We start from the raw sequence: 117,209 nt of genomic DNA, 5'->3' as shown, positions 1-117,209 counted from the left end.
CAACTTCGGGGTTTACTCTTTCCAATATATTTTTTTATCAATTTCGGAATACTCTGTAAAAAGTTCATTCATTCATTACAGCCGATACAGTCCACTGTTGGACATAGGTTCAAGTTCACGCCAAAAACAACGTGAACCCATGTGTTTTGCCCATAGTCACCACGCTGGGCAGGCGGGTTGGTGACCGCAGGACTGGCTTTGTCGCACCGAAGACGCTGCTGCCCGTCTTCGGCCTGTGTATTTCAAAGCCAGCAGTTGGATGGTTATCCCGCCACCGGTCGGCTTTTTAAGTTCCAAGGTGGTAGTGGAACTGTGTTATCCCTTAGTCGCCTCTTACGACACCCACGGGAAGAGAGGGGGTGGCTGAATTCTTTAGTACCGTAGCCACACAGTACACTGTAAAAAGTTATGCATGGTCAAACATAAATAAATATAGGTACGTAGCGACTTTAGAACCTTCTCTGTTTTTTTCATCGGTAAAAAAATGCTTAGTTGTTTTCTTGACATTACTGAGGAGCAGATTATTAAATTGGGTCGAATCTATGTACCTATGCGATTCGTATTTGGACTTCGCAAATAGAATCATATTTCTGAATTGCGTAAAAAACTCAAGTGGCACCACTGGCGTAGCATTCCTTGGAACCCCGGGAACCTTGGGGCCCTGTATCAAAATTAGTGGGGGGGGGGGCAGGCAAATGATGGGTAAAGATTTCTCACAAAAAATGCTTGCATTGAATTAAAATAAATATTTATTGATTATAAGTTATTACTTCCTCCTAGAATAGACAATAGTGAGTGTAGTCTGCTGTAGCTGTTCCTGTTCCATCGAAATCCTTAGGTAATTTTTTATCAGTTTTAGTTTTGAAAAACATCAAGTTAATACCTCCGGAAAACTGGATGCAAGGTTATTGAATTTTATCAGTAATAATTCCATGAGTTCTTTAATGGAATGAATGTTTTGAATTTCGGATTTTAAGCTAATTTAAAGAGCTTGTAGTTCCAAGCTGGAGAGTTATTAGCCTTGACCTGCAGCAATAGATGCGGGGGATCGTTCGCTTCAGCCTGTGAGGCCAATACTATTAGTGAATTCCTATGAATCTTCCGCATCTATTAGGGGGATTCACAGGCGCATAACCTGAAGAAGAGATTCAACGCTGCCTCCAGGTCTTACAGTTAGTAAATCGCTAGGGCAAAGTTCAAACACAGCAGAATTGGCGAGAGACTTTGGGCTTTCCAAATGGAACCCGTGCCTTTTGTTTCTTACAAAAGCTGTCGAAGGTAACGTTTTTTAGTCTACACTTCCATCATTGCGCGAACCTGAAGGCTCTCTGGCACATTATGCGAAAAAGTAAGCGAAAATTCTTTGCACTCTTTTTGCGTCGAATTCAACTCTTGACGATGAGGGAAAAGCACCATCGAGCATTCCACGGTGCGAGCACGCGATGCGTAATGTGCACTATGAGCAGTGTCGTTTGTCGTGTTCTGCATTCTTTCGATGCCAAGAAGTCTAGTGGTGCTAATAGTATCCACCAGTGGTTTGCAACCAATGTGTGAGCTTCGTGCGCATTCTTTCCGCGTACATTCAAAGTGTGGAATGACCTTACTAAAATTTGGGGGTTTTCAAGCGTCTAGTGTCTACATCTTTTCTCTAAAGGCCATGGGCGACGGTAGCCGTTATAAATCAGATGGCTTCGTCTGCTTGTGTGCCCCATTCTTATATAAAAAAAAGATTAATTCATTGTTCATAATGATTAACTGAATCCCGAAATAAACGATACAGAATTTTATCCACAATTGAGCGCACGCTTGACTTGGATATGCCATTTTTTTATTCTTTTTTCCAGGAAGCACAAGATTAAGTGACGTTGTGGATAATATTTTACTAATTTTTGCTTACACACCTTACCTGTAATACCCTGTAAATAGGGGGCCCCGTATCATTGATACGGCTGATACGGCAGTAGTTACGCCCTGAGTGGCACCCAATTCCCTACTGCGGGAATACGTATATTCTCAACTTACTTTACTCTATTCTTTTTAACCCTGTTGTACCTGCTTATCTAAAACGACGATTTAAATTTCTTAGTGATTCCAATGAACACAGTCTTCGTTCTGAGGAAAGCTTACTTCTTGAATTTCCCTCTCACTCCTCTTTCTTTTATACTAAATCTTTCACTGTTCAAGCTTGTCGACTTAGGAATTCTATAGACGTGTAAATTCGGTTTCTATTTTTAACCGACTTCCAAAAAAGGAGAAAGCTCTCAATTTAACTGTATTTTTTATGTATGTTACTTCAGAACTTTTGACTGAGTGGACCGATTTCAACAATTTTTTTTTAATCGAAAGGTAGTGTGTGTCATTTGGTCTCACTTAAGTTTATTTGAGATCTAACAACAACTTTTCGAGTTATATAAATAATACGTTTTTACTTGACTATTTTCGTCGACCTACGTTGTATTATACCGCGTAACTTTTTACTGGGTGTAACGATTTTGATGATTTTTAATTTAATCGAAAGCTGATGTTTATCGTGTAGTCATATTTAAATTTACCGAGATCTGATAACAACTTTTTGAGTAATCTTTAATAACGCGTATTTACTTGACTATATTTTCGTCTACCTTTGTTGTATTACATGTCGATGTAATTGAAGTCGGCTTTTTTTCCTTTGCGTACAAGTCGAACTCGGTCCACTCAGTCAAAAGTTCTGAAGTAAAATATATACAAAAAAAAAAGAAAAATACAGTCGAATTAAGAACCTCCTCCTTTTTTGGAAGTCGGTTAAAAATCAATTTGTTACGTATTATTATTTTTTGTTGGTGTACAATAAAGTGTATTGTTATGTTATGTCATGTTAATCAACCACTCTTTAAAAAAATTGAATAGATTACGTAATTTGCCTAACTAAAAAAACATAAATAAAATAATAATTGAAAAAGCCGCCTTCATGATTTTTGTGAGTGTACAGTACATAATGTGTGAAATTGTTGTGATTTATTTAGCTATCTTTGTGTAATTATTGAATTTTTATCTTGTTCAGGCCTTTTTAGTTGACTTTCTAATAGTTGTTCTTCACGCAGGCGGCTATTCTTGTTTGTTTTTTTTCTTAAATTATAATATTATTTTTAACCATTGTTATATCGCCGCAATTATATGTTAATTAATACATATACCCTATACCTATGTACTAATAACTGCGACAAACATGAGACATTACAAATTATATAGGTACTAATTGTAAGACAAACGTTTTATACTATGTATGTACTACATTACATAATATATATATTATTCTTACACTTATACTATATACTACATGTATACACTATAATTATGTATGTATCTCAATACCCATTCTTACACACACCTCAACCATGTAATTACATACCTAATTCATAAATAAAGTACCTAAGTATTTCGATAATTACCCACAAAAATATAGTAATGTATCAAGTCACAAAGAGTATCCAAGTCAAAATAATAAAACATAATAATAAGTAGTTTACGAAATCCAATAATAGTAAAGCCGAATCACAGCAATACGATGCAGAACAAATTCAATAAAACAAGCCAAATTCAGAAAAATAGCACTATGTGCTATATGTACTCGTAGTCAATAAGAAACGAAAGATGCGAATACTCAAATATCGTCAACAATTAATAGCTGAATAGCCGGCGCACGCACACTAAGAACGCGACAGTCACACGTAGAAAAAACGGAGCGGAGATGGTGCGGGGCGCGGTAGCGGCATGCAGCGCGACAGAAACATTTTATTCAAATACCTATTTTTGAAAAGTCTCTTCGGTACCCTTTCCTCTTAATCGACAAAACATATGATAAAAGTACTACTCGCTCACCACTATGAAACCCTAAAACTCGCTTATAATCGAGCTTGCTAGCTTGTTTCCACATTCTAGCCCTACTTATCACACGTCCATCGTTGTCGGTTGAACAACTGCCTAATTATAGTGTAACATTACAAAACAAACATTTTAATCAACGATTGTAGACAATTGACGTGCCCCACGGTTTTATTTTAGTCTAGTCTATGCATATGTTTATAATTCCCACGACTGTATCTATTTTATTATTTTTTGGTTTTTAGTACATTTACCTTAAACATTGCAATGTATGTTTAACATAAAACCGTTTAACTTAAAAAGTTTTTTTACCTATTTTTATACATATTTATATCAATTCCCTATTTTTTCAAAAATATACATTCGTGTTTTTTAAAAGGACCGAACCGAACCCGCTGATCAGGATGAGATGAGATTTCCTGATCAGGTCCAGATCAGGAAATCTCATCTCATCCTGATCAGGTCCAGACCAATCATCTGCGTTACATGCCTTATCTAGTCCTGATCAGGCATGCCTGGTCCGGTCCTTCTAAGGAAGACGAAAAAATTTCTACTCGGGGCGTTGATTTGAGGAAAAAAATAGCCTTCCTTCTTCTTAAAGCATACCTAACCTCTCTTTTTAAATAGTTTAATTTTTTTAGTTATGAATACCGGTAGAGCAATCTGTTATCTATAAAATGATATATAATTTATGATATTGATAGTAATTGTAAAGTTTTTTCTAAAAAGGGAGGCAACATCTTAATCGTAGCGTATTAATATATATGATGTAAGTGTTAAACCGTTTTTTTTCTGTGTATGTGCAGTTTAATCGTTATTACTTCAATAATAGTTCTAGCGGGAATGATAAATATAAACGTAAAACCACCTAACCACTTCTGTAACGTAGTACACAAAGAGCAAATAACTGGCTGTTATTAATGCTACTTTAATTAATTTGAGATTTTATTTTTAATTCCTTTTTTTAAGGAAGCAAACGAGCGGACGGAGCCATCTGATGTTAAATGGCTAACGTCGCCCATGGACCATGAGAGGAGTTACGGGGTACGTTGCCGGCCTTTAGGGAGAAGATACGTCTGTAACTCTGTAGACTCAAAGCTTAATAGCCCCGAACAACGTTTATGGCATAATATAATAATGCAATGCTGCAGATATTTAAGCAACATCCATAATAAAAAGAAGAGTTTCTTTTGCTATGACAACCATGGTTCAAATTATATGGTATTTTAATAATAGTTTTTATTTATTTATTCAGTATTTACTTATTATTTCAATATTATCAATATTAATAATATAGTATCGCTGAGTTGCAAGCATTGTGTAAAAACAACAAATTCATTTATTTTTGGTTTTCTACAAGGATTTCAAATTTAACAATTCTAAAATATCATACAAAATAGATTTTTAAAGAGTAATCTACTATTGAGTATCTAGTCGAATTGTCAGTAGAAATAAGAGCGATGATTAAAAACTTAATTGCTTCAGCCTGTATTATCCCACTACTGGGCATATGCCCCTTTCCCATGTAGGAGAAGGACCATGCTGCCCCAATGCGAGTTAGCAGATATATTCCCTAATATTTATTACTATGAGTAACGATCGCTATCAGGTGTACGTGATAACCGGTACCGACGGCTTAACGTGCTTGCCGAGGCACGGTGGGGAGACCCACAAGAACTGCACAAACACCCAGACCACGGAAAACATCTGTATAGCTAATACAAATGTTAGTCATGTTCGAGGATTGAACCCGCAACCGCCAGCGCAGCAGCCACAAACCAGTGCGGTAACCATTGCGCCAACGCGGCGTAAAAACTTAATTGCTCAAGTAAAAAATATCTTGAATAATATGTATATTTTTATTTGATAATAATAAACATACATATTTATTCAACTCAAAAAAGCAAGTTTAAATATAATAAATACCTTAGACTTATCGGATTCTGAGACTTAAACCAGCCAGTGATAATGTACACATTACATCAATATTTACGAACACCAGTCACTTTTTGACAACAACGACCCACTTATTTGCTTCGCAAGAAATTTGTATTATTCATTTTTCACTTCACTATCAAATTAATTAGTCATATTATATTGAAGAGCTACTCGTCACATTAAATATAAATTTTTCCTTCAGCAAAGAAAAATCTCAAAGAATCCATTTGTATCTAAAGTTGTTGTCACGACCAACTTTAGATATTTACGACTATAAAATTAACACAACTTATTCGTGTTGTTTAAAATGATAATGAAGACGTGTGTAAGGCGAATTATTTCCTCGTTTTGGATTTTAATTCGACGATATCGAATTCGTTAAATGTGAGCGCCTCGCGTGCTGCGCGACCAGCCCGTGCCGGATACACGCGTGACTAATGGTACAGAAAATAACTTCGTCAGCAAGTGATACAGCGGCGCCGTCACCGCTCCTTCTTGGAACCAATACGTGCCAAATCGCACTCAATGCAATTAGCGGGTGTAGACTGAATGACAATATACATTTAATTGAAGGCTTATTGTATAAGCAGAATTGAAAACGAAATAGATTTGTATAGAAGTGAATGAATTAGTATAATTAAAATTGATTGTACCAAATCATTAAATTCACACAGTAAACGAAAATTTATTTTATTACAGCGCATTATTGTTTTATGAATTTAAACCATGATCTCCAAAAACTAAACAAAAACTGGCATCTTTGTAGGTCAATGATTATTACGTCATGTTCAGCCGACGGATGATATGAGCGTGCTATCGCTATGTTCTTCTATTTTAACTCTCGTTTCTCGCTTCTCGTATTTATCTTGTCAGATTTTATATCCTTAGCGAGGCATATGGTATCCTGACATTAGTGTTAATGGAACATAATTTGCAAGCGTGTATACTTTTCAGAGATACGCATCATAAGCAGTGTTCACATGTTACAAAAATGTTTTTGCGATATTGCACTATTTTTACATTTTTTATAAATATGCATTTAATATGCATATAATACCTACTAAAGGTATAAATAAAATTATTTCAGTATTTAAATTGATCAGCGAGGTTACATTAATTTGACCTCAATCGCATTGTGATTATGTTATCAAAAAATTTTTCGAGGTTTTATACAACAAATAAAATAAATGGTATGAACCGTAAACTTCACGATATAAGAATCGAAGTAGTTTTTATACTACCTGGAACTATGTATAAATCGATATAACTGAACCTTCTCCTTATTTCGTATAACCTAAGTCCAGTTACCATAAACCGTCGATAACGGTTGAGGGTGCACGTCGGGTCGACGACCGCACCCGTCTGCTTTACAGGCGCGGCGCCACCGCGCGTATACATCCCTATACCTACGATAAAAAGTTCGTTTCGTTTCTTGTTTTAGTACTAATTTTATTGTAATTCACAAAATAAAACCTATAACAATATGTTTAACTTCCAAAGAGATAATTCCACAATTCATATAATAAAATAGAAAATCGTTTCAGAAACCTTGGGAGCTCCAAATAAGCTATATCCAATCTTCATAATAAGCTATTTTCAATCCAGTAAGCTATAGCTATATAATAATATTAATATTCTTTATTGTACACCAAAGAAAAATACAATATATTAGGATTAGCTTTGTACAATAGACGGCCTTTTCGCTAATAAGCGATCTCTACCAGTTACGGAGGATATTATGACCAGTGAACACAGACAGACATAGGTGTACTTATAACATATAAAATAATATTGTTGTATATTTATATAAATATATAAAAAAATAATAAAAAAATAGACATAACGTACATATTTCTTATAATACATATGAGATATCTTAAGTTTGTTATGATCAATCAAAAGATATCAAAAAGACATTTCTTGTATGGAGTTTTTGTATAAATTTATATTGAAATATTCAATCATAGGAAGTTTTGAGTTTTGTACTAATAGTTTTATTTAACAGTCTTCCAAAAAAAGGATGTCCTATGTACGTGTTAGAATTTTTTTACATACTTTTATCACTGTCACTGTCAATTACAAACCGATTTTATAAATTCCTTTTTGTTTTAAAATGCTTATTCTAGCAGTGATCCTACAGACACTAAACCGCACTATGAAAAAAGAACCTCACAAAATCAAAAAACTCCCAATAATATAACATATAAATTGTGTTATTATATGAAACACTGTACATCTATTCCTTAAATATTTCTAGGTTAATTAGCATTATAATTTTTAGTTTGAAAGTTTATACCTAAACTATTTATTTTTTTATTTCCTTTTTTTCTTAAATATAATAATTACATATACCAAAATAAAATATAGCCTATCCTTCAAATTGGATCAAACTGCACACGTGCAAATTTGATTAAAATCGGTTACGTACCTAGTTTAGGAGTCCATCGCAGACAAACGTGACACTTAATTTATAGATATATTAAGATAATATACACTCGCGTGCAACTGAATCGACTCAAACTGTATATTGTTATATAAGTTTGATTTTTCGGAAAATGGCTTATCCGATTTTTGTAAAAGATTTTTTATTCGCGGTCGGTCGCTTCAGCCTGTAATATCCCACTACTGGGCATAGGCCTCTTTCCCCATATAGGAGAAGGATCAGACCTTAATCCACCACGCTGCTCTAATGCTGGTTGGCGAATATATTCCCTACTATGAGTAACGATCGCTATCAGGTGTACATGATAACAACCGGGACCGACGGCTTAACGTGCTCTCCGAGGCACGGTGGGGAGACCCACCAGGTCTGCACAAACACCCAGACCTAGGCAAACATCTGTATGGCCAATACAAATGTTTGTCATGTGCGGGGATCGAACCTGCAACCGCCAACGCAACAGGTACAATCCATTCCTGTGACCGTTGCGCCAACGCGGCGTCATTTTTATTCGAAAGACATTTTTTTTTCATAACTATAGTAATTTTCAAATAAACAATGACAAAAGTTTTTAAATAAATACGGTCAAACATGAGCGTTACAAAAATTACTCGTTACGGTGCCCATGTATAAAAGCTCACGTGACCCATATTTCTTATCGAGGAATGGCTGTCAGTCAGTGGACAATTAGAAGACGCCCAAAGAAAGCCAATTTAACTCCTAAATGGCTAGCCAGAGGCCCGAAACTGACCGCAGCTCACCGTCAAGCCGGACTTCAATTTGCTCGTGAACACCTCAATTGGACTATTGAGCAATGGAGCTCCATCTTGTTAACTGACGAGAGCAGACTGTGTCTCCATGGCAACGACAGAAGAGGCCGAGTATACAGGCATCCAGGGGAACGGTTCTCACAATGCTGTTTCGCTGAAACAGTATCATATGGCGGTGGTTCAGTCATGATGTGGGCTAGAATATCATATGAAGGGAAGACCGAGCTTATTTTCGTGCCTGGTGGTGGTCGGAGTGGTGGTCTAACAGCTCAAAAGTACGTGAAAAACATTCTCCTCGATCATGTTGTACCTTATGCAGGGTACATAGGAGAAGATTTTCTATTGATGCATGATAATACTCGGTGCCATACATCAAGTGTTACTCGCCAGTTTCTTCAAGAGGTGCAAAATGAGACGATAATGTGGCCAGCCCTCAGTCCTGATCTGAATTGCGTTGAGCATTTATGGGACGAGCTCAAAGTGAGAGTGCGAGCTAGAGATACGGCTCCATCAAGCATCGTCGAACTCAAAACTGCGCTGGAGGAAGAATGGAATATTTCTCAAGATTTTATCAAAAAATTGATAAAAACAATAAAAATCGCATGCAAGCCGTTATAAAAGCTAGCGCAGGCAATACAAAGTATTGAAAATTTTAATTTTCTTTACTTTTCTCAAAAATATTTTTTTTATTCATTATGTTGTTGTTTTCATTGTTCTTCATTTTTTATGCATTTCTATCAAATTAAATTTTATCAATAAATACTCAACCAATTTTTCTCATTAGGAAAGCATACTAGCTGACTCCGCAAACGTTCTTTTGACATATATGTTGTTACCCCCCCCTACCCCCCCCCCCCCCCCTGTAACTCAGCTGTATGAAAAATAGATATTGTTTAATACTCAAACCTATCCGATATGCACACAAAATTTCATAAAAATCATTCAGGTCGTTTCGGAGGAGTATTGTAACTAACATTGTGACACGAGAATTTTATATAAGATTTTTCACTGAATTTTTGTTCAATCACAATAACATATATCCTATGTCACTCCTGAATAGTGTAGCTTCCTGTTAATGAAAGAATATTCGTGACCGGATCAGTATTTGCGAAGATTACCCCATACAAACAAAGTTAGAAACTTTACCTCTTTATAATAATTATTAGTATAGATAGAGGAACTCGCGGAGTGAACGACGCTATGTCAAACAAGACCGCGTTTGCACCTTATTCGTTGTAAATATAATACTTGTTCTCATATACGATTTGTAAATGACGTTAAATAAATAATATATCAAAAAAAAAAAAAAACTCTACAAGTGTGTGCATATGGAGCATCTAAAGCCAATTGTGGATTTAAAAAAATGCCAATTTGACATGTCTACGTACTTAGGGACCGTCGATATATAGACTACTATGTACTACACAAACTAGTACCATAAGATGACTAAAAAATTGTAAAAAATGTTATTTTGGTATATGTGCCGTGTATACAGTCATATGCATTTAGTAAAAAGCGGTAATTTTAATTAACCGACTTCAAAAAACTAGGAGGTTACTCAATTCGACCGTATATGTATATGTATATCTTAATATATATAAATCTCGTGTCACAATGTTTGTCCTCAATGGACTCCTAAACTACTTAACCGATTTTAGTCAAATTTGCACACCGTGTGCAGTTTGATCCAACTTAAAAGATAGGCTATATTTTATTTTGATATATTATGTTATTATTATATTTCAGAAAAAACTAAGGTGATACGAAGTTCGCCAGGTCAGCTAGTATATATATATATATAAATAAACTTAATTTGGGTTTTTTTTAATCACACAATCTACCTGTAAATTGTATTTCTCCACAGTTCCAAGTTACTGAATACAAGAATTTAGGAATTATTTACAAATTCTTGTAAGAACTTCGAAGGTCTTTAAAGACAAGGACACGGCCTTCTAGTCATTCAAAATAAAAATCAAAAACAGCTTTATTCAAATAGGCCCCAAGAGCACTTGCGAATTGTCATTTAACAAATTAAAACTTAAAAAATAAATTATTATTTTTGTAAAAGTAAAGCTACCAACAATTCAGAATGTAGATTCTGCAGAGAAGAATCGGCAAGAAACTCCGCAGTTACTCTTGAAAAATAATATACAGGCAGTCCCAGTGGCAGATTTCAAATTTTGAACACTTGTAAAAAAAACTACACCTTTAATACAAAGTACATTTATTATAAGACACCATATGCGGATTTTATTATTTGAAAACCACGTTTACCAAATGACGACCATCGACCCTGACACACTCCTCGAGTCTATCACGCATGTTTTCAAAAACGTGTTTTCAAACCGACTTGGGAATCCTGCTAATTTCTGCTCGAATATTTTCTTTAAGTTGTGTCACAGTGTTCGGATTTGTTTTGTAAACGACAGATTTTAAGTATATATATTAAGTAAAAAAAAAAATACACTGAGTTAAATCTGGTGATCTAGGTGGCCACGGTACGGTGCCGTTTCGGGAAATGTTTTTTCCAAGAAATAACTGCCGCACTGCATTCATCGACACACCAGCGGTATGAGCTGTGGCCCCGTCCTGCTGGAACCACGTGTTTTGGTTGAAATATGGAGAATTAGGCAATTGTAGTTTAAAAAAAAAATACTTATATTATCTCAGTATATCTCTCCGAATTCATTGATACAGTTTGCCCACGTTGATCTTCAAAGAAATACGGCCCTATTATGACAGACGCAGACATTGCACACGAGAATGTAACTTTAGGTTTATGTAAAGGCTCTTGATGCATTTGTCTTCGGTTGGAAACATCCCAATAACGAAAATTTTGCCTTTTTATATATCCTCCAATGTGGAAATGGGCTCCGTCACTTAAGAATATGTTACCCATCCGAGCAGCAGTACGAAATCTCAACAACATCATTTCCGCGTAACTTTTTCTTAATGCAAAGTCAGAATCGTGTATATCTTGAATAATTTGAATTTTGTACAGATGAAACTTAAGTTTTTTTCGCATTATAACCTGTAAAGTTGATTTCGTAATTCCCAATATCGATGAACGTGCACGAAGTGATAAACAAGGATTTTCAATTACAGAAGCCATAACACGTTCGAGATTTTCCTCCGCAGCTACCGTTGGAGTTGGGCACGGTCTGGGTCTATTTAATGCTAATCCTGTAGGTCAGAACCTTGCTACCCAAGACTGAATGAGGTTGAACGATGGCCCATCACGTAATCGACGAATACCGTAACGAGTATTAAGCCGACGGCGTGCTTCAGACAGCGAATAACCACTCCAAATGTACACCTCGACAGCAAAAGCACAGTGCTCTCCACTACACTGCTCCATGACTACTAAAAAATCTGCAGTGCTTCCACATCGAACAACCCCCTAGACGCCCCTCTCGCATGTTGCGTTAACAAACTAGGTTCATTGAAACTTTGAAATCTGCCACTGGACATCCTGTATAATCTGTGTTTTAGTACAAAATTAGTAACATGTTGCATAAAATACAGCGTCACTAAGTCCACACATCTTTATCAACTTTGTAATCCTGCACCGAATAATAAGCTTTATCTATTAATTTTTTTTTTTTTATAAAAAATTTAAATTGATGTTGAGACGATTTCAAAATTGTTTTTGGGATTTTATTATACATGCGAACACCATAACCCAGAAAGGAGACGTTTACTTTGCGCAGTCGGAAACTTGGAGTTACAATTTTGTCATTCCTTCTCATGTTTCACTTCAGCCTAATACAGTTCACTGCTGAACATAGGCCTCCACAAGTTTGAGCCAAAAATGGCGTGAACTCGTGTGTTTTGCCCATAGTCACTACGCTGGGCGGGCTGGTGACCGCAGGGCTGGCTTTGTCGCACCGAAGACGCTGCTTCGCGTCTTCGGCCTGTGTATTTCAAAGCCAGCAGTTGGATGGATCCTTCTCGTGTTTATTACTTACTATTATTTCACAACAATGAATATTATGGTGAATCTACATAATATTGTTATAAGTATAAATCAACGCAATTGTTAATATATCTACCTTTTTAAAACTATCCCGTAGAAGACTAAAGCTCTTAAAAAAAAAGATCGTAAATGCCTCGAATGTTCCTTTTTTGCAAGATATATACAGTCTCAATATCTGTAGCATTACCTCACAGTAACAGGTCGTAAGACATAACACTATGGAAATAGCTAAAATATATTAAATTTGCAGTAGCAACATCGGTCAATTGTCGTACTTTTCTGACTACGAATGCTGTGGAGCTGAATCTACCATTCAAGGATGACAAATGGGATTTTCCACTGAAGTTTTGAGTCCAAATGTATCCCTAAGAAAACTGTAGTATCATTGACAATAAGCCTCTCGTTATTTATTATAAAATTATAATTTGGATGTTTAGCATTAGGTAACGAAAACACAACGCACTTAGTTTTTTTGGCGTTCAAAACCAAGTTGTTTGTTTTAAACCAACCTTGAATTCGCGACAAAGAACTGTTCACGTCATCATAATTTAATTTTTCTCTATCAACTTTAATTATAAGAGATATGCCATCTGCAAATAGCACTATATCACAAATATACTTAACATAAAATGGCAGATCATTTATATATATTAAAAAAAGAAACAGAGCACAGGTCTAGAATACTTTGTTCCGTTTATTGATACATGTTGAACTCTATTAGATACATATGAAGCATTCTACACATACATTCAATGTGATTAAATTTTTAAACAAGGAAAAATTTAATAACTAACAATTTTTAATTATTTGTTTTTTTGTACAAACTAAAAAATTGGTGACTATCTCCCATAGCAATGAATATTAAAATTATCTATATTATTAAGATAATAATTATTTATGTATTTGTATTTGTATTTGTGTTGGGCTCGATTTTCCGCATTTAGACGCAAAGGTGGTCCATTATGCGTGAAAAGTGGGCTGACTAGTTCAGCCAGCCCAGCTCCTTCCAGAAGCTCAGAAGCCTCCTGGGGCGTTCACAGGCTTCTCGGAGCGTCCTTATATCCTTAAGGATGGTAGCCCGGTGTGCGGCCACTCCCTCGCATTCCAGGATTACGTGGGCGGCTGTTTCTTCAGCAACCAGACAGCCCCTGCAAAGAGGGCTGTCTGTTGCATTCATGATGAATAGTTGGTGGTTGAGTGCCATATGGCCGGTAATCGTGCCAACAACTATTCTGATGTCCAGGCGGTTGAGACTGAGCAGTCGGCACGCTAGGTGCGGTGATACTTCCGTGAGTATCAATTTGGACTGTCTACAGCCGGTTTGGTTTGCCCAAAGGGCATTGTGATTTGCACGTGTACGTTGCCTTACCCACGAGCGCAGTTGTCCAAATGGTAGCGGCAATAGGATGGTTGGGCCGGCAACCTTTGTACTGGACCCTTGTCTTGCAAGCTCGTCGGCAGCATCGTTTCCGTGCGATCCACTATGTCCTTTTATCCACTGGAGGATTACCTCATTGTGTGAGGCTAAAACTTCCAGGGTTTGATGACATTCGTATATAAGACTAGAGTTAGTCGAACTGCTCTCTAGCGCTTTAAGTACGGCCATGCTGTCCGACAGAATACGGATATTGTAATCCCTAATGCCTTTTGACAGGACGGCGGTGGCTGCATGGGTTATCGCAACACACTCACATTGAAAGATGGAGCTGTGTTGGCCCAGCGTTAGTGATAAGTTGATATTGAGGTCTTGTGAGTACACTCCGGCACCGGTGCCAGACCCCATTTTGGAGCCATCCGTGTAGATGCGGACCTCGCGTATGCCGGATTGGTCTCTTTCAGCCTCAAACGGTTGTATATGGTACTTTCTTTCGAAAATATGTTGTTTGGGAATCCTATCACAAGGAGCAGCAAGTAGTGGCTCATAGCTCACAAGGTTGCTCCAAAGTCTATTGTGTGGACCCTCCTGATTGCACCACAAGCCCAAGTGTTTCAGCCTGATAGCCGACATAGCCGCCTCCTGTTGTATGAACAAGTCAAGCGGTGCCAGGTCAAGCATAACCTCAAGAGCTGCTGTTGGGGCGGTACGCATACAGCCAGTGATTGCATAATTATTTATGTATATAATAATGTTTGTTTGTGTTGTTTTTTAATACATAATTATACTAACAAACATGGGAGTAAGGCTCTGTGAAAATAAAAAATTATTAAGATTGGTTTATTAACAAGAATTTCAAAAATGGTATACTATATTTAGCAGTAATTATTTTTATTTATCACCAAATGAGGCAAACAATGTGTTTCAGTTGAATATATGTATGATTTTTGTCTCAATGTGAGGTGTTCACATTGTTTGTTTGCGATGGACTCCTAAACTACTAAACTGATTTTAGTCAAATTTGCGCACCATGTGCAGTTTGATTCGACTTGAAAGATAGGCTATATTTTATTTTGATATATATAATATATATAATAATTATATTCTTTCAATTTATTATAATTATTATATTTAAGAAGAAAAAAAGTGGTACGAAGTTAGCCAGGTCAGGTATTCTTATAGTGTATTTATATAATATAAAATTTATATAATATAAAATAAAATACCTATATATCTATACAAATAAATAAAATTGGCGTGTCTATTTCTAATATTAAAATAACTACTTTTTACTAAAAGAATGTGGATGTATACACGGTACATATACCAAAATAACATTTTTTACAATTTTCGTCAGTCTGTTTGTTTTAGCTAATCTCTGAAATGGCTGGACCAATTTTGACGGGACTTTCACTGGCAGATAGCTGATGTAATAAGGAGTAACTTAGGCTACTTTTTTGTAGAAATTTGTTTATTTTATAACTCTGTGAACTGAACAATAACTTTTTTGTTAATTTAAAATAACATAACTCCAGCATAGTTGCATATTAATAATTATTTAGGAATACAAAAATAAGCAGAAAATATTTTGTAACAGATTCAATAAGAAATTAAGTTTTTGGTGTTTTTTGTTTATATATTATCATTAGATGGTGCCATGATTTTAAATAGAAAACAACTAAAAAATTATGCTTCTAATAATTTTAACTCATAGTTTAATTTAAATCAAAGAATCAAAACAAGATATATTTTATAAATATTTATACTATTTAATTTAAAACAAAAAAATAGTATTGACTTGAAAATAATAGCAGTTAGTACTTCACAATTCATACAAGGGTAAATGTTACTCACCAGCCTTAAAATATAATTGAGTTCACCGTGATTAAAAAACCATGCATGTCTAAAAGAATTACCAACATCAGTTATTTTATATTTATGTTACTTTTATAAGTTAAAAGACACAAATCCAACAGCACGAATTAAAAAATAACTAAGTCAAAATGTTGAAATAAAAATCCTACCAGTCGCAACACCATAAACACCATAGACATTTTTTATTTTTTTCTCCATCTACGACCTAGAGGCTCGTTTACACTCTGATTAGTGCGAGTGCAGGTACTTAAAAATTGTGACTTGCGAGTTGCGAGTGCGAATGCGATTCCTTAGTGCTAGTTGTGTCCATACTGTTTAGCTCCTGGGTAGTGGTGTAGCGAGGTAGGGGGAAATGGGGGGCATCATGCCCCAGGCGCTACCACAAAGGGGCGCCAAATGGTCCGCCAAACACAAAATTGCTAGACATATTATATGGTTTTCGAATGGGGAGGGGGGGGGCGCACTGCTCCTGCGCTTAGTAAAATTGAATTTTTAGGCGTCGAACAACAAGTATGGAGGAACAAAAACAAGCGTGCTTGCTACTGCAAGAAATACTTTAAAAAATATTAGACGCAGTAGTGTGTGAAACTGAATATAATAATTGATTTTTAAACTTTTAATTTGTAAAATGACCATTCGAAAGTGCTCTTGGAGCCTATTTGAATAAAGCTGTTTTTGATTTTGATTTTGACTTTGAAGACTTCTCGGCCTCTTTTAATTTTATATTTAGGGTCTTTACAATTATAAAGACATTGATGTTTTAGATACTCCTGTACAAATTTATAAATTGTACCTTCGGTCCACTTCGACATTTTTCCTTTTTAATAATATTTTTTAATAATTTAATAATATTTATTGCAAATAGCGTTATAATAATGCTAAACAAGGAATATAGTACTCTACCGAGTGATGCTAAAAAAAAAACACGGCGAGTGTCGTCAACGCCACAATGTTAAACCCTAATCACTAAAAAAGCATGTCCAAACATGTTTACAAGCCAGACAAGCTACGAGTCAAGGGGAAGAAAGATCGCGCGGGACGGGGCTACTCGCAAAAAAATAGAATACGCTTCTATTCACTTGACTACATTGATTACTAATCACTTGCACTAACCAGTTACAGTCCACACGTGTTCTGTACTAATCACAAAGTACCTGCACTAAATACTTGCACTCGCACTAATCAAAGTGTAAACTAGCCTTAAGATTGTAGATAATCGACGATAAGCCCTAATCATAATCATTACATAGTATAAAACAAAGTCGCTTCCCGCTGTCTGTATGCTTAGATCTTTAAAACTACGCAACGGATTTTGATGCGGTTTAATTTAGTAATGAAGTGATTTTAGAGGAAAGTTTATGTGTATAATACATGCATAATATAGTAAAGACTGACAGTTTTTTCGATTACTAATATTGTTGACTAATACTGTTTAACAGTGTAAAATAATTATTTTTGTACTTCTTTTCAACTTTAAATTAGAGACTACCTCAATAGTATAACACGCAAAAGTTGAACCTGATTAAATTAATACACGCTATTTAACCTGGCAATATTAAAATCAAAGAATACACGAAGGTAAAGAATATTTTATAATATCCGTGAGAACCTGAAATAGATCACTAGTTTTGTTCAAATATAAACCCTTAACAAAATAAATGTGTTTAACCGCACAATAATTATATTATATTGCTATATTATCATTTTTATTCATTACATTGGTAAAATTACTTCCTGTAACTATACCGTCTAAAGCTCTCATAACAATGTAAGCTAACTCTTATAACTATGTATTTTTTATTTATTTATTTAAGTTTAATGAATAGTAGGAAACTAGGAATGTCTCATTCCTCCCATTAAAATTCTTTTGGGGACAATTATCTAAAACTCTTAAACTTTATTTTTATAATACTGATTAGAAGCACTAAAAATAAAATGTAATTACAAAAATATACATTGCCCGGTGTATTCATTTACATAAAAATTGCTATATTTGGCAAAATTTGAAAATTTTTATGAATTTATTACTTAAAAATATAGGTGATATTATAATAATTTTGGAATAAACTTAGCACCAAGTGATAAAAGAATATTTATTCCTTGCTATTACGTTTTACTTTTATGAACCCGCTTTAATCTCAAATCCAATCTACTGCAAAACATCAAATAAGATTTGCTTCTCCAGTTGGAAAATAAACTTCCTATACGAATACATCTAACAAAAAATAATTACTATTAATGATTATAAATTATTTATGGATAGGCGGACTGGTGGAACCATTTTTTTAGCTAATACGTTAGAAAGTATTTTTGTTTTTACTTGAACGCACAAAATTGGCACAAAAAGGCTTCTTGTTATAGTTGGTAGCGAATCGATTTTTTTTACTGTGGTTGGCAGTGCGTTGGATTTTCAACCAATAGGATTCCAATTTCAGGCCTTTCTTCTTTACAGAATATGGCCGACATTTTGATACCGCTGTCATGAAGATTTCCCAGTGACAAATTCTAACTTTGTAGTTCTTCATGCACGGTTTTATGTTCCAATAACGTTTTATTTTTTTAATTCTATAGACGGTGTTTAGTGTAAGGTTTTATTTTTTACAAACATGGCAGCTGATCGTGAAATAGCTGCTGAAGACAGCATTAGAGTCGTATGCCGATTTCGGCCACTCAATGACTCTGAAGAAAAAGCTGGTTCCAAATTCATCGTGAAATTCCCTTCAGGACCTGACGATAATTGCATTTCCATAGGGGTGAGTTCGAACATTGTCAATATACCCACATTGAAGTTGTCTATCATCGCCCTAATTTAGACCATGATGACTAATACATTACGATTGCAGTTCACCTGCTACGAAATGGCCTTTCTTTTCTATTCCGCTTGGTTGATTATGATTGCAATCGTTAAAATTTCAAGAATTTCTGTGTATTTTAACTGTCTCGAACATCTAATTTTTGCTTTGTGGAAAATCAATACAAATACTTGACCTTGACCTGGGAATTCCTAGGATAATTTGTATATTTTTATTGTTATTGTTGTTTACAATAGGCCTTGATGATTAGTGATTATTTACCATAATAACTACTATAACAATATATATTTCCATTCTTATATTACAAAAATAGTGAAGAAATTTTAAATATATAATGATAATAATAATAATAAGATTGCGATACTGTAGTTTAAATAAAATAATCTGCATAATACTTCATTAGGTTATTAATAGTAAGGAATAATTTATATTCTAAGAATACCATGTAAAATTTAAAATAAAATAGTGATTCCTACCTGTCCTCCTAGACTGGTTGCTGTAAAGTATCCAAAATGTCAGGCATTTAAAAAACTTAATAAACCGTGATAAAATCTGAAAAAGGCATTTGGCTTTCTTATTTTTTTTTTTTGATATGTTTACAGTCTAGTGTTACAAGTGACCCAATTGTCTTTTAAAATATCTAAATTGCTATTTTAAAAATATCTAGTTGATTCATTTAACGTTTTTTCATGTCTTGCATATTTTAAAATTCACTATAAATAATGTTTTAGGGTAAAGTATACCTGTTTGATAAAGTATTTAAGCCCAATGCAACACAAGAGAAGGTATACAATGAAGCAGCAAAGAGTATTGTATCTGATGTACTTGCGGGCTACAATGGTACAATATTTGCATATGGTCAGACAAGTTCTGGTAAAACACATACCATGGAAGGTGTCATAGGTGTGTATAAACAATTAAATTTCATCATATCATTTGGAAATCAATACAATGATTTTAGACACACATTGTGTGTATGATAAATTTTTTGACATGGTTTATTTTAAAGATGTGTCATATTACAGGGGATCCAGGTAAACAGGGTATTATTCCACGGATAGTCAACGATATTTTCAACCACATCTATGCAATGGAAGAAAATCTTGAATTCCACATTAAGGTTTCATATTTTGAAATTTATATGGACAAAATTCGAGATCTGCTGGATGGTAATTTTTGTTATAAATTTCTAAAATTTGAAATTTTTATTTCTAACAGTTTGCCGCAATATATTATTTTTTTTATACAGTGTCAAAGGTGAACCTTAGTGTACATGAAGACAAAAATAGAGTCCCATTTGTAAAAGGTGCTACAGAAAGGTTTGTGTCGAGTCCAGAAGAAGTATTTGAAGTTATAGAAGAGGGAAAATCAAATAGGCATATTGCTGTAACAAGTATGTGTTTGCCATATAATACATTTATTATTATAATCACAAATGGCAATTATTATGATTGACAAATTTCCTTTCAGACATGAATGAACATTCATCTAGATCTCATTCAGTCTTCCTCATAAATGTTAAGCAAGAAAATTTAGAAAATCAAAAGAAGTTATCTGGAAAGTTATATCTTGTGGACTTGGCTGGTTCTGAAAAGGTAAAAACAAAAACATGTTTTACTGAATTATAAAATCAGTTATGACATTATTATTTTAACTTATTATTATCTTTTAGGTATCTAAAACTGGTGCTGAAGGTACTGTACTTGATGAAGCAAAAAATATCAACAAGTCATTATCAGCTCTGGGTAATGTAATCTCTGCTTTGGCGGACGGCAATAAATCTCACATCCCATACAGAGACTCCAAATTGACTCGTATTCTTCAAGAATCACTCGGTGGTAATGCCAGAACGACAATTGTTATTTGTTGTTCTCCAGCATCATTTAACGAGAGTGAGACAAAAAGTACACTTGATTTTGGTAAAAGGTAATAATTGGCCTTATTTGTTCCATTACAATTGTTTGAAATTTGTTGATCTTGTTATTAATTGGTAACTGTTTTAACAGGGCTAAAACTGTTAAGAATGTTGTATGTGTTAATGAGGAGCTCACAGCTGAGGAATGGAAGCGTCGCTACGAAAGAGAGAAAGAGAAAGTGGCTAGGTTGAAAGGAAAGGTAATGTACTAATACTATTTTATTAAAATGTTATTTCACATATAAGTATTACATTACTCTAGCTTAACATATGTTATAAAGGTTGAGAAGCTGGAGGCTGAGGTCAACCGTTGGCGTTCTGGAGAGACTGTCCGCCCTGAGGAACAGGTCAACTTGGTGGAAATAGAAGCTGTTACTCCTATTACATCATTCATTGAAGAGAAGCCACCTGTAGCGGTATGTGATACTAAATATTTTGTATCTTCCTGAATTTCTGTTATTGACAAAATATCTGTGTGATTTTTGCTTTAAAATAATATGTATTTGCATTTCATTTTTATCAATACAAAAGATTGGATGCATTCATGAAATAATATAAAGCATTTATTCTTTCCATACTAATAATTGGATACATGCAATTATCAGTTATTTCAATTGCCTGCTTAAATAAATACATAAATAGTAATCATTTTAAAATTGTTAATAAATTTAGTAACAATTATTATTTATTACTGCAATTGCACCGAAACTTATTTTCGTTTTCGTAAGGGACAAATAACTATCTTAACTTAATGTTACTAATTTTAATATGTATCTTGTTCGTTTTAAGTTGGGAAGTGAATGTAAGCCCTGTTTACAATGGTATCCCTGTTTATAACATAGAGCGATGACACATGCGCCGAACTAAGATGTAGGTGGAAATGCTTATTAATCCACTAAGCTGTAACTCGTTAAAATCGTACGCAGCGTCATTTTATTACTCATCGCGTATCATAAAACTGCTTTAAATTAGCAAATTGCGTTAATAATTATAGTAAAATAAAAGATGCCATTCTGCCATATGTGTTTAAAATTCTATCTAATCTATTGCTCATATATGTCCATGAAATATTATTTATGTACATAATTATATCTGAAAAAAAACGTATGTTTAATAATTTTTTTAAATATTTATATATAGTTAAGATAGTTTTTTAATTATTTTCACATTAATGTGTATATAATATGATGCTTAACAAACCATATCAATTTCTAATGATGCTATATAGCCTAACCTTGATTAATGAATAGGATTTTTAAAACAAAATTTCTAAATCCTAGCATAGATCTTGAAGTATGTTCAAACAAAAAATCCAGCCACTTTCAAAACATTATCAATTGCTATATTTATTATTAAACATGTGGCATGTGATTTATCAGCCTGTGCCGGTGGCGGTGTCGAGTGCGGTGGAAGACGCGGCGATGCAGGGCAAGCTGGAGGCGCTGTACCAGCAACTGGACGACAAGGACGAGGAGATCAACCAGCACTCGCAGCTCGTCGAGAAACTTAAGGAGCAGATGATGGAGCAGGAGGAGCTGATCGCGTGCACAAGGTAAGCCTATCGCAATCGACGCCGCTCGAGCGTATTAATCCAATTCACTATTGATGATATTACATCTGTAATCTAGTAAAGTAGTAACGATAAATATTGTTGTGTAACAGAAAAAAAACTACATCAAAATAATTGAATGTTTGTAATTTCATATCAATTTGTTTCAGTGTCCATGATGTATGTGTTAAAAATTCGTTGTTAATCCATTGTCGATTACATAAGGAAGTATGACTTATGTTTAAATAGCCTTTTTGGCTTCACGCTCTGATAATTTAACATTTCGAGACATTCTATGTAACGTATACAACATAATCAGTATTATAATTAAAAGGGTTCCCCAGAAATACTTGATCAAAAAGCAGAAAATAAAATATGGATTATTGTTAATAAAATATAAATCACCTGAATTGAAAGTAATAATAATAATACACTACTACATACAAAATTGCGTAACAACACTGCATGGTACCACAAAAATATTAATATACACACATAATTTTTTTATATTACCATTTTATTTTATTTTTATATTTTGTATTCCGACTTTCATAATTATGTAACAATGACCGAAACGTAAGTTTATGTCATGTATTTTTTGTATCGTATCTTCTTTAATAGATAACGAATTTTTATTAAGCTTTAAAAAAATAGGTATATGTTGATATACATATATATTGTTTTTTTTTTTTTTTGATATATAGTGCGACCATGCAAATAATGTAATTTAACTAACTGAATGTATGAGATTTCTATTTGAATTCTTTATATTTTATTTATCTTTCAATTTATCTCTACAATATCTCATACGCTATAATTATTGTCCACAAAAGTGCAATATAAACAAATAAATGTAAATGCATTTGTCATTAGAGACTAACCGTTAGAAGAGAGCTATTGCAGTCAAAATGTAAGAAACTATAAAAATCGCAGCTTGACACAAAGTATCAACTGTACGGTATTTAGGAGGTTAACACCATAAGTGTATAAGGATTATGATTCTAGTAGGATTCTTAATAGATTAGATAGAATAGATTAAAATCTTTATAGAATCCTATATGCATTAACATGTTCAACGCCATGGGGGACACCAGTTGGGCCTCACTTGTTTAGTCCATGGGGCCAGTTTAAGTTTATATTTACAACAATTTTATGTTAAGTTTTTATTGCACTACCATAACCATTCTTAAAGATCTTAGGTAATTATTTTTCCTTACACTATATGACATTGTTCTAAGTCATATTTTTTAAGTTGACTGGGTCGCGTTCATGTGGTGTCCCCCGCGGCCGCAACGGAATAATTGTGTGTCGACGACATGGTGTCCCCCATGGCCCAAATAGAAAAACTAATAAATCAAGCCGGTGTTTAACGTGCTAAGAGGCGTGTAAGCAGTTTGTTAAATTGTAGACTTCAACTATATGGCTACATTAAATGTGGCTGCTAGAAGATTGGTTAACATTTAGTAGTAGTAACATACTCCAATAATCTTACTCGTAAAATAGTTTTTAAAATAAACCATCTGTCTAATTAAACATTTTAACTTACTATTTTAATAATATAGTGGGTATAACATAAGAAATAATCACGCTACAAACTTATTTGAGACAACAATATTTTTGACAATTATTTCGAGTTTATGTACCTAATAAATAAATAAAAATCTTCATAGACGAGATTATGAAGCCCTCCAAGGCGACATGAACCGCATCCAGCAAGAGAACGAGGCCGCTAAGGAAGAGGTCAAAGAGGTGTTACAGGCGCTGGAAGAGCTCGCCGTCAACTACGACCAGAAGTCCCAAGAGGTCGACAGCAAGAGCCGGGAGTGCGACCAACTGTCTGAGGAGCTACAGACTAAGCAGGTAAGATGCTACTAGTGTAAAATGCCTAGGAAATAGGGTTAAAGCTTAATCTGATGTAGCACTTACTACAATTAAGTGCTGTATATACAGTTGTACGATTTTTTTTTCTTTTACTGTCAAACTGATGAATTGTAAACATAAATTTGGTACATGTAAAAACTGTCCAAAACACTGACCCCGATATGAAAGACGTAAAGTTCTTGTAAGCGTCTTCATGCGACATCTCGACTCAACAGTTTAGTCTTTACTGACAATGTTTTCTAATTTGTTTTAATTTACTTTCACGTATATACTTGATTTACTTGTTTAAGAATGGCACATATCCTGCAGTATACTAAAAAACTTAATTTGGAGCCATTCCTGTTGTTGTATTTTTTCTATCTCATATGCTACAATATTCACCACAATAAAAACTACAACATATAGTTCTTATTCGATGTCAAATTTCATATTCTGTTATGTATATATTTTTATTTGCATTTTGTGAATCCAAATCTTGTTGTTTATTACTAGAGGTTAAATAGGAACCTAAACTCTTATCTGCATATTGTAAATTTGAAAAAGAAGAAACATAAAATAATAGTAAGGTTTACGGCAAAGGTGGACTTATCTCTGAAAGAGATTTCTTCCAGTCAACCCATGGTCATGAGTTAGTGTTTCATATAGCGAGGCAAACAGTGCAAGAAGTATTCATTAAAAGAAAAATAAAAAAAATAAACCATTTGAATCATATTATGTAAGTAAGAAGTTTACATTGTTCGATTTAAATGCTCCTTTTGCATATCTATAAAGAAATTTTATGATTCTTTGTTCTTTTGGTTTGTTTAATTTGTTTTTATATTTTTTACTTAAAACTCACAATTGTAATACACAAATGATAATGTATTTGCCCCAATTCAAGGACAGGATAGGTCAATGATCTTGGAAAAAAAATGCTTTAACATCCTATTGTTGAAGTGCACTCTGAAATATCTACTTAAACAATGTGAAACTCAATGCTGCTTGTGCAAATTATATTAATAATTGTTATCATATTATTACCCGACTGCCAAGGAAGGGTTATGTTTTTCGCGCGTATCTTGTATGTTTGTATGTAATATTCTTTACTACCTCATATTTCCAGAACCACTGAACGGATTTACATAATTGAGGTATCGTTAGGTTCGTCTTAGCTGCCCAAGTGTTCTTAGATAGGTGACATTAAAAAAAATCAAACATGGCGGCTGCGCGAAGCCATTGTAGTTAATGAAAAAAAAATTTTTTCTCGAATACTACAATATGGGTATCAAATTGAAGGGCACAATACAAGGATTTTAAAAAGATATATCATGATTATCTCAAAATTAGTTTTTGCTGTCTTGTTTACACTATATAACTAATTTCACTATTTAACAAGAAACTTTATCTTACTTTTGTTCCTTTTTACTGACATAAATTTATTTTCTTCTAAGAGATAAATAAAAAAAGTGATATTCTGTTAAGCACAAATAAGAAAACGCAATTTAATAGCACCTTTAATTTCCTAAGGTCCTATATTGTTATACGACTTTTTATTAAGTATGGAATTTTTCTTAAACAGAGCGCATTAGCGACTGCGACTGCCGAACTGCAACAACTCCGTGACATGTCCGCACACCAACGCAAACGCATCGCGGAGCTACTCACCAACTTACTACGAGACCTGGCGGAGATCGGAGCCGCGGTGGGCGGTTCTGAGCTAGACTTCAAGCTCAATGTGGACACAGTAGGGAAACTCGAGGAGGAGTTCACCGTGGCTCGGCTGCATATCAGCAAGATGAAGAGCGAGGTCAAGAACATCGTGCAGCGCTGCCACTCGCTCGAGTCCGCTAACATCGATGCTAATCAGAAGGTCGGTCAATTAGTGTACTTAATTTTTATAGCAGCATACATTTTGAAACATCCTAATTCTTTAAATCACTTCTGAATGGTTGTTTCACACTTGTTAATATTTCTTTTGTGCTATGTAATGTTAAGAAATCGTATTGAATGATTGATTATGACGAATACTTGTTTACCCTATTATTTTGTAAAAAAAACGACAGATATATATATGTGTGATATGTGACAGAGCGATGTTAGTTTGAAAGAAATATGTAGGATAATGAATTAATGCTATAGGTAAATAGTTAGGTGTGAAACTAAAAATGATATTTTTTTATATCTCACGTGTCAATAAATTTCGCAATACACAGAAACTTGATGATATTTTAAGAGTAACAAACAAGTTTTCATTACAAAAATATAGGGAAAATTAACACAATGACATGGTTGTATTTAGATTATTATTATTATTTTTTTTTCAATGATTTAGCAATCACACATACAATACAGCACGTAAAGTCTAGCTACAGCTAAACCTACGTCGGCAACAATGGTATACGTGTGTTTCACGCCTGCAGATCTCGGAGTACGAGCGGTCGCTGGGCGAGTGCCGGCTGCTGATCTCGCAGCACGAGGCGCGCTGCGCGTCGCTGGCGGAGTCCATGCGCGAGGCCGAGAACAAGAAGCGCCAGCTCGAGGAGGCGGCCGACGCGCTGCGCGAGGAGTGCGCGCGCCTGCAGGTCCGTGTGTGCCACTTCGATCTGTCACCTATTTCAATTATTTATTCATTATCAGTTAAGATTTCCAGGCCAAGGGGCCATCATGACGCGATCTAATCTGTTCTTGTGCTTTTTATTAAAGCACTATCTTAGAGAATGATTTTTACTGAAGGTTTTTATGTTCAATTCACTAACAAAAAATTATAAATTAATGTTTCTAGAAAAAGTATGGCTTTAGAGCTTTAGAGCTGGCTTTGTTACTATACCATTACGCGTAACCTAGGTATCTATTCCCTAAGTGTAGAGGTTCCTTTCATTAAATTTCCTAGTTATTTTGAACGTATATTAGAAAAATCGTTCTTTGTGTTTCCAAATTTTTAAAATAACACGAAAATGAGTTAACACATAAATAAATAAATTTCAGTTTACATTAAGTCTAGATTTTTTTTTTGCGTGGGTAATAGATGGAAATTATAAACAATTAATTAATGCTTCACTACTGATCATAAATGAGTAACATAATTATGTATATGGAAGTTATCTACTGCCTATTAAAATTTATAATAACTGTTTACCAAGTTATATTAAAAATTGAATTTTAGAAAAATTAATATAATTATTTAAGTAGACAAGACAATAATTTGTAATTATTTAGTAATTTGTGACCTACATACTTAATTAAGCACATAACCAATTAATGAAAATTTCGTTTACTGGGTTCAATTTTAGTATATAGTATCAGTTTTCTTAGTGTGGGACAATGCCTCGCACGTTAAACCTTTCCTAGTAAAGCACTGGCGCATAAGAGAGGAACTCCTCTCCCCACGACGTGTGACGTAATTTATGGCTGGCCCCTCACTAGTCAAACAGAAAAAAAGATTTAGTCGGTAAGTCGATCGGTCGGAGCCCAGCGAAATAATAACGCGTGTGCTACCAGGCGGCGGAGCGCGTGCAGCTGGCGGCGGCGGAGCAGCGCGCCGACTCGCAGGTGCGCGCCGCGCTGGAGGCGCAGCTGGAGCAGCTGCGCGCCTCGCACGCCTCGCAGCTGGCCGCGCTGCGCGACGAGCTGGCCGCGCTGCAGCGCCAGCACCAGGACCTCAAGGAGTACTTACACCCCTGCTTGCGCTCCACGGGCATTGCGCGTGGGCGGCGACCGGGACGGAGCGGGACTTTCGCTTTTTGTTTCATTTCTCCAAACTTACGCGACAGCGTCTGGAATTTGTGTTACGTTTGGGTGTTTTGTTTATTCTCGCGTTTTTCTATTGCTGGCCGGAGTCGATAAGAAAAATATAATTTCCGGCGTCGATAATAAAATATAATTTCAGTGCATATTTATATACAGTATTTATTACAAAATTTGTTCAGTAGTCTTCGTCCTATTATTAAAATGCAATAAGTAAAAAATATTTAAAAAATTTAACACACAGTGAAATGCAATTTTTTGCACTTTAGCACTTAGGCCATGTTTGTATTATGTAGTGTACCTAAGTAATGTTTCCGTTCCGCTCGTCGCTCATCGCAATGTTACGTAAGTCGTAAGGAGCGCGACTAACCGTTCGCTTTGCCCGCAGCACGTACCAGGAGCTGACGTTGGCGCGCCAGCAGCTGCAGGACGACTACGACAAGCTGAAACGCGAGGAGGCCGACAAGTCCGCCAAGCTCAAGGAGCTCATGTTAGTGTCGCGCTCGCCGCGCCGTAATCTCGATAAGTGCGAGAAGGAGGTGGCTAATCGACAAATGCTGCATAGAAATGACGAGTTCGGAGACTTTATACTGTCACCGAAAAGAGAAAAGCTAGGATTCGCGTACGGAGCCGGCCTGGCCCTCGAGAAGGCTTCGGTCGACGAGGAAAAGTCGCTCTCGGCAATTCCCAAATCCCCTCCCCGCCACTCCTGCAACCTGCACCCGCTGCAGCTGCATCTACTCATCTCGGTCACCATGATCCTACTCACTCATCGCTACCCTCAGATTGTTGTTTTGGTTTGAGCTTATCGGCTTGTTTCTGTGATATTGTCGTGGACCTCCGCACAAGTAGTGATGTTTGTTTACGGTGCCTTTATATTATATTTATTACGCGTCGTCAATGTAAAAAGGAGGTCCACGATTTAGTTCAGATCCATTAACGCTTTTTTTTTTTCAATGCAACTGTCTTGTATCAACGTAAGTGGCAATAATTCAAATAGTTCTAGGCGAAGTTTATGTAAGACAGATGTATCTGAAGCGACAACTTAGTTAATTGTTGTTTGACAGTAAATAAATTTTTTTTTATGAATTTTTGATGCTTCGCTTCGGAGTTAGTCCTGATTCTAGTCAACAGTAATTTCGAATCGTTTAAGCTATTGATAAGGTCACTATTTAATGAAATGCTTGTTTAAGTAGTAATAACTTTCAGCATGTTTATACTGTGTTCTGTATCCGTGACTAAAAGCATGATTATAGTATAAAAGTTAGGAAGAATCTAATTGTTCTCAATATGTGTAATTTAGATGTTCGTCGTTATATTAGACCGTTGTAGAGTCGTCGTTTTAAGTCGTTGTTGTTGTGATTAAGTACCTGGTAATAGATAATTCTTCTCAGTAACATACTGAAGTATTTAATATTTTTAAGTTATTTTGATATCACTGCCTTATTACGTTAAAACTTGTTTAAATCAGATATGCGAAGATTGCGCGGTGGCAGTTTCGAATGGCGTTATATGGCTAATTTAAGATTTTAATACGCCGTTGTTTTGTCTAAGAATTAGCACAAAGCATATATTTCTTATTTATTTGTTTTCATTGCTAAAAAGAGTAGACAAAACACCAATGATGGTGTTGTGTACATAGTACTGTAAATAGAGTTCAACGTTTGTATAGAGAGTTGGTGCATAAATATTTTTCTTAATATATTTTTGTATAACATGTGACGACCATACGACGATATATTTATATCTTTTCTTGATTTAAGACATTTTAAACGAATCCACGTAGAGATTTCTTTTTACAAAAGTAATGATATATTTAAATATAATTTTAGTGGAAATTTAGGGTGTAGGATAAATTCAGTACTAAAAATTAGGATCAGTCGCATTTAACGTCAGCGTTATGACATACATCATTCCAGCATAAGCATTTAATTTCTTCCATTAAACACCCAAGTTTATTAATTGTTAAGTATCATGTTATAAATTGTAGAGCATGGCACTTTATTATCATCCATATCCATGATTTTCCACGCCTCTTAAATATTGTTATTGCATATTATTACCCTAGTATCCATATCACTTCCTTAGTCAATGTTACGCACTCTAAAATGCCGAAGAGTGATTGTGCCCTCAACCTATTCGGTTGTAAAATTGTGCAAATGGATAGTTTCTCTTAATATTTTTTAATTCTATTTGCACATTAGGATTGTGTCATGGGTTTTCATATTTAGTCTAGAAATATTATTTATTAATTTATACTTAATTTTATATATTTTTTATATTTCTAGATTGAACTTACCCATGACACGAGGAGACGAAATGGTTAACTATTTTGTGATAAGTAATTATTAATAATATTTTAGTAAATGTAAGTACAAGTATGTAGTGGTCTTGTAATGGCTCGCTTCTTATTTTTTAGTTGTCATTTTATTCCGCACGTATCCCATTCATATTCATTTTGCCGGGAGTTGGCATTTTCAAAATGTAGTCTGATCATCGCGCGACATAATATGGATGGGTGCGTGCAGGAAGATATAGCTCAATCGAATTTTCAGGTAAATTTTATTACATTCAATTGAATTCTGTAGTGAAGTCATATTTTTCATACCTTTTTTTTTTCTTTCGACTCATCGACTATTAAATATTAAGTTTAAAATATTACCTTTTAAAACTATAACAGAATTTATTTTCTTTCTTCTATCTTTTTTAGCGTTAATTAGTTCTTTTTAATGATTACATAAGATTGCTTTTTTAATACTTTAATTCTTCCAACAGCCAAAGTGTGGAACGACGCGAGCAGGCTCGCGCCGATCTCAAGGGACTCGAAGACACCGTGGCTAAGGAGTTACAGACACTGCACAACCTAAGGAAATTATTCGTGCAAGACCTACAGGCAAGTATAGTTTATGTAAAAAATACATACTAAGAATTGTTGTATGTCCTTGAATTTTATATGTTACAAATAATTTTGACATTTGATAGATTAAAAAAAAATTATTTGCACAGAATAAAGAAAATAATTGTGTTTGCTCGCAAACGAAAAAAAAAACCGACTTCAATTACATCGACAAGTAATACAACGTAGATAGACGAAAAAATAGTCAAGTAATTACGCGTTATCAAAGATTACTCAAAAAGTAGTTATCAGATCTCGATAAAATTTATATGTGACCACATGATAAACACCAGCTTTCGATTAAATCAAAAATTATCAAAATCAGTATACCCAGTAAAAAGTTATTGCGGATTTTTGACAGTTTCCCTCGATCTCTCTGGGATCCCATCATCAGATCCTGGTTTCCTTATCATGGTACCAAACTAGGGATGTCCTCTTTCTAACAAAAAAAGAATTATCAAAATTGGTACATCCAGTAGAAAGTTATGCGGTATAATACAACGTAGGTCGAAGAAAAAAGCGTCAAGTAAAAACACATTATTAGATATCACTCAAAAAGTAGTTGTTAGATCTCAAATAAATTTAAATGGGACCAATTGACACACACCACCTTTCGATTAAAACAAAATTTTTCGAAATCGGTCCACCCGATCAAAAGTTCTGATGTAACATACATAAAAAAAAAACAGTCGCATTGAGAACCTCCTCCTTTTTTGGAAGTCGGTTAATATGCCAAATAAAGAGAAACGTTATTGGCGTCATCTCGCTCCAATTTATAAATTAAGCAATAATAATTAACAGCAACCAATCTTACAGGGGCCGCGAATTTTATTAACCATACAAATTTTTAAAGATATACGGATGTTACCTAGATGTTATTTCATGCACTACTTTTTCACTGACTTCCAAAAAAGGAGGAGGTTCTCAATTCGACTGTATTTCTTTTTTTTTATGTATGTCACTTCAGAACTTAAGACTGGGTGGACCGATTTCGACAAAAATTTTTTTAATCGAAAGGTGGTGTGTGTCATATGGTCTAGGACTGCCTATCCGGGCGTCCTGGATATCACCCATAAATGGGTTCCCCTGCGATACCAAAAAAAGCCACTGCTGCCTAAACGTAATTTCGTCGTTACTCAGTAATGCTAACTAAGTATACAATGCACCAGGCTCGGATAAAGAAGTCGACGAACTCGGAGGAGGGCGCCGAGGAGGAGGGCGGCTCGCTGGCGCAGAAGCAGAAGATCTCGTTCCTGGAGAACAACCTCGAGCAGCTCACGAAGGTCCACAAGCAGCTGGTGCGCGACAACGCGGACCTGCGCTGCGAGCTGCCCAAGCTGGAGAAGCGCCTGCGCGCCACCATGGAGCGCGTCAAGGCGCTCGAGACCGCGCTCAAGGTACGATTGCGATTATTACTTTATTTTTTATATTGATTACTAAAATACGAGATACCCACCTATACCTATATTTCACCTATATTTCATTTCTGTACAAAAATTTTTTGGTAATTAAAATGACCAGGTTTGATAAAACTTTATGCATAATTACAGTTTATATGCCTGGTTACCGTAAGCTATAAAATATTATGCTGCAAATCTATAATTTGAGAAGAAGCCACCAATGCCAACGCGCTTAAAACCCCTGGTCTGCTTTTAATAGAATAGAGCTAAAGAGTTTGATCCTAGATATCAATTGGTTCAAGTACAGTTTTGTATTTGTCGTCAAAAATTCTTGTACAAGCTGTTATGTAACGGTAAAAGTATATGTCGTAAATGAAATTGTTAATGTAACGTATAAACTGCAGGAAGCTAAGGAGGGTGCTATGCGTGATCGTAAGAGATATCAATTCGAGGTCGACAGAATTAAGGAAGCTGTCCGCGCCAAAAATCTTGCCCGAAGAGGCGTGCAGGCACAAATTGGTAAGTTTTATTCTAATACTTTTTTCACACTTAAATGATGTTTGCCGTTGTCTGGTTGTGTTTGTTTCTGGAGGAGTTAATCCTATTGGGGGCCGTTGAGTGTAAGGCGTTTATTTATTTATTATTTAATACTTGGTAGCAGGATCATGAAATTATACGAACACGACGTTACGAAAATTTACACTTCATATGTTTGATTTGACAGAACTATTACAGGATAGAACAGCGTCTGTAGAGTGAGTTGGTGGAGAGCTATCCGAGATACAATCGGTGTATTGACGAACCTCACGGAACTGGGAAGTGAAAAGAAAGATAGATGGAGCTGTGCCATCAGCTAATTTGACGACACGTTAGCGCAACGTTCGGACGTCATTCCGGATATCGAAGTCAACGAAATTAGTGCGGCGCTTAAAGAACGGGAAGGAAAACAAAAAAGGAGGGCGGAAAGATTTCGAAATGACTACATGACTATTAGACCACATCCATACTGTTCGGCAGGTTCGCGGGTTCGATTCCCGCTCAGGATGGATATTTGTATTTGTACAAATATTTCTTTCCGGTTTAAATGTCTGTCCTTATGGGTCTCTCCATCGTGCCTCGGTGAGCACCTTAAGCCGTCGGTCCCGGTTGTTATCATAAATACCTGACGGCGACGCGGTTACGGTGACCGTTCATATCCAAGACCAACGAACAAAACTCAGTTTCTTTCATCGCGAAGATTTCGATTCGAAGATTCCACGATGCCTGAAGACAAAAGTTTGCGAGGAATGCATCCTGCCTGTTTTAACATTCGATGCTGACTAACGAAGGGACTAGTTCACAAGTTTTCAGTCAATCAACGTGTAATGGAACCGGCTATGCTTTGGGTCTCTCTCAAAGATAAGTTCAGAAATGAGACTATCCGCCAGAGAACGAAAGTAAACGATATAACTCACAGAATTAGCAAGTCGAAGTGGCAGTGGGCTGGTTACCTGTGTCGCAGGACTGATGGCCACTGGAGCAAAAGTATCTTGGAGTTGAGATCACGTGTTCCCAACAAACATTTATGACGTTGAGTAGACGTTTTGGTGACAACTTAATGTTATTTAGTATAATCGTATAAACGACATTAGAACGTTTACTCGACGGCATTAGGGCCCATTTTATTCAACTTAAGGCGCTAAGAGTTTCGTGTAACAGTCATATAAATACCTATATAGTCGCATAGGAGTCATATACACGTTGGCGATTTGACTACATGTCATGTAATGATAGCTGTCGCGGCGTGTATTCGACTTCGTGTCGAGTAATGGCACACAATATGACGTTTATCTAACGTATTCGTTGTATTATTGTCATTTAAAGATGATACTTTTATATTGAACGAATGAAAAATTGTAACAGATTATAAACATAATACACACTAATTGAATTTGGCAGTTTTTTTGACAGCTGAGTTAAAATATTGTATTTTTTACTTTGTTGAGGTGATAAAACCATTTCATCAGTTACAAACCATTGTGCAATCAAATTTACTGATTAATGTGAGGTAACTTTGTAACAAATTTTTCATGCGCTTTTAAAATTTTAATGTTTTCGTATATTTTTATTAATAATTTATTAAGTGACTGCGTTATATGACAACTATATAACTTCCCGACGTATATACTGCGTACATATTGTAAATGTGTACGCCATGACAGTTGACTTAGGGATCAATAATAAAATAATAAAACGCCTAGCTAACTTATTTCAAATAATTTATATTTTCAGAACAGAAGAATTTACGAGACATATAACTTAGTTAAGTCTGAATAATACTTTTTTTTTAGGTATACCCCACAATTATGATCCATATTTATGTGGATGTTGATAAGTTTTTATCGAAGATGGACTTCATCGAAATGATATGCGCACATTTGAAATGGCCGTGGTCATTATCATTTTTGTAATACTTTAGGATGTATACAAGTTACACTAGTACACTTATTCGACTTATATATAATGGTTACAAGTACTACGTGTAAACAATTACTATTCGTTTAGCAGATGTTTAAAAGGTAATTATATGACAAAATTAATAGTATTATGACGTTTACACTACGAAAACGTTTACACGACCAAAAGTTGTATATGTAAGTTTTATAGATGTCTTCATAGACGCTATTATATGACGATTGTAAAGAAATGTCGAAATAACGTCTATACGACAATGTTATACGACAAAAAATCTATACGTCTATTTGGACACATAATGCACCATAACATGACGTAGAGTTAAAAAAATACTGTAATATAACTTTAATAAGACTCAAAGTCATATAATTGTTTGATTATATGACAAAAATGTTTGGTGGGTTGGCAAACACAGTGTGGGGCGTCTCTATACGATCTACGTAAGATTGCCGGTGGAGACTGGATGAGGGTTGTGGAAAACCGGGATGTCTGGCGCTAACTTGGGAAGGCCTACGTCCAGCAGTGTAATGCGAAAAGCTTATGTGATGTAACGGTCACAGCACTGGCTTGTGGCTGTTTCGCTGGCGGTTGAAGGTTCGATCCCTGCACATGATATTTATACTGGCATGTTGGTCGCGGGCTGGACGTTTGTGCTGGAGTATTGTGTATGTTTGGACCCCCGCCAAGGGTGTAAATCCGAGTGTTGAGTGTGAAGCGTTTATTTAATTAAAAATGAAAATAAGACTAAATATTGTTTGTCCTTGCAGCGAAACCGATCCGCGCGGGCGGCGGCCACCTGGTGGGCGGCGGCGCGGTGGGCGTGGTGCGGCCCGCCAACGCGCCCGCGCAGGACATCAAGCGGAAATCCATCATCGTCGGTGCGCGCGGTGAGACACCACACTTACACAGCTTATAGAGTAACACTAGTTCGCACTAGCCTAGTGCTTTGATGGAGCTACAATTTATTGTAGTTACCTCATTGTTTGTCAAAAATCTTTAGCATCTTAATATACTCGATTAAATTACTCATCTATTGCAACCTAGAGCTAAAGTCGTTTTTAATATCATAACTTCGCTTTTTGATATTAGTGATGAAATTTTGACACAATTCAAGACTGAAAAAATTGTCAAAGTTCTTTACTAATATTATAAAGTAGAAAGTTTTAATTATGTTCAAAGTGTAAAATTAATTTAAAAACTTCTCTCTAAAATGTATAGAACAGCAACAGGAAAATTTAGCTTCCTACATTAATGTTCATGCGTAAATGTTTTCTTAATTAGTGTCGTAGCTATTAAAATTCATATTGTGGCGCCAATTGGTTAATTTGTTAAACGTTTATTTTTTCAGATGAGAGTTGAAGAGATAGCCGTTACTTCATAGAGAATCTAAATAAAACTTCATAGATGTACCTAGAATAAGACGGCAAAAATCATTCTTGGAAAATATATCCATATAATAATTCTACTTATATGTTTATAAAAAGCCTAATATAAGCTACAACAAAATAATAAAAAATAAAGTAGTTCTCTTAGGCTTAACGTTTCGAGCTGTCTAATCTTAAAGTCAATAAGTGCACATGTATTTAAAAAAAGATTATAGCTTCTAGCCATCGTCGTTTGTGTCTACGTTGATCTGCTCTTAAAATAAAAAGCGCTAAAATTGACTCTTACGCGTAGACACAGGTTTTAACATTTTAATGATTAGCCGTTAGATATGTCCATGAAAAAGTATTATTTTGAATCGGATATTAAGCTTGATCTTAAATGTCGCTTTCCAAGTTAAATCAAATTTAAATATTTTAATGAAATGACAAGTATTAAGTTTAGTTTCGATATAAATGCTACTCACGTTTGTGCTAGATTGATATCTATATAATGTACGCTGGGATGGAATGGCATTTTGTATAAAGAAAAAAGAAATGAAATCTTGAGTACAAAAACGACCGAGCCAGTTACCAGAGCGTTCGCTAGAACACCGGGAGTGCCGCCATTTCATCCCCGTTGGATACCAGGACTTATAGATGCAATATAATGCAGTATGTTTAATAATATGCTGTGAATTATAAGAAAACTTGCATATGCTGCCGCACAAATAAAAGAGTAAAAATAAAATAAAAAATATCACATTTTACCCAATGGTTGTCGCATAGGAAGTGTGGTGGCAAATGCATAACGGAGTGCGTCTTCAATGTGTAGTTTAGTGTAAGCTTCTTTTAATATATATTTTTATATATTGTGATAAGAGTTGTTATGCCGACATGCGAGCATTTAATAAGTTAACGAAAGTATGACCTTTTTTTTTGATGGAAGGTGTTTTTGTATGATAACACGATCAGTCACGAGTAGTAATTGAAATTCAAAATTTCCGCATAATTATTATGGTCCGTTAGCATTGGTATTCCGAGCGTGTGTACCTAGGCGACTTGCTGCAACAAGCAAGTTCCAAGCCTCTAGGTACTGTCTGCGCCAGATGGATTCGAGATTTTTAGTGGGAGGTTTTTATATTCTAACATGGAATATGAAAATCTCTTTCAACTAATGAACATATTTCCTGGTAATAATTATTAAAACTAAACCAATGCAATAATTTTTAAAGCGACAACTTATATATGTAATAATAAACACAAACAGTTCTTGAAACGTTACTGTATAGGTTATCATTCATGTCACCTGTAGCACTAATGCTGCGTTACTTTCATTTACACTAGCTTATGAGCTGTGATGTTTTAGGGGAGATCCTAATCGCTCTTGCACGATGGTATTTGTAGTCATTTATAGATTTAGTTAAAGGCTTGTTCATGTAGTACACGTCCATTGTATTCACACTTAACACTTGTCTGCCGCTGACGGATCCCTATATAACTTGACCTAGACACGCAATCGATTTGGTTTAAAGTTCTCTAATTTCTTTTAAGATGCGTTAGCTTCTTGGTAGATCTGCAACTTATTTAAGTACTTATGAAAATAATAATCATGTAGAATGCAATCTAGAACGGGCTACGTTGCATTCGAAACGTACTGAACCGGGCCTGCGCTGCGTCCTCCGAGGAGTTATGGAACTATGGTCGACACATGTTTCAGAAAACCAAAGATAAATCACAACTTTTAGATTTATTGTTCGAGATTATTTTATTATCAACTGAAATTTGTTATGTTCTGATTTCTAAAAAGGTTCCAAAGCTCCTTAACGTGTTGCAATACATTTGTATCATTTAGGTGTAAAGTTCTAGTAAATTATTTCTACTTAAGTTAGGTACATGATTTTTACTATTTTTATTTATTGTATTACATATACCTAAATTATCGCGTTTTTTTTTGTTTCACTTTTGAAGTGTAATACGCTTTTACATACCTCTATTTACAATATTTTATAATCACGATCAAATATATATTTTTTATCGTAATTGGGAGACGCCTACAAAGATGCATTCCACGAGGGAGGCAGTTTGTATCTTTGTTTATTATATAAGTTACTTCCTTTGTTGTATGTAGATAAAAATGAGGCTATCCTCGGTTCACTCGCCTGTTGCATAGATAGCTCAAAGTGACGCCGGCCCCGCGCGCCGGCTCGCTCGGGCGAACCAGACCGACAGGCTTGCCTTTGCACCAAGTGATTTAGTTTGTATTGACATCTTTTGTACGATGTATTTAATATATGGAAAATTCTCAAAACGAGTGTTTTCTTGATTTTTATTTATTATAAAATAAAATTATGAATTTAATTTGCTACAGAGTTTTTTATTTATATTCACCATTTATGACCTTAAAATACTCTTCCATTCTAAGAGTTTCTACTGCAATATTTTGTGTCTCATAGTAATTTGTTTCATCATTCATCTTCACCATTTCAGCCTATTGCAGTCCACTGCTGGACATAGGCCTCCATAAGTTCGTGCCAAAAATAGCGTGAACTCATGTGTGTTGCCCATAGTCACCATGCTGGGCAGGCGGGTTGGTGACCGCAGGGCTGGCTTTATCGGACCGAAGACGCTGCTGCCCAAGGTGGTAGTGGAATGTGTTCCTTAAGGGGGTGATAGACGTGCGAGTAAGTTCGCGAACTTGTGGCTCGACGACCTTTTTCGCTAGTGTGTCACCCTAAGTACACGGTTGGTCAATTCGATTCAGAACCTTAGAACTTTTGACTGGGTGGACCAACCGTGTACTTAGGGTGACACACTGGCGAAAAAGGTCGTCGAGCCACAAGTTCGTGAACTTACTCGCACGTCTATCGCCCCCTTTAGTCGCCTCTTACGACAGCCACTGGAAGAGAGGGGGTGGCTATATTCTTTAACCCTTTAACCGCTATGTCATAATTCGCGTGAAGTGCCTGTAGCGCCTAGCAACCTTTCGGAACAATTTTGCATAGTATTGTGAAGTATAGTTATCGATGAACAAAGTAATGAAATAAATAAAAATTACCAAATTTTAATCAAAGATTTAATTTCTTTATTAAGTATAGTACCGCACATAAATTAATCTTCAAACATACGTTAATCAGTCTTTAAACATACTTAATCAATCTTGATTGTTATTTCTTCATAAAAAAATTAATACTCTGGAGATGGACACGGGCTGAAAGTCTCTTGATTTTGTGTTAATTTATGTTACGTCTTACGTATTAAACGCATTACGTATTAAAATGATGTTCGTTTCTCACTGCACAATAAATTTAAATAAAACAATTTAATAAAAGATATAATTACCTCTTCATCAATATTAAATTCTTCGTCTGACACAAATTCGTCATCGTCATCACCTTCTAGAATTCGTATTACTTATTCAGCAGTCGTCATGGTAAATTTCAATTTTAAAAAGACGAAGGTAAAACTTACTAACTCACTACTATATCACAAAAACACGCGCAACACTAATGGAAAATTCCATACGGTTGTGACGTCATGAACGGTCGTGTTTATCCGACGCAGGCGCTGGTTATGTACTGGCTATACTGGCGAAAAGGACTCAGTCTAGGGATGGGAATTAGCATCTATAGTTGTCCGTACAAAAATAACTAAATTGCAAATTTCTTACCAAATATAGATTTACATAGAGCGAAAACAACACCTTATTAAATAACAATTACATACTTAATGTACTTTTTTTATTCAATAACTTGGTATTTAATATAATACTAGCTGACCTGGCAAACTTCGTATCGCCTTATTTTTTTTTCTTAAATATAATAATTGCATATATCGAAATAAAATATAGCCTATCTTTCAAGTTGGATCAAACTGCACATGGTGTGCGAATTTTATTATAATCGGTTAAGTGGTTTAGGAGTCCATTGAGGACAAACATTGTGACACGAGATTTATATATATTAAGATTTTTGTTTATGAATATTCCATATCTTATAAATTCTATCAAACATTATGTCTCATCACTACTAAGTCAATACACTTTCTCTGGGATAATATTAGTAAATTTACCTTAATTGAAATAGTATTTTATTTTGTTTCTTGGTATAGTAAATCTGAATTTTAACACTAATTAAAAGGTTGAATAGATAAACTTTCGAAAAAAAATGTATTTTAGGCTAAAACATCATAATACGTTTAGAAATTGAATATATAATACACAGAGTTTTGTGTCGGATAAATCCGACTCAGGCGGAATAACCCCGAAATTTTTTGTCGGATAAAACCGACTCAAGCGGTAAAAGGGTTAATGCCGTAGCCAGACAGCTTCTAATTTGTTTACTTCATCTACATGGTGTAATATTAGACATTAGTTTCTGATATTAAAATCGGGTTGCAAGAAAGAATTTATACATTTAATTATTATTAATTAAGTTTTGCTATAACAATATGTAATGTAATTATGTAAACCAACAATTTAATACTGAATTTTTCAAAGGTAAATAGGAAATTAATTCAAACAAAATTAGTTGTATTTTTAAACATACTTTAAATGATTTGAATGTTTTGTATTAGTTTACAATAGTTTGATTTTTGTCATGTCATGTTTTAGAATACAATATTAAATAAGAATCGCATTGCACTAGTGTATTTAGAACTTAAATGTGTAATCACGTTATTTAATAAAGAAATTAAGTCTTACAACTTTATTTTCTTGTAAAATGAATAATGTTTATTTTCCACATTAATTAACATGCGGGAAGGATGAATGACGGGTATGAGAGAGTGCATGGGGGCCGAGGTCACGGAGTCAGGAAACGAGACGGCGAAGCTCTACTGGAAGCAGCCTTGGCCTTTGACTTAGCAATAGCCAACACATTCTATCAAAATCGGGAATAACTTATCACATACCGTAGTGGTCTACACTACCCAAATTGACTACGTTTTTTTAAGAAGAAATAGGCTAAAATCGGCCAAGGACTACAAGGTCCTGCAAGGCTGCTCCAGGAGTTAACACTGAAAGTTCAGCGTTTATATAAAATAGTAAAAAGAAGGCTAAGAATGCAGTCGCAATCGCAAGGGTCAAGGTTCAAGATAAGCTGTAAATTTTTTAGAGCCCACAATTCTGCTCCATATTGCCTTAGATGGTGTATCCCTACCAGTCTGCTCTGACTTTCGGTACCTTGGGTCATTAATACAAAATGACGGCAATGTAGACCGTGACGTGAAAAATTGAATAAATGTGGGATAGATGAAATGGCGACAGGTCTCTGGAACAGCTTGTGATCCACGAATGCCCCTTAAACTTAAAGGGAAAATCTATAAAACGATCATAAGACCTGTCGTAATGCATGGATCAGAATGTGGGGCAACGAAAGTGACGGATGAAAGAAGAGTGCATGCAGCCGAGATGAATATGCTAAAATGGATGTGCAGAGTGACGAGGAAAGATTGGATTAGAAATGAGTATATAAGGGGAAGTTTGAAAGTAGCACCCGTGACGGAGAAAATGAGTAGCAAAAGGTTAGCGTGGTATGGGCATGAAGAGCTATCAACGCTATATTGGTAAAAGAATGTTAGGGATGAATGTCGAACGACGAAGAGCGATCGGCAGATCAAAAAAGCTATGGATGGATTGTATGAGTGAGGATATGAGAAAGAAATCAGTAAGTGACAAATAATAGAGAGGAATGGAAGAGGAAAACATGTTGTGCCGACCCTACATAAGTGGAATAAGGGCAGGAAGATGTTGATATACTCATATACTTTTAGTATCTGCATTGAGACGACATTAAATATTGTTTAGGTTTTATAGATAGCATAAGCGTTGATTTTACAATAATTAAATTTTAATATCAATATAATAGTTCTAAAGTAGCATGTCTACTGTGACTATAATATATAAGAACAACTTTATTCTTATTTCTTGATAGCTCTTGATTCTTTTCATTTGAATGTGGGAGTACAGGCGATTTAATTAAATAAATGCACCAAAAGTAAAATATGTATTCATATTGCATGATTTTTATTTTAAAATAACATTATTTTTAGGAATTAGCATAAAAATAAATATTTAATTTCCATAAAACATTTTTAGAATATATCATTTAAATACATTATAATTTAAGTTTATTTGTTTTTACACTTTATTGTACACCAAACAAGAAAAAAAAATAAGCAACAGTTTAATAGAATAATAAATGGAAAGTTTAATAGCATTTTTGGTTCTTAATAAATTATTAAAACAGACAAACCGTGTAAATATAAAATAATAATTTATATGGATTTTTCCCACTTCACAAGTTCAAGTTCAAACGAAACTTACGTACTGACTTAGATTTTTACCGTTAATGTGAGAAAGAAAGAAGTGAAATATCGCCAGTCGCAATGGTGAAAATAAATGGGGCATATCGAGGCCGAGCTGGGGCAAGCCGAGCGTGAGTTGTCATATTTACAAACTTAAACTTCCACATAGAAAATCATTGCAGAATTCAAAATTGGATTTTTTTAATTGTTAAAATGCGACAACACAGAAAATAAGGATCATTAAAGACACGATAAGGCGAAAAAATACCTCATCCCTGTAAAGGGAAGTCCAAAGTGAATTTAATGTTATTTTTCTTTTGTTAAACTCGTTTTAACAGTCCAGAACATGCACATCCTCAAAATATTATAATTATCCATAACTCCGAAATGCTGTTTTCGTATTAAACCGAGTAGTCAGCACGTCCGGACCACTAAAGTGTAAACTGTAGGTGGTATATTCACTATACAATTCAAGTATTGAGTCCGGACGTTTTGAAGATATTGACCTATTCCTATTATATATTTATTACTATTAGCTACACTATTTGTACAGTTGGCTACAATTGAACAATTGGAATGAATCGCTACAATTATCTTAAGTATAAAAGGAACGAATTGCTATTTTATTGAATTAAAAAAAAAAAAACTATTTTTAATAAATATACAGAATGTCCAGTAATATTTTTAATAAATATACAGAATGTCCGGTAATTAATATATAACCACGCAGGTGCTTGTTGGGGCACGGGGCCAAATCAGATTTTTTTTTAACTATCTGTAACGGTCTATCATTTAAAAAAAATTAAGTACGAATCTTGATAACTTTGTTGGTAAAGGTATCAAATGTCGCACTAAAAATTAAAAAAAAAAATTCTATTGCAGTCCACGCCCACTACTGGAATAAGATGATGATATATAGATAGATTTTTTTTAATTTTTTTTCTCCCCCTGCTTGATATATTAAATGTAACAATTATTCTACTTGCAACTATCTGTGTGCAGAGAGTTATAAAAACATAGTAAAAAGTTTATGAAAATATAGTAAAATGCACCCCACGTTTTTTACTCGTGAATTGAATTATTCTCTTAATAATTTAAATTTTATTATATTTTTATTTTGAAGTAATTAATTGATTGATTGGTCGATTTTCTACTACTGTAATAAAAACTCTTTGTAATAAAAAAATATTTTCTACTTACTTTTTAGTTCGATTAGCTTTAAAAGCGTGATTTTTTAGTTTTCTTAAACTATAATTTTTAAATATACACTGCGCTTCGCTTCAACTTTGCGCTAAGGAGCTAACCATAAATTAGATCACACGTTAAATGGGTAGAGAGCCCCTAATATAAACGTACAATTATAACCTACATTCGTTTGAACGAAACAAGAAAATTATACAAATTTTGCCCATAGTTAGGCAAATAACTTCAATCAAAACCATTTAGATCTAACAATTGCGTCGTTCGCATGATAGTTGCACAAATCCTTGTACCATATTGGGTTGCGTGCAGTTTAATATTGTTTGGCTTGCTAACATTAAAGTATTTAACTGAATGATAGCCTAAATTATTCCTTTACGAATTACTTACGTCATGTAACATTCAATTATAAATACAAAGCGGTTAAATAAGAGTACAATATATTATATTTTCATATATAACTCAAAATTTTAAATACACAATAATGTTAACATTAATTGATATAGGTACGTATGTTAAATGAATGACACGTACAACACATATGTGTTTGTGACAAAGAAGATAGCGAGACGTCAAAGTCTATACTTTTATTTACCAAGAAGAAGAAGAAGATCCAAGAAGCTTATCTTCTTGGGGCCATCCATAAATTACGTCACACCTTAAGGTGGGGTAAGTGGTCGACGAAGTTTTAAATGTTGTAGCCTTGTGGGGTCCAAAATTTTTTAACAACACATTTCAAAATATAATATAGGTATATAGGTAATTGTTAATATACAAACTATTTTATTATTTATATCTCGATTGAATGTTTATTTTATTGAAAAATTGTTCAAAGGAAAATAAAAATAATGTCAAAACTGATGTTATAGTTTAATAAATAATATTTTTAGGTGTAAAATTGCAAAATACACATATTTTTACGTCACACTAGATAGGGGGAGGTCTCATAATTGACCATCTGTGACTTGTGTTCACATTGACTACTTGTTGACTACTGAGAAATCGCCAATCAACTATTATTTATCATTTTATTTTCTTCATCTATACAAATAAATAAAATTTGGAGTGTCTGTAATATTACAATAACCGCTTTTTTAACCGGTTTGATGGAATCATAGAGAAATCGAGGGGAACCCTCAAAAATCATAGTGGCGACTAATACGTTTGGTAATTTTTTTCGTCAAATTATTACTTGTTTAAGTAATTGAAGTCGGTTTTGCAAACTCAATTATTACTAAATTCAAATGGATGTATATAAGCAGCTCGCTATCTTTTAATAACTAATCTATAGTAAATAAAATTGTTTACTTTGAAAATGAGGAACAATAATTTTATACAATAGGTGCTTACTTATATATTTTTATTGTGATTTAATTAACGAAAATGTTAATTATGTTTCAAAAGACTTAACATCTATATGCGTTGGAAATAGTTTAATGGTTTTTACAACTAATGATATCACAGATTGTAACGTTATAAAGTTATAATAATACGTTACCAATGTATTTTTAACGAATGAAATTTAATAAACATCAGTATGAGTGACTTAACGCGAGCTTTAATGATAATTAATTTACATATGAGAGGTTATATTGTATTCATAATACAGTTAATATATATTTAATTTATTAATTGGTCCGGGAGCCAGGTACAAATTCGGTCGATCATTTCCTCGCAATCGAAAATTCGTAAAATGCATAAGAGATTTTTATTATCGCACTTCATGGTCAGCTGAGATTATTTTTCCTTCAAGATATTAAGTAAACTATTATCCGATAAATTTTAAGGTTTTTATTTCTCCATGCGTGGGAGGATGCCACTCCCCACCCCACCCGCGGAGCCTGAGCTGAATATTCATAATTAAAATCCCTTATGCATTTTACGAAGTTTCGATTGAAAGGAAATTGGCCATGAAAATCTGTCACTGGCTCACGGACCATATAATGATGGTTCAGGAAACATTTGATTTTTAGAAGCCAAACAAAACAAATCAAAACAATAGGATTAAACACTTATTAATTTAGTTCGCTTAAAATTCTAAATGTATATTTTTTAGCTTTCTTATCTACAAAAACAAACAGCCACAAAAACATTAAAGATAATTTTTTACAGTAACTAATTTTTATGTAACATAAATAGTTCAGGTTGTAAAAGTTGAAAGTTACCATTAAATAACAATCTCTGTCAAATTCATTTAGAGCCTGTTTTGGCAGTCGTCTTTAAATCTATCTGAAGTATAATAGTAGTACCTACCTGTTGTAGGTGTAATGATTATAGTTTATATAATATATAGTCTATGGGGGTCTTGTCTATAGAATAAGTCTCTTGGGAATAAAACTCTCTGGTTGAACAGCGGCCATGTATAGTTGTGTTTTATTTTGCACCCGTGTAAATCTTAAAACTTTAAAAAGGAACTAAGCACATAACGTAGCAAATTATGTGTCAATGGCGACGAGGATCACCAATATAATAATATTTGTACGTGTCACGTCCGCAATCCGTATATACGGTGATTAGTGTGTTGTCACGTCGGCACACAAGAAGAAAATTTTACGAAACAGCATGGCGCTTGCAGGGGGAAGTGCAATGATAATACAAGAGTTTTCCTCGGCTAAGTGCACATTTGAAGTATACAAGCAAGTGTTTGAAAATAAAATGAGAATACACAACATAGACGAGGCAAAATGGCACCAGTATTTAATTTCATGTATAGGCTTCGATATTGTAACATTGCTGACAGAATTATGTTTTCCGTCTAGTCTGGACAGCAAAAACTATAAACAATTAGTTGAGCTCATTGAAAAACATATCGAACCAACTCAGTCAGAAATTACAGAAACATACAAATTTATGAAAAGAGTACAATTGCCTAATGAATCCATTGCAGAGTTCGTGGCGGCCCTTAAAAAGCTTGCCCAAACGTGTAATTTCGGGGCACATCTGGAAAGATCATTGAGAGATAAATTTGTTCATGGCTTACGATATGAGAATATTGTAAAAAGACTCTTTAATGAAGATAAATTAACTTTCACGACAGTGGTGAACATAGCTATAGGGATGGAGCTGGCTGAGAAAGGGGCGAGGCTGATTACGCACGGCCAAGAAGAAGCAGAGGTGCAGAAGGTGTCTCATCAAAAAGAAAGTAAAGAGACGGTGAAGGTGAAATGTCATTGTTGTGATAAGCTGGGACATATAAAACCGAAGTGTAAGTTCAGAGAAGAAGAATGTTACAAATGTCATAAGAAGGGGCATATTGCGAGTGTCTGCCGAGCCCAGGTTAATCTACATAAGAGGTTTCCGTCAAGAAAAGTAAAGGAGGTAAATAAAGATGAATTTTCAGTGTTACAGGTTAAAAGCAGTGTGTATTCAGAAAAGGAAAATTGTGATTACGGGTTAGAGTTACTATTTTATCAAAATGAAGATAGTGTATAGATATTCTATTTCACGATGAAGGTTTGACTTTGCTTGTTGTTAACCGTGCACATACACATCGTGTTAGTGTGCGTAGGCCTCTGAGTGGTCAGTCACGATCGCAACGCGGTCCGTGTCACTAGTGTTTTGGGTCCGCGCAAGATGTCTACACAAAGTACTGTCAGCAAGGCAACTAAACACAGAAAAGTTGTTAAAAGTGAGGTAACATTAATTCATTTTTTTTTTGTTTGTATTTAATGTAGTAGAGTTAGTTGACAGTACTAATTTAGTTTGGTTTGATTTTAGGGTCGAAGCATAATAGCTAGCGTTTACCATTTCCTAAAAGAGGAGTATGAATTTACGAAATCAGTTATAGAGCCTAACTGTGATCTATCTCATTTACGAAATATTACTCAGCGTACAGCTGAGGCAACAGGTGTTTCTCTTTCAACTGTCCAACGGATCTTAAAAGAAAAGAAGGAATTGCCATCCACTTCCTCAAAGTTTACTTCTCCTATGAAGAAAAGAATAAAACGAGATAACAAGATAGACGTAGATAATTTCACAGCCGATGTTATACGAAGTACGGTACAAAATTTTCATGTCGTTCATAAAGTGATCCCAACGTTGGCGAACTTAAGAAGAGTTTTAAATGAAAAGATTGGCTTTGAAGGTTGTCTCGAAACGCTTCGACGGCTATTACTCAAATTAGGATACAAGTGGCGCAAAACAGAAAATAACCGAAAAGTTTTGACAGAACGTCATGACATACAGATGTGGCGACTAAAATATTTAAAAAAGATATCTGAATATCGCTCTCAAGGACGACCTATTGTCTACACTGATGAAAGTTATGTTCTTTCAACACACGTGCGCAACAACACCTGGGCACAAAAAAAAGAAAGCACGCCATTTTTGAAAAAGTTAAGCACAGGTAGCAGATTTATATTAGTGCACGCGGGAACAGAGAATGGATTTATTGAAAATGCGTCATTGGTTTATAAGGCTAATTCTACAGTTGGCGATTATCATTCGAATATGAGCTATGATAATTATATAAAATGGCTCAACGAAAAACTTTTACCAAATTTACCGGAACGCTCTGTCATTGTCTTAGACAATGCTTCTTATCATAATACACAGGCTGAAAAAATGCCAACATCGACAACAAATAAAGCAGACATGCAGCAATGGCTCAGAGACAAGGGCATAGCATATGAACAATCTCTTCTTAAATTGGAATTATATGACATAATTAAAAAACACAAAGATCAACACATAAAATACAAAATCGATGATTTTATCAAGAGCAAAGGTTTTGATGTTCTACGCCTCCCTCCTTATCACCCGGAATTGAATGCGATTGAAAACATTTGGGGAATTGTGAAAAATGATATCGCTTCAAAAAATATTGAACAAAATATGACTAACATGGAAACACTAATAAATGAAAGCTTGAACAAAGTTACTAGCGAAACGTGGTGTAAAACCTGTACTCATGTTAAAAAAATAGAAAAAGAATACTTGAAATACTTTGACTTAGATTTTGAGTTCGTGATTGATTTGCAAAATGATTCCGACGACAGTGAACCAGAATTTGAAAATTATGTATCTGACAGTGATTAACAATATCGAATTTTGTCAATTTTTTTCATTTCTTTACTGAATAAAAATGCATAAAACCCTATATCTACTTACTTTTTTCCATCAAGCAAGTTTTTTCTAACAATAAAATATATGTAATATAGGTATATAAAAGACAAATATTTATAATATATATATTAATAATAATAATAATAAATGAACATTTATCAAATATTCATCATTAAAAAAATAATTATTTAATATAAAAATGCGTTTCTGATTTCTTTGCTAACGCTCCTTCAGTTTACACACACAAATGCGCCTGTCGGTACACGTCACTACTACAATAAAGGCAAAACCTTCATCGTGAAATAGAATAACTATAAAGGTTAATAAAGTAACATTAATTGACGAAAAGTGTCCAGACCCCTGGAATATTTCACTAAATGTTAATAATGTTGATATTTTATTTCAAATTGATTGCGGGTCAGATGTAACATTAATACCTGAGTTTTTATATAAATCACTACTGCCAAATGTAAAAGTATCAAATTGTTTTTCAAAAATAACTGGTTATGGAGGTCAATATATAACAGTGATCGGTAAAACTCAAGTATTAGTTAAAAATAAAAATAAAGATTATTTGGCTCCATTAATTATTGTGAAAGAAGGTAAGAAACCTTTGTTAGGTAGAGATTGGCTCAGTGTAATAAAAATTGATTGGAATAGTTGTAAGAAGCAGTGTAATAATATTGAAAGGGAGAAATCTGAAATTAAAAAGTTAGTGGATAAGTATAGGGACATATTTTCAGGGGTCCCTGGGGAAATTAAAGGTGCAGTAGGTACTTTAAAATTAAAAGAAAATGTAACTCCTATATCTTGTAAGCCTAGGCGTGTTCCTTATGCGTTAGAAAATCTGGTAAAAGGGGAACTAGATAAATTATGTAAAGAGGGTAAAATGTGTAAGGTTGACATGGGCGACGCCTATTGTTAGTATCATAAAAGGGCCTAAGAATATAAGAATTTGTGGTGACTATAAGGTGACTATTAACCCTTATCTTGAGATGCCACATCATCCAATCCCGGTAATAGAGGATATTTTTGCTAAATTAAATAAAGATGATAATAATATTAAGACAGTATTTAGTAAAATAGATTTGAGAAAAGCATACATGAATAGGAGAATGGATGGTGAGGCACAAAAGCTGATGACATTGACTACACCGTGGGGGTTGTATCGGCCAACTTTCATGATGTTTGGAATGGCATCAGCTCCTCAAGAATGGCAAGATTTTATGGATAAACATTTTAATATGCCAAACGTGTATTGTTTTATTGATGATATATTAGTTGCATCATGCGATATAAAGAGTCACTTAAAAACATTAGAGTGTATTTTTAATAAACTAAGAATATTGAATATTAAGATCAATAAAGATAAAACAGTGCTAATGTCTTCACAATTAGAATATTGTGGACATGTTATTGACAAAGAGGGAGTTCACAAAACACCTGAGCATGTTAGGGCTATCTTGGAGGCACCACAACCTAACAATGTAAAGGAATTGCGAAGTTTTCTTGGTACTATTAATTTTTATCATAAGTTTTTAAAGAATGCAGCAGATAATTTAAAACCATTGTACCAGTTACTTAAAAATTCTGGAAAATGGGAGTGGGGAAAAGAACAAGTAGAAGCATATGAATGGGCCAAGAAAGCTATTGCATCAGACCAAGTATTAGTTCATTATAACCCTGAGTTGCCGGTGATATTGAGTTGTGACGCTTCAAGGTATGGTTTAGGAGCTTGTTTAGCTCATGAAATTAAGATAGGTAATGCAGTGTGTGAACGTCCTATTGCATTTGCAAGCAGAACGCTCAATGATGCAGAAACAAAATATTCTCAAATTGATAAAGAGGCTTTGGCCATTATATGGGCTGTAAGGAAATTTGATTTATATTTAAAAGGGAGGACTTTCACTCTTGTAACAGACCATAAACCTCTCATATCAATATTTAATCCAAGCAAAACTGCTAGTAGTATTTATGCTGATAGAATGACAAGATGGTCCCTAATTTTGTCTAATTATAATTATATAATTAAATATAGGACATCTCAAAATAATGCTGCAGCTGATTTCCCTTCTAGGTTACCGATTAAAAATAGTAGTGAAGAGGATAAAAGTTATTTGGAGGGCAACATCAACAGCATTGTTTTGGATAACCCGCCAGTAACATTAACTGATGTAGCTAAGCATACTCAAAGAGATCCTGTGTTAAGTAAAGTTTTTACATATTTAAGGGAAGGTTGGCCAAAAATTATTGATAAGGAATTGCTTAATTATAAAGGAAAAGAGAGAGAGCTATATTTGATTAAAGATTGTATTATTTGGAGAGATAGAATTGTAATACCTAATAGTTTGAAATCTAAAGTTCTGATAGAATTACATGCTGGTCATTTGGGCATTAATAAAATGCAAGCTTTAGCAAATAGTTGTTTTTGGTGGCCCAACATTAGTAATGACATTAAGGATATTACAAGTAATTGTGAAGGATGCATCCAAAACAGGAATTTACCACCCTTAAAACATTTACATAACTGGGAATGGCCTAATGAGCCATGGAAACGTCTTCATGCAGATTTTGCTGGTCCATTTAGGGGACATATGTGGTTAATTGTTATGGATGCACACTCGAAATGGCCTGAAGTAGCCAAAATGAAATTGACTACCTCGAGTGCCACTATAAAATGTCTACGCAGTATGTTCGCTAGATTTGGCCTTCCTGAGCAGTTTGTTACCGATAATGGTCCACAGTGGGCATCGGCTGAGTTCATTACATTTTGTAAGAATAATAATATCAGACATATTTGTACTGCTCCTTATCATCCAGCGAGCAATGGCTTAGCGGAGAGGGGAGTGCAAACATTTAAAAAGGCCATGCTGGCACAGACATTTAATAACAAGGACTTGGATCATAGTGTTCAGCAGTGGTTGTTGGCTTATCGTTCGGCTCCACATGCTACCACAGGTAGAGCACCTTGTGAGTTGATGTTGGGCAGGCAATTGCGTACGCGTTTATCTTTAATTAAGAAAGATGTAACTATTCCTCGCAGGTCTGTTTGTAATAAGCCAGTTAAACAATATTTACCTGGTGATAAAGTACTTGTAGCATCTTATGATAAGTCAAGGAAATGGTTAGAAGGTATTATTGACCGACCGGTTGGAAATGTAATGTATGATGTAAATACTGATAGAGGTATACTTACCAGAAATGTCACTCAATGTTTGCCTAGAAATTCACGTGCCGATCAAGACGAGTTTAATAACACTCAAGATATGATAGAGAATGACATTCCTGGTAATGAGGTTAGTATAAGTGCAACATCTGAGGGCGAATTGGAGACTTCTAATAATTCGACTAATAGTTCAAATGCTTTTAATAATAATAAGAAAGATTCAGTTAGTATTCCTAAATCTCCAATTGGTATTCAGACTGAAGTTAAAAGGAGTGGGCGTATGCGTAGGCCAGTGCAGCGTCTTAATTTGTAAGGTGTCTAAATAAATTTTAATTAAACTTTAAAGCAAATTGTTAGTGAAAGCTTAGGGGGGAGGAGTGTTGTAGGTGTAATGATTATAGTTTATATAATATATAGTCTATGGGGGTCTTGTCTATAGAATAAGTCTCTTGGGAATAAAACTCTCTGGTTGAACAGCGGCCATGTATAGTTGTGTTTTATTTTGCACCCGTGTAAATCTTAAAACTTTAAAAGGGAACTAAGCACATAACGTAGCAAATTATGTGTCACTACCCCACAGAGAGTGGCGTAGCGTGGGTTTTTTCCCGCCCGGCGCCCACCGAAAATTTCCCGCCCCATTCTTTATTTTCTTTTTTTACAATTTCTTCTTAGAGTGATTGAAGAGGAAGGTTTATATGTATAATACATGCGTAATATAATAGAGAACATTTGGTGCTAAGTTCACGGTACAGTACTGATATATTGACATTTTTGTTAAATTTTCGAGTTTTTTTTTCTGTACGTAGGTATATAATGTTTTTTATTTTTGTAAGATAAAAAAAATTAGGACGAATTTGCCACCCACTAAAAATTGCCGCCATTTGCTTCAACCAACACCGTACTGGTAAATCCGCCACTGCTAGGACTGTTTCTTGTATTTCGACAGTTATCTTTGTTATTAACTATTAGATTAGATATCGATAGGCAGGATTTAAATTTCTTTTGAAGAAATTGTGATTTGTCGCCCCATTAAATGTGCGCTACGCCACTGCCAACAGATAAGAGTTTATTATTTATTTATTTTTTTATTATAAAATTCTTATTTAAATAAATAAAATAGAAATTCACAATTGTGACTGAGGTGAAAAATTCTGCTCCTGTGGTTAAAACCTAACTGCTGAAACAGGCTCTTAAACAATTATATCATAACTATGAAATAGTTTACTCGTATCAGATACTAACATTAAAGTGCATCAAATGTGGACACCGAGTCGCTGGATTGTTGACGCGTCAGTGTGTTGTTTAAGCCATTTTCTTTTATAGTAGATGAAGTCCTGAAATGGTTTAAAGGTTTAAATTATTAATTAATACAGGTAAATATTAATGTATTAATTTGAATAAGTAAATTTCGTTACAAATGTTAAAGAGTTATCTAACCATAAGATGCAATTATTTATAGTAGTTTGAATAAAACATTTCATAAATTAGAATCAAACAAACTGTTTTGTACTAGAAATTATTGAACTGATTATGATGAAATTAGTGATGAAGTTACTTTAATATTTAGATGAATACAACGTAGCCTAAAATTTCATGTCGTTATCACCACAGGTTCGAGGGATTAGCTGGTACGCGATGGACACCCTGTGGTAGGTTTCAAAACTAGGTAATTATCGTAATATTACCTACTAATACACAGTTTGGTGCATAAACGGAAATCCCCTCGGTTTTAGTGGATACTCTGGTACAGTTCTAAATAACCGCCACCCGTCACGGCGGTATAAACTTTTAAAAAATATAATTATTCTATATTTTTTTTTTTTTTTTTTTGTAAATTCCATTGTCGAAGAAAGGTAATCTAGCTCTAATAACGTGCTAGGTAAAACAATAAAATTATGTCGATAGAGGCCATCCGTAAATTACGTCTAAAAGAAGGTGAAGGTGAAATCGTGTGACAAGGGTGCGGCGGGGTCAAAAATTTTGAGGCATCACATTATATATAAAATACTAGCTGCCCGGACAGACTTCGTTCTGTCAATAGTAAATTTTTTTTTGTATTTACACCTTCCGTGGGCCTTAAGGAACATACAAAAAAATAAATTAGCCGAGCCATTCTCGAGTTATGCGCTTAACAACATTCATTTTTATTTATGGAAAAGTAAGGTACTTGGTTATTTAAAAAGTAACGAAATAACCAAACGAAAAGAAGAAAGTAAACTGAAAGGTTTCTTACACCACCTACTAAGTATGAAAATAATTAATTAAAACTAACAATAGCATAATAATAGGAACCAATAGCAAGATTTAATGCCGAACAGCAATACCCGTAGTAAGTCGATGATAGTCGATATACGCAATGCGTTCAGTTGCTACCAAAGTCTGTTTACTATGGCGGATCGCGCGCTACATCGCCCGGTTTATATAGCTTGAGCAGGCGGTCGAGCGATGCGGGGCAGAGGGGATGGACTCGCCGTAGGCATCTCAATGCTCGCCAAGCATTAAAAATGTTTCGCTACTAATTACTTCTAACAACGATATCTCAAAAACTATTCATCTGATTGATTTAGTGTAAAGAGCAATTTTAATCTGCATTAAATGACTAAGCTAACTAACATATTCATTTGGATAAGGATTAATACCGAACTAAAGAAAATAGCTTTGAAAATAACGTAATGTTTTTAATTAAAAATGTTAACATAAAAGTGGTTATTGTAAGTCAACCGTAAGAGATAGAGATATGCTATCGCGGACTTTTTTGTAGCATTTTTATAGATTTTGAATTCTCTAGTACATTACTTAACTGTATCTTTGCTAGTTTACGCGGCGTTCGCGTGGAAAGTTCCCATTTGGCGAGATTTTTTGCGACCTCTTCAACATTTGTCGCCGTATTTCAGCTAATTTACATAAAAGCATAATAAATTATATACCTAAACCTTCCTCAAGAATTACTCTTTCTATTGTTGAAAACCGTATAAAAATCCGTTCAGTAGTTTTCGAGTTTATCGCGTTCAGACAGACAGGAGGACAGACAGGAGGACAGACAGGAGGACAGAAAGACGCGGCCGGGGGACTTATTTTTATAATAAGTATAGATAATATATCCAATCGGTTAATTAAATAGAAATAAAAATAAGGATGAAACTGATGTTTTAATTTAATAAACAAGGTATAAAATCTCAATATGTGATGTCATACTAAGTAGCCCTCTGATAGATATCTGATAGATATGTAGATAAATGTGATCAACTGTGAAAGGACGGGGGAGAAGTAAAAAAATCGTGAAATTCGTGTCACGTAATTTATGGATGGCAACTAATATAACATTTGAAGTTCGATACTCGTTTGTGGCAAACATTATTTTGTATTTGCCATAAATGGGTTCGTTATAATCTAGGCATTTCTGCTTGTTTATTGTAGGTATGTGTTCGGACTTTTGACAAAGTAGTAAATCCTAGTGTAAGATCCTAGTGTCTATTTAGTTACGTTAAAACTTCTTTACGCACGCTTGACTTGGGGAGTAAACTAGTGAATGCGTAACGAGAAGGTTACGAAATGTGTGATCGGACGAGGCGAACTGAAGTTTAGAGGCAGATTTAACTTGGTGAAGATAGAAAGAGAGAGAGATAACTACGTTTCGTAAATTTTACTTAAGTGGTGTTGTCAAAGAGCACATTCGTTTCATTTTATTTAATAGTAATTTTTTTTTACGCTTCGCTTATACGCTTCAGCCTGTAATATCCCACTACTGGACATAGGCCTTTCCCCATGTAGGAGAAAGATCAGAGCTTAATCCACCACGCTGCTTCAATGCGGGTTGGCGGATATATTCCCTCCTATGAGTAACGATCGCTATCAGGTGTACATGATAACGACCGGAATCGACGGCTTAACGTGCTCTCCGAGGCACGGTGGGGAGACCCACAAGGACTGCACAAACACCCAGAACCACGGCAAACACCTGCACGGCCAATACAAATGTTTGTTATGTGCGGGGATCGAACCCGCAACCGCCAGCGCAACAGGTACAATCCATGGCTGTGACCGTTGCGCCGACGCGGCGGTTTTTTTTATTTACTGTTACTTTTGGCTATCTTTGTGTGTAAGAAAAATATTTGCAATTAGTGTCATGACCCAAATAAACGTGTATCTTTGTTAACCGACTTTCAAAAAAGGAGGAGGTTCTCAATTCGACTGTATTTCTTTTTTTTTATGTATGTTACATCAGAACTTTTGACCGGGTAGACCGATTTCGACAAAATAATCGAAATAATCGAAAGCTGATGTTTATCATGTGGTCACATATAAATTTTATCGAGATCTGATAACTACTTTTTGAGTAATCTTTGATAACGCGTAGTTACTTGACTATTTTTTCGTCGATCTACGTTGTATTACTTGTCAATGTAATTGAAGTCGGTTTTTTTTCGTTTGTCTGCAAACGCAATTATGGTTATCTTTGTGTGTAAGAAAACGATGACGCCGACGATATTGTCATCTTTGCGGAGACGCTGGATGAGTTAGGCCAGATGCTGGCCGGCCTAAACGAGTCCTCCCGACGTGTCGGTCTCTGTATGAACTTGGATAAGACGAAAGTTATGTTTAACAACCAAGTCATACCGATACCGGTATCGGTCGATGGTACCCTTCTCGAAGTTGTTCAGGATTATATTTACCTAGGCCATACTATCCAACTAGGCCGCAACAACTTCGAGAAGGAGGCCGATAGGAGGATTCGGTTGGGCTGGGCGGCGTTTGGCAGACTCCGTCGAGTCTTCACTTCGAAGATTCCGCAATGCTTGAAGACAAAAGTTTTCGAGCAATGCGTCCTGCCTGTGTTAACATACGGAGCCGAGACGTGGACACTGACCAAGGGACTGGTCCACAAGTTTAAAGTCGCTCAACGTGCAATGGAACGGGCTATGCTTGGGGTCTCTCTCAAAGACAGGATTAGAAATGAGACTATCCGCGAGAGAACGAAAGTAACCGACATAGCCCACAGAATTAGCAAGTTGAAGTGGCAGTGGGCTGGTCATCTGTGTCGCAGGACTGATGGCCGTTGGAGTAGACGGGTCCTAGAGTGGAGACCGCGTCTTGGCAAACGCAGTGTGGGACGTCCTCCGGCCCGTTGGACCGACGATCTACGTAAGATTGCCGGTGTAGGCTGGATGAGGATTGCGGAAGACCGGGATGTGTGGCGCGAACTTGGGGAGGCCTATGTCCAGCAGTGGACTGCGTTAGGCTGAAGTGTGTAAGAAAAATATTCGCAATTAGTGTCATGACCCAAATAAACGTGTATCTACGTTTGCATTTGTAATAAGAGTAGGGTAGCGCACCCGAAGAAGGGCAGCAGCGCGACGAGCTGCGCGCGGGCGGTGCAGGCGCGCAGCTCAGGCAGCGCGCGCAGCACGTGGCGCAGGTACGCCTGCAGCGCGCCGCGCCGCGCCTCCACCACGCGCGCGTCCTGCGCACAAACTTCACTTTTAGACTATTATTAAAAATCTAGTTTTAATTAATAAAGAAAACTTTAATATGTCAATTTTCTGGTCGTGTTTGGGTTTATAATTTAATTTAAAAAAGCGTTTATTTCTATAGTTGCGTTTCCGACTTGGTATTTATATTTAATATGTTTTGACAGCACAAACCCGGAATACAAATAAAATATCTTTTTTAATTAAAGTATAAACTACGGATTTAATCAATTTTAGAATATTATTAAAAATATATTTTCAATTAATAAAGGATACTTAAATATATGAATTTTCTGAACACGTCAAAGCACGTACCGGAGCACGGCTTCATAGAAAATGGGCATTGTCCTTTGAACAATTATTATAAATAAACTATTGTCAGCTTTTACTCTTGTTGTTTGATTAATTGCATTAGTGAAGATAAAGTAGTGTATGCAACTGCATATAACACGAGTATTAAAACACTCGTTACTATTATGAAACTCGCGCTCGTGTTTTAATACCCTTCATTATATGACAGTTGCATAAACTACTATTATAAAATTCTCGTGTGTGTTTATTGCTTAACTCCTCCGGAACGGCTAGACAGATTTTTATGAAATTTTGTGTGCATATCGGGTAGGTATGAGAATCGGCCAACATTTATTTTTCATATCCCTCAATTACAAGGGGGGGGGAATAGAGGGGGTTAATAATATATATGGCAAAACAGCGTTTGCTGGGTCAGCTAGTGCTATTATAATAATTAGCTCAAAGAGAAAAATAAAAATGTCTAGCTACCCTCGATTTAGGAAATGTAAAAATATTTTCATGTTTATATCTGTATTACCATATGACATTTCCAATTTTTAAAAATTTGTGATTTATGAGTAATTTTAAATAGTAGGACTTATCTCTTTAGCATATGAGGCTATAAGTATTTGAATATAATAGACTTATATGCCAACAATATCAATTTCCAGGTAACGATCTGGCTAATTATTACCAATGACATATTGGGTTCTGGGTTCTTACCCAGAGTGCTTATGCATTAGATGGTAATCTATCGCGGCACAAGAGATTGATTTTAAAATGATAACTAACATTTTTAAACAATATATTAAAAAAATTATACTAACCCTTTTACGCAACGTTTTTTTAGGTGGAAACTTATAATTTGCGATGTCTGGATGACACTTTTTCAGTTGTGAGTGTAACTCGTAAAACTTCGCGTATCTGTGGTACACATTCCATTCCTCTTGACCAATTTTCAGAAAAACCTGACCAATTTTAAGAAAAAACTTTAACATTTGATTCCGATATTTTTTTTATGAATTTCTACTATATAAAACTCGGGTTTTAAGAAATTGAATTAATTTCAAAATTTTATTGAAATTGTATGCAAAAAAAAAAAATTAATTTGGAGATGACTACTTTTAAAAATTATCTTCTAATATGATGAATTCGATACATGCTAGAATATTACAAAAAATACATATACTACGATACTGATACATCTTAAGATATATTACCTGATATACATGAAAAGACTGCGTTTTCTTTCCAACTAAAAATGCACTGGGAATGTAAACTTTAACATTTGATTCCGGTAGGTCAACTATTTCAAGACCAGACGTCTCTAGATCTTGTAGCCTTTTTTGTAAATGTTGGTTGAATTCCATTAGTTCAGCGTGCATTTCCGCAACCTGAAAGTAACATTTGAACTATCATAAAATGTAAAAATATATAGTTTTTATAATAGTTAATGATTTTCTGACATTATTTTGTTATGCTTCAGCCTATAATATCTCACTGTTGGGCATAGGCCTCTTTCCCCACATAGGAGAAGGACCAGAGCTTAATCCACAAAACTGCTCCAATACTTGTTGGTGGATATTTATTTTGATAATCTTGTTAAATTTTAAATCAAACTGGATATTTAGTTTTAATACTATAAGTACTACAAAAAGTGATACCTGAACTAATTTCTTTTCATATTGCGTAATTTCTTCATCTAAGCTGTTATTACTCTTCAAAGCTTTACCCATTTCCACTGCCGACATATAATTTCTTAACTGTTCCTTTAATCTATCATTTTCTCTGCGATAAAAAATAATAAGAACATTAAAATTTCTTTACAAATCAAAAGTGACCTACATTTGATTAGTTAGACTGCACTTACTTGCTGAGATCTAACACAACTTTTTCTAATTTATGTATTTTCTCTTTACTCGTTGCCTCAAAGTGATTGTATTTGAGTTGTAAATTCATAAATTCTTTTTCCTTATTTTCTAGAATCGAATTAAAACTTTTCTCATCTGCAACACTTTCGTCCTCTGTAAAACAAAGCTCTAAGCATGATGTACTGCCATCAATACTGCCTGCCACCTCTTCACTGTCACTCTCAGATATCTTAAGGCAATTAACACTCAAATCTGACATGTCGTCTTTAACAATATTACTTTTGTCTATACTATTTTGGGAGCTTGAAAATATTTCTTTGGCACTTTCGGATAGTTTCGTTAATATTTGCAAAGGGCTGTCTATTGCTTTAACGCTGTCAGGGAAAAAGTGTCTTATAGCGCTCTTGCTATCTGAGCTTGTCGGTTCACTGAGAGAAACTTTCGGTGTTATTTTAGGATCGGGAGAGTTAAGACAGGTCGCTGGAGCACTATTCCACGAACATTCACTCAAACTTTCTTTAGGTTCTACAATTTTCTTTTGTTGTACCTTATTTTTTTCTCCATCTTTATCAAATGATATAACCTGACGTATGGGTTTTCGTTTCGAGTTACTAGATGTTTTTATAGGTGTAGATAGAGGTATAACAAGCTCCGATTTATTGATTTGATTTAATTGCTGTGATTCATTCAGTTCTGCTTTGTCAATTGATAGTGCGAACAAAACAGATGATAAGCCTGCAGAATAGTTCAATGCTAATTATGTTTACTAGTTATTTTTTTAATGTTATAACATATTAATTTTAATTTTACCTGCCGCTACACTCGGAAGAATGTTTGCTTCAGGGCTACGAACAAAGGCACCTTCATCATAATATTCTATTAACAGCCCATGTGAAACCCAACTTTGTAAATATCTAATATTTAGTACATAAAAAAAAAATATATGTAATCATATACAATGAAATAGAAAGACTTGTAAAGAAATGTGTATCAAATAATACCTTTCTAATGATCGTTCATTTAATGAAGCTCGTAAAAATGCCCTGAAGTAGCCTAAAGGAGTGTTGATATTCGATAAAATTTTAAATCTCTCTTTTTCATGTTTTGTGAGATGAAGGCAACAGTAGCTCCATAAAGAGTTTCCTAAAGCAACAGTAAGAACAAAAAAACATAAAAATAAAAAGAGGTACATTCAAAATTCAGTAATATAATATTTATATAATTTAATACTAATAATAAAATCAGTTTCTTACCAAAGATATTTACAATTTTACACATATGATAAATATATAAACATAACTGAAATTTTGAAATATATAAATAGAAAGGACAACATAGTAAATAACAATATAGGAATATACAACTATATGTACATGGTTAATACTAGCTTAATATTAAATGTATAATGTTCTTAAACAAAATAATAACAAATAAAAGATTAATGTGACAATATATTACTTACCTATGTTTACAATATTAAAAGTTAAATTTAAACCAGCAGCTACAAAGTTTTGAATAGCAGAATTTGACAAATTTGTTTTAAGTCCATGGCTGAGAATTCTTTCCCATTTCTCACACAGGTTCACTATTCTGTAAATAAACTTATTTTAGCAATACTTTTCATGTTGAATTTCAATAGGTAAGTCTTAAGATTAAGACCCGTCAAATAAAAAAAAATCCTAACCTCACTTCTTCAAAATTTGACCGTTTATTGGCATAATTTCATTACAAAATTAATTCAACGAGTCTTAATGTAAAGACTAGCCGTTAAATATAATAGTTTATTCAAAGAGTAAAAACATGTATACAAAAAAGAAATAAAATTGCGAATGATATACCTTATATCATCTTCAGTAGCTAGTTCAGATCTTCCTCCAAAACGATTTTGACAGTTTTCAACACAGGCTTGTAAATCACGAAGAGCAGTTTTGCCAGCCTCTAACCTTTTTTTTATTTCTTCCTTATTATCTATAGCATTAGCTATGGTGTTCAATAATTTATTATTCTGTAAAATAAAAATGTAATAATCCACAAGTACCAATTATTTGTTTTTTTGTATGTTTAGAAACCTAAAATGTTATCTTACTTTAAGGTCTTATAGGATTTCATGTTAAGTACAGCTCTTACGATTCAAAATAATTCCAAAAAACCTGTGAGAATGACTAACGCTTACTCGTTTCAAATAGTATTAGATTGACAATTTTGATTAATTACAACAGAAGAAAATTCATAATTAAAAGTATAAACGTAAAGAGCTACAAGTATGTGCAAAGTGTATACAAAATATTAACAAAGTATATCCTGTAAATTTTAAGAAAAATGCTATAAAATGATTACGAGATTTCAATAATTATATTAAGTTTCGTTCGTCTGTACATACCATTATTCATTAAAACGTATTCTTACGGTTTACTCAAAACAAAACAGATTGTCAGAATACATTTACAAACTAGAAAATGACTTAAATTATTGTGACTATTTATTTATTTAGCCTAAAATCACCAACATCCGATAATATGAAAACAATTAGCTAAAAACGACATAATTATTTGACAGCCTTGAATAATAAATGTTAATAAACAGTAACATGTTGTTTTAAAATTTATCCCCAATAGGGAAAGGCAAAGGACTATAATCCATACAGCCTAGTCTGAATTTGTAAGTTTCGTTCTGATATATCAAAAGGCCGGAGCCAAGTCTGAAGTAACTTTATTGTTCTTCTGATTCGATGACTGGTAGAGTAAGGCCGAAACCAAGTCTGAAATTTCATATTTTCGTCTACTCTTCTTTGTCTATAAGTGATAGGCGAGGTCGAAACCAAGTCTGTAATAGGCCGAAGCCTGAAATATCAAAATAAAATTTCACATCCGATGAATGAAGGTCCTGATCCTGTTTCAAATATCATTGATAGTATTGCAAATAAATTCAAATATACTAGTATAGTTATCCAAATTAGTCAATAAATCTTGTGTATTGCGCGGGACATTTTTTGGTCCAGAAGTTGATAACAAGTTGGCTATAAATAAGAGGCGTTCCAGATTAAAAGCGGAGCATTCAAAAAATATGTGATCTAAAGACTGTGTAGAGTTGTTGGTGCAATGTGGGCAAACGGGCGATGAGATGATACGCATACGATTCAAATGTGCATTAAATCTGCAATGTCCAAATCTCAAGCGGCATAGTATTGTATAATATTTTCTGCTTCTATGTTGATGCGATTTAGTAAACCAAGGACTTTTTCCAATATCTTGATTTATCTGAGCATACCAAGATCCTTTTCTTAACAAGGTTTGTCGCCAAAGATCACGCCAATCAGATAGGATTTTTGATTTAATAGCAACTAATAGATCAGTGTATGGTACGGCAACATTCTCATCAACAGGGCTGCCGCTGTCACTGTCAACAATTGAACGTGCCAGAAAGTCCACATGTTCATTTCCCCTTACTCCTATATGTGAAGGTGTCCACAATAATTTGATGTTGTAGTTTCTTCTGGATAGTTGATAAAGGAGATGTCTTATTTCTAAAATGATGAAGTTTGTATTAGCACTGAATTGATAATTATCTAAAGCCTTTAGAACGCTCATACTGTCAGTAATGATCAGCCAATATTGATTAGTTTGTTTTTTAATGAATTCTAGGGCAGCAGTAATTGCTAGAGCTTCAGCTGTAAATATTGATATCTCCTTTTTCAATCTGACGCCTTGGCCAAACTTCAGATGAGGTACATAATAGGCCATGGAAACATTTATATCATTTTTTGATCCATCTGTGTAAACTTGTTTGAACTTATCAGAGTATTGTGCTATGAGGTTGTAAACTTCCTGGCGCTCTTTTAGCTTATGGTCAATAATAATATCGATTTGATTAATAAGACAGTCAAACTCCTTTTCGTAACACATCCAATTGCTAGAACTGTGTATTTTGTGTTGGTTATTTAGATTTAACATGAATGAATATTCGAAGAGAATAAATGGGTTATTAGAAGTTAATGGAGCATTTACAGGATATTTACTATGTAAGTAATTAAGCTTTTTAATTAGAGGATGATTACTAATGGAAAACAGTTTTAGCAAAAAACAGTATTTCAAATATTTAAATCTAAGGTGTAAAGGGGAAATGTTGCACTCGACCTGTAACGAATTAATTGGGGTTGTTTTCATGGCGCCAGTGATAAGTCTCAGGCTGTGATTTTGAATAATATTTAATTTGTTAACCAACTTGTCATTAGCAGAAAAACATAGAAATCCATATTCAAAATGACTGCGTACAAGAGATTTATATAGGGTAAGAAGGATTTTTGGATCAGAACCCCAATATGTTTTTGCAAGAGACTTTAAAATATTAAGAGCCTTAAGAGCTCTATCAACTATGTGGTCTACATATTTGTTCCATGATAAGTTATTCATGAATATAACACCTAAAAATTTAACTTCATTTGTGATAAGAAGAGATATATTATTATAGTTTATTTTAATTCTTTCAGACCCTACTTTATTAAAAACTATGACTTTAGACTTTTCAAAGCTAATGTCCAATGCAAGATAATTAAAATAAGAATTTAATTTAACTAAAGCTTCGTTTAACTTAAGATTTAGGATAGTTATATTATTACTAGAACAATAGACTACCAAATCATCAGCAAACTGTAAATTGTATATATGAGAGCCTAGAATTAAGTTTAATCTATGTATATAAAGTGTGAAAATCAATGGACTCAAAATGCTACCTTGACATGTACCTTTATGAGAAAGCCTTGGACCAATAAGTCTATTATTATACTTAACAAATACCTTCCTACTGTGCAAAAAATTAAAAATCCATTGTATAACTTTTACAGGTAAACCAATCGCAGCTAATTCCGTGGATAGAATATGATGGTTAACATTATTAAAGGCTCCAACTACATCGAAGAAAACTCCAGCGAGAGCTTGCTTTGATTGTATAGCATTATAAATATCAAGATGTAAGTGAGCAATGCTCTCCCTTGAAGACCTGCCTCTTCTAAAACCAAACTGATTAGAAGGTAAAATATGATTAGACTCTATGAAATGTTCCAATCTTTGTTTTAAAAGTTGTTCAAATATTTTTCCCATGCAAGAAGTCAATGCTATAGGTCTATATGAATCAAAGTTAAACTTGTCCTTGTTGGGTTTTAAGATAGGTACTAAACAATCAACCTTCCAATCCATAGGAATAAGATTATGCTCCCAAAGAAGATTCAGGATATTTAATAAAATTAGTTTAGATTGAGAAGACAGGTGTTTGAGCATTTTATATGAAATGTAGTCAAGGCCAGGTGTAGAGTCTTTTCTGGATGAAATAGCAGAATTTAATTCGACAATGGTAAAAGATTTTATAATAAAATTTTGATTAGGAAGAATATGGCAGAAAGAATTAAGATTAAAGGCTGGCTCTACAGTATCTGGAGTATATTTTTTGAGAAAATCAAAGATCCAAGAATAGTCAGAGTTGTTATGGGAAGGTGGAGAATAGCTTTTGTTAAATTTTCGCATATACGTCCAAATGACTGATATAGGAGTCGATCTGTTAAATTGTTCACAAAGTTTTATCCAACTGTTTCTTCTCTCATTTCTGATAATATATTTTTTGGTGGCTTGTAGTCTTTTAAAATTAATGTAATTAGCCTCAGTGGGATCAGATTTAAAAGTCAAATAAGCGTTTTTGCTATTTAATACGGCTTTGGTGCAATTGAAATTCCACCAAGGAAGAAGTTTTTTTTTTTTATTTAAGTTAGAAGGAGAGCATGAAGATAAAGCTGTATTAACCAAAGAGTGCTTAGAAATAGAAGATGATTTCCATAGTGCTGAGTGTAAAATATCTGTAAATTTTGTGTAGTTATGAAGGGGGTCTTGTGTATCAAGAGAAAATTCAGTGAGCAATAGTTGGACATTTAAATTATAAGTGTTCCAATCAACGTTGTTCAGGTTAGGGAAGCAGGGTAGTGAGCTACTATTGGGAATAGGAGTGGCATTGTAATGATTGTTATTAAGTAAAATTTTTGTGATTACAGGAAAGTGGTAGCTGCCTAAGGGATCGTCATGTACTGACCAGTCACACTCTAGAGCCAATGAAGGTGATACTATGGTTAAGTCAAGAGCATTCTGTCTCCATATGTGCGAACCAACAGTGGTCATACTTCCGTCATTAAGTATAACCAAATTATTGTTATTGATAGACTCTAAAATGTCTTTGCCTCGACAATTAGAAGTAGAACAGCCCCAGGCTGAGTTTAGGCCATTAAAATCTCCTGCTAGGAAGATTGGTTCTGGTAAACTTTTAATTAACCTGTCTAGTTTAGATTTAGAAAAAGCAGGATTGCAATTAGTTGGACTGTAAAAGCTTATGATAGTAAGTTCTTTGTTGCTAGAGTATTTTATACGAACAACAACATTTTGAATGGAGTCATCATAAAAAGTATCAATTTTAGAATAAGAAATAGAGCTATGTATTAATATGGCTACGCCATTGTGGGTGTTTCCTGAATCAAGACGAATTACATTGTAATGACGTATCTTAAATTTTTGACAAGGCTTTAACCAAGTCTCACAAATTAACGCAATGTGAATATTTTTGTCCAAAAGGAAATAATTAAAAATATGTTGATTGTGTAGAATACTCTGAGCATTCCATTGCACAATATTTAAAGTATCCATAAAGTACAAATTATTTATTAGTAACGTTTTTTAATGTATCTTGCAGGACATTTTTAATATTTTGGGAAGAGATAGGTATTTCATTATTTTTGTTTAGTGTTATAAGTTTTACTAAAGCTTCTGTAATAGATTTGAGTATTATTTCGGAATTTAAAAGAGATAAGAACTGATCAGTTTTGTTTAATGATGGAAAGTGAGAGCTGTTTAAAACATCAACAAAGCTTTTTTTCTGAAATTTATCTCTGTTAAGCTGGATTTTTTCTTTTTTAACAGGGCATGCAGGAGATATGGCAATGTGATTGCCAGAGCAGTGACAGCAACTGGCTGCAGTATAAGGAGTCTGACAATCTTTAAAATTGTGACCTTCGCCACAAATGCTGCATCTTTGTGAATTTTTACAGAATTTTGCAATATGACCATATCTTAAACACTTTAGACACTGCTTTACTGGCGGGATGTACTGCCGTACTTCGAACCGCCAGCTGTTGAGGTCCACACTATCTGGTAAATTGGGACAGGAAAAGGTTATAGAAATTGTTTTTGTGGGGATTAATTTTATTTCTCCATTTTCTCTTACACGTCGCATAAATCTACGTATAGATATAATATTTTTCGTGCTAGTTAGAGCTGAATATATTTCTTTATTGGATAATTCTATAGGCACATGAGAAATTACCCCAGTGACCTCTGTAGCGGCAGCCGGAAGGGAAGCTTTAAGTTTGTACCCATCAAGATATTTTTTGTTGCCTAAGACCGCGTTAGCAAAAGCAGGTCTATCAAAGATAACTCCAACTTTACTTTTATTAATGCGTTTTAGTTGTTTCACGCCTTTATTATATTTTTTTATGCTATTAGCGAGTGTCATCATGTCTCTTGTTCCGATTGGCTTGTCAGCCTCTGTACTCTCCAGGAATACAATATAGTCAAAATTACCCCCGTTCTCAGGGTAGTGCCGCACGTAATCGGCTACCCGAAACGGGGCATACCTTTCGGCGTCTGTTAGCTCAACAGATTTTATGGACTCGGAGTCGGAGCTCAACGAGTCGTCCTCAGCGTTACCTTCCTCCTTCTTTTTCCTTTTCTTACTTCTCCCCATCTCTTGATTAATTTATAAGTATTTATTTATAAAAAACTCCAGTGAATGAATTATAAAATTAATAAAATATTTTTGAAAAAAAAAGACCGCCTTTTCACTTCAAAGTTCCCGCGCTTTTTCATAAACAGTAACATAAACATTTGACATAAATTTTATTGCCAGAAATAAATATTTTAAAAATGTACACTTCTAAGAGCAATTCTCAAAATAATGCTGAATGATTATTGTATTGCTGTCCCATAAATTGACTTAATTTTTTTAAATGGTAGAAAAATATTATGTTCAAGATAATAATTAAATAAATAAAATCACTGAATTACTGTTTACATTCCTGCTTTCATTCTTATGACAAATTGATAATTTATGAAAAAAACCAAAAAAAGATAAACTATTGAGTGTGCAAATGTATGGAGAGTGATGTGTCCCATTTAGTAGTGTATGACTTTCTATAAGTTTTTTTTTTTTAATATTATAGGCTGGCATTTAATTTTATGATGCTATTTTACGCTGTTACTATCAATTTATCACTCGAATATACAATTTTGCGAAAAACATTGCATATTTTAAAAATAAATATATTTTATAACATGTCTTTAAAAAGTTCCTTTTGCGTTTTCTTATTTTGTTACGTGGTTTATGGAAAATATATAAAAACAAGTTAGTAGATTATGGTTTTCTGTGAAATGGCAACATTTAAGAAGAACGAAAACCTAAAATTAGCATTGCCTTCACTAGGCGGATTCATTTGAAAATATCGTTTCATTGTGTGGTCCTCGCCGGATTCAAAATTTTCTTCTTGTTTTGTAACTGTATTAACAAGGGTAAGTTTATAATTTTTAATGTTTATAGTGTTAAGAATTGATAATTGTTTAATACATTTTTGATATCTTATCACCTACAGTCGATTTTATCAGATTTTATTGTAGAAATAGATGAAATAAAAGTTATGGTCTGTGTTCGTTACTTCCTCTTTGGTTACTTTTGTTTGGTTATGTATAAGAAGAATATGAAGTAACAAAATAGGAAAACGTAAGGCAGAGTCTACATTGCATTTTTACCCAACTATAGCACAATATAAGGGAGGGTTATTTTTGCCTTTATGTCTATAACTATTTAGTTCTTTTCTCGAGTTCGAGGTTCTCAGTTTGACCTGTATGTTTGTATGTATGTACGTATATATGCTTGTCCGCGATTTTCTTAAAAACTACTGATGCTATTTGGATGGGGTTTTCACCATTGGGTAGCACATTTATTCAAAGTATAAGCTTTTGTCCGATTTCCAATGATTTTTTTTTGTGTTTAAGTGGTTTGTAGGTGGCTTAGATCAACAATTAGACCCAGTAAGTAGGTTTGGCACTTCAATCGGGTTCTAGGGTTACAGTCTATTTTACGATTTTTTGTTGTGGTTTTGAGTGTGGTTTCCTGAATTCCCCTGATAAAAAACCCTCGCTAAGTTCCTTCTCAGCTGAGCTGTGTTTTTGAGGTCACAACAGATTTTAGTTTTAAGTTGACCTGATTGCCTAGGAATCTTCATGATATTAAAGAAAGTTTGAATTATAATGGTTGAGATTGTACCAGGCGCTTCCAATAGGGTGGACAAGACAACGTCTGTCAAGATATAGCTGTCTATTCATATATAAATCAGTAGTTCCTTTCAATAAATATGCAAATTATTTTACTAATGTTGTTAATTAATCTGTTTTTACACATGGCGGAATGAAGCAGGTATATGCGTTTAGGATGAGATTTTGTTTCTCTATTTTTTCGACTTAAACGTAGTTAGGTAATTACTAAAAACCATCGTTATTAGCTAGCTTTAAATGTAAAAATAATTATTTGCAGTAAATTCAAGAATGCCATTAACAAATGCAGAAAAGCAGAGACGCTATAGAGAGCGCCTTAAACAAGATCCAGAAAAATTTGAAAACTACAGAAAAAAAAATTTAGAGAGAATTAAATCTAAATATAAATATAAAAAAGTTAGTGAATTAAATGATAGAGAAAAATCGGAGGTGAGAAGAAAATGGCGGGAACAAAAGCGACAGAAGAAAAAAGAGAACAGCACTATAGAAACAGTTACACCTACCAGTTCTGAAATAACAAGTACTGCTAGCGACATCACTGCAATGTCAAATGTCAAAAGTATTCAAAGATCTAGAAATATGTACCGAAAGAAATATAATGCATCTCAAAATCGCATTATTACTTTACTTCGCCAAAATGAAGCTTTGAGAAAAAAACTGTATCGCATCCAGAAGAAACAAAGGGAAACAATAGACACACTACAAATTTTAGATATACTAAAACTACGGGCTAGGAATGAATTTCTAGAAAAAGCTTTAAAAGATACGTATAAAAGCTGTAAGCATAACAACGAAAGGAATGTACTTAAAAGGATTGCTGTGCAGAAATCTACGACTCAAATAAAGGCAAAGACTTATATGCTGAATATGTTAGGCGTTAAGGGAGGTATCAAAAAGAAGAAAGAAAAGGAGAAGAAGATAGTGAAAATAAAAAGAGAAGTCGAGAAGTTTTTTTTGAGAGATGATATTACAAGAGCTACAGCAGGGAAAAGAGAATGCGTAACCAAAAATAAATGCAAAAAACAAATTAGATATCTAAATAATACTTTAAAAAATATATATGAGATTTTTAAAAAGGAAGGTGGATCCGTTTCTTTTGCTACTTTCTGTAGATTTAAACCTTTTTATATACTTTCTCCATCAATAAAGAAAAGAGAAACGTGTTTGTGTATATCACACAGCAATTTTGATTTCAAATGTGTAGCACTCAGACGGCGCAACATCATTTTATATCCCAATTCCTACGAACTGATAAAGGACAATGTATGCAACATAAAAAATTATAACTGCATGTTTGGCAAATGTTTACAGTGCAAATGTAAAAAAATTAATTATAATATAGAAGACCCAGAGATGACAATAGAATGGAAAATGTGGGAGACAGTTCAGCATACTTACAAAAAGAAGACAGCTAAAGACAAAAATATATCTATGTTAACGAAAAAAACTACTAAAACGAATAAAACTGGAACTGTTCAACTTTTAGTTGACGCTTTGGAAGCAGATATTCCTAAATTTAAAACACATGTTTTTAATTTTTTGCATCAAAATGATGAATATAAAAATTGCAAAGAACATTTAGATGAAAATGAAGCTGCCATACATTGCGACTTTTCGGAAAACTACGTGTGCAAGATGGGTACTGAAGTACAATCAATGCATTTTGGCGCCTCCAAAATACAAGTAACATTGCATACGGGTGTCATATATTGCAAAGAGACAAAGCAATCATTTTGTACAATTTCACCAAGCAATGTTCATCAACCAGAAGCTATATGGGCTCATTTAATACCAATACTCGAAGTAACCAAAACACTGATACCTAACCTTAAAAAATTATATATTTTCTCTGATGGACCAAGTTCTCAATATAAGCAAAAAAAGAACTTTTACCTAATCAAACATTTTGCCGTTTTATACAATATTGATATATCATGGTCGTTTTTTGAAAGCGGTCACGGAAAAGGCGTGGCTGATGCCATAGGCGGTGTTGTCAAAAGAGCCTTAGACCGTGAAGTATCCTACGGTAAAGATATTCAAAATGCCTCCGACGTCTACTCGTCTTTAGAACAGACTGTACCTTCAATAAAATGTATTTACATCAGTGAAACTGAAATTGATGAAGTTCGCAAATTAATACCAACTTCTCTGAAAGCTGTTCCAGGTACTATGAGTATCCATGAGGTTATAGCCATGAAAAGTAATGATAAATTAATTTATCATCGTCCATTAACTTGTTTTTGTAATGGTTTTATCTGCAATTGTTTTGATATGAAAATGCACCAATTCGAAACAGTTTTTACTGAGAAGCCAACGGATCCTTCAACGCCTGCTAACACCGATATTTCATGTTGCGATGACTTGTTTTCTGTTACGGATTTATTATTAGATGAAAATGTAGCTTTAAATGAAGAAATTGAGTGCGTATCTCAAGTTATAGATATGGAACAACACATTGAAGATAATTTAGCCACAAAAATAACTGTTGTTAATGAAGAGATTGACAGCGTACTTACTAACGAAAATATTAACAGTCAAGTTTTAGACATAGAGTATAATGCCGAACCTAATGCAACCACAGAAATAACTGTTTGTAATGAAGATATTGAATCGATTAAGGAAAATATTAACAGTCAAGTTTTAGGTATAAAACAAGACACTGAACAACATTTCATTACAAATATTGTAGATATATCAGACATTACACACAATGACAAAAAACAATTACATAATGTGCAGCTTAATTTAGGAGGGCCAAATCCTTCAATTTTACAAATAACTGACAAATCAATATTTTCGCAAACAAAATCTTTACGAACCGTAGTAAGACGTCGAGTTCCTTGTACACGATGCAAGATGGGTATGAGCATGTATGAACTAGTAAGATGTATGACGTGTAACAGATATTATTGTCGGCGTTGCATTGGTGGAGAGACAGATACGGACTTCATAATTTGTGCCTCATGTTTTAATTCATTTTGAACAGCTTTTAGTGGGTAGGTATTATAAATAAAATACAGATAGATTTTATAAAGAAACAGATATATTAAACATATTTATTGGTTTCAGGTACAGTCCCCCGTTTTTAGAAATGGGAGTATTAATAAACATTGACAAGTTTTTGTCTAAGTCTGACTTCCGCTTTCTTCTAAGAAACAAGCTGCCTTGGCCTTGGAGCGAAACACACTATATAAAATCACCAAGATGTGTTAATTGTAATTGGCAGACAAAACCATTTATCATCATGCAAATTCACTTTGTATCATCAATGAATACTGAAGCCATAAAGAGTTTATTGGATGATATATATGTTTGGTGCCCTAATTGTGATTTTTTCTTATATGATCATTACACTCCAGACGAGTGTGAGATTTGCAATGCGTAATTTTTATAATAATTTCATAGCTAATATAATAGCATAAGTAAATAATACTTAAGTTTATTTAATATCCCATTTGTGATTTAGACATACTTACCTATAACGATTTTTAATTGATTTACTTTAGAATAAGTATAATTAATTTTCACGTAAAATGTGATTGATAGTACAATATTCAACGACAGTTCTTTTAAAATACTAGGCTCGGACAAAATTTGTGATTTCTAAGATAGCTAATTAACATCATTCTCAATCTTAAGTTCGAATTATGTTAAATAAAAACATTGTTTTGAAGTGTATTGTATATACTCAGCCTTATAAGTTCTTGTTGTGTTACCAAAGTTCCTACTTTGTTATTGTCCTGATAGAGATGACTGATTTTTCTATTATTATTTAAAATTTAACAATTTTTTATAATAATTAAGAATTTTAGAGCATAGATTGTTGATTTATTTTGTAATTTTAATTAAAAAATGACTGAGATTCTGCCTGTGAACTTAATAATTTAAAATGTTTTTCAAGCAGGTGTTCCAAAGGTAACGAAATGGACAAAATGTTGTCTATTTCTTCTAAAGTATTGATCTTATAATTAAAGTTTTTTGTTATCTGTCTGTGTTTTCATTTAAAATATTTAAAATGTATTAAAAAGGTTTGCAATCTTTTACGTGTTTTCATTTTTAACGAATTTTATTCGGTAACGTAATAAGAAGATTTTTAGACCATCGTCTTAAAAAGTTATATTTTTTTCCAAAAAATATTAAATAAATAAGGTAGTTTTATAAAAAATAATAAAATTTGAATATGTCTTTATTAATTGGAAACATTAATAAGTAGGATACTGTCATTTTTTTTTTTAAAGTCAAAATAAAAATTTTTCAGCATTATTTTGAGAATTGCTCCTAAAATAAAAATACAAAAATGTATGTAATAATAAAAATAAAATGAAAGAAAACCGTGAGCCCGCAGTATCTGTTTAATCAGCCTCAACGTAACTTGAGAAGGGAGCCCACCGCTGACCAGCGGTTTACTATTTATATTACGTAATATAAAAATTATTTGTATAACGGTTGTGTGAATATAAAAGATTTTACAAAGTAACACACTACATAAATAACATACATATAATAAAATGGTAGAAAAGTCGAAACTGTACATTGAATATATTTTTTAAAGAATACTTGGGGTGTGATCTACAATCGATACCGAAGCCAAAAATATTCTTTTTAGAATTTTTGTCTATTTGTCTGTATGTATGTCCGGGATAAATTCAAAAAGTACCGCATGGATTTACTGCAAATTGGGCACGAATATTATTAAGAAGTCCGGTCAACATATGGGCTACATATTATCATACTATCACCTACCGGGAAGGAGCAGTGAACCTTTATTTCCTCAACGCATTCTGTAACAACGTGTAATTTAACGACGCATATTCGAATGTTGTTGTTATCATGTTATTAACCATGCTATATAAGCTAGCTTCACACTATAAAAAACACGCAATATAAGTAACTAAGCCGATAAACATAATTAAATAAATATAAGTAGACAAGACAATTTTAAAGCAGCGCTATCTATGAGATTTTTCTGTAGATATGAAATGTAAAGAAGAGTAAGTCGTCGTTATTTTTGGTGCTGTATAGCGTTCACGCAGACGACGTCGCGGGCAGCAGCTAGTAAAAAATAATGTGAAACAACTCAATAAATAAACATACCTATATAAATAGATTGTTTACATATACATACATTATAAATTAACTGTTTCTTTACTTAATATAAAATAAAATGACACGTGCGTACTATAGTGCTGTGGGACAGGAGACCGGGCGGACTGGCTACCGGGCAGTAATGCACCGCGAGTTCCTACTGCTTGAGCCTACTTTAACTGTCACGGAACAGAACCTGACAGATCGAGTTCGGTACATCCAACGAATCGACGCCGCTGAGATCGAACGGTTTCGCCGTGAGGCTGCTCCTGAAGTCGAACCCATGTCCACATTGCGCGGCGCAGTGTAAACGCAAAAAGAAAGTGTTCGTAGCGAAGTGCCTGTGGAGGCCATCACTGAGGGAGTAGTGGCCCAAAAAGTAGAACAGATGAGAGTGATCTTGCAAGAGGCGATTCCCGAGACTCGCGGCGCTCCTCTGGAACTGAGAACGCGACTTTCTCGCCTCCCCCTCAATGCCGCGACGCAGAATGCCATTGAGGCAACCAACAGGCTGTTACCTCACTATTTGAAAGGCACACTCTAGTCGTGCACCACCTTGTCGGAGCCAAGACCCTGGAGCCTGGACGCGCTAAGAGTAGCAACGTACCAGCCTGGAAGAGGAGAATAGAACGCCGTATCAGCCTGGCCAGGGCCCTCATTGGTAGGCTGCTAGCCTTCAGGTCGGGCAACACAAGGTCAAGAATTGTGCGCTCTGTTAGAATGCCCTTCAACGGGCTAGGCATCAGCCTCAACCAGCCTGACATAGCCGATAGACTAATGGAGCGCATCGACGGTCTGAATCGGAGAATCGCGGCATGGGGAAAGCGCATTCGCAGGTGAGACTTGAGAGTTTCCGACAAAATCGCCTCTTCGTGAGTGATCAGAAAAGGTTCTATAGAAAGCAGGAGAACCCGATACCGTGCTTTGCTTTACCAAAACCGAGTACTGTTGACCTCGTCACTTTCTGGCGCAACATTTGGTCAAGGGAGGTGGAGCATGAGGAGGGCCCTTGGATTGCGATATTTTAGGACGCATGTGTTAAAATCGAACCGATGAACCCGATCATCATCTCTACGGAGGACGTCAATAGTGCGGTTACAGAGACATCTATCGATAATTGTGAAACTAATAGTTTTTTGGTTAAGAAAACTAGATGGCGATTCTTTCTTTTCTGAAGATGCGCTTGTTCTAAAGATTAAACGATATATATTTCCCACCTCAATGCAACGTACAGCAGCGTTTAAGCGAACGAAAAGTTAGACATTATCGTACTAATCTCTCACCATTGAAATTGGGCTTAGTGTTCTGATCTGTTTAATAAGACCGTAGGACTGCGATAGGCTGAACTGACCATAGACAGATATCATATTCATTCTTTTTCATCCTACTCGTTTCCGTCCATAGATACGACATATATCTACGAATTACGATATTCATATTTCCGTCCGTCATGGCAAAATAACAAAATGGCGTGTATTCTATTGGTATTCTTCACCAAACTTTTGTGTAATAATTAAGTAGTGTTTTACATTTTCAAGTGTATTAATCAGTAGTAATTCGTTGTGAATTTACTTTGATATCATATACATTGTTGTTTTACAAATAAATTGTCTAATTGTGTGTTAAAACATATTGGTTTGTGTTCTAGTGGTCAATTACAGTGAAATTTTAGTTACAACATGAGTAATTACGAAGACGATCAGAGTGAGGATGGTGAATTAGCGCGAAGTCCCGTTCAAGACGAAATGGATTTTAGGTAAGTTAACTGTTTCAAGTACTCAAAGATATAATAGTATTATTGATATAGTTTAATATTGCATTTGAATGTGCAAGGCAGGTTATATTGATCCAATGCTATATAGCATTTAGAGTATGTTTCACGCATTAAATTTAATGGAATATTTTAGTTTATCTGATGAGGATCGGGATAACGCCGATGCATTAGTCATTAAACCACCCCAAGCCGTTATTCGATCTCATCGAGACAAAAGAAGCCATAAACGAACAGCGAAAGACAGGTATAAGGAAAGTGTCAGGAAGGAAAAGAAACATCTTTACAGGTACGTTTGTTACTATAATCTAAGTCAAACATTACTTATGTGATTATTGTTTTATTAATGTTCATCATATTATTTAAGGTCTGACTCATTGCTCTGGGGGTGTACAACAAAATAATTATTTTTTCAACAGGGAACGTGATAAGTCGGAAAAAACAAAACGTGATTTTAGTAAAAATTTAGAACGTGAAGATATTCCTAAAGATTACTATAGAGAGAAGCAATACTATCGTGAGAAGGAAGTGTACCGAGAAAAGGAAATGTACCGAGAAAAAGATGTCAGAGAAAAGGAAATGTACAGAGAGAGAGAGATAAGGGACAAAGATATTTATAGGGAGAAGGAATTATATAGAGACAAGGATCCGTACAGGGAGAGAGAACATTATAGAGAGCGTGAAATGTATAGGGACAATGCATCATACAGGGAGAGTGGTCGACCTAAAGAAGCATACCGCGAAAAGGAAGTTTATAAAGAGAAGGATGTACAAAGGGACAGAGAGTTATATGTAAATCGAGATAGTCGTCAGTATAAATATGAAAATGATAGAAAGCGTATAGAAACTGATAGAATAGAATCTAGATTAAGAATGTTGGCAGAAGAGGGGCGAACGCAAAATAATGAAAAAGAGAATAGAGATAAATCCTCCGGCGATAAAGAATTAGAAGATTTAAGAACTAGGCTACTAAGTAAAAGAATATCAAAAGAATTGCAAAGTCAAGAAACTAAAAAGCACACAGACTATGAAAAAGATACAAAAAAGCACTTGGAATATGAGAGAGAAAAAAATTCAGACCGTTATGGATCCCTTGATAAACATCAGCAAGAAAGAAGAAAGAGGCTAATAGAAGCAGGTAAATATTTATTTTATTACCTTTTATGATCTGCATCGAACATGTTAATTAGTAATTTAAATTAGACACATTATATTCATTGAAATCTTTATTAAAAGTAAAGAAGGAAAAATAGGAAAAGTTTGAGTAGATAAATATATTTGGCTTAAATGATCTCTAAAACTTTCCTTTATGTATGTAATATAGGTTATATATGAGTATGAATTGTATATTAATTTAGTTTGACTAAAAAACATGTCAGTGTGTGCATGTAGTTAGTAAAGTATTTTTACTGTTTCTACCATAGTTCATACATGAGAGTAGGTTTAACAAGATTAATGTTAAAGTACAAATTCTTTTCGATTAATTACCATTTTATTAATTTTTTTGCTGTAGAAAGAGAAATGGAAAAAAGGAAACACGAGTCTCGGGCCGAGCTCGAGGCACGGCGTGAAGAACGTCGGCGACGCGGTAAGAAAAGATCTGTTTCACCCGATGAAGTGTCTAGTAAGAAGAATAAGACTGACAATTCCCCAACTTGTGATGAGTCTGTCGTTACTTTGTCTGATGCTAGTGATGTAGAAATGAAGAGTGAGTCACCACATTCTGAGCCAGAAGAAGGTAAAAACTTTTTATTATGGTTAACAGCTTTTTAACATTATATATATTATAAATATTTAAAGTAATTATAGTAGTCTTTAAAAGGAAAACACCATTATCTATTTCTATTTATATTATGTGCAATGATTAAGTATTCAATGTAAGGTTATTACTAAATCTAAAGATTTAGTAATAGGCTTGAAAGAAGAAGTTGAATGGGAATTTCTCATTTTATTATGATTAAAACATTTTTGGTAATGTAATCTAAAAATAGAATAGAAGAGTGTCTACAGTACCATCTAAGAATATTTATTTTTACAGAAGTTGTCAAACCTTTTTCAATTGCCTGTAATATCTTATAATACAGTAAAGTTCTGAAGGACATGTAAATTTGCAGTGTTTTTTTTTAGTATTCGTTTTCACTGTGTATGTATTCAATATTTAGTGATAATAACATCATAATCTATACAAATAAATAAAATTGAAGTGTCTGTTTATAATATTAAAATGATGTATACACAATACATATACCAAAAAAAAAAACCAAGACGCTGCGTTGACCTGTTGCGCAGGCGGTTGCGGGTTCGATCCCTGCACATGACAAACATTTGTATTGGCCATACAGGTGTTTCCCGTGGTGTGGGTGTTTGAGGCAAAGGGGCCTGTGCCCAGTAGTGGGATAGCCCTGAAGCATATACCAAAATAACATTTTTTACAATTTTTGTCTGTCTGTCTGTTTGTTCTGGCTAATTTCTGAAACGGCTGGACCGATTGACTACTGGCAGATAGCTAATATAGTAAGGAGTAAAATTTAGGCTACTTTTATTTTAGAAATCTATTTTTTTTATAACTTTGCAAACTGAATAGCCAGCTAGTGAGAAAATAAAATGATCAGAAACTATTACAAGAACCTTTTTTGTTGTGTAAATATTAAAATTCCTTAAATATTTAATAATGACATCTTTCCTCATATTAATCATCAAGCCAAAACTAAATAGTATAATTAACCTTCTTGGCACAAAAAAAAGATATTTTTTTCCTTATGATATCCTTTGATGTTCTTAAAATATGGAAGTCACTTACTATACTTAGAATTTTGAAAAATTACAGGTGAACATACTAATACTGAGACAGAAGAGGAAAGTTCAGATACTGAATCAGGGTCAGGTGATTCAAAATCTGAAGATGAGAACAGAGAAGAAAAGTTGGAGAAAGACGACATAGTAGAAGTTAATAATGAGAAGGAGAAGTCTGAACAGAATTCTAAATCTCCCGTTGGTTTAAAAACAAATAATGATAGTCCATCGTCGCATGAATCTGCTCGGTAAGATATTTTTTTTATAACAACTAAAAAAAATCTTGTTATTGTTTTTTAATATATAAAAATTAAAATTATAACTTTGCTTTTTCTTCACGTTTTTTTGCTTCTCTTAGCTGTGGTAGTTTTTATACTACTATATTGTCAAATGACAATTGACGATAGGGCCAAGCTTTATGTTCTTTATTTTTGAGAGCTTTGATTGAGTTGGTTAATATGGAAACTAAATTAAAGGTCAAGATCAAGATCAAGGTCAAGATCAAGATCAAAAAGTAGAAGTCGATCACACTCCTTTTCTCCTCCTCCACCTGATGAAAATGGGAAATCAAACATTGAAGAAGAAAAACCTCATGATGATGAGGATGTAAGGTTGAGAGAAGAAGCTATGAATGCTTTACCCCCATACTTTCCCGCACTGCAGGTAAATTTTACTTTTCATTTGTCATATCTTGGTTATGTTTAAAAAACACTTTAGAATTTAAAACTATAATTACTTACAATAGTAAGAAATTCATATATAATCTACTTATTGGGACAACGTTTTCTCTGTAAGTTACCAAATTTGTTAACTATTAGTAAGTAGTTGTCGCACACTTTAAATGAACCTTAATTAATTAATTTTAATTTATAGGGATGTCGTTCAGTTGAGGAGTTTCAATGTCTCAACAGAATTGAAGAAGGGACTTATGGAGTTGTTTACAGAGCACGTGATAAGACAACAGATGAGATTGTTGCTTTAAAACGACTAAAAATGGAGAAGGAAAAGGAAGGATTTCCTATCACCTCATTGAGGGAAATCAATACGTTACTTAAGGTAGGATCACAATGCATATTTTTATTATTGTTAGCTCACTTGAGCCATCATAATGCAACAGTGCTCATTTTTGAAGGTATACAAAGTTGTTTTCTTCTTCTGTTTTATTTACCCATGCAGCTTCTCTGGGCCATGAGCTACTAAGCACTCGATGGCTCCTGTGTGAAATTCACAAAATTAATGCCTTGTATTTTATTCCTACAGGCCCGGCACCTCTTACCTGAAGAGGGTTGTGCTAGAGGTGTGACCCAATTGCAAGGGTTAACAACTTCGATACACGGGCGGGCCTAAGTATCTTATAAGGAATTTATTCCAGGGGGGATTCCTCAATGCTCTCTCCTACAAAAACAAATATTCGTTGAAAGTAATTTTCTTCTCATAATATATCCCCATATTTTATGAACATCGAAAGTTTCTGAAATGGCTATACAAAATTAATTTACTTTAACATCAAGAATAATTTAGAAACAACTTCACTGAACATCATGAAGAAAGGTAAATTTATATAAAAGTAAAGGAATAAATGCTGAGTGGTTGTATTTGAAGGGAAGAAAGGTATATGTAAAAATAATAATTATTAATAGGCTATTTTAAAAGCATGACTATCAAGACTTTCATATTAATTATATTTGTATACAATTAAATTATTGCAATTGCTTCCAACCTAATAAAATTAAGTTGATCTTAATGTTAGAAATTTTAAGTTAAAGATATAATATTAACATAATTATAAACTATTAACTCTTTTTTAGAATGTAGATTAAGAACCTGTGGCATATTTGTCGTAGTAAATAGTGCATAAATTTTTATTTTTGGTTTCTTGATTTATGTTGTAAAATCATTTTTGTGTAGGGACATAGTGATGTAGAGACTGTCATATTTGTATCTCAATGAATCAAAATAGATGTAAATCACAGAAGTATTTAATTTTTATGAATTCTATACATCTAGACTTATTGAGTACTCTCAACTAACTCCATTCAATCAACTCCATCATGTCAATGTCCACTCATGACATTGGGCACCTAATAAACTGCGATAAAATCCGAAAAAGATGTTTCATCATGATAAAATTGAAATACAAAAAAATATCTTTAAGATATCTTTTTATAACTTCAAACAAATTAAACAACTTTAATTTGACCTGATCTAAAACCATTTGTTTCATCATGATATAATCATTATTTGTTCCGTTTATTTCTAATCTTTACAACTTATTTACAGTACAACTTATTTACAGACTGATTGTGATACAGCCTAAACTGCCAAAGTTATGAAAAGATTGTATAAAAACTTTCATGGTAAGAATGAATTATATGCAGAAGAATCTGACATTCTTTATAGACTTCATCGCTTCAGCCTGTATTATCCCACTGTTGGGCATAGGCCTCTTTCCCCATGTAGGAGAAGGATCAGAGCTTAATCCACCACGCTGCTCCAATACGGGTTGGCGGATATATTCCCTACTATGAGTAACGATCGCTATCAGGTGTACATGATAACAACCGGGACCGACGGCTTAACGTGCTCTCCGAGGCACGGTGGGGAGACCCACAAGGACTGCACAAACACCCAGACCATGGCAAACATCTGCATGGCCAATACAAATGTATGTCATATTCTTTATAGACTTAACATTTATTAATTATATATGCAACTTGAGTCCTATTTGCTACCTTATTATAAATCTAGCTTTTAAAGAATTTTCGGTAGGTTGATAGGTAAAATTGTGACATTGTTTGACATTGTCACAATTTTACCTTCAATTGACACACAATTTTGTGAGTCGCAATGTGAAGTGTTATAAAATTGTAGCTCTGCAATGATATCTAAATAGATATTAAAAGAATTATTTATATTCATATAGATATCATTCCAAATATTAGTTTTAATAAACAGAACTCTAGTCCTATAAAGTCTGTCAGTCTGTCTGTATTGGATTAATAAGTGCAATCCAAAGATGATCCAGTTAGTTAATAAAGCAAAACAAATTATAATTTATAGATATCTCATAATAACAGTAAACATTTTTTTATATCATTTTTTGTGCCATAATTAAATCTACAATAACAAAGAAAATGAATTGTTGGTGAAGTTTGAAAATAAGTCATGCTTTTAAAATAGGCTATTAACATTTATAGACTACAATATGCTTTGTGTAAATTTATTAAAATGGTCTAGATGTGTTGTTGTGTACTGCAGATGTTTACGAGAATAGAACAATTTTAATACGCAGATATATTCAAGCGAGAGGCATTAAATTAAACCACATCTACTAAACCTGAGATGTAACGCGTGAAAAACATGGATATGAAATTTTGGATACGTATATGGATATTTAAAAAAAATTCTGTGGTGTCATAGGACACCAGGTAGAAACGAAGTTCCTTCAGATAGTATAGAAGCAACACAATTTAAAAAAAAATATTTTGAATTTTATATATATTTTCTAGTTCTTGATTTTTTTTTAATTTTGTTGATTGGTTCTTAATTAAGTATTTAGGAAATTTAGTATTTTAGAAAATAACAAATACCGTAAAAAAAATTCAAACAAAATAATAATAATAATAATTCAAACTATTAAGTGAAATAAAAAAACATGGCTTTATTTATTTTTGTCGACAGTATAAAATTACATAAATAATTAAAAAAAGTTTACTATTAATATTTTAGTTTTACAAACGTCATATTATACAGTCGTGTGACTGATATTACGTCACTTCCGTTATATATTTTTCTTACGGTTTTAGTATCACATTTTTTTTAGTTCGCTCGCCCAGCCAAATGTCAAGCCTGCCGTAAGGAACTTCGGTTTCGGCTACGACTACGAATGTTAAATTATTTCGGTTACCTGATGCTTTCGGATAATTTCGGTTACAGCTATTAAAGCTCTAAGAAAAATTAAGAGAAGGAATAATAAAAATTACAGTGGACGATCGTGTGCCGACGATAGTGGTTTTACCGGACTAAAAGAAAGAAAAAAACATGTTCTTTGGACTTCGTAGGGGCATTCGGATAGTGATCCGAAACTGTTATATCGGTTTCAGTTGTGGTTAAGAATAATTTTTTATTTCGGATATTTGATAGTTTTGGTGACATAGGGCTCTATAACCCCTTTACTACATACATTTCTTATTCATACACAAAAAACCAGTCCAATATAAGCAGTAAAGTTCTGTTATAAACTTATCCTAAATTACTGGTGTTACTATTTAAATTTTTAGTGGGTTTTGCAGTCAATGCCTCTTGCTCTAATATATCCTGTATAATTATGAGTTTTTTTAGTCATTTAAACCTAATGTTTCATAGTTTCCAGATGCATCTTTAACACAAAGAGAATTAGCATATTCATTCCTCAACAATGTACAATAGTACATTGTAAAATAAATTCAATAAGTTGGATTCTGTAATAAAAAAGCTCGACTTTGATTACCCTTAAATGATATTACGTAAATTTCTAGACCTTTTTAATCTGTGTTTATGTATCAGCGTATTAATTAAAAGTAATATGTTATTGACACTGTAAGAATAGTAACTCTATTATATACAACTTATGTATGTTATTTACCTAAATACCAAAATCAGTTTAAAAATTATCACTATACAGAATCAGTCTCACTAGTCAGTTACATAGATTTTTATTACATAATTCAGTCTCACTAGTCAGTTACATAGATTTTTATTACATAATTCAGTCTCACAGTCAGTTACATAGATTTTTATTACATAATTTAAAATGTTTAGAGCAATTTTTTAACAATATTTGCTGGAAAAATTAACAAATAATATTAATTGTTAACAGTTATAAAGTATATTGTGTAATACACTGGTTTGAGTAATTTATCAAAATTGTCTCAGTGTAATTACTTCAATATTTGTTACAATATTTTAGTCGTCCTTTAAAAAGAGAATAGATTAAAATGCGTGTGTATTTTAATCGGTTTTTAATCAAATTTTTTTTTGGAATATTAATGTTATGTAAAATAATTTTCTGTAAAAACTGTAATTTCTAATTGTTTAATAATCAATTTTCAATCAGTCAGTCTATTTCAATCAATTTTTTTTTTCAACCGAAGGCGACAGTCGTAGTCCTTTTTTGAATTTGTGTTTTATCTTGTTAAACTAAACCATGTTTACTAAATTTTAACCTGATTTTGACGTATTTACGTATAGGTTTAAATGATATTTTAAATGTATTTTATTCAATATAAGAGGAGAACATTTTGTATTGCCATATCAGAACTAACAATGTTCGTAATTTATACATTTCGAGACTACATGAATATTATTCTTATAATATTTAAGATGATATGTTTCTAGGCGATTAATTTTGTGAATTTTTTTTAACACAAACTGAATCTTTTTGTATTTTACTATGTTTTATTATTTTACGTTAATTATTAAAACATCTATTGATATTTCTATTAATGTAAAACTGAAATACTCTTAATATTTACTTTATAAAAGTCATTGAAAATATTTATATTATGCTATTATAAGAGGGGGTTTTTAAGATAATGTACATACTTATTTTGTTGCAAAAGGTTTTCTAAAAATCATATCAACAATTGTTTATATGTTTTTAACTGCAAATTATTATTTTGTCATATCATTTATTTTCTTTACGGAATCGGTCTGACAATATTTCACACGGGCTTGTAACATCTTTAAACACATGTCACCTTATAATTGCAAAACATCATAACGGGTGACTTTAAACTTATAAAATTACTAGTTGATCCTGCAAACGTTGTTTTGTCATATATTTTATCAACCCCCTTGTAACTTAGGGATATGAAAAATAGATGTTGGCCGATTCTCAGACCTACATGGACACAAAATTCCAAAATTTTTAACCGACTTCCAAAAAAGGTTCACAAGTTCGATTGTATATAAGTTTTTAATTTATTTTATGTTACCTCAACTTTTGACTGGGTAGACCAAATTTTTTTAGGTGTGCGTGTGTCATGTGGTCCCATTTAAATTTAATTGAGACCTGACAAGTACTTTTCGAGTTATATCTAATAATTCATATTTACTTGACTATTTTTTCGTCGACCTACGTTTTATTATATTTATACTGTATAACTTTTCACTGGGTGTACCGATTTTGATTATTTTTGTTTTAATCGAAAGCTGATACTTGTCTTGTGGTCCCATTTAAATTTGGTTGAGATTTTTTTTTTCTTTTAAATTTATTATTCATAACGCGTACTTACTTGACTGTTTTTTTTCGTCTACAACGTTGTAGTTAGTCGGTTTTTTTCGTTTACGAGAAAATTAATTATTCGTAAATTAAAAATGTATATGGAGTATACTTAGAATTAAGGTTATACAATGGTCCAAATGATATAAGCTATTTATAAGTGACATTTTCTTATGATTTATTTCTTAATTGTTGTTGATATCTCGGTTTAAGGCTAACTACGTTTTCATCGTGTCATTCCAACAAGGAGCAAAAACTCGATTTTATTATATCCCTCATAAGATAAGAATTTAATACATAAATTCGCTTTCATAAGTTTTGGATTGTGGACGACTAGGTTTTTGACCTAATGACGGAAACACTCTTATTTGAACGAAAACAAAAAATAAATGAAGGGATGTTTAAGAATCTTATTGAAATGACATGTTTTGACGTAGGTATCTTTTTGTCAATATTTGTGAATGAGGAGCTTGTTTCATTTATTGTGCAGTATAGACACTTGTTCAGCATTGGCATAGCAATGAACATAACTATGAATATTTTTGTAGTAAACATAACGACAGAATTTAAAAATGGAATTTTACATCCCTTCAATATTAAATTGCTAGTAAATTGTAATGTCCTGATCGATGATGTCGATAAAGAACTCAAGGCCTACTTGACATTGAGAAGTGTTTATAATTAGAGAATTTTCATAATAGTGTCGTTATTCGCGCATTCCTTAAATTTTACTAAAATAGGTGTTAATATTGCCTTTATGTGAACGTGATTTGCTTTACATAGAAGTAAAATAAAGGAAATATAATGCGTATTATATTGGTATGAATTAATTCTACATATGTATATTATATATTGTTTTCATTATATTTATTATTACACTTATAATTTAATCTAGAACCTCCCGATTCCTTCTAAAAATGCATAAATAGAGGGTTTGATCGTGACATTATGTAAATTCTGATTTTCAATGATTTTTATGAAGACCAACCAATATTTCAGTTTTTAAGGGTATTTTTAAGTTTAGAATTAAATTACTTAATCTCACATTCACCTATTTTATAACAGGTATGTTATATTTGTCTTTCGCCGAGTTCACCAATGGATTTATCTTGGATTTTTATTGTTAGACGAGTGATATATTGGCTTAAAACTAATAGGAGACACATTCTATTTGTCTGTTGCAGGGCCAGCACCCGAATATAGTGACCGTGCGTGAGATCGTCGTCGGCTCGAACATGGACAAAATATTTATTGTAATGGATTACGTCGAACACGACCTCAAGAGTCTCATGGAAACTATGAGAGGAAAAAAGTCGGTGTTTTTACCAGGTAATTATTAATGTGCAATAGTGATTTATTATCAATTATGAAGTGTATTTTCAATAAATTTTTTAATATTAATTGTTTTGATTTTTAGGGGAGGTAAAATGTTTAATGACGCAGTTATTAAGAGCAGTCCACCATCTTCACGATAACTGGATTTTACATAGAGATCTCAAGACCAGCAATCTCTTACTTTCGCACAAAGGGATATTAAAGGTTCGTTTTTCCTATTATTCTTAACATATTAAATTTTTCTAAGTACACAGTAATTACAGCTAGATTATTGGTGTCATAATTGTTGCTGTTATGTTGTATCTGAATATTTACTATTCAATCTGCTTTTATAATTAAGTGGACTGTCGAGCTGTAGTTTGTATGACAAATCGCCTGTGGTATAAATATAATTATAATGCATGTTTAACAAAAGGCATGGGCATTTTGAGCCCGTGGATGTAAATTAAAAAAAAATAAAATAAGAAATTAAGTGGAATTAACTAATATATCTTCAGTTTCATATAATCGTAATATTTATATTTAATAAGTACGTAGATTAAAAATTAACTAAATTGGTAGTTTAAAGAAATGTGTTTTCTGGTTACAATACGATATATATAGTATGATGTTTGGCTTAATTCCGAATACTAGTGGAAGGCATGGAGACACGGCAGCTGAGCTCGGCGTAACTTTCAGGTGGGCGACTTCGGGCTGGCGCGCGAGTACGGCTCGCCGCTGCGCCAGTACACGCCGGTGGTGGTGACGCTGTGGTACCGCGCGCCCGAGCTGCTGCTGTGCGCGCGCGAGTACTCCACGCCCATCGACATGTGGAGCGTCGGCTGCATCTTCGCCGAGTTCATCACCATGAACCCGCTGTTCCCCGGCAAGTCGGAGGTCGATCAGCTTAATAGGATTTTTAAAGTGAGTTCGTTTTCTTAGCTCTTCAAACGACTTCAAAAAAAAGGAGGATGTTCTCTATTCGAATTTATTTTTTTATTCTGTGCTCGTCGTCTAGTCCGTTTAAATTTAAGTTTTATCTGACGAGTATTTTTTATTTATTGCTAATGATTTGATTGACTATTGACATTATCTAATTTTGTTATACTCGTCGATGTAAATTGAAGGAGGGAATTACTTAAAACTCGACCCTAGTTTTTAAACTTGTTGTTATGGTTGCACTACTCCTTCAGTGATATTTTACAGTCAAAAATATTTAAAATAATAAATGTTTTTTGTACTAGTCAAACCATGTATCAATGTTTTTGTTCATAATTAAAATAGAAATGAAATTCAACGTTGAATTAGAAAACCTAATATAAGTATGTATTTTTATTTTAATTTAGGATTTAGGGACACCTTCAGAACTGCTTTGGCCAGGATATAAAGATTTACCCGCCGTGCAGAAGATGACATTTGCAGAGCATGCTTCAAACGGATTGCGTCAGCGAATAGGATCTGACTTACTCTCTGAAACTGGACTCTCGTTGCTTCAGGGATTCTTAACTTACAACCCTGCTAGAAGATTAACAGCTGATGCTGCTTTAGAACACGCGTATTTTAAGGTTGGTAATCCTTATATTTAACGAAAATTGATTATAATTAGCTACAACTTGTGCTATTGTTATATTGAAAAACTTGTGTTAATTGTAGAGTTTAAATTGTTAAACATTTTTGTATATGTACTGCTATTTTTGACTTGTACTGACTAGTTTTGTGTTATTAGGAGTATATTAATCTACGCGTTAAATGTTGAATGAACGATGTTAATGGTTTATTTTTATTCACTTCAGAATCGCAAATAATAAAATTTTCAACTTTATAATTCAGTGCAATGAAATCAAATAATATCTTGTTAAATTTGGCCTTTGAAAGTACTCTTTATTGATTCAACAGTTTAGTATAATTTATAATTAACGAAAATTACAATTACCTCAGAATATGGAAGAGACAACAAAAAAAAAAATAGTTGAAAGTTTTAAAATAATTGCACAGTAAAGTCGTAGTTGTGTAAGATCGTTCATGTAGGAAGAAATTCATTAACAGAGAGTAATACCAGTTATAGACTCTGTTTAAAGCGTGGAGTAATTTCGCAGGAGCAGCCCACGGCCATCGAGCCGGCGATGTTCCCCACGTGGCCCGCCAAGTCGGAGGGCAACCGCCGCAGCACGCACAGCCCCAAGCCGCCCGCCGGCGGCGCCGCCTACGCGCAGTTCGCGCGCGCCGACTCCGACGAGTCGCTCGGCTTCCACGTGCAGAACCGCTCGCTCAACGTCGCGCCCGGCTTCTCGCTCAAGTTCTAGCGGCCATAGTCGACGACTCCCGCTCGACAAAGAAAATATATGAGAAGGATAGAATATAGAATCCCATAGTTGCTATTTTATCATCCGGTCTGGTGAAAGAAATAAAAATCGCACCTCACTCCGATATATTTGTTTAGTCCGTTTAATTAAGAAAATAGAAAGTGTAAACCATCAATTAATTTTTGTGGTCAAAACGAGACCCTCTCTGCTGTTTGTTGGTGTGAGTGGGGTATTAATTTTTCGTGGTGTGTACTGATTGCCAAGTCAGGCGGTATGCTTAGTCACAGATACCGAGCACGATCACGTGTTAGTGTAGTACATGCTTTATAGTAAATCTTTCTGTAGTGACATTAATTGACTCAACCCTCAAACTAAAAATATTATTATCGCCTGCCTGTTGCCCTAATTGGTTGATCGGCGTCATAGCGTATGCTTTAGTCAGGTACACGAAAGCTTGCATCTGAACTACTTTGATTAAACAATAGCTTACTTTTATGCTCCACTATAATGCATTGCAACAATACCAGAAAAATATACTGTCGATTAGTAAGACCCCGTACAATATTTGAATTGAATGAAGAGAAACAACCTTGAAGGCGATTAATAAGTTTATGCAAGATTTTTGTTTTTACAAGCTAAACTTTTTTGCGACAGACTATATATAAAATTAATTACGTGTACACGCAGACAACTTATCATTGTATAAGTATGTTTAGTGCTGAATTCCACGAGAGCTGGTTTCTTTAGTTGATTGAGAAAGTGAGAGAGAGAGAGAGATGTATTTTTACGTTTTAGCGATAACGTTTGACGTAGACAACTTAATAACATTATACCTACTTTTTAAATTTCTTGTGTAATGTTACGCAAAAAAAGTATTAGGATGTCCGTAATTAAGATATGCTGAATATTCTTCTATATCAGTCTTTTGTAAAGAAACTGGCACGAAAAGTATATCATAAAGCTTATTTATTAACTTATACTAATTTAAAAATGATAACGATTGATATAGATAAACAAAACTGGGATATGTTTAATTGAAACAATACTTTTTAATGATATTTAAAACTGTTCCACATATTCGCTGAAAGTAAAACAGTTGAAACTACTAAAATGTGTTCATTTCTTAAAATATACAAGTATTTAAACATTTGATATACTTTTGTAATTATAATGTACATAGCATACATTTTTGCAATCATCTTCAAGGAGTCATTCATTTCATTTCAATTTTCATCATTGCATAAAAATGTTTAAACTAAGAAACTAAATATATCACCAACATAAAATAAAGCATGGTTATAATTTAATCGTCTAAATTACAAAAATATGTGAATAATATGAAACCTAACATTTGTATAACAATTTTCAGTTTATATTTTAATATAAATCATGATTTATATTAAATACAGTAATAAGTTGTTATATGAAAAAAAAAAAAAAAAAAACTGAAAATTGCTACTCAACTATTGTCTGAGAAAATTGTATGCGTAAATTCTTATAACAAATATTTTCATATTTTGAAAACCATATGTTATTAAAATTGAAAAGGAGAAAACCTAATTCTATGTAATTACCAACACATGTAAATATTACTTAAAACTAAATAGGATACCTTTAAAGGGTAAAATTAGTCTTAGATTAATATGGTACAATATATGTTTTGACAAAAACTTTTATCTTTTATTTATCAGAGCCAGTGTCGTACATAGTAGATATAGTTTTAATTTTATAATTTCATATTAGCGGCCGGCGTCCATTAAACCCTTCGGTAAACTCAACAGAGAATTAATGAAGTCTCCGTTACGTTTCAACGCTGGATACTTTGTGTCAACTAAGGCATTTGTTTTTATCAATAATTTCCCATTTAAACGTTCATTGTATGCATCCATCATGGAATGGATTTGTCGCATATACTGTAAAAAAAGACCAAAGTTAATTTACTATTTCACAAAATAATTTTGACAAGGTAGTATTTTTAAATCTTTAAATATTAAAATCTTTCATGAGTGGTTTATTACTTTTTACCATTAATACAATACGTTATTAGTATCGTATCGTCGATGTAATTGAAGTCGGTTTTTTTTTCGTTCGCGAGCAAACGCAATTATATTGAGATCTGATGAGTGATTTTTAAGTAATCTTTAATAATGTGTATTTACTCAAGTAACTACTACGTCTACTTGCGTGGTATTACTGGTCGAAGATTGAAGTAAGTTTATTTCGTTTGCGAGCAAATACAATTATGTATATCTTTATCAATAAATTTTGAAATAAGATTACCAAATTCAATTCAATCACATTATGCATGAACCATGTTACAAAATAACTTGGCCAATTTTGCGAGTGCGTACTAAGTAGATCTACGACATAAGTTTTTCAAATGCGCTTCATGTTTTATTTTAGTGTTGCGTGATTTTTAACAACACGTAAGAATCGTAGCAATGCTTAGGTCGTTTTAATAACTTTCTATTGCTTAGTGTATTCGATGTTTTATTTATTTATTTATTTATTCTTAGTGTACACCGAAATACAGACACATATAAAGAAAGATACAATACAGACACATATAAAGAAAGATACAATACAAGATGTACAAAGGCGATCTTATCGCTAAATAGCGATTTTTTTCAGATAACCTTTGAGTACTGGACACGATACAGTAGCAGCGGTTAGAAGTGTGCATAAATTAAGGAGGAAAAATCAATATCAATGTGTTTATGAAGACGATCTTATAACTTTTACCCAAACAGACTGGGCACCTACCTACACAGATCCTCGTTCTCAAACTCCAAAAAACGCCATCTCAGATTGGATATTAAAATTAAGAATCTAAATATAGGCAATAAATGATACAATCCATATTATATTATAAATGTGAAAGTAAGTTTGTTAGTTTGTTCCACTTTCACGGCTTAACGGCTTGACCGATCGCCACGAAATTTGTCGTGCACATAGCTTGTGGACCCGGACCGAACATAGGCTTACTTTCATCTCGGAAAAAAGTTTAGTTCCCGAGGCACAGCAAAATAATGTTACGGGGCAAACTGCCACCCTGGCTATTTCCGTACGAAGGTAGAGGCAAAGATTAGCTTACGATTTTAACTAAGATTAGCTCTCAGCCAGTGCCGGATTTATATTTTTTATGAGTATAGGCCACTTTATTTCTGCCGCCCTATTTACATACCTTTCTAATTTTCCATTTGTAGTAAAGGGGCCTAGGGGGCCTTTACTACAAATGGAAAATTATTATTTGAATAAACGAATGAAAGTTAAATAAACGAATGAATTAGTCATTAAGAAAGAGAGCGTAAAAAAGAAACAATCAAACAATCCTCTGAAATCAAGTGACCGTCCTCTGAAATCTGCCGCCCCTAGGTAGCTGCCGCCCCTAGGCCGCGGCCTATACGGCCTATTTATAAATCCAGGACTGCTCTCAGCTAACGATCAAGAAAAATAGATGACTGCTCTGATGTAACGGCCGTGTTGGCGTCTGGTTGTCTGTCCATGGGGATTTCCTCAAGGCTACTACACACAGTGCCGGCGGCAGTGCCGCCCAGGCTTGCCAGAAAGTTTTGATTCAAGTCGCCCCATCTATGATCGAAAGTCCCAAAATATTCTTAGGAGTCGCCTCGCCCCATCTATGATCGAAAGTCGCAAAATATTTTTAGGAGTCGCCCAATGAAACTTTGAAAATACACTAGCATCTGTCATCTGTATGAAAAAAAAAAATTAAATTAAAGGAAGCTTATTGGGACATTAAAAAAAAAACAATATTTTTTCTAACGGTTTTTGTACTTTTAACTTGTTGCCAACGCTGAGGATTAAAAAGAGCCTAATTTGCGACGACGCCCAAACTTAAAAAAAGGAGCGTCCGATCCGAGCGATCCGGCTATACCGCTGGCATGTACCTATAAACCGGCACATGCCTCGCAAAGCCGCCAAGCATCATTCCGGTTCTGACAGTCGTGTAGAATGCTAGTGAAGTGCATATTTTGTCGTTGGTTGTACTGAATAAAGAAATCATCAGGACTGCCGTCGCAGTTGTAATTTTTATTTTAATAATTCTTTTTTTCCCGAAAATAATGAGAAGTTAAATTTTTTAACTTTCTCTCTACTTCGCTTTTATCAATGTCAAATACACTTGCAATTATTTTCAGTGCGTCCATTCGTTTCTTTCTGTTCTTATAATCTGCATTTCTGGGATTCCGTAAAATATCATTTTCATAATTTTTTTTCAATTAAAGCTTCACAATTTTTTAATTAACACAGCTTCATCGTCCCAATTAAAGGATATTTTATTTTCTTTTAAGCAGACCGCACATCACTACCACTTGGATGCCAGGAACGAACTGACGCCGGCACCCCACGCGACCCGCCGGGACACCCCGGCGCCCATGCCGGCGGGTCGTTTGTGTGACAAGCCGGCAGGCCGGCGGGAATACCGGTACTGCCGCCGGCATTGTGTGTAGTAGCCTTCACTATGCCGCGGTGAGCACGTTAAGCTGTCGGTACCGGTTGTTATCATATACACCTAATAGCAGTGGTTTAGTGTGGTGGAATAAGCTCCGATCCTTCTACGTGCATGGGGAAAACGGCCTGAGCATTGGGATGTTACAGGCTGAATCGTTATCGTGATCGAGGAAAAATAATGTGCAAAATTTTGAGCAACCTGACAGGAGCTTAAATAAAATCATTGCCAAATAATATTACTCTATCGTTGTGGTGTTCCTGTAGCGAATAAGGTAGCCAAAGCTTCTGGGGAGGCTCGAGAGAAGGTTCGGCAATACGGTTGTAATGCAGGTGTCTGCTTACCATCAGGCGACCGTACGTTTTTTATTTGTGTAATGTATAAACAAGAAAAATCCTTAAATCAGCTTAGAGTTTTGTAGTATCAATTATTAGATCCCTAAAATTGGTAAATTTAATTAAAATATGATTCTATCCAATTAGTTGTTTTCAATTTTAATAAAAGACTTTTGCGCTGTTCTACACTGTTGAACTTTCGATGAGATAACGACGAACGCTATCTGCTAACACTAATCCCATGACTATCATTTTATTGTTATACAACGGATACAACGCGTGCATCCTTACGCAAATATTTGTTGTTACCGTTAAATGAAAAAATAATTCATATTAAAGCAGAACGCTATTAATTATCCCTCATTAAATAAAGTACCAAGATATGGCATGAAAATTGTGTACCTATCTATGACACACTCTCACTCTCTCCTTCTTATCTTCGATCCCGTTTTCACTTCCTACCCTCTCCTAATCGTTCCAGGCGCCCTGGCATTACAACAAAGCTGGATGTACCAAAGTGCAATACAAAATTCAAACTTAATTCATTTACGGTACGCGCCTCTATACTGTGGAACAAACTCCCAGAAAGTATCCAAAAAAGTCCTTCCCTTGTCTCCTTCAAACGAAAATTAAAGGAGCACTTTATTTCTCAAGTCAATTTACAATCATCTACTTAGTGAGTATGTAAGTATATAATTACCTATCTATTATGTTATGTATTTGTATGTATTTATGTGTGTATGTATGTATGTGTGTATGTATATATATATGTATATGTATGTATGTATAAATGTAAGGTATGTATATATATGTATGATATGTCTGTGTGTATGTATTTATACTTATAAGTTTGTAATACATTACAGTTATTCAACTATTTTCTCAATATTGTTATTTCTTGCACTGTGTCCCCCGCTATATGACACTCTCTCTCATGACCATTGGTTGACTGGAAGAGATCTCTTCTAGGGATAAGTCCACCTTTGCCATCAACTATATATGTAATTTTTCTGTATATTCTGTTCTTAAGTGCAATAAAGTATATATATAACACACGTAATAAATATTATACATGTATTTATCACGTACACATTTTAAAAATAAAATTATGCTATTACAATATTAGACAACATCCTTTGTTTCAGATATTTTTTTTTTTGATAATAAATTAATTAAAATAATATTTTTTATAATTCATTACGCAAATAAATTATTTTTCGCCATTTGGTGGTGAGCTCTAAGAGGGCCTAATCATAATTAATTAAAATTGAGCCTGTTTCACGCATTTTGACATTGACGTACTGTGAGTCATCACTTCAGCCTATCGCAGTCCACTGCTGGACATAGGCCTCTTCGGTTCACAAGTTCGCGTCAAAGATGGTGTGAACTCATGTGTTGGAAACCGCAAGTCTGGCTTTGTCGGACCGAAGACGCTGCTACCCGTCTTCGGCCTGTGTATTTCAAAGCCAGAGGATGGATGGTTATTCCGCCATCGGTCGGCTTTTTAAAGCTCCAAGGTGGTAGTGGAACTGTGTTATCCCTTAGTCGCCTCTTACGACACCCACGGGAAGGAGGGTGGCTATATTCTTTACTGCCGTAAGTAACCACACAGAACTGTACTGTATACTGTGAGTGTGTAAATAAAATGCAAATGTACCTTATATGTTTCATAAATATTCACTTACCTCGTTATTCTTAAAATTCGACGCTTTTTGATGATCCACTGTATTTAAAAAAGGTTCGTCTCTTACAAAGTTCAGTTGGTTTGCAAGAATGCCAGGTAACATTATTGCTATCAACATAGGGGCTAACTTTAACACGTGAAGAAACTCCATTCTAAAAATGTATTAACATAATGAATAAATCAAGATGACATTCATTACATCGTTACATTGTAACGATTGTTATAAACATTATTTATTTAATTTATAACAAAACAAATCTCCTAATGGAAAAAATCTCAAAAAACATGGACTAATTCAGACCAAATTCTCATACCGAGTTATGAGAGTCTACGAGATCTCTTATGCTCTCATAACTCGGTATGTGAATTTGGTTTGCATTTTTTATTTATTAGCCGGAACAAACTGACAGACAGACAACACCTGTAAAAAGTGTTATTTTGGTATATGTAGGTACCGTGTTTACATTCATATGCATTTAGTAAATAATTTTGTTTGCAGGCAAACGAAGGAAAACCGACTTCAATTATATCGACAAGTAATACAACGTAGGTAGACGAAAAAATAGTGAAGTAAATACGCATTATCAAAGATTACTCCAAAAGTTGTAATCAGATCTCGATGAAATTTAAATGTGACCACATGATAAACATCGGCTTTCGATTAAATTAAACATCATTAAAATCGGTACACCCACTAAAGAGTTATGCAGATTATCGAGAGTCTCCTTCGATTCCTCTGGGACCCCATCATCAGATCGTGGTTTCCTTATCATGGTACTAAACTAGGGATATCTCCTTTTGAACAAAAAAAGAATTATCAAAATCGGTTCATAAACGACGGAGTTATCCCCGAACATACATAAAATATCGATAGTCGAATTAAGTAGCCTCCTTCTTTTTTTGAAGTCGGTTAAAAACAGTTACTTTAATATTACAAACAGACACTCCAATTTTATTTATTTATTTTTAGCATAAGAGATCTCGTAGACTCTCACAACTCGGTATGAGAATTTGGTTTGCATTTGTCCATGTTTGATGAAATTTTTCCATAGGGCTATAGAAATTAATAAAATTGGAGTGTCTGTTTGCAATATTAAAGTAACCGTTTTTTACTAAATGCATATGAATGTATACACGGTACCTACATATACCAAAATAACACTTTTTACAATTTTTGTCTGTCTGTCAGTTTGTTCCGGCTAATCTCTGAAACAGCTGGGCCGATTTTGACGGGAATTTCACTGGTAGTCGGACGAAGTCGCAAGCACAACTAGTACTATAATAAAGAAGTAAGTACTATCGCTATCACCAAAATAATATAATTATTGGAAAAATTATATAAAAGCATAATAGCGAAATCAATATAGCTTTAGCTTTAGGTAATTTTCGCTACCATTTTTTAAAAATATGTTAGACGTACCTTAGACAATGAACACGCAATGTTGTTGAAATGTAAAGTTCGAAACTTCCGCTTCGCCCGTAGTATGAGGTAGGAATGGTAGTTGTTAGCTCGCGTTTGAAGTTTTGTAGGCGAAATCAATTGGAGTTGGAGAGCGGAAGCGCCCTATCAGTGATTAGCAAATATGCGATTTAGTGTATGGTTTTATATGTATGCTTTAATTCTTTGTAATAACTATCGGGTTCAAAAGACACAGAAGTGGTACAGATTTTATTTAAATATAGTTCAGTGAATTTACAGGAAAACACCAATATAATATTATTAGTTTATTTATTTTGATAACATCTATACAGTTGATGAAGATTTAGGCATTTTGAAATAATTGGACGAATTTGAGCCCAAAAAGATGTTTTAAAGGATTTCCTTTACTTTTATTAGTTTAGTGAAATGACCATGAGACGTTTTGATCGTAATATTCTCATTTATTATCGCAAATGCTTGCGTTATAATTTTGCAACCACTGCTTCAGTTCCCGAATTTGCCTCAAAACAGAGTTTCTTGAAGTACCTCCTTCGCTTGTGTATTGTTCGACACTTGATTCCCAGGAGAAAATTTTCCTTAGTTCTTCTTCTGTTCCAAACTCAGAACTGTGAAATTTAGACATAGATTGTTATCTATCTAGACATTGTAGTCTCTCTGAAGTTTAGATATTGGTGGTTACTGGTTTGCTAATAGTAAAAAGATCGTAGATTAGGTGGGCCGAAAAACTAATACTAAAGAAAACCATTATACTACTAAACAAACAGAACCTAAATTACCAAAAATCTTAAGTAGGAAAAACATTTATTAAATTTTTAATAAAAAGTTTATTATAAAAAAAGCACTTGCCAGATATATATCGTTTGATTTTTATGATAATTGTGTTTGCTGGCAAACGAAAAAAATCGACTTCAATTACATCGACAAGTAATACAACGTAGGGAGACCAAAAAATAGTCAAGTAAATACGCGTTATCAAAAATAACTCAAAAAGTTGTAATCAGATCTCGATGAAATTTAAATGTGACCTCATGATAAACATTAGCTTTCAATTAAAATAAAAATCGTCAAAATCGGTACACCCAGTAAAAAGTTATGCGTGTTTTCAAGGGTTTCCCCTCGATTTCTCTGGGATCCCATCATCACATCCTAGTTTCGTTATCATGGCACCACACCTGGGATATCTCCTTTCCAACAAAAAAAGAATTATCAAAATCGGTTCATAAACGACGAAGTTATCCCCGAACTTACATTAAAAAAAATATTTATACGGTCGAATTGAGTAACCTCCTCCTTTTTTGAAGTAGATTAAAAATGGTCTTTAACGCTCCTTTCTACGGGGTTGCATTATATTGAGACGATCAAATTAGTGTAAAATGCCGTGATCATACCAAATAGCTAGGTACTCGTGGTGTGGCAGTTGCTGCAGGTCGCAACGTAGTTCAGCAGCGCGGCGCAGAACGGCGCCCACGATGTGGTGCGCGCGTCGGAACGGCACACCGCGCCGCACCAGCGCGTGCGCAAGGTCCGTTGCCAGCATACCTGCCGAGAGTAAGCCGCGGGCTTTATCGGCATCGATCTGAAAGTTAAATGCGAATAATTAATTTGACACCAAGACACCGCTCAGGTGTAGTTGATAGATGGATTTATTATTTATTATTATATTATTATAGTATTTGCACAAATATTTCTTTCCCGTCTGGTTGACCGTCCTTGTGGGTCTTCCAATAGTGCCTCGGAGAGCACGTTATGCTGGCGGTCCCAATTGATATCATAAACGCCCGATAGCGATCATTACTCATAGTCATAATGGGGAATATATCCGATCCTTCTCCTACATGGAGAAAGAGGCCTACACCCAGCAGTGGGACGTTACAGGCTGAATTAGTAAATCAGTTATTTAATTTATATCTATTACGTCATATAAAATGTAGACATTGCGTTTTCAAATATTCTGGTGTGAAATTGTACCTACAAAGCTGCATATTTATTTTTTCTGCGATCTTCATAATATCTGTGTCATGCATCAATATTACTTATATGGTAATTTATATCATTAAAACTGCATATTTCTAATTGTTAGAATCATAGTTTAGTTTTGTCACTCTCACGTTAAATCAAACTTAATCTTATAGTAACCAATCTGAAGATATATGTAAGTTTTTAAGTATTTGTTAGCTCTTCGAGTATTAAATTAATAAATCGACACCAGCAATTTATACTAAGCTAACTCTTAAAAGTGAACTTTACAATAAAGGCTTATAAAAGGGAAAAACGTGATACCTTTTATATTAATTAAGAAACTTATTTGAAATTTGGTATCTTTAATAGTTAATTTATTCATTGCAATTTTACATTTCTTTTATTACATATAAAAAACACATTTTATCAAGTTCGCATTAAAAAAACAAACTTATCGAAAAGTTGAATTGGCGTAGTATAAATTGTTGGTGTCGAAATATCTTATAACATTCACAGACAGTCGTCTGTTCCTAGGGAATGCAACTTAATGTTTGTGTTATAGTTAACAGCCGTCTGATATAGCTACATATATTTTTTTATAAATATACCTGGAAATAATACATATATAAATACAAATATTACACCCAGACTGAGGCGGGAATCGAACCCACAACCCGCAGAGCAGAAAGTAGGGCTACTACAAATTGCGCTAACGGGCTAGTCAAATATTGTACGCTGAAGTTTGCTGGTGACGGTTTTTTTAAATTACATTTACATATTTTATTTTTTTATTATTTTACTGAAATTAACAATAAGGTACCTACTTTCATAGTAGCGACTGTTCCAACAACAACTTTCAAGCAATCTAGCAAACGGTCGTATGATCTGAATAATATTTCTTTATCCGACTGCAAATCCTTATTGTATGTACTGGGTAAGCCTTTTAATATACAATTAAACGCGAATGTGTCTCCGTGTAAATGTCCTGCCGCTCCTCGTATAAGCTCTAAACCGTCAGGATTTCGTTTTTGAGGCATTAAACTGGAACCTGTAGAAAACTGGTCCGAATGCTGTATAAAGCCAAATTCTTGAGAGCTGTAAATTATTAAATCTTCTGCTAATCTGCTGAGATGAGTTCCGCATAGTGATGCCCAGTTGAGAAATTCGACTGAAATAGAATTCATATGACATCTTTGACATTCATATGACTGTTTTATTGTCTACTTTGTAATTATAATAAATCAACATACGCTTCAGCTTGTAATACTCCACTACTGGGCATAGGCCTCTTTCTCCATGTAGCAGAAGGATCAGAGTTTAATCCACCATGCTGCTCCAATGCGGCTTGGCGAATATATTCCCTACTAGAGTAACGATCGCTATCAGGTGTACATGATAACAACCGGGACCGACGGCTTAACGTGCTCTCCGAGGCACGGTGGGGAGACTCATTATCCATCCCGAGTGGTAGTCGAATATGCCAACCATTGGTGTTTTAGGCGACTACTCGCATCACTGGACCAGGACGGTTTGTTAGAGGCGTCGGTCCCGGTTGTTATCATAAATACCTGATAGCAATGGTTACTCATGATAGGAAACACATCCGCCAACCCGCACTGGATCAACGTAGTGGATTAAGCTCCAATCCTTCTCGTACATGGAGTTAGAGGTGTATATCTAGCAGTGGGATGTTACAGGCTGAATGCGATATCCACCTAATTTATTAGAATTTCAATATATATTAAAAAATCGGTTTTAAATTACCTATGTGGTCTCTTGAGCCAACCGCCAACATAGAGTTAGGAGTGACATTTTGAAATCCCAGAGAATTAGCTAATCTTCTTCGATCAATTGGCAAAGCGCAGCCAGCGATAGCTCCACTGCCGAGGGGACAAGAAGACAAGCGATTCCCTTGCTCTTCTAACCTTATGACATCGTCTCGAAAGGCCCAAACGTAGCTGTTGACGTACTTGTTTCGATTAAATTAATTATAAAGGTGAAGACACTATATCCACATGTAGGAGGCTATGATAGAGCTATCAAAATAAATAAGTTATAGATAAATAATTTTATTTATTTATTTATTAACACTTTTTTGCACACCATCACAAAAATATAATAACAATAATAAACAAAAATACAGGCGGCCTTATCGCTAAAGCAGCGATTTAGCCTGATTTCTTCATATAAATATATACAAGCTGTATCCCCGACTTCGCCCGCGTGTTTTTTAACAAAATAGTTATTGTTAAATTCGCAGTGTTATAAAATAAAAACATTTTAAAATAAAAGTGGCCTAAGATACTTCTTATTACACCAGCTACTAGAATGCTGTCGCTGCTTTATTGTTTTTATTAAAAAATTCATAGTACGTAAATCTGACAAGGCACTGCGCTCGAATGATGTAACTACGCTGCAAATACCTATTCATCAATTGTTCTAAAATTGTTCTTTTACAGTGCAGTCAATAATTCTGTGGAATGCCTTGCCAAATAGTATTAGGGAGGCTAAAACTCTTACGACTTTTAAGAAGCTAATTAAAGATACTTACCTGAATCGTTAGAGCTGAACTTTATTAGTAAATTTAGTTATCTGTTAATGTGCTGTAAATAATTATTTAATTTTATATTTATGATAAACCATTACCTACTTAATAATTAATGCGATAAGTATATATTTATTTGTGTATTTATTTATTTATTTATATATTTACTATTTATTATATTATTATTATATTATTAAATTGTAGGAATCACTTTATTTTGCCTTTTTGATGACTCTACTCTGTTTTGTTTTAAAATCTCCTCTACCACAAGGTTGTCTGGAAGAAGTCGTTTACCTAGCGATAAGACCGTCTTTGTGCATATTATTTTGTAAGTTTTTATATTTTAAGATACCTATGTACTTTAACTTTTATGCACAATAAAGTATAGTTCTTCTTCTTCTTCTTCTATTTGCCAATGTAAGTCCTGTCAAAATCTGTCCAGCCGTTTCAGAGATTAGCCAGAACAAACAGATAGACAGACAGACAAAAATTATATATATTTATTTTACACAAAGTAGAAGACTTCATCACATAATTGTATTTCCTCGCAAACGAAAAAAAAACCTTCTTTGCAAACGAAAAAACTTCAATCACATGGACAAGTAATACAACGTCGGGAGACGAAAATATAGTGAAGTAAATACGCGTTATCAAAGATTACTCAAAAAGTTGTTATCAGATCTCGATGAAATTTAAATATGACCACACGATAAACGTCAGCTTTTGATTAAATTAAAAATCATCAAAATTAGTACATCCAGTAAAAAGTTATGCGGTATAATACAACGTAGGTCGACGAAAAAATAGTCAAGTAAAAACGCATTATTAGATATAACTCGAAAAGCTATTGTTAGATCTCAAATAAATTTAAATGGGACCAATTGACACACACCACCTTTCGATTAAAAAAAATTGTCGAAATCGGTCCACCCGGTCAAAAGTTCTGATGTAACATACATAAAAAAAATACAGTCGAATTGAGAACCTCCTCCTTTTTTGCAAGCCGGTTAAAAAAATATAAATTTTGTAAAAAGCGGTTATTTTAATATTACAAACAGACACTCCAATTTTATTTATTTGTATAGATGTATAGATTTCTTCTGTGCGTATTTGTCAATGAACTCTTCTTAAACGGCTGAATCGATTCGAGTAAAAATTTTGTACATTTATTTCTATGGGTTCATAAATGGTTTGAAAAAACACAATTGGACTCTGTAGGTAGCACTGCTATCGATATGTCAACAATCAAATTTGGTAGCTGTATTCCAGGCAGGACAACGTCTGCCGGGTCCGCTAGTTTGTTATATACATACAACGTGTTACAAAATACCCTGTAAAAATATAATTAATTATCAAAGCCAAAAATTTTGTCAACCCTGGTAAGCTGTTATGTCAGGAGACCAGTTTATTTAACAGAAAGGCCTACGTACGCATTTTACCTAATTGTCTACTTTAATAGTAATTCTATTTTTCATTCATAAATGTTTGCTACCTCAATACAAGGATGTCATTATACTCAAGTACAATCTTCTAACCTATATCCTACAACTATTTCGAGTTTTTTTTCAACATTTTTTGCAAAATGACGATTCTTTCTAACTCGGAATATTACGATATGATATACGTAGACCATGAAGATAGCAATTTAAATTGTGCTCGTGAACTGTATGCGCGGCAACGATTTATCGATGGTAGACCCCCCATTGACCAGCGACAGCTGCCTTCGTACCAGTGTTTTCTGAACATGTCAAGACGACTACATTCCACCGGCTCTTTTTATCGGTCTACTGGAAGCGGACGTCCAAACACAGGCGACGCCTGGCAGACTGAATTAGTGTTAGAGTATTTTGAAAAAGAGCCGACCACAAGTACGAGGCGTGCCGAACAAGACGTGGTATAAACCATGTTGCAGTTTGGCAAATTCTTCGTGACGACAATCGCCAGCCTTATCACTATCGCTGTACACAGGAGTTAATACCCTCCAATTTTGCATCCAGGAGGAACTTCTGCGAGTGGTAGTCGGAGGAAATCCCTAATTACGTAAACTATGTTCTTTGGACGGACGAGGCAACATTCACGAGGTCAGGACTTTCAATTATGCATAACGATCACGTTTGGACTCGTGAGAATCCACATGTTTCACGGCAGGGTAGGTTCCCACACTAGTGGCGACTGAATGTGTGGGCTGGCCTTTATGACGGGCATGTCATCGATCCCGTTATTATGCCATCACGTCTGAACGGTAGCAACTATGAAGGATTTTTACAAACGGACACCGAAGAAGCGATTGACGACTTTCCTGTGGCTGACTGGGACCAAATCAAGACTTTTTTTGAGAATCAAAGAAACTTGGTGTTTCAGCATGATGGAACTCGGACACATTTTGCTCGCATCGTACGAGAATATCTTAACGTTCGCTTTCTGCGAGGATTGATCGGCCGCGGGGGACCGGTGCTAGGCCATCTACTCGTTCTCCGGACCTCACACTTTTGGACATCTTTTTGTGGGGTTATGTGAAGGACAGACTGTATTTCTCCGATTGCCCAACGGTTGCTGACATGGAACAGCGTGTTAGATCAGTTTTCGCATCAATAACACCGACGATGGTGCGAAATGCCACACAAACCATATTCCGATGAGCGAAGTTGTGTATTGAGCAAGGCGGAGCACAATTTGAGCCGTTTCTGTAAATTTAACGTTTATTATGAAAAAGTAGGTGTTCGTTTGGGTTGTTTCGTTAGATTAGGTCTCTTAAAAATTTTGTCTTTCCGCGAATTAGGTAGAAATGTCGGTACATTCTGTTTATGTTTATTCTTTAATTTTACTGATACAGGTTTGCACATCACTGAAAATAATAATTTATTTTTTTGGAGTATGTTATACAGCGTCACTACGGTTCTTAAATATTGTGAATGGACTCGTTATAAGGCCCCATTTAACCTCCTTTCGGCTTTACGGGTAGTTTTGTAAGACCCCGTATATTGACGGTTGAAATAACGAACGATGAAATTGAGCAGAACTGAGTTTTATTCTAACACAAATTATATTACGATAAGTTGATTATCCACGCCAGCTAGTCATCCGCGTATTTCTACTAAAGCTGTACCATGACCATGGCAGGAACCAGACTAAAAAGGATTAAGAAGGTTGTGTCTAGAAAGGAAAGGAGTCATTTGTTGATAAATAAAAGATTCAAAGACTTTTGACAAAATTGGAAGAATAGAAACTAGTTGAAAATCGGAATAAGCATAGGATAATTGAATATTTTTCCACATGGTAGGAATTGTAGAGGACTGCATATTCTTTCTAAAATCACATCATATTTGCTAAATTATTTCTCAACAAGAAAATATGGCCTTCGCCTTAACTGTTTTCATTTAGGGACAATTTTTATAACATGGTATTAGGTACCTTGTCTTTGCTCTATGAGCGTCAATCTGTCATAGAGAAAAGGCAGGCGTTTAAGTAATATTTAAAAGCAATAAGATAATATATAATAAAGCAATAAATTATACCGTTAAGTAGGTATGGTCTACCTCATCAAATAATGACTCCATCGAATAGGTTGAGCCCGTTGGAGGTGGGTATATCCAGGAAATATGATATCTATTTCTTGCTCTGCTCGTTTTAACATAACCTTAAAAAGCATTAAACATAAAATATCAAGAAGCCAAGTGTCATAAATGATGATTCAAAAATTCAAATACTTTACTGATATAAGACGTATAATTTGATTTTTAACCCTTTCAAATGAGGTTAACATCCACAGCTTAGTCTCAGTAGCTGATTGGTCGTTACGACTCCGCGCAGTGTGCAAACGCAGGGCAGCTTCACCAGCGTGTTCTTTTAAACGTCTTTCAACAACAGAGTGTATGTCCTCTTCAGAATCGTATAGGCGTCCCTTGCTAGAGATTTCCCTTTCGATCTGTTTCTCAACCTTTGTACAGAAATAAAAAATGCATAAAAAAATTATAAATCAAGCGTAACGTGTTTTTATCTAAAAGGCCGTCCATAAAATATCTCAAGCAAAATATAACCATTTTGGCCCCTTCCTCCCTTTGTCATGATAGGTTACACTTTCAGTGACCCTCTAATAAATATTACGTCGTAAAAGCTTAAACCACCAATGTTTTGATCCTTTTTTATTATTATTTCGAGAATATTAAATTATATAAATCAATAAAAATATAAATTTATAGAAATAAATATATATGTACGTACTTATTTAACAGTAAATAAGCTTCTAAGTAAGAAGTCAACCTTGCATTTCTAAATAAAATACCTACGAAGAAACTTTTTCCCGACCCACCCTCATGTGTGTAATGAAAATGATCCAGTACCTACATATGCAAGATAATACATAATACCGGGAGATCAATTGATGTCACAAAAACAAATTTAGGTCCGGCATGTTGTGGGGTATCCGAATCACCCGATGTATGTTCTGCGATTTTTTATAAATTATAAAATGTTTTAGTTGGAGTTATGATTTTTTACCCCACATAATTTTTTTTCGCCTACGCGTTGGCACAACGGTCACAGTACTGGATTGTGGCTGTTGTGCTGGCGATTGCGGGGTCGATCCTGCACATGACAAACATTTGTATTGGCCGTACAGATGTTTGCCGTGGTCTAGATGTTCGTGCAGTCCTTGTGGGTCTTCCCGCCGTGACTCGGAGAGCACGTTAAGCCGACATATAGATATAATTAATTAATATCTATGTTTTTGTCTCCATACTTAATTCTATGAACTGCCCGGTAGCAATGCTAAGTCAGCGGAACAGTCACTTACTAATCTAAGACTCTAAGAGGTCTGGGATGCATGCATAAATATATATTTAGTACGACATCCCGTTTAAAGAATTCTGTATAAACTAATACCACTGTGTTAGATTACTAGCACATTACTTTGTCCGTCAAAAAATAAGTAAGGCCTGGACGGCCTGGGATCTTGGACAATAAATATATAACCTACTTCGTCTAGTCCTCGTTGAATAGCTTCGTTGTCTTGTGTAGATAGATGTCCAATTAGATGTAGCTCCGTAGCCCATGCTTTACTACCTCGGATATCTTCGCGGTAGAGTCGTGAATCTATTGGCAGAGAATCATTTAAACGACGTAACACCGCAGAGGGCTCTTCCTCAAAACATCCTCCCCATAGTTGATATCGCTAGTAAAACAGAAGTATTTTAAGCTATTGCTTATCTGCTAAAATATTAAATTTAAAATCGTGAGCACTTACATCGGACATTATTTTGAATAGATTTTACGAATTATAAGATATGATAAATTCATCAGTCGCAACACAATTTCCACAAGCTCCGTCACTTCTAGCACAAACATAAATAAGATAGTGTATTATGTTCCTATAATTTCATAAATGAATACTGTAGTTATCATATCTCTAGGTTAACTAAGGTCGAAGATATTATGATAATACTAGCGGTGCCCGCGACTTCCTCCGAGTGGAATTTAACAAAAAAAGTTATTGTTCAGCGTGCAGTTATAAAAAAAAAAAAAATTATAAAATAAAAGTAGCCTAAGTTACTTCTTATTACATCAGCTATCTATCTGCCTGTGAAAGTCCCGTTAAAATCGGTCCAGCCGTTTCAGAGATTAGCCGGAATAAACAGACAGACAAAAATTGTAAAAAATGTTATTTTGGTATATGTACCGAGTATCCATATGCGGTTACTTTTATATTAAAATAAAAAGCGGTTACTTTAATATTACAAACACTTTAATTTTATTTATTTGTATAGATTATGTACGAGTATGTATGTTCAAGGATAACTTCGTCGTTTCTGAACCGATTTTGATCATTCTTTTTTTGTTGGAAAGGAGGTATCCCGACGGTGGTACTATGATAAGGAAAACAGGATCTGATGATGGAATTCTAGAGAAATCGAGAGAAACCCTCGAAAATCGTAGTGACGACTAGTGCATTTGTTAATTTTTTTCGTCTACTCATGGTGTATTACTTGTGGATGTAATTGAAGTCGGTTTTTATCTGATATGGTGATCGGACATTCTTACTTTCACGCTGCATACTTGATGTTTCTTTTCATTTCATTTCAATCGGCCAACATCTATTTTTCATACCCCTAAGTTATAAAGTGGGGGGATAGTGCTTCGGTTATGAAAATATTATACAATAGCTTCGTAAAAAGCGTTCTAGAAAGTAGAGCAGTTGTCTGGAGTCCACATGAGGCTAAATGCACACACATGTTGGAAAAACTCCAAAAGAAATTTTTAAGATGGCTTTACTTCAAGAAATATGGATATTTTGTAGGCTATCCTTGCCCCTCTTTATTTTTGCAGGGGATGCTAGGATATGATTCTCTTGAAGTAAGAAGAGATGTTTTTTTAACTATGTGTTTTTATAATCTAATTACTGGCAAAATTTCTAACCCTTCTGTGTTAAGTTTGATACCTCTGAGCGTGCCAAAGTATAACCACGTTGGGCGGCATACTCTGTTTGCAATGATGAGACATAGTTCGAGATTGACTCTGCTTAATGGTGTGCTGGCGTGGGATCCAACTTTAGACATATTTTTTTCAACACCTGCTGTGTTTCGCAAAGCGGTAAAGCGGTATATTGAGACCAAAGATTCGATATATAACTGAAATTTTGTAAACGCATTAGATGACAAGATTTGTAATGTTTACAATATTATTATATCTAAATAAATAAATAACATGTATGGCAAAACAATGTTTGCGGGGTCAACTAGTATCCTATATATTCGGTTTAATTCTCCTAATGATTCTGTGGCCCGCGAAAAAGTGCTGTGTGACTTGAATGGTTTCACCCTTTTATACCTGACGTGACATTATTACCCGACTGCCAAGGAAGGGTTATGTTTTTCGCGCGTATCTTGTATGTATGTATATTTGTATGTAATATTCTTTACTAATTGAGGTATCGTTAGGTTCGTCTTAGCTGCCCAAGTGTTCTTAGATAGGTGATATTAAAAAAAAAATCAAACAAGGCGGCTGCGCGAAGCCATTGTAGTTAATGAAAAAAAATTTTTTTCTCGAATACTACAATATGGGTATCAAATTGAAGGGCACAATACAAGGATTTTAAAAAGGTAATACTAATAAAGAAACACAATATTAAAGTTTAAAAAATGTGGACTTTGCTCTTTCCCACGCCTATGCCATGCCAAACTCGCCTCCTAGGCGACGATCAACTTCGGGGTGTAGCTTTTCTAATAAAATACAATTGTTTAAAAAAAACATACAATTAAAATTACAAATAAAAATTAATAATCTTCACACCAATTTACAATTACATTAATAAAATCAACAACAAATACATAATACCAAATACAAACAAATAATTTTAATAATAAATTCATTATAATAAAACTAATAGTTGTTGACTTAAGCAGTCACCTATTTGCTAAAGGTCAGGCTTACTTTGAGCAGAGTGAGATCTTTCTCCGGGCTTGCTATCAGTTCTCTTGACCCTAAAAAATTACTTAATCAACCACACGATGTAAACTGTTTTAACGAATTGAACCGATTACGTAATTTGTCTGACTAAAACGACAAAAATAAAATAATAATTAAAAAAAACAAAAAACCCGCCTGCGTGAAGAACAACTAATAGAAAATCAACTGAAAAAGCTGGAACAAGATAAAAATTCAATATGCACACAAAGTCAGCGAAATAAATAGAAACAATATCAAACATTTTGTGCTGTACATTTAAAATATATTAATACGGTAGTCCTTCGAAACTTTATGCAACATCGTAGATAATATGCAGTCGGAGGCATGAAATTGAAGGATAAGTCAAATCATTCTCTCTTTGTGCATGTCTCCGACTGCATGTTATGTACGACGTTGCATAAAGTTTCGAAGGACTACCGCGTTAATATATTTTAAATGTACAGCACAAAATGTTTGATATTGTTTCTATTTATTTCGCTGACTTTGTGTGCATATTGAATTTTTTTTACATATTCATCATGTGACCTATTTGCTTTGCTTCACGAATGAACTGATCCGAATCCTATCGACCATAATCCAGTCTCCACTTAGGCTATAGTAACTCGCCTCTTTTTCATCTAGTATACTCGTATGTGTATTAGATGTAGTTGTTTAACATTAAATTTTTGTCTTGTTTAAGGTTAAGGTGTAAATGAAAGTCTGACTATTTTGCCTGTTTTCAAAATTAAATTGAGAGCGTTATCTCAACCATACCGATCAATCTCCTTCGTGTATTCTCTACTCTACGGGACATTGTCATTTTGCAGAATCAATCGTGCTCTACTGGCACAACTAAACTTTTAAATCAATCATTAACTAATTCCTCACCAATTGTGAGTAGTTTTTCCGTTTTTGCAATAAATAATGATATATTATATCATCCTCCGTATTTAAATATACCTCCGAAACGGCTTGACGAATTCTCATGAAATTTGGTGAGCATATTGGGTAGGTCTGAGAATCGAACAACATCTATTTTTCATCCCCCTAAATGTTAAGGATAGTCCACCCCTAAATTTTGTGGCTAAATAACAACTTACTGACTCTCAATGCCGACAAAACAAAATTCATTAATTTTTATAAAACGGCTGCATCCCGGCCCCCCGAATTCCTTGAGCAGCTTAAAGTTCATAGAATATCGTGTATGACTCAAGAGAACTCGCAAATCTCGGACTGTGTATGTGAACGCAAAACCAATGCATGTTCACTTAGATATCTAGGCGTCATATTAGACGAAAAGCTTTACTTCAAAAATCACATTTCTATGACAGCAGGCAGGTTTCGTAAGCTTGTATACACGACTAGCTGTGCCCGCGGCTTCGCCCGCGTTGAAATCAGTGTGTCACAAAGTTTTACCGGCAAACTTCCGATGAAACTCTCATCAAAATCGGCTTAGCCGTTCTGTAAACCTTCCTCTTGAAGCCCTCTCCACATTGGTGAAACCGCATAAAAATCCATTCAGTAGATTTTGAGGGACTATATCACATACACGTTGCCCGTGACTACGTCCAAGTGGTTATGAAGATAATATGCATTACCATCAAGATTTTTAACGCAAATTATTTTTTTATTTCAGTCACTTGAAATACTTATCACACTGAGTAACTTTTTAAGGTACAATTTAGTATAATTTAATAGTTATTTTTATAAAACCTATCTATACACCACATTTTTAGTTTTATTTTCAGGCTGCAGTATAAATAGCCTATCAGGCGAACTTATACTACTACTTTACTGTGTATGTTTCATACAAACTATCAACCCCAATTAAACCCTCTTAGCGGTGGAATATCGCAAAATCCGTTCTTAGCGGATGTTTACACCCAATAAGGAATCTATCTGCCAAATTTCAAGTTTGTAGCTGTTATAGTTTCGGAGATTTCGTGATGAGGGAGTCAACCTACCGTCCCCCGTTTTAACTCCAAAAGGGAGTTGATTTCTAAAGATACATTATTTGGACACCTTTTTATCATCTATAGAGGATAAATTTTAAATTTCAAGTCTCTTAATTCTAAAACATATGACTTTCATACAAACTTCCAATCCCCGTTTTGCCCCCTTAGGGGTCAAGTTCCGTAAAATCAGCTCTTAACGGATGTTTACGCCCTAGAAGAAACCTTCCTGCCAAATTTCAAGTTTGTAGCTATTATAGTTTCGAGAGATTTCGTGATGAGTGAGTCAACCTACCGTCCCCCGTTTTAACCCCAAAAAGGAGTTGATTTCTAAAAATACATTATTTGGACACCGTCTCACCATCTAAAGAGCGTACATTTTAAATTTCAAGTCTCTTACTTCAAAAACATAGGACTTTCATACAAACTTCCAACCCCCGTTTCATCCCTTTAGGGGTCAAGTTTCGTAAAATCAGTTCTTAGCGGTTGTTTACGACCTATAAGGAACCTACCTGCTAAATTTCAAGTTTGTAGCTATTATAGTTCCGTAGATTTCGTGATGAGTGAGTCAATCTACCATCCCCCGTTTTAACCCCAAAAGGGAGTTGCTTTCTAAAGATACATTATTTGGATACCTTCTCACCATCTAAAAAGCGTACATTTTAAATTTCAAGTCTCTTACTTCAAAAACATAGGACTTTCATACAAACTTCCAACCCCCGTTTTACCGCCTTAGGGGTTGAATTTCGTAAAATCCGTTCTTAGCAGATGTCTACGCTTTATAAGGAGCCATCCTGACAAATTTCAAGTTTTTAGGTGTTATAGTCTCGGAGATTTCGTGATGAGTGAGTCAACCTACCATCCCCCGTTTTAACCCCAAAAGGGTATTGATTTCTAAAGATACATTATTCGGACACCTTCTCATCATCTATAGAGCATACATTTTAAATTTCAAGTCTCATACTTCGAAAACATAGGACTTTCATACAAACTTGCAACCCCCGTTTTACCCCTTTAGGGGTCGAGTTTCGTAAAATCCGTTCTTAGCGGATGTCTATGTCCTATAAGGAGCGTACTTGCCAAATTTCAAGTTTGTAGGTGTTATAGTTTCGGAGATTTCGTGATGAGTGAGTGACCTTTCGCTTTTATATATATTATAGATAGATTATAGATGAAGCTGCTGAGGGAGTCCACCGATACTCAGCTACTTAAAATGGGCTATTGTATACTTGCGTGGGGTTACTCTGCTAAATCTAACTTAATACTGTTGAAAAGGGCGCAAAGAGCTGTTTTGAAAGTGTCATTGCGAAGGTCTCGGCGGTACCCTACTTCTGAACTCTTCCGGGAAGCTCAATTTCTGAGTGTCCGGAGGCTTTTTTTAACGCGTGCTGTCACATATGTCCACATGCAGAATTTAAGATCTTTAGATCGCGATGATATAATTCAAAAGCGAATTTATAAAATGTCTAAACCTCGCGTCAACACGGCGTTTGCAAAGAGATTTGCCAGATTTCTTCTCCCGCATAGATATATAAAATATGGTTTTATTTTAAAATCTAGTTACTACACTTCTTTTGTTATTTAAAGTTTCATTTGTTTTTCTTAAAATGAGATCACATTAAAAACAGATTTTGCGAGTAAAGGCTATTTGTGAAAAAGGTACATTTTTAACTTTTCATGTAACCGGGAAAAGTGAAAATTAATATTAAAATAACAATTAATTAAATTATAAAAATGGTGATTAATATCGCGTATTTCCTCCACGTGCTCTTATTAAAGTTTCTACCCGTCTAGACATACTGAGAATTATGTTATCGATGGTCTCCTGGGATAGTCTCCGCCATTCCTCAACTACGGCGATTCGCAGTTCACCCACGTTGGCAGGAGCTGGAATTCTGGACTTAACTATTTTTTTTCAGCAAGTCCCAAACGTGCTCTATTGGGTTCATATCTGGTGATCTCGCCGGCCACTCCATAACAGTGATATTCAAAACCTTAAGATAAGCTTGAGTTACCGAGCGGTATGCGGCCGAGCATTATCCTGCATAAAAACAAAATCGTCACCGATATATGGGGCAAACGGTACGACATTTTTTTCTAAAATTTCTCTGATTTTTTTTTTATGTCACTAGGTCGGCAAACAAGCGTACAGCTCACCTGATGGTAAGCGATTACCGTAGCTTATAGACGCCTGCAACACCAGAGGCATCGCAAGCGCGTTGCCGACCCAATCCCCAATCCCCCCAGGGGCTCTGGTCACCTTACTCATCAACAGGAACACAATACTGCTTGAAAACAGTATTATTTAGCTGTGATCTTCTGTAAGGTCGAGGTACTACCCCAGTCGGGCTGCTCCATATTTTGAGCAGGAAATTCCTGCTATGCCCTACCTCAGTTAAAAAGCGGTCTGCAGTCAGACTCCCTCTGTCAATCACTACCAAGTCTGTGCGAGCTCCCAAACAAATGCCCGCCCAAACCATTATTGATCCACCACCGTATGCAACTGTAGTTTCAAAATTTGTCCGAATGTATCGTTCTCCTTTGCGTCTGTATATTCTTTGCCTGCCGTCAATTTGATTTAAGAGGATTCTACACTCATCACTAAACAATACCTTACTCCATTGGTCCGCGTTCCAAAATCGCTGTTCCTGAGCAAAAGTTAACCTGTTTCTACGATGATGTACCTCGAGCCTTGGAGCCTTGGCGGGCATGACGCGGGGCGGGCGGACAAATGAACCCAAACCAGCTTCTTCGAACCTTCTTCGTACCGTACGCTCACTTACGGTTACACCCCGCACTGCTTCTAACTCATGTCGGGCTTGGACGGCTGTCAAACGGGGGTCCCTACGTACACGAAGCCGAGTGAAACGATCATCCCTACTCGAAGTGCGTCTTTTTCTGCCTTATCCTGCTCTTCTCACATAAGTACCGGTTTCCCTGAACCGTTGGATACTGCGATGGATCGTTGAAACTGGTCGACGAAGATTTCTGGATATCACTCTGTAGGTTTGACCATTTCTTCGTATTTCGAGTGCCCTGGCAATCTCCGTTGGGGCTAAGTCAGGCATAATTCAGACTCCAAAAAGATACGCGATAAAAAAAACTAACAAAAAACAGTATTTCAATGAAATTTTAAATCAAACTCAGAAGGAAGAAATACTCGAAGTTCGCTCCAGATAAGGTGTATTTGAATAAAATTAAAACAATTGCATAAAATGTGATGTTCAGTTGTTTTCTTAATTTAAAAATATTTCTTTTTAAATTAAACGACGTATAAACCAGCCAGCAACCTTATATGATACTGATATCAAACCTTTATTTTATGTTCCGCTAAATATGTCGGTGAGGGTAGTTCTAGTCCTCAATATAGCTACTCGTATGTTTTACTAATTCACGTGCAAATTAAACATATTCTATTGTAATTCAGTTTATCATTAGTTAGTTATAAATATACTTAATCTTATCTGTGTTGTTGAATCCCACGAAACAAGCATTGCCTAGTGTGGGATTCACTGTTCCTTCCATGTAATGTGTATCTACAGTTAAATAAACTATTTTTGTTTTTATTTTTTTTTTTTTTTTTTTTTTTTTATTTTTTTATAATGTCAGAATCACTAGAATAGAATATTCTTGTCAAAGTAGTCAGACTCACAAGAGTCTAAAGATAAAAGAATTCAAATTTAAATTGTCATACAAACGTCATCGAAGACAAATCTGTCACTTGTCAGATACACGTTTTTAAAGTTATGGAAAAAGCGCGGGAACTTTGAAGTGAAAAGGCGGTCTTTTTTTTTCAAAAATATTTTATTAATTTTATAATTCATTCACTGGAGTTTTTTATAAATAAATACTTATAAATTAATCAAGAGATGGGGAGAAGTAAGAAAAGGAAAAAGAAGGAGGAAGGTAACGCTGAGGACGACTCGTTGAGCTCCGACTCCGAGTCCATAAAATCTGTTGAGCTAACAGACGCCGAAAGGTATGCCCCGTTTCGGGTAGCCGATTACGTGCGGCACTACCCTGAGAACGGGGGTAATTTTGACTATATTGTATTCCTGGAGAGTACAGAGGCTGACAAGCCAATCGGAACAAGAGACATGATGACACTCGCTAATAGCATAAAAAAATATAATAAAGGCGTGAAACAACTAAAACGCATTAATAAAAGCAAAGTTGGAGTTATCTTTGATAGACCTGCTTTTGCTAACGCGGTCTTAGGCAACAAAAAATATCTTGATGGGTACAAACTTAAAGCTTCCCTTCCGGCTGCCGCTACAGAGGTCACTGGGGTAATTTCTCATGTGCCTATAGAATTATCCAATAAAGAAATATATTCAGCTCTAACTAGCACGAAAAATATTATATCTATACGTAGATTTATGCGACGTGTAAGAGAAAATGGAGAAATAAAATTAATCCCCACAAAAACAATTTCTATAACCTTTTCCTGTCCCAATTTACCAGATAGTGTGGACCTCAACAGCTGGCGGTTCGAAGTACGGCAGTACATCCCGCCAGTAAAGCAGTGTCTAAAGTGTTTAAGATATGGTCATATTGCAAAATTCTGTAAAAATTCACAAAGATGCAGCATTTGTGGCGAAGGTCACAATTTTAAAGATTGTCAGACTCCTTATACTGCAGCCAGTTGCTGTCACTGCTCTGGCAATCACATTGCCATATCCCCTGCATGCCCTGTTAAAAAAGAAAAAATCCAGCTTAACAGAGATAAATTTCAGAAAAAAAGCTTTGTTGATGTTTTAAACAGCTCTCACTTTCCATCATTAAACAAAACTGATCAGTTCTTATCTCTTTTAAATTCCGAAATAATACTCAAATCTATTACAGAAGCTTTAGTAAAACTTATAACACTAAACAAAAATAATGAAATACCTATCTCTTCCCAAAATATTAAAAATGTCCTGCAAGATACATTAAAAAAGGTTACTAATAAATAATTTGTACTTTATGGATACTTTAAATATTGTGCAATGGAATGCTCAGAGTATTCTACACAATCAACATATTTTTAATTATTTCCTTTTGGACAAAAATATTCACATTGCGTTAATTTGTGAGACTTGGTTAAAGCCTTGTCAAAAATTTAAGATACGTCATTACAATGTAATTCGTCTTGATTCAGGAAACACCCAAAATGGCGTAGCCATATTAATACATAGCTCTATTTCTTATTCTAAAATTGATACTTTTTATGATGACTCCATTCAAAATGTTGTTGTTCGTATAAAATACTCTAGCAACAAAGAACTTACTATCATAAGCTTTTACAGTCCAACTAATTGCAATCCTGCTTTTTCTAAATCTAAACTAGACAGGTTAATTAAAAGTTTACCAGAACCAATCTTCCTAGCAGGAGATTTTAATGGCCTAAACTCAGCCTGGGGCTGTTCTACTTCTAATTGTCGAGGCAAAGACATTTTAGAGTCTATCAATAACAATAATTTGGTTATACTTAATGACGGAAGTATGACCACTGTTGGTTCGCACATATGGAGACAGAATGCTCTTGACTTAACCATAGTATCACCTTCATTGGCTCTAGAGTGTGACTGGTCAGTACATGACGATCCCTTAGGCAGCTACCACTTTCCTGTAATCACAAAAATTTTACTTAATAACAATCACTACAATGCCACTCCTATTCCCAATAGTAGCTCACTACCCTGCTTCCCTAACCTGAACAACGTTGATTGGAACATTTATAATTTAAATGTCCAACTATTGCTCACTGAATTTTCTCTTGATACACAAGACCCCCTTCATAACTACACAAAATTTACAGATATTTTACACTCAGCACTGTGGAAATCATCTTCTATTTCTAAGCACTCTTTGGTTAATACAGCTTTATCTTCATGCTCTCCTTCTAACTTAAATAAAAAAAAAAAACTTCTTCCTTGGTGGAATTTCAATTGCACCAAAGCCGTATTAAATAGCAAAAACGCTTATTTGACTTTTAAATCTGATCCCACTGAGGCTAATTACATTAATTTTAAAAGACTACAAGCCACCAAAAAATATATTATCAGAAATGAGAGAAGAAACAGTTGGATAAAACTTTGTGAACAATTTAACAGATCGACTCCTATATCAGTCATTTGGACGTATATGCGAAAATTTAACAAAAGCTATTCTCCACCTTCCCATAACAACTCTGACTATTCTTGGATCTTTGATTTTCTCAAAAAATACACTCCAGATACTGTAGAGCCAGCCTTTAACCTTAATTCTTTCTGCCATATTCTTCCTAATCAAAATTTTATTATAAAATCTTTTACCATTGTCGAATTAAATTCTGCTATTTCATCCAGAAAAGACTCTACACCTGGCCTTGACTACATTTCATATAAAATGCTTAAACACCTGTCTTCTCAATCTAAACTAATTTTATTAAATATCCTGAATCTTCTTTGGGAGCATAATCTTATTCCTATGGATTGGAAGGTTGATTGTTTAGTACCTATCTTAAAACCCAACAAGGACAAGTTTAACTTTGATTCATATAGACCTATAGCATTGACTTCTTGCATGGGAAAAATATTTGAACAACTTTTAAAACAAAGATTGGAACATTTCATAGAGTCTAATCATATTTTACCTTCTAATCAGTTTGGTTTTAGAAGAGGCAGGTCTTCAAGGGAGAGCATTGCTCACTTACATCTTGATATTTATAATGCTATACAATCAAAGCAAGCTCTCGCTGGAGTTTTCTTCGATGTAGTTGGAGCCTTTAATAATGTTAACCATCATATTCTATCCACGGAATTAGCTGCGATTGGTTTACCTGTAAAAGTTATACAATGGATTTTTAATTTTTTGCACAGTAGGAAGGTATTTGTTAAGTATAATAATAGACTTATTGGTCCAAGGCTTTCTCATAAAGGTACATG

General features: G+C 34.3%; 6 protein-coding genes and 1 long non-coding RNA gene across 7 annotated transcripts; 5 read left to right on the top strand and 2 right to left on the bottom strand.

Moving 5' to 3' along the window:
• Positions 1-18,674: 18,674 nt before the first annotated feature.
• On the top strand, positions 18,675-38,538 carry LOC123653574 (kinesin heavy chain). The gene is made up of 19 exons (XM_045589567.1): positions 18,675-18,988; positions 19,780-19,951; positions 20,074-20,217; positions 20,298-20,441; positions 20,519-20,643; positions 20,721-20,974; positions 21,055-21,163; positions 21,245-21,379; positions 22,343-22,515; positions 24,183-24,372; positions 25,952-26,242; positions 26,793-26,954; positions 27,871-28,037; positions 28,505-28,606; positions 30,892-31,009; positions 32,182-32,409; positions 32,817-32,931; positions 35,634-35,753; positions 36,215-38,538. The coding sequence occupies exons 1-19, from the start codon at positions 18,842-18,844 to the stop codon at positions 36,223-36,225; spliced, it is 2,907 nt and encodes a 968-aa protein (XP_045445523.1). The 5' UTR covers positions 18,675-18,841; the 3' UTR covers positions 36,226-38,538.
• Positions 38,539-44,586: 6,048 nt separating this feature from the next.
• LOC123653573 (sorting nexin-29-like) lies at positions 44,587-62,176 on the bottom strand. The gene is made up of 13 exons (XM_045589566.1): positions 61,974-62,176; positions 61,432-61,598; positions 61,056-61,183; positions 60,595-60,736; positions 60,404-60,507; positions 59,593-60,328; positions 59,387-59,510; positions 58,943-59,116; positions 58,550-58,690; positions 57,297-57,424; positions 53,206-53,297; positions 52,537-53,011; positions 44,587-45,986 (listed from the first exon to the last, which is right to left on the bottom strand). The coding sequence occupies exons 1-11, from the start codon at positions 61,974-61,976 to the stop codon at positions 53,207-53,209; spliced, it is 1,938 nt and encodes a 645-aa protein (XP_045445522.1). The 5' UTR covers positions 61,977-62,176; the 3' UTR covers positions 44,587-45,986; positions 52,537-53,011; position 53,206.
• Positions 46,296-47,165, top strand: LOC123653827. The gene has a single exon (XM_045589808.1). The coding sequence runs from the start codon at positions 46,296-46,298 to the stop codon at positions 47,163-47,165; it is 870 nt and encodes a 289-aa protein (XP_045445764.1).
• Positions 47,307-48,770, top strand: LOC123653826. The gene is made up of 2 exons (XM_045589806.1): positions 47,307-47,366; positions 47,451-48,770. Exons 1-2 carry the CDS (start codon positions 47,307-47,309, stop codon positions 48,768-48,770), a joined length of 1,380 nt encoding a protein of 459 aa, XP_045445762.1.
• A 9,681-nt stretch (positions 62,177-71,857) lies between the features above and the next one.
• Positions 71,858-72,622, top strand: LOC123654033. The gene is made up of 2 exons (XR_006743178.1): positions 71,858-71,945; positions 72,019-72,622. It is a non-coding gene; the product is annotated as an uncharacterized LOC123654033 (long non-coding RNA).
• A 2,818-nt stretch (positions 72,623-75,440) lies between these two features.
• LOC123653571 (cyclin-dependent kinase 11B) lies at positions 75,441-90,147 on the top strand. The gene is made up of 13 exons (XM_045589564.1): positions 75,441-75,518; positions 75,683-75,790; positions 75,942-76,094; positions 76,225-76,943; positions 77,319-77,543; positions 78,633-78,846; positions 79,075-79,261; positions 79,472-79,654; positions 86,045-86,189; positions 86,278-86,399; positions 86,874-87,098; positions 87,521-87,739; positions 88,271-90,147. Exons 2-13 carry the CDS (start codon positions 75,714-75,716, stop codon positions 88,475-88,477), a joined length of 2,676 nt encoding a protein of 891 aa, XP_045445520.1. The 5' UTR covers positions 75,441-75,518; positions 75,683-75,713; the 3' UTR covers positions 88,478-90,147.
• A 6,529-nt stretch (positions 90,148-96,676) lies between these two features.
• On the bottom strand, positions 96,677-106,160 carry LOC123653572 (probable argininosuccinate lyase). The gene is made up of 8 exons (XM_045589565.1): positions 106,152-106,160; positions 105,885-106,079; positions 104,622-104,846; positions 104,446-104,546; positions 100,129-100,322; positions 99,189-99,532; positions 97,794-97,981; positions 96,677-97,010 (listed from the first exon to the last, which is right to left on the bottom strand). The coding sequence occupies exons 1-8, from the start codon at positions 106,158-106,160 to the stop codon at positions 96,842-96,844; spliced, it is 1,425 nt and encodes a 474-aa protein (XP_045445521.1). The 3' UTR covers positions 96,677-96,841.
• Positions 106,161-117,209: the final 11,049 nt, after the last annotated feature.

Source organism: Melitaea cinxia, chromosome 5 (assembly GCF_905220565.1).
Source record: "Melitaea cinxia chromosome 5, ilMelCinx1.1, whole genome shotgun sequence".
Taxonomy (NCBI): Eukaryota; Metazoa; Arthropoda; class Insecta; order Lepidoptera; family Nymphalidae; genus Melitaea; species Melitaea cinxia.
This window is presented reverse-complemented; position numbering and strand designations above follow the sequence as displayed.

Excerpts from the sequence above, each read along its gene's own strand:
- LOC123653574 (XM_045589567.1), top strand. The coding sequence starts at position 18,842 with ATGGCAGCTGATCGTGAAATAGCTGCTGAAGACAGCATTAGAGTCGTA. Across the intron at positions 19,952-20,073 it reads TACCATGGAAGGTGTCATAG|GGGATCCAGGTAAACAGGGT; the intron begins GTGTGTATAAAC and ends GTCATATTACAG. Across the intron at positions 21,164-21,244 it reads TGGCTAGGTTGAAAGGAAAG|GTTGAGAAGCTGGAGGCTGA; the intron begins GTAATGTACTAA and ends TATGTTATAAAG.
- LOC123653827 (XM_045589808.1), top strand. The coding sequence starts at position 46,296 with ATGGCGCTTGCAGGGGGAAGTGCAATGATAATACAAGAGTTTTCCTCG.
- LOC123653572 (XM_045589565.1), bottom strand. Across the intron at positions 100,323-104,445 it reads TGGAGTCATTATTTGATGAG|CTACGTTTGGGCCTTTCGAG; the intron begins GTAGACCATACC and ends GTACGTCAACAG. Across the intron at positions 97,982-99,188 it reads GAACAGTCGCTACTATGAAA|ATCGATGCCGATAAAGCCCG; the intron begins GTAGGTACCTTA and ends TTTAACTTTCAG.
- LOC123653826 (XM_045589806.1), top strand. The coding sequence starts at position 47,307 with ATGTCTACACAAAGTACTGTCAGCAAGGCAACTAAACACAGAAAAGTT. Across the intron at positions 47,367-47,450 it reads GAAAAGTTGTTAAAAGTGAG|GGTCGAAGCATAATAGCTAG; the intron begins GTAACATTAATT and ends GTTTGATTTTAG.
- LOC123653573 (XM_045589566.1), bottom strand. Across the intron at positions 59,117-59,386 it reads ATGAAAAGAAATTAGTTCAG|GTTGCGGAAATGCACGCTGA; the intron begins GTATCACTTTTT and ends TGTTACTTTCAG. Across the intron at positions 57,425-58,549 it reads AAAAAACGTTGCGTAAAAGG|GACGCGCGCGTGGTGGAGGC; the intron begins GTTAGTATAATT and ends GTTTGTGCGCAG.
- LOC123653571 (XM_045589564.1), top strand. The coding sequence starts at position 75,714 with ATGAGTAATTACGAAGACGATCAGAGTGAGGATGGTGAATTAGCGCGA. Across the intron at positions 87,099-87,520 it reads AGCTTAATAGGATTTTTAAA|GATTTAGGGACACCTTCAGA; the intron begins GTGAGTTCGTTT and ends ATTTTAATTTAG. Across the intron at positions 87,740-88,270 it reads TAGAACACGCGTATTTTAAG|GAGCAGCCCACGGCCATCGA; the intron begins GTTGGTAATCCT and ends GTAATTTCGCAG.